The 137,026-nt window shown below is 42.4% G+C and overlaps 1 protein-coding gene and 1 non-coding gene across 2 annotated transcripts; both read right to left on the bottom strand.

Moving 5' to 3' along the window:
• Positions 1-32,282: 32,282 nt before the first annotated feature.
• ANKRD34A (ankyrin repeat domain 34A) lies at positions 32,283-86,003 on the bottom strand. Its single transcript, XM_073608600.1, has 2 exons — positions 85,093-86,003; positions 32,283-41,106 (listed from the first exon to the last, which is right to left on the bottom strand). Exon 2 carries the CDS (start codon positions 41,007-41,009, stop codon positions 39,384-39,386), a length of 1,626 nt encoding a protein of 541 aa, XP_073464701.1. The 5' UTR covers positions 41,010-41,106; positions 85,093-86,003; the 3' UTR covers positions 32,283-39,383.
• Positions 86,004-134,275: 48,272 nt separating this feature from the next.
• TRNAT-CGU (transfer RNA threonine (anticodon CGU)) lies at positions 134,276-134,347 on the bottom strand. The gene has a single exon. It is a non-coding gene; the product is annotated as a tRNA-Thr (tRNA).
• Positions 134,348-137,026: the final 2,679 nt, after the last annotated feature.

Consider the following 137,026-nt stretch of genomic DNA (forward strand, 5'->3'; position numbering starts at 1 on the left):
ACTCTTGAAGAAATTTTGCTCAATTCCTGTCCCAGGTTCCCAGCCACCACACAAGAAGTAACAGAAAATAAGAAGGCATGCTTATCAGTTCAGTTTGTGACTGTTCATTTGTTGAAATGCCTAGGCATTGGTCTTGGATGTGAAGCTAGGCATCAGTGTCTAGGCAGAAGTAAATTCCACTGATTCCTTTGAGATTGTGGTTGCGCTGCTATATTCCAGCAGGATAATTGTATTACTTTATTGTAATCCTATATCGGTATTCTTTGTTATTCTACTTGGAGAGAAACGTATGAGTAGTCAATTATTTTTGGCTATTATTTGTTAGTTTTGTGCTGAACGTAACCAGCTACAGTAGTTTGAGTGCCTCTGTAGATCACAGTACTTTGATTTAACCTCAGTAGTTTTTATTAATTATAATATTTTTGGATTTTTGATTATAATTGTTGATTTTACAACTCCCTGCATTAGTTCCTCCCAGGGGATGTGGTCGATGTTTATCATTTAATTCATTTTTAACTGTGGGTTAGGGTTTTGGGGTGCAATCTGTCAGGGCTGGGCTCAGCCCTTCCCTCTTTGAGCTGGCCACTCAGCTGTCGGCTAATTGCCAGCTTCTATCCTTTTCCACAGTTACTCAGCTTTTGATAATATCCTGCTCGTCAGTGCTGCCTACTTAAGCTGTCCAATCCAGAGGAGCTCTGCCTTCACCTTGGTCAACATCACAGAAACTATCTCCTGCGATCCTGTTCAAGACTTGCTTTGCTGACATCCCTTCTAGCTCCAGATCCTGCTTGCTTTTCCACTACATTGATCCTTGACTTCTGGCTTGGCTGACTATCCGTTCCGGTTACTGAACTTTGACTATGTTTTGACTACATTTGTTCTTTTTACTTTTGTTATTAAGCAAGTGTGATTTAACTGTACTTCTGTCTCTGCCTGATTTCATGGTTTCTGACACAATCATGTAGATAAAAATATATTTTTTATACATTTATTGATTTTTGTTTTATGTTTATGAGTTTTTTTTGTGGGACACTAGAAGCTCTTTATACATTCTAGCTTTCAGTGCTTCAGGGGAAATCACATGGTTAACACATCTGAACACGGGACTGGCCACTAAAGGAACACAGAGCAGTTTTTTCCGCAATACAGAAAAGCGTCTAAAGTGTAACTGTAATTGAAAAATTAAAGCAGCGTTCCACCCATTAAAGAAGTCAGCAGCTAGAAAAAGTGTCCCGTGGTCCAGCCCCTCTGTCTCACAGTCCAGCGATGCGGGCGAACGAAGCCTCGCTCCTTTCCCTGGCGCCGGCGTTGTAACTGTGGGTGCCCGGCTGTGGCTTCACAGCCAGGCATGCACTGTACATTGTGCAAGCCGCACTGCGCACTGTGAATGGCTGGGCAGGGAGGGAGGGGGAGAGGTGAACTTCCTTCCGGCGCCGCAGAGCCTCGGTAAGAAGTGGGAGCGGGATGCCTCTAAAAAGAGAGTATCCACCCCCCCCCCCCAAAAAAAATGACATGCCAAATGTGGCATGCCAGGGGGTCACCGTCGCTTAAAGCGTAAGTCCCATTTTTGTGTGGAACTCTGCTTTAAGGTAGGTTCTGCTAGAAAGAGAAGAAATTACCTGCACTTGTTGCTTTGCTTTGCTTGGATAAAACCTGGGTTCAATTTAACATGGCTATAAAAAAAGGCATTTCAATATATTTTATTCATTAATAATGTGTCTTGATAAAAGTGATGTTTCCAATGGTTCTGGACCAATATACTACCAGGATTAATATTCAATTGAGTAACACATTAGAGATACAAATTAAATATAACCAAATTCAGTGAAATAAAATAGTAAAAAACATTTTAAAAAAATACTCAACTAGTATACCATATATGCTTTATTAGAGATGCAAATTAAATATAACCATCGTAAAAATAGTAAAATATGTAATTTTTTTTTTTTTAATTGGTAATCAAGTAGTATAATGAAGTAGTATAAATGAGTATTAATATTCAGTGCAAACACAAAAATAATTTTAAAAAATGTTTAAAAAATGAGTAATCAAGTAGGATAACAACATTTATGATTTGTTAGAGATGCAAAACAAATATTCAATGAAATTCAATAGTAAAAAATATTTAAAAAAAAACAGTTATCAAGTAGAATAACATTTATTATTTATTAGAGATATCATTTAAATATTCAGCAAAATAAAATAGTAAAAATTATATATCAATAATCAAGTAGTTTAATATTTGTGATTTATTAGAGATGCAAATTGAATATTTTGTGAATTAAAATAGTAAAATAAAAATATTTTAAAAATCAGTAATCAAGTAGCATAACATTTATGATTTATTAGATATACAGATATAGAGATGTAACTATATTCAGTTAAATAATAGTATACAATTTTTTTAAAAATTGACATTTTAAAGACGCTTAATAGACTTTTAAATATATTGAAAATGTTAAAATAACACATTTTATTTTTAAAATAATGTGTTCACAGTAAGAAAGTTAATCATTTTATGTTTTTACATTTTCTGTATTTTTTACATTGAAACATCAATAGCCAAGCTTAACTTCAATGGACATTTTCAGATTCCATTGATAATTACCTGAATTGAAATAATAATTTTTCCTCATGTGAAGCTGTCACAGAAATTGAACTGTATGACCCTTGTATGCACCAGTCACATTGTAATAAAAAATTGTATTTTTATATATTATGTGATAAGTATTTTTTTTTCATTCCCCATAGTGAACACAGCTCCCATTACAATTATAGTAGGTCTCTAGGCTATACTGAGCTCTTGCATTCACAAACATATTATAATTATTTAACCAGGGAAAATAAAACAACAATCAGTGCTTTTTTAGGTTTAATTACACAAGAAACATAGAAATATTTCCATTGTATTTCTTAACAAACTTAAAGTACAATAGAGCCATGGAAAGCACTGTCTCCAATTGTTCCCATTATTGTATGGAAGGGTTTGAAAGTTACACTATAGGCATTGGCATATCCTCTTCTTCTTGACAAGGGGGGGGGGGTGGAGGACAGGGCAGAGCAGACTGTCAACTACTTCTAGCTTTGGAGAACCCACACTAACTAATCTCCAGAATTGACTAGAGCCTCCAGAGCAGGGCTCTCCAAACTTTCTAAACAAAGGGCCAGTTTACTGTCCCTCAGACTTAAAGGGGGGGGGGGGGGGGCTGGACTGTGGCCAGCCGGAGTAGAAAAGGTCCTGACACCAGTGGGAATAAAAAATGCTTCATCTTTGGTATCAGTGGGAGGAATTGTGCCCCATCGTTGGAGTCATTGGGCCCCATTGTTGGTGTCATTGGGAGGAATGGTGCCCCATCATTGGTTTAATTGGGAGGAATTATGCCCCTTCTTTTAGTGTCAGTTGGAGGAATTATGTTCCATTGTTGGTATCAGTGGATGAAAATAGTGCCCCAAGGGCTGGATAAAAGCAAGCAAGGTGCCACATCTGGCCCCCAGGCCACAGTTTGAAGACCAATGTTCTAGATCATCAATTCCCAATCAGGGTTCCATGGAACATTAAGATTCCTCCAAGGGTTGCCAAGGTCCTTAAACTGTGGCTGGTTGACCTCCCATGTAATGATGTCTACATAATTCCATGGCCAGAGCCACCTGGCAGGTTCAGCGGCATGACGCTAATCATCTTTTTATCTATTTGCAATCTTCCCACTGATGACTAACATAAGGGGCATTTTTCCCACTGACCCAGACAAACTGGTTTAGCAGGGGTTCCTCTATGGTAACAAATGCTCAGAAAGGCTGCTCTATAGAAGGCTCAGGGACTACTCAAGGCCAGACGGGATATAACTCTATACATGGCAGAGGATGTAGCGGTATGGCAAATAGGACAATGTTCAACTCTCAACTGGAAAGTTGAATGCTCAGAAGGACCTTGTGGTGCCTTGGGTGAACCATGTTAGTATAGAACCTGCTGGCTATTTTAAAGTTGAATTCCAGGTGTGGCTTCTTTTGCACAGTTACCTTGGTCCAGCTGGAACCAATATAAGTAGACATATTCCATACCTGGTTGATCCCTCTGGAAGAAGAAAATCATGGTATTAGACATCCCTACTACAGTGATCCTCTCTGAGTTTGGTTTTCCCATGCTGAGTGGCCACAGAGTAAACACAGAGGTTTACATAGTACGGGCACCATTTAGAGAACACTTTGTATTTTTTTCAATGAATACAATGAGTTCTCAGATTGGATGAGGTGGAGAACATGACAACACCCCCCACCACCACTACCTCATACGATCAGAACATGTTTTGCATTCATTGAGAAAATACAAAGCGTTCTCTGAACGGCGCCTGTGCCAAACCAGTAACGTCCTGTGTTCAGAATTAAGTTGGGCAACCGCTTGGCAAGGGGCAAGCTTCCAGGGGGATCCCAAAGGTATTACGCATCCATACTTACCAGAGGCATAACTAGAACCCTCAGTTATCTAGTGCAAGAAACCATGAAGGACCCCGATGGCCATCAGGGCATAACATAGAGGGGTGTAGTTCTGAAGTCCTAGGACACACCCCCTGTCACACTCCATAACCCCTTCCTGACCGGCTCCTGTAGATATACGTCGGCAGAATGGCACGGCTGCGCAAAGTAACGTACCCATACGTTACTTTGAATTTGCCGCCGTGTGCCTGCCGCAAGCTCCGTGAGTCGGGTCGCGGGTTCCACGGACTCCATCGCCGCGGGGATACACGCGATCGCCTCATGGAGAGGACGAACGGGGAGATGCTGATGTAAACAGCATCTCCCCGTTCTGCCTAGTGACAAGTGTCACTGATCTCTGCTCCCTGTCATCGGAGCAGAGATCAGTGACGTGTCACACACAGCCCATCCCCACTACAGTTAGAACACATCCCTAGTACTGACTTAACCCCTCCCCGCCCCCTAGTGGTTAACCCCTTCACTGCCAGTGTCATTTACACAGGAATCAGTGCATTTGTATAGCACTGATTGCTGTATAAATGACAATGGTCCCAAAAATGTGGCAAAAATGTCCGATGTGTCCGCCATAATGTCGCAGTCACAATAAAAATCGCTAATCGCCGCCATTACTAGTAAAAAAAAAAAATATTAATAAAAATGCCATAAAACTATCCCCTATTTTGTAAACGCTATAACTTTTGCACAAACCAATCAATAAACGCTTATTGCGTTTTTGTTTTACCAAAAATATGTAGAAGAATACGTATCGGCCTAAACTGAGGAAAAAAAATGTTTTTTTATATTTTTTGGGGGGGATATTTATTATAGCAAAATGTAAAAAATAATGCGTTTTTTTCAAAACTGTCGCTCTTATTTTGTTTATAGCGCAAAAAATAAAAACCGCAGAGGTGATCAAATACCACCAAAAGAAAGCTCTATTTGTGGGGAAAAAAGGATGTCAATTTTGTTTCGGAGCCATGTCGCACAACCGCGCAATTGTCAGTTAAAGCAATGCAGTGCCGAATCGCAAAAAGTGCCCTGGTCAGGAAGGGGGTAAATCCTTCCGGGGCTGAAGTGGTTAAAAACCACTTGCCGCCCGCCATATAGCAGAATGATGGCGGCAAAGTGGTTTCAACACTCTGACTGGGTGTCATATGACATCCTGAGGATATTAGGGGCGCGCATCGCGGCGATCGTTGTTGCAGGGTGTCAGTCTGACACCCTGCAACACCGATCTAGGTAAAGAGTCTCTGACAGAGACTCTTTACCACGTGATCAGCCGTGTCCAATCACAGCTGATCACGATGTAAACAGGAAGAGCCGGTGATCTGACAGACACGAGTAGAGGAGAGCCGATCGGCTGCTCTCCTAACAGAGGGGGGCCTGTGCTGATATTATCAGCGCAGCCCCCCCCTCGGATCCCACCCAGGACCACCATCATGCCGCCCAGGACCACCAGGATGGCCATCCACACTGGACCACCAGGTATGCCCCCCTTAGACCCCCAGGGAAATACTAATCTGTGCCCAGGCAGCTGCCAATCAATGCCCACTCACAATGCCTACCACTGCCAGTGCCACCAGGGATGCCTATCAGTGCCTCATATCAGTGCTGCGTATCAGTGCCCATCAGTGCCACATATCAATGCCTATCAGTGCCGCCTATCAGTGCCGCCTATCAGTGCCCATCAGTGCCCATCAGTGCCGCCTATCAGTGCCACCCATAAGAACCCATCTTTGCAGCCTTCCAGTGCCCATCAGTGTCGCCTATCAGTGCCCATCAGTGCCGCCTATCAATGCCCATCAGTGCTGCATATCAGTGCCACCCATCAGCAGGGCCGTCTTTAATATTGATTGGACCCTGGGCAAAACTTTTCTTGGGGCCCCCCCATGCAGTTTTTCTCTCCAACTGCTCTGAGACATACAATAAATAGCAGCTAGACTCAAAATCAGTTTACTGAATCAGATCAGACAGTGATTGCGATTGGTTGCCATAGGTTACATTGTATCATTACCGCTCACTGTCTGGTTGCTAGAGGTTACAGCACACATTATGGCTCACTGATTAGTTGCTAGAGGCTACAGCCAATGATTTCTGCTTGTTGATTGGTTGCTAGAAATTACTGTGGATATGACCTCAGGGGGGCATGATATACATATCAATGCTGCCAGCCGCCACTATTTACATATAAATGCTATCACTATTTACATATGAACGCCGGTTATTTACATGTAAACACAGGGTCCGCAGGTGAGTCATCTGTACACAAAAATAGAGGAGAGCTGGGCAGCATTAGTAGCAGCACTTCACACTGAGATATTGGGACAAAGCACAGGACTAAAACCTCAAGGGACAAGGGAATTTAAACCAGGATAGTTGGCAAGTATGAGGTAGCTGCTTTGGGCCCCACAACAATGACAGGGCCCAGGGCAGCTGCCCCTTTTGCCCTGCCTTAAAAACGGCCCTGCCCATCAGTGCCGCCTACTAGTGCCCATCAGTGCCTCATATCAGTGCCCATCGTCAGTGCCCGCTCATTGGTGCCACCTGATCGGTGCCGCCTTATCAGTGCCCGTCAGTGAAAGAGAAAACTTACTTATTTACAAAATTTTATAACAGAAACAAAAGCAAAACTTTAATTTTTTTCAAAATTTTCTGGCTTTTTTTATTCGTTTAGCAAAAAATAAAAACCGCAGAGGTGATCAAATACCACCAAAAGAAAGCTCTATTTGTGGGCACAAAATGATAAAAACTCTGTTTGGGTACAGTGTTAGATGAGGGCGCAATTGTCATTCAAACTGCGACAGCACTGAAAGCTGAAAATTGGCCTGGGCGGGAAGGTGTATAAGTGTCCGGTATTGAAGTGGTTAAAAGGAGAATGATACAAAAAAAAAAAAAAAAACGATCGGTTCAACCCGCAAGTGCTTTTTTACCTCCACTATTCCTTTATATCGGCTTTTGAAGTTTACAAATTCAGAATTTGGATGAAAGGTTTAGCGCTGGGAAACACTTTTTGTAAGATAAAAAGTATATTTCATATACAACAATATAGATCAGACCAAAATGAGGGACAAATGAGGAGGAAAGAGGGACAGTCCCTCGAAATCAGGACAGTTGGGAGCTATGCCCATATATATCCATTGAGCGGCACCCGCTGATCGACTTCTGCCGCGACAAATCACATCAGCACGCACGCGTTTCCCCCACCTGGAGGTGCCCACTCTGCCACCGTACACCCTCATAATGTGATTGGCAAGCACATATAGGGTATAGGGTATATATAGTACAAGGGTCCGGGTGATTGGATGCTAATGAACTGTTTGTTCTCATATTACATCGTTTTGGTAAGTCTAATATATATAATGTTTGGGGGTTATAAGTCATTTTCTAGCAAAAAATACCGATTTAAACATGTAATCATAAAGTGCCAGAAAAGGCCTGGTCTTCAAGTGGATAGTTAATGTGTAAGTTATCTTCGTAAGTTATCAATCACATCTGTGTTTCCACCATGTAATCTGAACGATCGAAATACTTTTGTATTGAACAAAGTATCTCAGTGCTGCCGATTGATGCAAAAAGATATCCCACCCCGGCTGATCGACTTAGCTTGATGGAATCCGGTACAAACTGAGTCTAAATCGATCAGAAGGGAAGCGATGGCTATTCAATCGCTTGCTGATTTGATCATTTTGATTGAATCACGCATCGATCGGATAATGAAATTGAAGCGGCTTGTACAATCGGCATGTATAGTGTATGGCCAGCTTAACACCTTATGCAAAGGCCTCTGGTAAGGAGTCATTTTACTGTTTAAAACGCATTGAGATCAATAAAAAAAATATTTGTGATCTAAGCAGCTGGATGGAATTGGAGCCCTGGGGAAAATAAAAAATGCCATACACTATATTGTCAAAAGTATTGGGACACCTGCCTTTACACGCACCTGAGCTTTAATGGCATCCCAGTCTTAGTCCGTAGGGTTCAATATTGAGTTGGCCTACCCTTTGCAGCTTTAACAGCTTCAACTCTTCTGGGAAGGCCGTCCACAAGGACCATTCTTCCAGAAGAACATTTGTGAGGTCAGGCACTGATGTTGGACGAGAAGGCCTAGCTTGCAGTCTCCACTATAATACAACCCAAAGGTGTTCTATCAGGTTGAGGTCAGGACTCTGTGCAGGCCAGTCAAGTTCCTCCACCCCAAACTCGCTCATCCATGTCTTTATGGACCTTACTTTGTGCACTGGTCCAAATCATTTGGTGGAGAGGGGATTATGGTGTGGGGTTGTTTTTCAGGGGTTGGGCTTGGCTCCTTAGTTCCAGTGAAGGGAACTCTTAAGGCATCAGCATACCAAGACATTTTGGACAATTTCATGCTCCCAACTTTGTGGGAACAGTTTGGGGATGGTCCCTTCCTGTTCCAACATGATTGCGCACCAGTGCACAAAGCAAGGTCCATAAAGACATGGAGGAGCGAGTTTGGGGTGGAGGAACTTGACTGGCCTTCACAGAGTCCTGGTCTCAACCTGATAGAACACCTTTGGGGTGGAGGAACTTGACTGGCCAGCACAGAGTCCTCAACCCCAGAGAACAGAGAGTGACCTCAACCCCATAGAACACCTTTGGGAAGAATTAGTGTGGAGACTGCGAGATAGGCCTTCTCGTTCAACATCAGTGCCTGACCTCACAAATGCCCTTCTGGAAGAATGGTCAAACACTCCCATAGACACACTCCTAAACCTTGTGGACGGCCTTCCCAGAAGAGGTGAAGCTGTTATAGCTGCAAAGGGTGGGCCAACTCAATATTGAACCCTACGGACGAAGACTGGGATGCCATTTAAGGTCATGCGCGTGTAAAGGCAGGTGTCCCAATACTTTTGGTAATATAATGTAGTTAGTCTGGCTGAAAAAAGACACAAGTCCATCAAGTTTAACCGATAAAAGGAAAAAAAAAAAAAAAAATTATACAATCCCAGGGTGGGCCAACTCAATATTGAACCCTACAGATAAAGACTGGGATGCCATTAAAAATCATGTGCGTGTAAAGGCAGGCGTCCCAATACTTTTGACAATATAGTGTATATGATGATGAAGAACATCACTAACATTAATACAGCAGTGTTGGTTTTTTTGAGCCTCCCTGTAACATAGTTTTCTTCTCTGGTGATCCTGCCAGTAGATCTGTTATTTATTTTTTTTTCCACGTCTTGTAGCGGGCCAAGCTGTCCAAGCAAAGAAATGACAGTTACTGGAAGTCCCAGTCTTAGCAGCTAAAAGGTCAGGGCATTCAACCAGCAGGGGGCATTGACTGCAGCGGATTGGTTCACACAGGAAGGTGACCACACTTCAGCAGCATTGGAAGCCGGTGGTCACCCTAATAAAGAAGGCATCATAAAAACGTTTTTATTAAACATTTACACCGCTTTATAAAACTCTGTGCACAACTACATTTAAATGACCAATAGGGAGCTACTACACCACTTTAATATTTGGGTTTACTTATACTTTCATTCAAAACCCCTGGAGACAATATACCCAATCTATATTTGGCTTGAAGGAGAATTATAAAATATACGCTCACCGGTCACTTTATTAGGTACACCTTGCTTGTACCTATTGGGACAAAGGAGAGAATAAACGTTATTCTAATACTATGCTTTGTATTGTAATGAATTAGGATGGTGCTCTTGTGCCATCTTGTGGATTTTAGAGATATTACACTTAATATAATAATATTAAATAATATATAATATATGTTATTTATTCTATGTTGTATTTTAATTGTATGGATGTTTTTATTTGTAGTGTAGTTTTAATTTTGTTATTTGGTGTTAAGGGCTGTTATTGGTAATTTTGTTGGGTTTTTGCATCTTGTTCAGTTTATTTATCATGATCTTGTGTTGTCTAGGTTAAGTGTGTCTGTGTCGTAACAATTTCCCAATTTCCCTTCGGGATTAATAAAGTATTCTGTAATATCATTTGATACTTTGCATTGTAATAATATAGGAAGGTGCTTCTGTGTCATCTTGTGGATTTTAAAAAATATGGCTGCTTACATTATAATGTGATACTTTGTATTGTAATGATTTAGGAAGGTGTTTCTGTGTCATCTTGTGGATTTCAGAGACATTACCCCTAAAATATGATACTATGTATTGTAATGAATTAGGATGGTGCTTCTGTGCCAGTATATTGATTTTAGAGATATTATGCCAGGGGTAGGCAACCCCCGACACTGGTGCCGCAAGTGGCACACAAAGCCTCTTTTGCCGGCACTCAACTCCCTCCCCATCAGCAGAACAGTGCAGGGAAGTGTCAGTGAGACACTAATGCATTCCAAGTTCAGAATTCCCCACACCGCACCTACACTGAGGGGGAGGCACTGTGCCCCCCACACATTATAAAAGATGGAAAACATTGTTTGGTTCTCTAACTTTGCTATAGCTATGATCGTCAGCTTTTGTGATGGGGAAGAGATTGGGTGCAGTTCTGCTAAGGGGTGGGGTGGGGGGGTGGTCCCTGTTTTTCAGGAGGAGGAAGACTGTCATTGGCCACTGCTAAAGCCAATCACAGTCCTGCTAGCCCCGCCCACCATCTGGAGGAAGATGACTCGCTTGGTTGCCACTACCAATCTCAGAAAGAAGGGATTTCACTGTGATTGAGAAAACCACAATCAGGTGACAGTTTGTGGAATTACTGTTGAGCTTCTGGGAACTTTGTTGAAATTATTCCTGAACATTTGCGTCACTTACTACTGAACCCCGGCACTCTGTGCCCCTTTAAGACATAGCCAATATTCAGGGCAATGAAGATCACACCCAACTTTTCCTGTGGCGCGGAGCACCACACTTTATATCAGCTGCGGGGGCCCAACTTATGATCCTGCACACAGGCCCACTATTTTCAGAACATGCCCCTGACCTGAGCTCATCATTGCGCATCCATTCCAGATGCTTGTATGTGACATCCCATACATCGCATACATCCCATACATCGCATACATCCCATACATCGCATACATCACATACATCACATACATCCCATACATCCCATACATCATATAAATCACATACATCATATAAATCACATACATCCCATACATCACATACATCCCATACATCACATACATCATATAAATCACATACATCATATAAATCACATACATCCCATACATCCCATACATCACATACATCACATACAAGCACGTGGGCTGGATTCGAGAAGTGGATCAGCAGGATGAGTGTGCCAGGACAGGTAGATGTGTCTCATCTCTCCTTCCTTTCACCACTCTGCATATCACACATATCAGTGATGATAAGAGGGTACAGCGGTGGAGCAGATGAGCAGGAGGGTACAGTGGTGGGGAAAATGTGCAGAGAGGTACAGTGGTGGAAGAGATGAGAAGGGGGTTCAGCAGTGGGACAGAAGAGCAGGGGGGTACAGTGTTGGGGCAAATGAGCAGGGGGGTTCAGTGTTGGGCCAGATGAGAAGGGCAGAAAAGACAGAAAAGCAGGGGGGTAGAGCAGTGAGGCAGATGTGAAAGGTGTATTGGTGGGACAGATGAGAGGGGCTTACAGTGGTGGGGCAGGAGAGCAGGGGGAATAGTGGTGGGTCAGGAGAACAGGGGGTACAGAGGTGAGACAGATGAATAGGGGTACATTGGTTGTAAGCTCCTAGATTGTAAGCTCTAACGAGCAGGGCCCTCTGATTCATCCTGTATTGAATTGTATTGTACTTGTCCTGTCTGCCCTAATGTTGTAAAGCGCTGCGTAAACTGTCGGCACTATATAAATCCTGTATAATAATAATAATAATAACATTGGTGGGGCAGATGGGAAATTGAGTTACAGTGGTGGGGCAGATGAGCAGGTGGGTTCAGTGTTAGGACAGATGAGAAGGTGATTCAGTAGTGAGACGGAAGAGCATAGAGATACAGCGGTGGAACAGATGTGCAGGGAGGTACAGTGGTGGGGCAGATGAGAAAAGGGGTTCATGCAATATCTCCCCCCCCCCCCATTGTGCTTGGCTGGTTAGTGGGCATGGAGGGGGGAGCGAGTGGGCTGTCATTTACCACTGTGTATACACCCACATGTGTGACTCTATAGTCACATGGGCTGCGCAGATGTGATAGGGAAGAAATACTCAGCATAGAAACTCACTGAAAACTGAGCATGTGCAGAGTTGCCACCACAGCTGCAAAATCCCTTGCTGAAGAGAAAGCCTGCTGTGCCCACAAGTATGTTTAGTACTGCGTGAGATCAATGTAAGCGATGCGCATGCTCAAGCGGCTCTTGCGCTCGTTCACATGCGTTTGTTCATTGCGCGGTCAAAATCTTAGTAAATGTTAAACAACGTACATGCAATTGCGTGGGTTGAACGGGCACACCTCTAAACTTCACACATTTTTTTTTACGCTGGTTCACCTCCATGTATTTTTTTAAGGAGATTTGCACATAGGTCATGTTAGCATGTTATGTTGCCAACATGTGACATGCATCTTGTTTAAATGATGTAAAAAGACTCTCGCTCCTTTAGCTCCTCCCAAAAGGGCATTTAACCTTCCCCCTCTAATGCATATGATTTCCTTGGGCTAACTTTTGCTTTTAAAGGGGAACTCCACACTCCACTCCATTCTCCAAAGGCTGTGAGCTGCCTTCACCAATCCAAACCACATCCTTTTTCAGAGCAAACAACAGGGCCAGCTAGGAAGAGCGATCGCCCAATTCCCTCCTGAACCATACAAGGCCACATACACTCAACATAGCTGGCTGCCTTTGGGGCATGTTGGGCTCAGCCCAATACCATCCACAAAGCACGTTGTACCCACTAGTTTAAAGGGGTTTTTCACATTCTGTAAAGCCCCCTGTCTGCAGCCCCCTGCAACCCCAGCCTAGGGTTGAAGATGGGAACATGGTGGTTGACTTTTGGGGTGCCCGAGCCCCTCCTATCCCCAAGCATCCACCCCCCTTTCATGGGCTGGCTTCCTGTGTGTTTGGCTAGAGGTGTGTGTGTGTGTCAAGAGTGTACATTTGGGTGTTTTTTATAGAGTTTGTAGCACATGTATTTTCTCTTTGTATTTTGTTTGTTATGTCTTTGCAAAACTGATGTATTTTAGAGCAAGTATTTTTGTTTTTTGGGGGGGATATTTTTCACTGAAATATTTTTGATGTTGTCAATCTGCGTTGTTTGTAGTTTGTTAGTTTCACTTTTATTTAATTGTCTGTGCTGCATTGTTTTGCAAAATCTTCCTCAAGCTGTTGTGACTGCTAAATGTTTAAATCCTTAAGAGACTGTCCGTTTGTGGGCGCAGTCCTTTCAACTCCTGTTAATTACCTCTGCAAAATGGTCAGACCTCAAAACCATATTCTGTTAGTGTCTCAATTTAACATACATGTGTTTTTTGCTTTCCTTGCTCTTTTCCAAATCCTGTTTTGTTGACCAAAAAATTTGTAGCAAATGTTTATGTTTTATGTGTTTTGTTAATACCGTATTTATCGGCGTATAACACGCGTCGGCGTATAACACGCACCCCAAGTTTAGGAGGGAATTTTAAGGAAAAAAACTTTTAGCAGGGAAGTTTTAGGAAAAAAAACCTTACATTTAAATGCCCATCAATGCAGCCTTGTCAGTGTCCTGTCAGTGTCCATCTGCAGCCTTGTCCATCATTGCAGCCTTGTCAGTGTCCTGTCAGTGTCCATCATTGCATCCTTGTCAGTGTCAATTGCAGCCTTGCCCCTGTGCATTTGCAGACAGTCTGTACTGTCAGTACCTTGCCATTTAAAAATGGCGCCGCTGAGATACAGAGACGGATGTCCTGTATATCTCGGCGGCGCTCGGTGGCGCTCGGCCACTCTCAGTGGCTCTCGAGTGGGGGGGGGGTGTAAAATGCATTGTCTGGATTGAGCATGCATCTGCAAAACAAATTACCGTATTTATCGGCGTATAACACGCACTTTTTTCCCCTTAAAATCAGGGGAAAATTGTGGAGTTATTTAAATGTATGTTAAATTGAGACACTAACAGAATATGGTTTTGAGGTCTGACCATTTTGCAGAGGAAATTAACAGGAGTTGAAAGGACTGCGCCCACAAACGGACAGTCTCTTAAGGATTTAAACATTTAGCAGTCACAACAGCTTGAGGAAGATTTTGCAAAATAATGCAGCACAGACAAAAAATCAGGGGAAAATAAAATAAATTAAATAAAATAAAATCAGGGGAAAATTGAGAGGCGCTCGGCCGCTCTCAGTGGCTCTCGGCTGTACTCGGCGGCTTTCGGCAGCTCACGCGGGACTGCGAGAGCCTCCGAAAGCCGACGAGAACAGCTGAGAGCCGCCGAGAACGGCCGAGAGCCTCAAAATCGGCAAGGGATTGGCGTATAACACGCACCCACAATTTTCCCCTGATTTTAAGGGGAAAAAAGTGCGTGTTATACGCCGATAAATACGGTAATTTGTTTTGCAGATGCATGCTCAATTCAGACAATGCATTTTACACCCCCCCCCAAACAATTTTCATGCAACAGATTTCCCAGCTGCAGCTTAACTAGGCTGACAAAAGAAGGTGTGATTTGTCTAAAAGCTACTTTCCTGGTGCCTTCATGGTAGCACATGCATGGATTGTGCCTATGCTGCCATAGATAGGCACCAGGAAAGAAAGGTTACAGAGAGGTAAGTATTCGATTTTCCATTTTAGCGCAGTGGTTCTCAGCCTCAGTCCTCAAGTACCCCCGACAGGCCATGTTTTGAGAATTTATCTTAGCTAAATAGCTGTCCAAAATACCAAGCCATTGACTCTGATTTAAAGCACCTGTGCAAGATGAAGATAAACCTGCAAACATGGCCTGTTGGGGGTACTTGAGGACAGTGTTAAGAACCAGTGATTTAGCGCCCTGAGCTAAAATCTAGCTCAAGACAATCCTATTCTAATTGTGGGCATGTGAGGGAAACCAAGTGAGTGTTAAAACCCCTGCTTGTCTTTTTTAGGTTGGGCTTTGTGTTCCTTTTCTGAAAATTGGCTTCATTTCCTGTCACATAGCCAAACAGGAAGTGAGGGTAAAACCCTACCAATGTCTTTCCTTGGGGACACACAGGTCAATCTAACTAGTGTCCCCATTAGGCAAATTGCACTCTAGCACTTTGTTGTGTACACCCCAAATTATTAGGTATTTTGGGGTTTATTAACCACTTGCTGACCAGCCGTCGCAGTTTTACTGCGGCAGAATGGCACGGCTGGGCGAAACTACGTTATGTAATGTCAATTCACCCTGTGGCCACTACAGAGTATGAACAGCGATCTGTCATCTCCCCTACACAGTCCCCTCCCCCCTTCAGATAGAACACACACTAGGGAACACAATTAACCCCTTGATCGCCTCCTAGTGTTAACTCCTTCCCTGCCAGTGATATTTTTACAGTAATCAGTGCATTTTTATAGCACTGATCGCTGTATAAATGCCAATGGTCCCAAAAATGTGTCAAAAGTGTCCAATGTGTCCACCATAATGTTGCAGTCCCGCTAAAAATCGCAGATCACCACCAATACTAGTAAAAAATAAAAATAATAATAAAAATGCCATAAAACTATTCCCTATTTTGTAAACGCTATAACTTTTGCGCAAACCAATCAATATACGCTTATTGCGATATTTTTTTCCCCAAAAATATGTAGAAGAATATATATTGGCCTAAACTGAGGAAAAAATTGTTTATTTATATATTTTTTGGGGATATTTGTTATAGCAAAAAGTACAAAATATTGTGTTTTTTTTAAAAATGTCGCTGTTTTTTTGTTTATAGTGCAAAAAATAAAAACCGCAGAGATGATTAAATGCCACCAAAAGAAAGCTCTATTTGTGGGAAAAAAAGGAGGTCATTTTTGTTTGAGTGCAACGTCGCACGACCGCGCACTTGTGAGTTAAATAGGCACAGTACCGAATCGCAAAAAGTGCTCTAGTCAGGAAGGGGGTAAAATCTTCCAGGGCTGAAGCAGTTAAAGGCAAATCCACTCTGCCATACAAGTGTACTCGCTGGTGTTGGTGTACTCATTGGTGATTTTATCATCCAATCACGTAAAAGAAAAGATGCTGTTTTTTTTATTTTCCTTGCATGTCCCCCTCGGATCTCCTTCAACTGCACTTCCAAGTGCACTTGTAGTGCAATGTGTATTTGCCTTAAGTAAATAAACACCAAAGTCCAAGATACCTAATAATTTGGGGTGTACAGAGCAAAATGCTAGAGCAGTGGTCCCCAACCTTTTTGGCACCGGGGACTGGTGCTGTTGAAGAAAATTGTGCCAAGGCCCGGGGGGGCGTATGCGGCTTTTAGCGGGCAATTTATAGGGCAATGGCTGGTGTTGGCGCTTCAATCATCCCGGCACCATCATTGATATGGTGTCAGGATGATTGAATCGCATTATTTCTATTATTACATTGTAATATATAATGAAATAGTTCAACTCACCATAATGCAGAATGTGCCAGAGTGTCACTTGCCACGTCGCCTGCCACCAGATGCGGATTGTCACTTTCCACGTCGCCTGCCTTCAGATGCAGCTTGTCATTTGCCACTAGATGCTTTTTGTCCCCTGCCACGTCACCTGCCACCAGATGCGGATTGTCACTTGCCACGTCACCTGCCTTCATATGCAGCTTGTCACTTGCCACGTTGCTTGTCACCAGATGCATTTTGTCCCTTGCCACGTCACCTGCCACCAGATGTGGATTGTCACTTGCCACGTCGCCTGCCTTCATATGTAGTTTGTCCCTTGCCACGTCACCTGCCACCAGAGGTGGATTGTCCCTTGCCACGTCGCCTGCCTTCATATGTAGTTAGCCACTTGCCACGTCACCTGCCACCAGATGCATTTTGTTCCTTGCCACGTCACCTGCCACCAGATTTGGATTGTCACTTGCCATGTCACCTGCCATCAGATGCAGCTTGTCATTTGCCACGTCGCCTGCTACCACAGAAAGATTGTCACTGCAGTGGTGGCAGCACAGGTGTTCAGAGGCAAGCCTGGAGTAGTGAGTAAAGGGGGAGAACAGCGGTAATGGGGGGGCGCGGGTAGTGAGAGATGATCTGCTTCACCTCCAGCAGTGTATTGCTGTTCTGCCGCGCTGTGTCGGCGGAGGAGCAGTGATGCGGGCGGGCAGTGAGAGATGATCTCAGCTCTCTGCTCCCCTGCCTCACCTCCAGCATTACAGCAGTGAGTGTGAAAGAGCGGCGATGCAGGCGGGCGGTGAGAGATGATCTCATCTCTCTGCTCGCTCGCCTCAGTATAGCTGCCCCGCTGTGAGCACTGAACAGCGGTGATGCGGGCGGGTAGGTGGTGAGAGATGATGTCATCTCTCTGCTCGCTCCGCCGCTCATCAAACAGTGCAGCCTTCGCGGCTCGGCTGCAAACAGGCCACGGCCCGGCAGTGGGCTGCGGCCCGGGGGTTGATGACCCCTGTGCTAGAGTACAATTTACCTAATGGGGAAACTATTTTAGATTGACCTGTGTGACTGTGTCCCCAAGGAAAGACATTGGTAGGGTTTTACCCTCACTTCCTGTTTGGCTATGTGACAGGAAGTGAATAAATTTGAAGGAGAAACTGGCAAAATTTGGGAGTTGTCTTCTCCCTATCGGGGGTACAGACATCCCCAAAAACTGACAAGACTTCGAATCCCTCTGCACTCTATCCCCAAGCAAAAATAAGAAAGGTTTTCATTTGGTTTAACTTTGCAAAGACACATTCCTAAGTTCAACTGTGATGCCAATGGCCCATTTAGACCTTGTTTAAAAGAAAACACCAGTTGCCTTTCACTATAAACATTTGTCAGTCCAGTCCTGGAAATCTGCATCTGCTTTACTATTAATTTCCATAAAAATGAGGTTCCTGCAGCTAGATGTGCGACCGCTGTGTATGCGAGATGCGCAACTGCTGTGTGCAGGGAGGTATGTACCCATGGCACATATCTGGTTCCCGGAAGCGGAGGCCAGCACACAGGAATGACATCTGGTTCCTCCAGGAAGTTGCTTGTACTGCTGCTAATTTCTTCCCACCACCATGCCCTGCTCACTGTTCTCTGAGGAAGAGATGATCCTTATTTGCAAATTAAGATCATTTTTTGATTCATGGGTATATGTCTAAAGGATTTGGCCTCAAAACACACACCTACTTCCTGTGTACAGATTCACTTCCGGGCCAATGTATATTGCTTCCTGCTTTAGTGTGTGTGTATATATAGATGTGTGTGTATATATATATATATATATATATATATATATATATATATATATATATATATATATATATTTATATATATATATATATATATATATATATATATATATATATATATATATATATATATATATATATATATATATATATATGTAGGTTCTTGTGTCCACCAGCAGAGAGAAGTTGGGTAGATGCCACACTCCCAATTCTGGAGGCATAATAATGGTCTAGCACAGGGGTCGTCAAACTACGGCCCTCCAGTTGTTCAGGAACTACAATTCCCATCATGCCTGGTCATGTCTGTGAATGTCAGAGTTTTACAATGCCTCATGGGATGTGTAGTTCTGCAACAGCTGGAGAGCCGTAGTTTCCTCATCACTCTAGCATGTCTTGAAAAAAGGTGTTTTTTCATGTGCCTTGTATAATGCCCAAGAAATATTGTTAGGAAAATACAAGTGGGTCATGGCACATCTACATTCCAAATTTGTCCATAATGAGTAAACAACCGGGAGTCCACACATAGCCAAATGAAATCTGCCAGATAGGGTCTGCAGCTGATCTGTCCCCAAACTTTCCAAAACAAAGGGCCAGTTTACTGTTCTTTAGACTTTAGGTGGGCCGGAGTGTGGCCAGTGGGAGTAGAAAATGTTCTGGTATCAATGGGGGTAAGAAATGACCCATCTTTAGTATTGGGGGAGGAATAGTGCTCTATCATTGGTGTCAGTGGGAGGAATAGTGCCCCATCATTGGTGTCAGTGGAAGGAATAGTGCCCTATCATTGGTGTCAGTAAAAGGAATAATGCACCTTCATTGGTGTAAGTGAGAGGAATAGTGCCCCATCATTGGTGTCAGTGAAAGGAATAGTGCTTCATCATTGGTATCAGTGGGAGGAATAGTGTCCCATCATTGGTGTAAGTGAGAGGAATAATGCCCCATCATTGGTATTGATGGGAAGAATAGTGCCCGATCATTGATGTCAGTGTGAAGCATAGTGCCCCAAGGGCCAGATAAAGGCAAGCAAAAGGCTGTGTGGAGACTCCTGGTCTAGAGGATGGATCTTATGTACAGTCTCTTCACTAATTGGGCTCCATCCACCCAGAAGCCGATGTAAACACGCAGCCATCTGTGATCCTAGTGATGGAGTCCTGAATAGATTATCTCAAATCCACCTCTTGGCCAGATAAAAGGAGAGAAGCCAGGACTGTCAACGAGGGGGCGCCCACTGGAGGGGAACCACATGGCCACTTGCATAGCTGAAGGAAGCCGCTGAAAAAACCCACTATCCAAGTAGTAGTGAAGGTAAGGAGAACCAAGGTGACCAGTCAAGGGAACGCCCGCCAGAGTGAAGCCCGAAAGCCGCCCACACCCGGGAACTACAACTGCTGTAGGTGCCCGCTTATTGGGACACATTTACAGAAAGCGTCAGGCCGTCTCCATGACAACGACGTGTTTTGAGGCCACGCCCCTTTCTTAAGAACTTCAAAATAAAACCTTGGTGTCATCAAAAACCACCAAAAGAAAGTTCTATTTATGTAAACAAAATGATAAAAATGTAATCTGCATCGGTGTTGCATGACCGCGCAACTACCCGCTTCCTGCCCAGGCCAATTTTCAGTTTCAGTGAGGAGGCATTGATGAGGCTACACTGATGGGCACTGATAGACGACACTGATGGGCACTGATAGGTGGCACTGATGGGCACTAAAAGGCTGCACTGATGGGCACTGATGAGGCAGCACTGATGGACATTGATGGGCACTGATGGGCGGCACTAATAGGTAACACTGATGAGGTGGCACTGATTGGCAGCACTGGTGGGCACAGATTGGCAGCACTGGTGGGCACTGTTGGGACTGTACTGATAATCAGGACACTGATAATCAGTGCCCCAATTATAAGTATATATGTCCTTTCTACACAAGCCAGTTATTGGCTCTCTTCTGCTCTCCTCGAGCTGTCAGCATAAGGAAAAGAATGCCGATAACCGGCTTCTCTTTAAATCTATGATTGAACACAGCTGATCACGTGGTAAAGAGCCGCTGATTGGCTCTTTGCCTCAATCTGTCATCAGCAGTGTCCGAAAGACACTGTGATCACAGAGCTAAGCGCCAGCATCCCAGAACTAACCGGCCAGGCTGTAGCCGTCATTCAGCTATAATGTGGTTGGCAAGTGGTTAAAGTAGTGTAGAGCTAAAGAGCAAAAAATGGCCTGGTCATGAAGAGGTAAACCTTCCGGAGTTCAAGTGGTTAAAAAAAAAAAATGAATATGGACAGAGAGCTAACACTTTACTTGAGCCAACCTTAAAGGGGGCCAGCCAGAAACTACTGAGAAGATAAACATTTGGGTCATGAGTGTGTAATGTACAGTAGTAAGCACTTTGGTATGTACAGCTCAAAGATTGAAGTGCAGTACTCAGCAGTATGTGGTATAGTGCCCCTCATAAGGCTGGTCAAATGAGGAAAAGATGGCCGGCATCTGTAGTCAATAGGAGAAAAGGAGAAAAATATGCCCAGTATTCAAGGCCAGGGGGAGGAAAATTGTCTGCCATCAGAGGACAGGCGGAGGAAAAACATCCGGTATCAGTGTTCAGTGTCTGTAGTCACTGGGGGGGTTAAAAAATGCCTGGTGCTAGTGGTTAACGGGAGGAAAAAATATCTGGAGTCAGCCCTCAGTGTCTGTGCCCTCATGCAGTCAGGATGTCCCATTACATTAAAGGAGAGTGTCGCCTTCCCTTTCATTGGTGGTCAGTGTAGTGACCCATTACATTGGTTTTCAGTGTGACCCCCTTCCTGACCACCAATGAAAGGGACATTCTTCTCTCTGACCACCAATGTAAGGATCATTCTTCCCACTGATCATCAATGTAAAGCCTCGTACACACGATTGGATTTTCCGCAGAGAAAACGTCAGACTTTTGTACGAAGGGCATTGGCCAGGAACTTGCATACAAACAGCAAGGAACTGTCGGCCAACAAACACGAACGTAGTGGTGCACTAGACGTACTACGGGCCAATAAAGAGGAAGTTCAATTGTCAGGTGCCACTCTTTGGGCTCCTTCTGCTAATTTCATATTAGTAGAAGTTTGGTGAGTGTTGACTTGCGCTTTTCATTTCGCGCTTTTCAGTTCATCAACCAGACAGGTTGCGGAATCTGAGGAGATAACGTGATATTTATTATTGGTCTTGGAGGTATTGCTTTGACCCAAGTCCAGTCCAGGAACAGGAGGAGGAGAAATTCTTGGACCAAAAATTGGTTGCTTTATTAATCGTGACCAATTATGTCATATATATAAATAGAAAGTGCTGCGCAAATAAAGTTCATAGACAACTAATAAAATTGTAGTGTGGTAGCAGTATAGAAGAGCAGGAACCACCGGTGACAATAAATATCTGAATGGTGACTTTATCCCTCCACCGCTCTTAGATGGCCCCTCACCTCAGATATTCGACCTGAAACAGGTCACACCGCTTATAGGATTGAATGGATAAATCTGTAAGATACTCCTTCACTTCCTTCAGCTCACAATGCTCAGTGTAGGCAGATGATGAATATAAAATAAGATAGAAAGCAACAAACCATAGTGTTCTCCGTATGTATTTTATTAAAATTGATGAAGACTAAAAAACATCAATAACACTCACATGAAACCGGCACTCCGATCCGAGTGCCGGCCAGCGGGCTTGTGATCGTGTCTGTCGGATGACTGCGGGAGCTCCAGGAGAATAATCCAGTTGATTTTCGGAATTATTTCCGGATGACGGACCCCTGCTTTCACCAACTATTGGCATTGTTGACCCCCTATATTAAGAAATGTAAGGAAGATAGGGGGCGCTAGATACCATATTATTCAAGTGCTCTAAATAAATAAATCTCCTGCATTACCAAAAAAATGGAAATGTAAGAAAGCTAGGGGGCGCTAGATACCATACTATTCAAGTGCTTTAAATAAATAAATATCCTGCATTACCAAAAAAATGAAAAACATAATAATGACAAATCATAATTAGATTACACATTGGAGTGCCCACAATAGTGAAAAAAATATATAGTGATTGATTGTCCACATAAAAAAGTGTTTTGAAGTGGTTGAAATGATATCTTTCAATAATATCCCAATCTTGTTGTTGTAAACGAAAGGTTTTCCATCACCAAAGGAAAATAAGAAAAAAGGAAAACACCTCGAAGTAGTAGATATCTGCTTACCAGATACCAATGACTCCTTTAGTTAAAAAGAGAGTCACTAGCGCTTGTGCAGGGTTGTGCCTGCTCACATGGATGGCCGGACTGTGGTTGGTATTATAGGCATGGATCGTTCCCGTCAAGCTCATTCAAGATAGGATAAGGATACATAGGAAACAAAAACAGTCTCCATAGCGTAAAACCATTTATTAAAAAAGTAAACAAATTAAAAAGCCAAATGGCCGCTTACATTGGTGGGTGCCTACCCGGCACTGGGGCTGCTTGCATGTCAGGGTGACTTCACAGTCAGAAAAAGCCTTTCATGTCTCCTCCACGCTGGCGTGCGTTCCAGCTTACACAGGGGGGCAGCCAAAGGATCCGGATGCTGGTAATGCAGGAGATTTATTTATTTAGAGCACTTGAATAATATGGTATCTAGCGCCCCCTATCTTCCTTACATTCCTTTTTTTGATTATCTATTTTTTTGATTATTCAAAAATTGGGGAGCAGCTTACACTGATTGTTTATATATTTCCACAAATTTTCTTTATTGTTGGGAATGTTTTCTTACTAGATGTATCACCAGTATATGTAATTCATATATATTATCTGCTATCGACACCACTGGCGCGAAGGTTTTTACTATTTCCCCTATATTAAGAAGCAGGACACATGCTTGAGGCTTTTATTTTATTTTTTGGTTGAATAATAATGATTTGATTTGTTATATTTTCATTTTTGGATGCATAGAATGCATTTTTTGGTTAATTTCTATTGGCAGATAGCATGTCTAATTTTATTTGTTTTCTTTTTTTAATGCACAATAAAAAAAGTGTGTAGAATAAAACTTGGCTATGTGTTTTACTTCAAATGACAGTTTGGGAGTAGGCAGTTACTTTTAAAAAAATACAATGTAAAATTAACAAGGGACACCAACATAGTTGTATCTTTGATCTTAAAAACTACGGGATAATGGTGTTGTGGTAACTTGCCCCAAAAAAAAAAAAAAAAAAAAAAAAAACATAATAATAATATTCTTGATATCACTAGAAAAAAAAGCCTTTGAAAATTCGTTTGCAATAACTCCATCAGTATCACCAGCAAAGCAGCTTCATTATTATCCCATTAAAGACGAAGAGAATTGTGCGCTGCATTTAGAGATTTCATAATTTGCCACGTCACGAATGTTAATTCTCCATTACGAACGCGAGTTTACAAGACCGACCACTTCTGGCTCGTCCTTGCTTCCGAGCATGCGTGTTTGTACTTTGGACTTTTGTATGACGGACACACGCTCAGAAAATCCAACAACAGACTGTTGTCCGCAAACAATTTATAAGCCTGCCATCCAACATTTGTCCGCAGGAAAAATTGACCGATGGAGCGTACAAACGGTCGGATTTTAGGCCGACAGACTCTCATCACACAATTCTCGGAGGAAAATCCGATTGTATGTACAAGGCTTAAGGATTATTCTTCCCACTGACCACCAATGTAGGGATCATTCTTCCCACTGACCACCAATGTAAGGAGCATTCTTCCCACTGACCACCAATGTAAGGAGCATTCTTCCCACTGACCACCAATTCTTCCAACTGACCACCATTGTAAGGATTATTCTTCCTACTGACCACCAATGTAAGGAGCATTCTTCCCACTGACCACTAATGTAAAGGGCATTTTTCCCACTGACCACCAATGTAAGGAGCATTCTTCCCAAAGACCACTAGGGTAAGAGAGATTCTTCCCACTGGCCACCAATGTAAGAGACATTCTTCCCACTGACCACTAATATAAGGAGCATTCTTCCCACTGACCACCAATGTAAGGAGCATTCTTCCCAAAGACCACCACAGTAAAGTATAGTGAGCTGTAGATATAGTAATTATTACCAGGATTTTCCTGAGTCTGGAAAGTTATTTCAAGAGTTGTTCCATGTTAAAAAAAAAGGTTGATAGAGGCTGGTCCACAGCTTTCCTTCGGAATTAATGTAAGTGCCTAACATTCTCGATGTTTATTCTGCAGCTTCTTGTTCTACAGCTGTGCCATGCCCCTTCATTCTCTGAGAAGTTCTGAGTGGACCATTACCAGGCCTGACCACTGGCACAGAGAATCACACATGGATGGGACACATGGAGTGTGCCTATTGGAATATGTGCCCATCCAGCCAAATGAGAATTTTTTAGGTCAGGTACTGATGTTGGATGAGAAAACCTGACTCATAATTGGCATTTCTATTCGTCCCAAAGGTGTTCAGTAGGGTTGAGGTCAGAGCTCTGTGCAGGTCACTCAAGTTCCTCAACACCAAACTGGTCAAACCATGCCTTTATGGGGCTGACCTAGATTTGTGAAGTCAGCAACCAATGTTGGAGGAAAAGACCTGTCTCACAATTAGTGTTCCAACACATCCCAAAGTTATTCAGTAGGGTTAGAGTCAGGGCTCTGTGCAGGCCACTCGAGTTCCTCCACACCAGATTGGTCCAACCATGTCTTAATGGAGCTGGCCAGCATTTATGTGGTCAGGTTCTGAGGTTGGATGAGAAGGCCTGGCTCACAATTGGTGTTCCAATTCATTTCAAGGGTTGTTCGGTAGGGTTGAGGTCAGGATTCTGTGAAGGACATTCAAGTTCCCCCATACCAAACTCAACAAATCATGTCTTTATGGAGCTATCTTGGTGCACAGGGGCACAGTCATGTTGGAACAGAAAATGGCCTAAAATGTCATTGTATGCTGTACCCTTCATTTGGAAACAATCATTTGATTTGGGGGGGGCACATACCTTCAGCCATATACTGTAGGTAGGTGTGATAGTCAGGTGTCCACAAAAGTTTTGCCATATAATGCATCAGCAGCACAAGGGGCATATTATATATAAAGCGACCCTCTTATTTTGTGCTGAGTGGACAAAGTAGCGTCCCACTTTAAATACAGCTACCATTAATATTCTGGAAGGCTCTGTTCTTGCACGTGTCTTTATAGTTGGAGAGCGGTAAGCTCACATTTCACGGGCAAAGTAATTTTCTCCTGCTGGGGATTCATAATGCACACCATGCAAGCAAATAATAGGAGAATGGAAAGTAGACAGTGATTCAGTTGGCGGGGATTATACAGTCCATTGTCATCTTGTAGACTGAAGCAGAATTGAGGATAATTATCCATCTCCACCACCTTATGGTGATCATGTGATTTGACATGGCAGTTTTTTTTTTATCTAAACAATGGGAAAAAAATCAGCAAGTATATGCCATAGTATGTGCTGTCTACCAGAAGGTGGCAGTGCCACATTAGAAATGGTACTTTTAGTGATGGGACATTTGCTACGCTGTAGGGATTATTCTTTACATGGGAATTATAGTCTTTTAAATGTCTTTTAGCTAAACAAGACAAAGAATTAGTCTTAAAGAGACCCTGTCACCAAAACCGTGGATTTTTGTTCGAAGGTTGTTGGCTCCAACTTGTCTTGCATACACACGGTCACACAAACATTGGCCAACAATTACAAGCATGGGAACGTGGTGACGTACAAGACGTACGACGAGCTGAGAAAAAGGAAGTTCAATAACCAGTGCGGCTCCTTCTGCTTGAGCATGCGTGAACTTTTGTGCGACGGACTTGTGTACACACAATCGGAAATTCCAACAACAAAATTTTGTTGGCGGAAAATTTGAGAACCTGTTAGCAAACATTTGTTGGCGGAAAGTCCACAACAAATGTTCGATGGAGCATACACACAGTCGGACTTTCAGCCAACAAGCTAACATCCAACATTTCCCGTCGGAAAATCCGACCGTGTGTACGCGGCATAAGTCTACTGGGGCTGCTGACATCATATCCAAGATGTTGTAGGGCTTTCGGATGTCTACACAAGGGAGGCTTTTGCAGGTAAATAACTGGCATAAAATTTGTTAAATGTACATATAATATTATGGGAAGATTTTTGTTAAAATAAATAGTGTGGCAACAGGTTCTCTTTAAAGCCAATCTCTGCTTTGCCATGCAGAGTAAAGCAGTAGCATAATTTTAATGTCCAAATCCTTAGCAGTACATAGTCACCATTCCTCCCTTGCCACCTCATTAAACTCCAGGAGTGAGATGTTCCAGTCAGAGCTTACACAGGGCTATAGCTTCCAATGAGTCCCATGTGACATAACTTGGCCAATCATAGACCTCCAGTGCTGTCACACTGAGTGAGTCACTTTGCTCATTATGCATCTGTACCAAACAGGACAAGACTGCCATGTCTAAATACAAAACATAGAACACTCATTATTGTCTATATTTTGTATTTAGATATGATAGTCTTGTACCATTTATAGCTCCTGATGAAGTTGATGAAATCCAGGAAACGCATTGAGCTCATTAATAAGTATACTACACCTTAAAGGAAAGCTGGATTAATTAACAGCTTTAAATATATATTTCACAAATTAATGGGACAGGACTGTGATTTTATCGTGGTTTTATGAAATTTGGATTTTTGTCTCATTTTAATGAATTGTGGACAATAAACTTGTTATTTTATTTAATTTTTGGGTCAGAGACAGGATTATTGCAAGGCACGGATCTGGGGAAGGCTACAAGAAGACTCTTTTAAGAGCTGATCATCCGGCCTTAGTAAGAGAGGTGATCAAGAACCCGATGGTCACTCTGACTTAGCTCGAGAGATCCTGTGTGGAGATGGGACAAAGTTCCAGAAGGACAACCATCACTGCAGGCCTCCACCGATCTGGGCTTAGAGGCAGAATGGCTAGACAAAAGCCTCACCTCAGTGCAAAACACATGAAAGCCCACTTGGAGTTTGCAAAAAAGCAAGGATTCTCAGACTGTGAGGAACAAGATTCTCTGGCCTAATGAAACCAAGATTTAACTTTTTGACCTCAATTCTAAACGTTCTGTCTGGAGGAAACCAGACACCGCTCATCACCTGTCCAATACCATCCCAACAGTGAAGCATGGTGGTGGCAGTATCATGCTTTTAGGGTGTTTTTCAGCAGCAGGGACTGGGAGACTGGTCAGGGTTGAGGGAAAGCTGAATGGAGCAAAGTACAGATATATACTCGATGAAAACTTGTTCCACAGTGCTCAAGACCTCAGGCTGGGCTGAAAATTCACCTTCCAACAGGACAAGGATCCTAAACACACAGCCGGGAGTGGCTTAGGGGCAACGCTGTGAATGTCCTAGAGTGGCCCAGCCAGAGCCCTGACTTGAATACTATTGAACATTTTTGGAGAGACCTGAAAATGGCTGTCCACTGACGGTCCCCATCCAACTTGACTGAGCTTAGAAGGACTTGCAAAGAAGACTGACAGAAAATCCCTCAATCCAGGTGTGCAAAGCTTGTCGTGTCATACCCAAAAAGACTTGAGGCTGTAATTGCTGCCAAAGGTGCTTCAACAAAGCACTGAGTAAACGGTCTGAATACTTAAGTACCTATTTCAGTTTTTTCTTTTTTAATAAATTCACAGACATTTCTAAAATTCTGTTTTCACTTTGTCATTATGGGATACTGAGTGTAGATGAATGAGAAAAAAAAAGTAATTTAAACAACTGTAGTATCACGCTGCAACATAACAAAATTTTAAAAAGTGAAGTGGGTCTGAATACTTTATGAATGCACTATTTATGCACTTTTTAAATCTTGTTGAAATTATACATTAGTCAAACCCCAAACATGGGAAGTGTGTGTACCCCTAAACCAAACTTTCTCAACTTTTCAACACAGAGGAACCCTTGAAAAACTTCTGGTCTCAGGGAATCCCTACTAAAAATTACTGCATCTACAGCTTATGGTACCTTAGTGTGATGGTCAGTGGGAGGAATGCTCCTTACACTTGTGGTCATTAGGAAGAATTACCCCTTTACAGATAGCTAAAAAGATCAATGGTGTCAGTAGGAACTTATCTGAGAGGCAGAAATTGCTCATTGCTCAAGAAACCCTTAGCAACCTCTGGAGGAACCCTAGAGTTCCATGGAAGCCTGGTTGAAAAACCCTACCCTAAACCATGTTGGCTCTTTTATTCTATTGATTATCCTAAAAAAGATCACCCTTTAATGGATCACCATTGTTGTGGCGCTTCCACTATTTTCTACATAACTGGATCTCTTTCAGGACCTCTTCTTTTGAATCAGGTACAGGAGCAGCCTCACAAAGGCGATTCAGCTTGATGGATAAGACACACCAGCAATGGACATTAATAATTTGACATTTTGAGATCTGGAACTGTGACAGACCCAACCAGGACAGGGGCTTTTGGAGGGGACTGCAGGGTAGCCTCATGCTTATGGACTATGGGCCCTGGATTTTGAGACGGCTCTATTCTTGGGAAGTGTGTGCCTGGGAGACCCTTGGAGTGGTCTTGCTTCGGATTCAGGTCCATGTCTCCCCGAAACACACAGACTCTGGAAACCTAAGACCTGGATACAGATTTTGGGCCTTTGTGCCCAAACCAGCAATGACTGCTTTTGACTGTGAGACTCAGAGCAGATGTTAATATCATCAGCTCAAAGCAACCTGATGCTAGGGTCTCCTACTATAATCTGTTTACAAAGGTGTCTTTCTCCACTGGTATCATTGTGTGCCTCCTAGGTCTGTATTTCCATCCTTAATTGAGTCACCCATTGTTTCTGTCTGTCTGCTAATCCTTTAGAGATTTGGACAGCCCTAGGTCTTCTTACTGGGGAACTGGTGCATGAAAGGACTGGGTGGGCACTGAATCACCTAGACTTTGTCTAGATGACTAGATAGCTTACTGTTTAATTAGATTACTGTTTATGTTGGCTGTTCCTTAGCTATGTTAATTATCTTACTATTGGCATAACTTGATGAAGCTCTTATTTGATTGTGTGTGGTATATACAGTTGTGCTCATAAGGTTACATACCCTGGCAGAATTTCTGATTCCTTGGCCATTTTTCAGAGAATATGAATGATAACACAAACACATTTCTTTCACTCATGGAAGCCATTTATTATCAATTAATTGTGTTTACTCTTTTTAAATCCATAATGACAACAGAAACTACCCAAATGACCCCGGTCAAAAGTTTAAATACCCTGGTGATTTTGGCCTAAAAACATGCACACAAGTTGACACAGAGGGGTTTGAATGGCTATCAAAGGTAACCATCCTCATCTGTGATCTGTTTGCTAGTAATTAGTGTGTGTGTATAAAAGGTCAATGAGTTTCTGGACTACTGACAGACCCTTGCATCTTTCATCCAGTGCTGCACTGACATTTCTGGATTCTGAGTCATGGGGAAAGCAAAAGAATTGTCAAAGGATCTGCGGGAAAAGGTAGTTGAACTGTATAAACAGGAAAGGGATATAAAAATATATGTTCAAACTCTAATCAAGAAGTAGAAAACGAGGGGTTCTGTTGAAACCAACTAAAAGTTTAGCCACAACTGCCAGGAAATGCCAAGAAAAACCCACAAATAACTTCAGAAGAAATACAGGACTCTCTGAAAACATGTGGTGTGGCTGTTTCAAGATGCACAATAAGGAGGCACTTGAAGAAAGATGGACTGCATGGTCGAGTCGCCAGAAGAAAGTCATTACTATACAAATGCCACATAGTATCCTGCTTGCAATATGCCAAACAGCACAGATACAAGCCTCAAACCTTCTGGCACAAAGTAATTTGGAGTGATGAGACCAAAATGTAGCTTTTTGGCCACAACCATAAACACTACATTTGGAGAGGAGTCAACAAGGCCTATGATGAAAGGTACACCATTCCTACTGTGAAACACGGAGGTGGATCGCTGATGTCTTAGGGATGTGTGTGCTACAAAGGCACAGGAAATTTGGTCAAAATTTATGGCAGGAGGAATGCAGTATGTTATCAAAAAATACAGGAGGAACTTTTGCATTCATCAGCCAAGAAGCTGCGGATGGGACGTACTTGGACATTCCAGCATGACAATGATCCAAAACACAAGGCCAAGTCGACCTGTCATTGGCTACAGCAGAATAAAGTGAAGGTTCTGGAGTGGCCATCTCAGTCTCCTGACCTCAATATCATTTAGCCACTCTGGGGAGATCTCAGACGTGCAGTTCATGCAAGACAGCCCAAGAATTTACAAGAACTGGAGGCTTTATGCCAAGAGGAATGGGCAGCTTTACCATTTGAGAAGATAAAGAGCCTCGTCCACAAATACCACAAAAGGCTTCAAGCTGTCATTGATGTTAAAGGGGGCAATACACGGTATTAAGAACTGGGGTATGTAAACTTTTGATCAGGGTCATTTGGGTAGTTTCTGTTGTGATTATGATTTAAAAAAAAGAGTAAACACAGTTGATTGATAATAAATGGCTTCAGCCAAACACTAACCATGAGTGAAAGAAAATATTTGTGTTATCATTTATATTCTCTGAAAAAATGGCCAAGAAATCATATATTCTGCCAGGGTATGTAAACTTATGAGCACAACTGTACAGTATATTTTGTGTGAGTTCCAATAAAGTGAGTTGCAGTTTTCACCTAAGCTAGTGTCATCTAGTCCTTGGGTGCAATATTCAGCTATCATGCCTGGTTTCTGGTTCCAGACTGGAGGAAGCTGTATCTTAACGGAGACACTCAAGCTGGGTTCTGGAACAGTCAGTTACATTTTTATGCATATACCTTAGGGGCATTAATTTGCTATTGCTTATTGCTCAAGAAATTCTTATCAACCTCAAGAGGAACCCAAGGGTTCAACAGAAACATGGTTGGCTGTCCTAGCTGAATGACAATTAGTTTGCTCAAGTACTGTATATCATTAAAGTATAACTAAAGGCAAAACTTTTTTTTTTAGTTTTTGGGTTGTACCTAGAAAAGTAATAGAGGGAAACTCTTCCCATGGGGACACTAGTTATGGAGACCTGAGGGCTTTAAGGGATTCCCTTATTTTCCAGGGATTTCCTCTCACTTCCTGTTTTAGTTATGGGACAGGAAGTAAAGGTAAATCTCCCCAATCGGACACAGATGACAAAAAACCCCATAGGGGTCATAACCCTCCCTTAAGTTTTGCTTTTAGTTCTAATTTTACATTTTTTTTTAAATACTGTTTTCACTTTCTTCCTTGCAGTCACTCCCTGTCTACATGCACACCGACATTGGTTACATAAAATTTCTCAGGGTGGGTTTCAACGGTGGACCGTACCTGCGTTATGCGTGTTGAAACAGTAGCTTGTAGTCTCCGTGACAAGATGATAACACAGAAGAAGAGTTGGGAGACAGGACAAGGTGTTGTCACTCTATAATAGGAATTTCCTGGTCAAGGACATTCATAACAGATGACTTTTGAAATTACATTCTCGTGTTATGTGATTTTAGGGAATGGGTAGATATATATTTTAATAAACTGTCTTCCATCTGATCAACCCAAAGTAAAACAAGAATAAACCAATAACACACCAACTTGCCGATTTGGCCCCATATTAAATATTTATTTGTTCTTTTATTGTACAGCTCCATAATCTACATAATCAGCAAAGGTATTCATTGACAAAGTGGGTTTCTATCCAAATATATCCTGCCGTTTAAAAAATAAATAAACACAGCAACTTTATGCTCCGCCTATCCCCCCCCCCCCCGATACTAATTGTTTTATCAATAGACTTGAAACCTCAGGCAACAGCGCCATCTTGTGCACACAAGACATAAATGCAATTGAAAGTACTAGGCATTAGTTGTCTAGGCATTCACGGACGGTATATACTTTTATCTACACGCACTGTACAGATCTATGCACACACACAGTATATATATCTATTGACACATACCTATAGCTATACATACACCGATGCACATACACACTTGTGTATACGTTTTTCTCTGCCATTAAAACTAGTTTTCTCTGTTGTTCTATGCATATGAGAAATTAAAAGTAGTCTTTGTACATACGGCATTTCCGAAAAAGAACAGGAGTCCCCATAATAGAGGAATTTGTTAAATCACCTAGCTCCATACAGCCTAGTAAGGCCCAGTCAGTCTAGGTGTTTTAAGTTAGTGCAGACTATGAAATACTATTGCCAATAGTCAATTGGCCATTTTATGAATAAATTATATTCCCAGCTAGAGTTGCTTTGCCTCCATTTAAGCTAGTCCTTTAAAAAAGGTGCAGGATGGATTTTGGCAATCAGGGACAGGACTGGTGGTTATTGCTTTGGCATTGTGGGTTATGTGTCACTTGGGACAGCAAATAAAAAAGAAAAGAAAAAAAATGGAGTTTCTGGAATCATATATAGAATACAAGATTACTAGGGGTGGTCTTCACATCTGCCAAGTTGTCAAATTTTCTGGGCTAGCTTTTGGCATCTGTAATATATAACTACTCTACAATACCTACTTAGCCACATTAGCCACTTCTGGGTGAAAAAGTCAAACCAACAAGTTTTTCAATGCTGCTACAGTTAGCTCTTGCTCAATCATGTCCTCTAATCAACTTTTCAATAAGCTTGTTGGTCACTAGTATCGAAACAGGACCATCCTTCCCTTGTCACCTTTATTCAACTGCACAAATTAGGTGTTTCTTAGGTGAGGAATTCCTAATAAACATTAGCACAGAAAGGGGAATGTTATCAGTACTGCAGCCAAGATGAGGAGGCAGCCAAACATGAACATCTCAAGAAGGCTGAAGATCAAATCTTGATCTTCTTAAAGAGGAACTTCACTGGGTCATGTGAAAATGAAAAGCCAGTGACTACAAATACTGTCAGGAACAAGTCCATGGAGTCTGGCACTGTATTCCCAGCAGCCAAGGGCTTCGGACCTTTTGTGCTACTATCTTGGTTTTGGGAGCCAGCTGTGACTTCATCAAGATTCACAGCCGGCCCCCTACCATGCATGTACAAGATCATGAGGTCCCATAGCCTCCTAGGTTAAAGCCACCAGGAAGGGGGGGGGAGCAGGCCAAGGTGATGTTATTCTTGCCTAGGCAGTGAACTAGGAAGTAGGAACTGATATCAACAGACAAAGGTACAACCATCTCCCCCAAAAGGAAAAGAACCCTGGAGTTTAGTTAGAGGCTGGGGGAGGAAGAATATGGCTGTAAGTTTCATTCTAGGATGAAGGTCCACTTCCATGAAAACTGTTGTCCAATGGTATCTTGTACGTGTAAGGGAAATCTGCACATGGGTGGTGAAGCAATAAGATGATGTTTGAAGGCTGCAGAACAGTAAGGTATAAGGCTTGTCTACCTTCCAGTTTGGGACCAGTAGTCTTGTTCTATTTTTCAAACAGTTCTGTGGGCCTTTGCTGGGTTCCTGAGCTTAATTCAGAGTAAGGCTAACCATACACAATTAGATTTCATTCATTCAACCCTATGGGCAAAATGAAAGAAATCACTTGATTCCCCCATCCAAACTAAGCTATATGGATAGAGAAATCTACCGGGTTGGCTATTGTATTCAGACAGCCATAGCACCAGCTGCTATTGGAATATGATGGATGTGATTGGATGCAGTCACTGTTTGGCCAACAGTTTTCCACCTGGCTCCATAGATTTTTCAATCGAAGTTTGTACAGGACCAACAACAACTCAAGTTTCAGCTGATTCAGCAGGTATTGTCCCATATTCGAGCCGTGTACAGTATGGCCAGCATAAGACTGGTCCACGTGGATAAGCTGAAGGCAATATGGATGGATAACAATGCCAAAGCAGTGTTTGGCACGAGTACATTTACATCACCTTTCTGACTGAGTAGTGTGGGTCTAAATAATAAAACAAGTGGAATAGAATTAGAAATGCTTGTGGCATGATAAAGAGGTCACATTTGTGAGTTTAATTAGTGCATTTAGCTGTTCCTCTTTAAATGAAAACCTCTCATGAGGAAGTATTTCAGAAGAAATATTGCTACAATCATCTGGAAATAAGGCTTCAATTCTAAACGTGACCATAGACATTAGATGACCATTGTCCAATTATTAGAAGGTTGGGCACATCTGGGCTGTCTACGGGACACAGCAGAACAAGGAAGACACAAGTTATATCACCTTTGGATGAATAATCATTAGTTGGGTTCAAATTTGCATTTCAGAAAAAAAGTGTAAATTTTCACACTAGTTAAGAATATTACTTTTGTTCTATGGTTGAATATCTTTAATCATTCCTTGAGAGAACTACACTATAATATACACTATGGCCAAACGTTTGTGGACACCTGACCATTACATCTATGGGAGGTTGTTGGATATCCCAATACAAAGCTGTGGGCATTAATATGGCATGCCCCCTCTTCTACCAACTCTATGACCATAGCAGCCTCCACACTTCTGGGAAGTCTTTTCACAAGAACATTTCTGAGGTCAGGTTTTGATGTTGGGTGAGAAGACCTGCCACACAATTGGTGTTTCAGGTGTTCAGTAGGGTTTAGGTCAGGGTTCTGTGCAGGACACTCAAGTTCTACAACATCAAACTCATGAAACCATGTCTTTATGGAGCTCTATTGGTGTATACAGTACAGTAATGCTGGAACAGAAAAGAGCCTTCCCCAATCTGTTGCCACAAGGTTGAAAGTACACAATTGTCTAAAATGTCTTCGTCTGCTGTAGTATAAACCGTACCCTTAACTGGAAACACAAGAAGTCAATAATTTGAAGGGGGTCAACATACTTTTAACCATATCGTGGGTGTGATGAGATCAGGTGACCACATACTTTTAGCTTATGCAACCCTAATTATGCAATCAAAGTTAAATTAACTGATATAATGAGACTGTTGTAGATCCTAACAAGTGGCTTATCAAAGCATTATTTTATTGCATGGGTATAGTATATCAAAGGAGTATTCTCTCAATGCATATAAACATATTTGATTATTGGTTATTTTGATTTTACTAAAGTATGTTTGCTTTTCATTTTTATCTTCTAAAAAAATAGTACTCTTCTATAAGAGGATTTTAAGACTTCATTTCAATTAATACCTCAAAACACAATGTTAGCATGTAAATATTAGTGCAATAAACCAATTTCTCTGGGTAATAAAGTATTTTGTAATACATCTGTACTCACCAAAATAGATCTAAATGCCTCAAAATATATTGCAGGCACCCTAAATTGTCCTCTCTCTAGTGCCCCCAAATACAGGGAGCTCTAATGTACAAACATCAGGAAGGTAAGTCAAGAGGCTAGACCCTACACACATTGGCATTGGCAATTTATCTGTTCCATCATACCAAAGAACCAATAGCAAGTGTCTGCAGGCAGAAGGAAGTGGACTATATCTAACATTACTTACTGAAGTCTAGATATACAGTACATATTAGAGCACCCTGGTTTTTGGGGCACTCCAGGAGCCTGAAAAGGCCAGTAATGGTGCATGAAGGTATCTAATGCCGCGTACACACGAGCAGACTTTTCGACCGGACTGGTCCGAAGGACTATCCGACGGACTTTCGGTGGACTTTCAACGGACTTTCCCAATGAACAGACTTGCCTACACAAGATCACACCAAAGTCCGACGGATTCGTATGTGATGATGTACGACCGGACTACAATAAGGAAGTTGATAGCCAGTAGCCAAAAGCTGCCCTAGCGTCGATTTTCTCCATCGGACTAGCATACAGACGAGCAGACTTTTCAATAGGAACTGGGTCCGGCGGAGTTCCAACGTAAAGATTTGAAACATGGTCCAAATCTAAAGTTCGTCAGATTTTCGACCAAAAAAGTCAGCTGCAGGTCCAATGAAGCCCACACACGGTCGAATTGTCTGCTGGACTCGGTCCGTCGGACCAGTCCGGTCGAAAAGTCCGCTCGTGTGTACACGGCATTAGAGTGCCTTCGCTTCAATCTTAAGAGCCAGCTAAGTAGACTTGTACTATATGCACCACCAAATACATTTTAAAGCATACGTCTAACCAAAACCCTTTTTTTATTTTTATTTGGATCAAGAGGTAAATGGCTAGAGCCCCTGTCAGGTCTTTAATGGTGTATTTATCTTTATTAGGTGCCTTTCACATGTGCGGACAGTTTGTCTGTTTTTCATCCATTCGTTGACGGCAAAAAATGGACATCAATGCATTCCTATGGAAAAACGGAAGTAAACGAATGATCATCCTTTTACATCCATTCACATCCGTCAACATCCCTTTTTTAAAATGGATCAAAGCCCTATTTTTGTTCCGTTAAAAAAATGTAATGGACAACACATGGATGTAAACGGGCAAACGGTCCGTTTTTGCATGAAAAAAATTGAAAAAATGGCTCCAGGACTCTAGTGATTAAGGAATCCATCAACATCTTTTTTTGGAATGGATCAAAGCTCTGTTTTTTGTTCTGTTAAAAAAAAAAAAACGGAGCGGGCAAAAAAAGTATGTAAATAGACAAATGGTCCCTTTTTGCGGGAATAAATTTGAAAAAATGGCTCCCGGACTCTGAAAAAAAAACTGATGGAAAAATGGATGAAAAACAGATTAAAACTGATGTAGACTGCATCCGTTTAATTTCAAAAAACGTGACTGAACTGATGCACGTGTGAAGGGGTCTTTAGGAAGATTTTCCCATGTTTACTGTCAGGACAGAAAGCGAAGGAAAATAATTTCAGTAGATTAAAACACACATTTTTGGAGGAGATGGAAATGGTTGGAACTGCTGGCAACATTGTATTGCTATCTATGCCTTCCAACCACCCTATAAGGTTCTCACATGGGCAGGAAGGCGGGGGGGAAATCTCACCCATGGAGTCACAGAAATTAAAACTTGACTAAAATTTTAGCTCTTCCCCAGTTTGGCTAAAAATAGGCTTTACATTTAAAATGCAGTTTAGGGACTGGTTTTGGCTGAATTATTTTTTAAAGTATTCACAATTTGCAACTACACAACTCTGTAGCCTGTAGTCAAGAATAATATATTCTCACCTAAAAAATTACAAATATTTATCTTCATTAAGCAGTTACCTAATTAGCTTATCTTAGTTCAGTCAAAAATATAGCTAATATTATATTTACACATATGATAACTATAATATTACTTATTGGTTAAGCTATTCACTGAAACAACTTTAAGGCTATTACCTAATAATTGGACACCAAATTTAAAAAAAAATTCAACATGTGTTTTAGCTTAACGTAATCACATGCCATGCACCAATTACATTTCTTTCTATAGGGGCTAGTCATGCAAAAATTACAAGAGAAGGTAATTTATTAAGGGCTGACAATTACAATTACACAATGGAAGACCTCTAAAATATTTTGGGTACAATAAGGGGCACTTTATGTAGCTTGGTCTTGCAGGGCTATACTAGAAATTCTTGACTGAGCTGGCATTCCTGGTATTGTTATTAGTAGAACCATTTCACAAGCATTAGAAGTACTAGAATCCTGCATGGTAATTTTTGGGTACGGTAATGGGGTCTACGCTGGGTCTGCAAAATCTTCCTGTTCAAAAAAATGCCATACTAGTCAAAAGGAGTTAAATGTACATCCTTTACAGAAAATGTTATCTTCATACACATGTGCATATATGTGTGCGTATATATAAATAAATATGTGTTTTCACAACCACATCTGTGTGTCCCTAATCTCTATCTTTCTAAATATAGATATATAGATATATACTTATATATTTGTATTTATACATGAGTAGACAGGGCAAAGTGCTGTAAGGTACCCTTAGATAAACAAGAGAATCAATCCCTTGCATATAAAACAACACGTTCTCCTGAAGATAATATGCTTCTACTACTATATATATATATATATATATATATATATATATATATATATATACATATTATCTTTCTGTGTGCTTTGCCAGTAATATTATCACCAGACTAAAGCTATTTTGGAAATCATAGCATAAATTGCTCTATAGTATACATTCAACTGTTAAATCATAATGGGTAAAATATTTTCTATTAATGTAACAGCTGTCCTAACTGACCTGTTGTACCTTGCGTGTGAAATACAAGATATAATAAATAATGATGAAACAACTTTGTGCATAAAAGGAGATGACAAAAACAAATTTTTCGAATGAATGGTCGAAACATCAACAAAAATTGGGTCACCCCAGTTGCTACTAAAACCTAGTCTTCATATTTATGGATAAAATGACTTCTTCGAGAAGTTTTTTTTTTAATTTCTATTTCTATATATAAAACTGGACATAGTTAATATGATATGAAAAACCTGTCTTTTTACTGTAGGATTTTACAACCATTTTATCAAAAATTGTGGAGAGTGTAATTTTTATAGATATCTCCATTTCAGTTTACCAGAGCCACAATGTAACATTATTTTACGATTATTGTTTTATCATTTTTTAATTGCTTGATTTTGAGAGCCTACTGATAACATTCACACATATGTATGCAAAGTCAAACTTTGAAAAAAGCTATAGTTTCAGGATTGATTTATTCAAAAAATTTTAATCTCCATTCGCCTTCTTTGAGTATCCTGAAGTCACCATGAGGAGTCATTTCTGGTATTTTAAATTCAGTTAAAGGCTTAAAACTTTTACATAAATATTTGTGAATGTCAAGAGTGTTTTATTCATAAAGTATTATTTTTACATTAAGTAACCCTTTAATTGGATGATTCATTTTGAGGGAATAGGTTCTGGAAACTGGCAAGCTGTCTAATCTGTTCAGTTTGCATAGAATGCCTTCTAATAAGTTTCTTTTTTGCTTTGGCATCAAAGTGTTTTGGAGAGCTTGGGGCCACAGGAACCAATGTCTTTTGGCTGCCATGCACTGGTGAAGGAGCTTTGCCATTAGATCGGATGTCTGGGATTGGAGGGTTGAGGTTGACATTTAGCGGTGGTAAGAAGCCTGGTCTAGTATGAGATATGTGATCCAAAAGAAGAGTCCCAGATCCCCGTCTTTCCAGGAGACCTGGAGTCCTTCTACGAACAGTCATTGGGGAGACAGCGCTGGGAATACTCTCTAAGGATTCTCGGGAGGAACTGGTGAAAAGTGTCAAAGGAGAAGCATTGTATTTCCTCCTCTCCAAGGAAACCCGCCCAGAGTCTGGAGAACCTGGAATAGAATCAGGACAAAGATGGGAATCTGATTCATAATGTTCCATACGTGTCAACTTATGATGAGGAACCCCACGTAAATTAGTTCCAATCGTTGGAGCCAAAGTGACATTAGATGTTTCCTGAGTCTCAGGTGCTGTGTTGCGCCTTGAGAGTGGCTGGTGTAGGTGGCTAAATTGAACTTTGTCAGCCCATGAAGAGTCTGGTCCAGAGGGATCTTCCTCAGAAAGCTGCTCACTGCTCTTAAAACAAGATGGGTCTTGTCCCTCTATACTATGACGCCTAGAAAGCACAGGTCTTTTGTTAATGGACAGATTATTGACCTCTGCAATAATCCTCTCCTCAAATTCTTCTGCTGAGGGTTTTTCTTGAGGTACAGCAAGTTGAGAAGCAGCCAGGACAGACGGGGCCACCAAACCCCAAGGTTCAGAATTTAGCCTTTTTAATTGCTTCTTGTTAATCATCCTGCCTTTTGTTGGTATGTGGTCAGAAGTTTTAATCTCTAATTGCCTGGATGTAGGACAGGTAAGCCTGGTACCCATGTTAAAGTTAAAAACATCCCGTGCTTCTTCTTTCTCACTGGCCGGGGAAAGCGATGTTTTTAAATCAATGTCTGACGGTGACATACATACAGATGGTGATATCTTTTCATCCACTCCAGGTGAGGGAGGTGAGTTTAGATACTGCTTTGTTTTTTTAGTACCAGAAGGAGAAGTGTCCGTGGTAATAATGATGACCTCTTTCCCTCTGGCCTTGCAGGCATCAAGGAGGACCCTTAAGGTTTCTCGGTCTCCCTTGTTAAGTGCATACATGAGGGCTGATGTGCCTGAATAGTCTTTCAGACTTGGGTCTGAGCCATGTTCCAGCAGCACAGACACAACGCTTGCCCCAGTGTGATTGCAGCAAGCATGCATTAAAGCTGTCTTACCCATCTTGTCTGGCATATTAGGATCAGCCCCATTTTCCAGAAGGTATTTCACCATCCGGGATTTGTTTTGGGGGTCATCGTATTTGGCTAAGCAGGCTGCCATCAAAGGGGTTTCACCCTGGGCATTGCCTTCATTTATATAAGCACCTCCTTCCAGTAAAAGGCGGGTCAGTCTAAATTTACCCTGCCAGACAGCCTTCAGTAAGGCACTGCCCTCGGTATGCAACATGGTAGAGTCTCTCATTGGTAAAGTTGGTCTAGAACAGATAAATTATCTGCTAAGCTGAAGCAGGAATGCTACGGTGTGTCAGAATGGCACATTCTACAAGCCGGAATTCTTCCTGAAAAAAAAAAATAAGATTATTTAGTATTTTTACATATAAATATCAAAATAGAAACTTTATTCTATGTTTCCAACCTGAAAAACATGAGCTTTTTATGATTCTAGTGTCCATCAGCCAAAACCAAACAACCGAGCAACTTGCTATTATCTAAAATGTAAAGCTAAACTCCAGACAAACAGCTGACTCAAACAGAATATATAATATAAGAGAGCTATTTTCCCTGCCAAAGGACGTATACTTTTGTCCATCCAGTTTTGAGGTTTACACAGCTCTGCTACACAACACAGCCTTGTCTGGCAGGGCAGGGGACCTGATTTTTCTTTACTGGAGTTAGGTAACACCTACAGATTTTTTTCCTTTCCCCGGCCTTTATGGTTAGTGATATTCCCCCCTTCCCAGTATGAGGTCCTGTCCACACCCAACACAACCTCCACTTCATCCTGGCAACATTTTAAACAGGCAGTCAATTGAATATTCTAGAAACTATCCTTTAGAACAGGTATTCTCAACCAAGGTTCTGTAGACTGTGACAGCCCCAACCAGGACAGGGGCTTTTGGAGAGGACTAGGGGCAAGCCTCCTAGCCACCGATTATGGCCCATGGAGAGAGCAGATCATTCTCTAATGATGGACAACCATGTAATGCACACTGAGAACAAGACTTGGATTACTTCTCTGAATAAGGATAAGACAATAAGCTTCCCTTCTGGAGTGGATGGAAATATATAATATTAATCTTGTACAGGTAAATAAGCAGAGGGAATATGCTGGCCCTCCTGCAGACTGGGTTGGAGAGGATCTTTCACTTAGGACAGAAATATTCATGAACAATATCCCTCAAGAGATCTATTAATTCCACCTTTTCAGACTACTGGAACATTGTATGAGTTTGTCTCATAGACTGTTGTAGGCTGTTGCCGGCCAGTCTGAGGTGGGGTGGGATCATTGTTTATGTTATGTGTGTCTCTCTCATTATGCACCTCCTAGGTGTGAATTCCCATTGTTAATTGAGTTAATTGTGTCACCTATTGTTTCTGTCTGTTGGCTAACTCTTGGAGGTTCCTACATGATGGGATTAGCCTTGGTCAACTCTACCTTGTTGTCTAACCATTGTGTGATGTTTTGGGTAAATATTTGGTTTTATTGTTCATGTGGTGACTGACCTACTTTTGAAGTGTATAAAAACCTGTATTTCTGTTCAATAAACAGTCATTCCTTTGGTTGTACCTCAACATCTTGTCTGTGTGCGAAGCTTGGGGTAAAAGGACTGGTGTTAGCTCTCGGTCTGTCGGAAGGGTTTGGAGAGAAGGAGGCACTGTTTGGCAGAAGCAGCCAAGCGGGGTGGCGGGCATTCCATCACATAGACCCCTAGGGTTCTTCCAGATTTTCATAGGGGTTCCTTAAGCTGTAACTGATTCATCTCCCATCAGATGGATACCTGGATTGTTCTGCCACAGACAATTAAGTTTTTAGCTGTCACTGTCAGTAAGGGTGGGATTGTGACCACCAATGTAGGAGGCATTGTTCCCACTGTTCCCTGATTATTTGATCTTGGCAGGGGTTATCTAAGGCCCTAAATACGAGTTCCCCTGGGGTAGAAAGGCTGCTATAGAATAATAGTGTTCTGTCAATGCATGTGCCAAGGTTCAGATAATAAAAAAGTAATAAACTGAAACGTTTGTAACCGAAAAATATTTTTACACAAAACAGTCCTTTTTTTTACCAAGCTGATTATGATTAAGCCCTTCCTATTCATTCGTTTGGCTACACCCACTCTTTTTGCATTTTATTTGCTGGTATAACTTGGGTAGGTTGAGGGCGAGCCTTCGGATACTCCAAAACGAGCAAAAATGCAACAGAGGACACTTGTAACTACTTTGATTCTTCAGGTTTCAACCACCCTCTTGAATTTAGAATTTAAGAGAACTACAATGTAGGGGACCCCTTGGCAAAGGTGTAACCTGTATTAAAAACTATAGCGAGCTCTCCTAAAGGTGACAAGGACAGTCTCTAGGATACTTGAGGCAATGAAAATCCAAATATGAATGGAAATAAAAATGCAGATAACTAAAAATAAAAATGGAAGTGAGGTGCAAGTAAAAATAAAGAAAAATGAAATAAAGCGAAACAAATGAAATAAATGTAAATAAAAGTAATGTAAAAAAACAATTTTTTTTTATCCCATTATCCCATTCTTCATTTGCACCATTCACCATCATGATTTTTTTTTCATAATTACTTTGATTTTTATTTTCATTTTTACTTTACTACAGTTTTATCTCGTTTTTTCGCTTTATTTCATTTTTCTTCACTTTTACTCGCACCTTACTTCCATTTTTATTTTAGTTATCTGCATTTTTATTTTCATTCTCATTTGGTTTCTTATTTTTTTACTTCATCACTCCTCATTCCTCATTTCACTTCCATCTACATCTTTCAAGCTTTGTACATATTATTACTACCTCCATTACCACACTACTCACACTTTCCATGCCACCATCTCCAGTTATACATCGATTTTTTAATTTCATATCCCATGCACACTTTTTCTCCTCCTTGCGCTCTTCTCCCCTTTTCTCCCCCTCATATTTCACTCCCTCATCCCTACCTGAGCCCTCTTTCACACTGAACACAAGTTTGAAATCGTGCTGGTTCAGCTGAACTCGCACGATTTCAAACCCGCATTTCAGTGCGAGTTTGGGGGTGATTTGAAAGACTGGGGTTCATGCACAGATGTCTAGTAAAATCACCACCGAGGTCGCCAAATGTAGTGCAGGAACTACTTTTGGAAATCGGTGTGGTGCCGCAAAGCCGGCATCACACAGATTGGAACTGCGATTTGGCATGCGATTTGATATGTCAAATCGCATGTCAAATCACGCTGATTTGAACAATCAAATTACAAACACCTGCCAGCTCTTATCAATGACTACCGATGATGTTCATATACTCCCCCTTCTCCATCCCCATGACTAAGCTCCGGGGGGGGTAGAGCGAAATGCATTTGGGTGTGGCCTGGCAGGAGGGCAGGCTGAGGTTGTCTTTCCTACCATCATACACTTGCATGGGTGTGCGGCACCGGGGATCCCTTCCCTCCTCTCTCCAGTGGTCACAGGAGCCAGGACGAGCTCCACTCCCTGGCTGGCACTCCTGTAGCAGCGGATGCATTCACCACCTACATTGGTGGTCAGGAGATAAGATACATGGATTGTTGTTGCTGTCTTCCATAATCATTGTGATTGTACTGGGATTCTTCTCTTTTTTTTCGGATTCCCTTCACTATATGAACTGGACTTTCTAAATACCATTTATTTATTTATTTTGCACATTACACTTTATTGTTTATACTGAGATGTACATTTGTGAGATGTATTAAGTGTTTTTCACTTCACTTGTCTTCTTAGCGCTGCACTTTTATAATAGATATAGTTTCCATAACTTTCTCCATCAGTAGTTTCCTTGCTGGGGATAGCTTTTTAGGGATGGCCAGCAGTTGTCACTTTTGTTTGGGAAGGTGAGTTTCAGGTGCCTTATGATACAGAGGAACAGCCACCAGTAAAGGGATGAAACTGTTCACTTTTTACTAAAAGTTGAACTGTTGTAACTTTTAAGTCTTCAAATTAACAATATTGGTGTTGCCCATAGTGATGAACGGATTGACCCCTTCAGTCAGAAAGTATAACATTTTATTTCAAAGAAATATCACTGATTAAGTGGAAAACACATCTTTACACATCATGTATTGGTACAAAATATATCTTTATGTCTTGAGTAAAGTAGGGAAGGGTTAAACCCCCTCAAATATAGAATAGCAATTGCAGAAAAAGAGCAAGTGGTCCATCAAGATACTCCTTTTCTATTTTAGATATTTTTTTTTTTTTACCTTTTTGTCTGAGAATAGATTTATGTTTGTCCCAAGCGTGTTCAAATGCACTTAATGTTGACTGATTTACTATCTCTGCTCGAAGTTCATTCCATACATCAAAACAACTACTCTTTTGGTAAAATAATAATTTCTAAAATAATTTTGAACTTACCTTTTGCTAGTTTGAGGGCATGTTCCCATGTTCTTAATCTTAGCTTCATATTGAAAATACTGCCTAATATATTTAGAGATTGTAGTCATGTCCCTTCTTTACCTTCCTTGCTCAAGCACGTACTTAGTAAGTTCCTATAGTCTCTCCTGATATGTTTTATCTCTCAGACCTTTCACCGCTTTGTTGTCCGTCTCTGAATTCGATCTACCTAAATGATATAATTCTTTTTGTAAGTGAGGTCTCCAGAACTGGACTCAGTAAACAAGATCTACAGTATATAGGGGAATCATGACCTCCTTCATCCTGCTGGTGACCCCTCTAGTGATAACCGAAGATCTCTATATGGGAATCAGGACCTCCTTCCTCCTACTGATGATCCTAGTGATAACTAAAAGTCTATATGGGGAAATCAGAACCGCCTTCCTTCTGCTGGTGATCCTTCTAGTGATACCCAGTAATAACTAAAAATCTAGGTAGGGGAATCCGGACCTCTTTCCTCCTGTTGGTGATCCCTCTAGTGATAATTAAAGATCTCTATAGGGGAATCAGGATCTCTTTCCTCCTGCTCGTGATCCTTCTAGTGATACCTAAAAGATCAATATAGAGGAATCAGGGCCTCCTACTGGTGATCCTAGTGATAACTAAAAGTCTATATGAAGAAATTGGAACCTCCATCCTTCTGCTGGTGATTCTTCCTGTAATAACTAAAGATCTAGGTAGGGAAATCAGGACCTCTTCCCTCGTGTTGGTGATCCCTCTAGTGATAATTAAAGATCTCTATAGGGGAATCAGGATCTCTTTCCTGCTGCTGGTGAGCCTTCTAGTGATACCTAAAAGATCAATATAAAGGAATCAGAACCTCCTTCCTCCTGTTGGCGATCCATGAGGTGATAACTAAAGATCTAGGTAGGGGATTCAGGACCTCCTTCCTTCTGTGGATGATCCCTCTAGTGATAAGTAAAGATCTTGATAGGGGAATCAGGATCTCCTTCTTCCTGCTGGTGATGCTTCTAGTGATAACTAAAGATCTATATAGTGGAATCGGACCTCCTTCGTCTTGCTGGTATTCCCTCTAGTCAGTGGCGGCTGCTGGGGGGACGGCAAACAATAGCCTGCCCTTTTTGAAGCCAATTAGATCCTCTGGCTCTAATTACGTGCTTCATGAAAAAAAAAACCCGTAGAACTCTATGCGTCTGACGCTCTGCATGGAGATTAGGGGCCGAGTGCATAGAGAATAGGGGGGCAGCGCCCCTTATGGACTGGCTTTATTGAGGAATCAGGACCTCCTTCCTCCTACTGGTGATCCCTCTAGTGATATAAAGATCTATATAGAGGAATCATGACCATCGCCCTCCTAATGGCAATCCCTCTAGTGATAACTGAAGATTTTTATAGGGGAATCAGGGTCTCCTTCCTCCTGCTGGTGATCCTTCTAGTGATACCTAAAAGATCTATATAGAGGAATCAGAACCTCCTTCCTTCTGCTGGTGACCACTCTAGCAATAACTAAAGATCTAGATAGTTGAACCAGGACCTCCTTCCTTCTGCTGGTGACCCATCTAGAGATAACTAAAGATCTATATAGAGGAATCAGGCTGCTCCGCTCGGCAAACCGATTGGCTGCTTTACTAGCCGGTGATGGCTAGTAAACAAACAGCCAAAACCGGAATTACAAAATGTAATGTATTGTGGCGGCCCAAGCAAGCAAAGTGGGCCCCGCATCTGCCCCACCCAAACGCGGAGGTGAACAGGTCACGGCCAATGGTTCATGGCCGGGACCTGCTGATCAGCTGTCTGCAATCACAGCTCAGAGCTCTGTGTTGACAATCATCACAGGACTCCGTACAGAGGGAACAATCGCTATGTTTCTTATCCCTGCAGGGGATCTTTAGTAAAAAGCAGCACATATTGCACACATTAACACTTATTAGGTGCACATTTAACCTCATGATGGCCCTAGATGTTAACCCCTTCCCAGCCATTATCATTATTACAGTGACAGTATATATAGTTTTAGCACTGATTTCTGTATTAGGCTTCATGTATATGGGACGTTGTTCAACCTCTCCTGAAAGATTTAACTTGACAGCTAGAAACCAGCGTCTTAAAACAGCTGTTTTCATGCCGCATTTAGTCACGTTTAGCTGCGTTTCGCCGCATTTGAGTCTAGAAGCGTTTGAAAAAAATATATATTTTTTTTTTTTCAAAATAGCCAAAAATGAAAAACGCCTGTAAACGAAACGCTGCTAAACACGAGTTGCTGCGTTTAGGCACGTTTAGCCACGTTTTCTGAATGCATTTTTTTGGGTTCCAAAAAAAGCCTCTAAACACAACTGCCTAGGAACGACTATAAACGAACCAGTGTACATGTACTGATAAGATGACATTAAGAAGGGTTCAGTAGCAATTGAAAAAAATGCCCAACTGCTCCTAAACGTCCGTTTACCAGCAGCAGTGTACATGAGGCCTTAGTGTCACTGGTGATGTCAGTGGCAGTCAGTCAGTTCCCCCCCAGCTTCAGTTAGTGTCAGACTGCCCGCTGCACTATTGCAGTCCTATTATAAATATATTATTATTATTATTATATTATTATATTATAATTATAGTCACTGACCACCACCATTTTTAGTATAAAAAAGAAAAAAATCCGTTATACTGTACTGTAAATACCATGGTTTGTAGGCGCATTAACTTTCACGCAAACCAATCAATATACACTTATTGGAATTTTTTTTACCAAAGACACGTAGCAGAAAATTTATGAAGAAATTCAATTTTTTTTTATTGGATATGTTTTATAGCAGAAAGTAAAAAATATTGTTTTTTTTTTTTCCTCAAAATTTTTAGACTTTTTTTGTTTATATAATAAAAAAATAAAAAAACCCAGTGGTGATCAAATACCACCAAAAGAAAACTCTATTTGTGTGTTTAGAGAACAGCAGTAAGGGGTATGTAACATACAGCAATATGTAGAGTTTGCAGAGGTCAGGACTATGTCACATATGACAAATCTTACTGAATGCAGTGGCCAGGAGAATGTAACATATCACTCCATTTAAATTGCTTTTCAGTGGAAGGGAGAATGCCCTGGCACTGTTGGTTTGGGGAAAAAAAAGCCAAACATTCATTGTCAGTGAAGCAATCTCCCAGCATAGGTGTCAGTGTGTTAAAAAAAAAAAGTCATTCCAACATTGGGGATAAACCCTGTGACACCAGGGTTCTAGCACCCAGCAGCGGGACATGTCCTAGATCCATGAGACACTGGGATCCTGGCCAAATCCTGGGACAGTCCTGCTGGATCAGGGACACTTGGGAGGTATGGTTTGCCCACAGAGTTTTACAAGATGGCATACAGACTTAAGGAACTGCCCACAGTGTGTGATGTACAAGACATAGTACAGAGGTAAAGATCAGCCTGGAAGTATGATATATAGGACCTGTTCAATAAAAGAGCAGGCCACAGTATGTGACATAAAGGATGTCATACACTGTTATAGAATGGGCCATAGTATGTAAGATAAAGGACAGCATTAAGAGTAAACTTACACACGAGCGGACTTTTCGACGTCATCACGTACGAATCCGTTGGACTTTGGTTGATCGTGTGTAGGCAAGTCCGTTCATTCGAAAGTCCGTCGGAAAGTCCGCCGGACCTAGTCCGTCGAAAAGTCCGCCCATGTGTGTACGTGGCATTACTCATAGCAATATTCCCAATGCACACATTGCTGAATATGCCTGAAGAGTGAGTGGCTGAAGCGACAACCAGTTGGAGACTGGAAGGACTTCAAGGCAAGAGATATGTCACCAGCACACCAAGGAACTCCATAAAAGGGTCCAACACCCAGCACTCAGCTTAGCGTTGGACCCTTACATAGAGTTCCTTGGTGTGCTGATGACATATCTCTTGCATTGTTATTCAGGTGCCTGTGTCATGGTATGGGGTCTACAGGCTTATTGAGACTGCCAGATGGCCTTTACTTCTACTTGCTGAAGAGCACCTCACTCTTCTCAGGTAAGCAACCCAAGCTAATTATACTGGGCATCACTGATAAAGACAGACCTGGAGTATTGGCTGCTCTTCCATTCATCAAGTCCATGGATGGCTTCTATTCACACACAGGGTTCTCTGCAAAGAGAGGAAACTGGGAGATGGAGCTCTGGTAACCAGCAGTCGGCTGGAAACCTATTGAATGAGTTACAGTGTAACAGCCAGGCAGACTAGACTTACTATTGTAGCCACATAGAAAGGAGGAACGGGAGGAGAAGCCTCACCGCACTTACCCCACATCATGTCCGCCCTCCTTAACTCTTAACTTCACCAGCTAATATCCACTGTGGGGTGCTAGGACAAGTTCCAGTAATCGGAAGCAGGATATGTCCTGGACCCACAAGATTTTGTTTAAATCCTAGTCCACCCCCTTACAGGATCTAGGAAGGTATGGTCCAAATTATCTAACCCTTCCCAAAGCTATCCTTTAAAAAGCATTGTCTTAACACATGCTTCCTGAATACTGACAATGAGGTGATGCAGCAACAGCAGTCTTTTCCCTTCTAGAGCTACTGATGCTCTATAGCAGTGGTCTCCAAACTGCAGCCTGTGGACCAGATACAGCCCTTTGCTTGTTTTTATCCAGCCCTTGGTGCACCATTTCATCCACTGATACCAACAATGGGGCTTAATTCCTTCCAATGACACCAACAATGGGGCCCAATGACATCTATGATGGGGCACAATTCCAGAACCCAAATAGCAGATACAATGGGGTTGCTTTAATAAAACTGGAGAGTGCAAAATCTGGGGCAGCTCTGAAAAGAAACCATTCAGCTTCCAGTTTTTGTTTTTTTGTCAAAACTTAATTTAACAAGCTGTAGTTCGAAGCTCATTGGCTACCATGCACAGCTGCACCAGATTGTGCATGCTCCAGTTTTAGTAAATCAATCCCAACGGATCACATGTGGAGATGCTTGCAACTATGCCTGTCTTAACATGTTAATAGGCCAGTATCTTTGCACCAGATACACTGCAGGTAAGTTGGCTGCCTGTTGCTCGCTGTGGTTCCTCCTATCTCCCCTACATCACTTACATATCCTAAAGTGATGTAAGAGACATAGGGACCAGCAAATGGAACCATGGCACATGCCGGTATCTGACACACCCGAAAATGTTAGATGCTGAAGGTTCTCCTGGAGGCTGTCTCTCATTAAGACAGCCAACTAAGAATCCACCACTCACTAGACAGGCAGGTGTATTAGGACTCTTCTTTTGCAGAGGGACTTGTTTTAGTATTTTTTTTTAAACAAGCCTCTTTAGAATCTCACCTATCTTTGCCACATGCCATTCTGAAAATGAGAATATTCCTTCCTGAACACAAACTAGAAGGGAACGTGTTTGTTACACAGCGTGCATGCATCTTCTTCTTGCTAACATGAATACTTGGTATTCATGGACAAGAACAAATGAAGATTTCCCGCAAGCTCTATATTTAGTGTTAAGAACAATAAAGCTCATTTTGACAAGAACAGTATGGTCACGTCCCTCAGCAGCACATCGAACAGATGCTCTGTTATTACACACCAAAATCCTCAAGGTCCGTTGTGCTTTCCTTTTACTGCATCAAATGTTTTTGTTAAAGGAGAGTTTCGATGTGTCCAAGAAAGGGCTGACAAAGAAAAATAGGGTGAAAATGCCCCTTGGGTCCCTCATGTTTTTGTGAAAAAGGCAGCTGAGGACACAGTTGGGCTCAGTTGTAGGCATGGAGGCCCTGAAGGTGGAGAATAATCTGAGAAGGTACCCTGTGAAGGCCTTGGTTGCTTAGAGGCAGCCTGAGCTCCAACTGCTCTACTGCAAACAGGTCAACAAAACCAGTCCTGCACCTGTCTTCTCATTATGTGACTCTATTAGGTTCCCTCAACCTAAAAACATACTGGCAGGTTGGCTGGCATGGCTTTCCAACTCTACCATGGCTGGCCACAAGACCATCCTGAGATAAAAAGAGGGTTGGGTGAAGAAATAGAACTAAAGCCTAGTACACACTAAAGAGCTAGTGAGGAGCTGCTCTACTTATTATCTGATGTTAGTACAGCGATCTCCCCTGCTAAACTTTTGTGCTCTGACAAGGGGACGCCCCCCTCCCCTGCCAGAACATACCAGTCAGAGCTCTCAGCCATTGGCTGATCGGATGCCAATCAGCAGACCTTTTTCTGTCATGCCCCTTTGACAGAAGTAGAATGTTCGGCCAGCTTCTGTCAAAACGGTAGCCAAACACACAAGCCGAATGTCGGTCAGTTTCTATTGAATGGGCACCCAATATTCAGCCCAAGTGTACAGCCATTTGTGCTCGTTAAACAATTATTTGTTTTACATGAACCTGTATTTGGCCTATTCAGTATTGTAATGTGAGCCCAGGCTGATGTGGTGGTAGCCTAGGCCTACATGAATTTGGTTAAATGGCCATTCCACTTGAAGCACTAGAGATATTTAGGTGGAGCAGAGGTCTTTCTGTGAAGGCAGCTCTGGATCTAATATATTGCATTGTAGCAGAAGCTGCTCATTACAGGGCAATCTATTTTTACTTTCTTAGCTGGAGTTCTGTTTTAATACTTTATTCCCCAGTTGGTAGTGAGTCCTCAATTGACTGTTTTTAAACTCCCCCCCCCTTTACATTTTTTTACCCTCTTCACTGTACCACTGGGTTGTCCACAAAACACATACTAACCTGCCCGGAGTGGTCTGGTGTAAGCCACTACTCCGTCTAGGATGAACATGTCCAGCACCACCATCTTCTCATGTGACATCATCAGGAGGCCAGTTGTCTTTTCTGGTTTCTTTGGGGTTGCCAAAAAAAATGTTTTAATTAAGTCAATAACTCCTTCAGCTCCGGAGGGTTTACCCCCCTTCCTGACCAGGCCATTTTTGCGCCATGCGGCACTGCGTTACTTTAACTGACAATTGCGCGGTTGTGTGACATTGTACCCAAATAAATATCAATGTCCTTTTTTTCCCACAAATAGAGCTTTCTTTTGGTGGTATTTGATCACCTCTGCGGTTTCAATTTTTTATGCTATAAGCAAAAAAAACGACAATTTTGAAAAAAATTTATATACATTTTTACTTTCTGCTATAACACATATCCAATAAAAAAAATGTAAAAAAATCGAATTTCTTCATCAATTTAGGCCAATATGTATTCTGCTGCATATTTTGGTAAAAAAATCCCAATAAGCGTATATTGATTGGTTTGCGCAAATGTTATAGTGTATACAAACTATGGGATATATTTATGGAATTTTTATTTATTTAATTTGTTTTACTAGTAATGGCGGCGATCAGCGACTTATAGTGGGACTGCGACATTGCGACGGACAAATCGGACACTAACTGAGACTTTTGACACTTTTTTGGGGACCAGTGACACTAATACAGTGATCAGTGCTAAAAATGTGCATCATCACTGTACTAATGACACTGGCAGGGAAGGGGTTAACATCAGGGGCGCTCAAAGGGTTAAATGTGTTCCTAGGGAGTGCTTGTTAACTGTGGGGGATGTTCTTTAACTGTGGGAAATCAGAGATCCCGCTAACCATAAACATAGGATCACTACCTTCCCTTCTGATAGAACGGCGATCTGCCTTGTTTCCATAGGCAGACCGCTGTTCTGCCTCTCTCGGGAACGATCGGTGGGTCCCAACAGACATAGAGTTTGCTGGACCTTCTTATTGGCTCCATTGGATTGAATTGGATTGTGTCCAATCACAGTGGGAGCGGTCCGCCGGTGGCGCGCGTGCACTCCTCAGACCCTAGCGTTGCCACCTGTCCGGGATTCACCCGGACAGTTCAGGTTTGGAATCATGTGTCCAGGTTTCAGATCGCCTGAAAACTGGACACATTATTCAGACCAGACTATGGCAACCCAGCAGGGTTGCTGGCTGCAGTTGTGTAAGCCAAGAGTGTCTGTTACACTCTCTTTCACACTGCCCAAAGCCAGCACTAACAATCCCCCCCCCCAATACACACAGACGGGAGAGGAGAGAGGGTTCGATCTACTCCTCTTCCTCCCACCCCTACTCCTCTGTGTCTGCCCACACTCCAATCCCCGGCGCTGTGCCTCAGAAAAGGAAAGTGGGGATGGGAAATTTGAAGTCCAGCAGCCTCAGATACATCTGGATGAGAGGTGCTGACTGCCAAGGGGTGAGTGAGCTCACCATCCATCCCTGTCTGTGACTGAAGCCTCCCCCTTCTCTCTCCTGCCTCTGAGTGAGTACACTAAGGCAAATCAGGCTTCTCAGAGCACCCCTTACATCAGAGTTCCCCTTTACACCAGAGTTCCCAGTGTTCCCCTTCAGATCAGGGTTCCCAGAGCATCCCTTATGTTAGAGTCCCCAGAGTTCTCCCTTACATCAGAGTGTGCAGAGTCTCAGAGGGAACTCTGTGGATTCAGATGTAAAAGGGGAACTCTGTGGACTCTGATGTAAATTTAGACTCTTGTGATTAAATTAATATGGTTAGAAATGTTATTTAATTGCAAAATACATAAATGTATAGTTTATATTATATAAAAAAAAAAAAAAATGCTGGGAGCCGCTCTAAAGTGTTCAGGTTTGACTTGAAGAAAAGGTGGCAACCCTATCAGACTGAAGTGCAAAATCACGTACCTGTACGCGGCACACAAAGCCTCTTTTGCCGGCACTCAACTCCCTCACAGTCCTGCTAGCCCTGTCCACCATCTGGAGGAAGATGACTCGTTTGGTTGCCACTACCAATCTCAGAAAGAAGGGATTTCACTGTGATTGAGAAAACCACAATCAGGTGACAGTTTGTGGAATTACTGTTGAGCTTCTGGGAACTTTGTTGAAATTATTCCTGAACCATTGCGTCATTTAATACAGAACCCCGTCACTCTGTGTCCCTTTAAGCCACAGCAAGTATTCAGTGCAATGAAAATCATACCCAATTTTTGTTGCCGCACTTTATATCAGCTGCGGGGGACCAACTTATGATCCTGCACACAGGCCCACTGCTTTCAGAAAATGCCCCTGTCCTGAGCTCATCATTACGCATCTATTCCAGATGCTTGTATGTGACATCACATACATCCCATACATCCCATATATCACATACAACACATACATCACATACATCACATACATCGCATACATCTCATACATCACATATATCCTATACATCCCATACATCCTATACATCCCATACATCACATACATCACATACATCCTATACATCCCATACATCAAATACATCCTATACATCCCATACATCCTATACATCCCATACATCCCATACATCACATACATCCTATACATCACATACATCACACACATCCCATACATCACATACATCACATACATCCTATACATCCCATACATCACATACATCCCATACATCACATACATCCCATATATCACATACATCACATACATCCCATACATCCCATACATCACATAAATCCCATACATAACATACATCGCATATATCACATACATCACATATATCCTATACATCCCATACATCCTATACATCACATACATCCTATACATCCCATACATCCTATACATCCCATACATCACATACATCCCATACATCACATACAACCTATACATCACATACATCACATACATCACACACATCCCATACATCACATACATCCCATACATCCCATACATCACATACATCCCATACATCCCATACATCACATAAATCCCATACATCACATACATCACATACAAGCACGTGGGCTGGATGCGTGAGGTGGATCAGCAGGATGAGTGTGCCAGGACAGGTAGATGTGTCTCATCTCTCCTTCCTTTCACCACTCTGCATATCACACACATCAGAGATGAGAAAAGGGTACAGCGGAGGGGTTCAGAGGTGGGACAGAAGAGCAGGAGGGTACAACGGTGGGGCAGATATGCAGGGAAGTACAGTGGTGGAAGAGATGAGAAGTGGGTTCAGTAGTGGGACAGAAGAGCAGGGGGGGTTCAGTGTTGGGCCAGATGAGCAGGGGGGTTTAGTGTTGGGGCAGATGAGAAGGGGGTTCAGTGGTGGGACAGAAAAGCAGGAGGTAGAGCAGTGGGGCAGATGTGAAAGGAGGTGTATTGGTGGGGCAGGAGAGCAGGGAGAACAGAGGTGGGGCAGAAGAGCAGGGGGGTACAGAGGTGAGACAGATGTGCAGGAGGTACATTAGTGGGGCAGATGAGAAAGCGAGTTACAGTGGTCGGGTAGATGAGCAGATGGGTTCAGTGTTAGGACAGATGAGAAGGTGATTCAGTAGTGAGACCCGGTGATGTGGCAGTGGAGCAGATGTGCAGGGAGGTACAGTGGTTGGAGGGATGAGAAGGGGGTTCAGCGGTAGGACAGAAAAGTAGGGGGATACAGTGATGGGCAGATGAGCAGGGTGTTACAGTGGTGGGACAGATGAGCAAAGGGGGTTCAGTGTTGGGTCAGATTAGAAGAGGGTTACAGTGGTGGGAAAGATGAACAGGGGGAGTTCAGTGTTGGAGCAGAGGAGAAAGGAGGTACATTGGTGGGACACATGAGCAGGGGGTTACAGCAGTGGGGCAGAGGAGCAGGGGGGTACAGAGGTGGGGCAGATGTGCAGAGGGGTGCAGAAGAGAAAGGAGGTACATTGGTGGAACACATAAGTAGGGGTTAGAGTGGTGGGGCAGAAGAGCAGGGGGTACAGTGGTGGGACAGGTGTGCAGGAGGTACGGTGGTGGGGCAGAAGAGCAGATAAGTTCAGTGTTAGGAAAGATGAGAAGATGGTTCAGCAGGGAGACAAAAGAGAATGGGGGTACGGCGGTGGAGCAGATGTGCAGGGAGGTACAGTGGTGGGGCAGATGAGCAGGGGGGTTACATTGGTGGAACAGAAGAGCAGGGGGTTACAGTGGTGGGGCAGATGTGCAGGGGGTTAAAGTGGTGGGGCAGGTGAAAAAGGGGGCACATAGGTGGGGCAGATGAGCAGAGGGTTACAGTGGTGAGACAGGTGTCCAGGAGGTACAGTGGTGGGGCAGAAGAGCAGGGGGTACAGTAGTGGGGCAGATGAAAAAGGGGGTTACAGTGGTGGGGCAGATGAGCAGATAAGTTCAGTGTTAGGACAGATGAGAAGATGATTCAGCGGTGAGACAGAAGAGCATGGTGGTACGACGGTGGAGCAGATGTGCAGGGAAGTATAGTGGTGGGGCAGATGAGCAGGGGGTTACATTGGTGGGACAGAAGAGCAGGAGGTTACAGTGGTGGGACAGATGTGCAGGGGGTTACAGTGGTGGGGCAGATGAAAAAGGGGGTACATAGGTGGGGCAGATGAGCAGGGGGTTACAGTGGTGGGACAGAAGTGCGGGGTGGTTAAGTGGTGGGGCAGATGTACAGAGGGTTACATTGGTGGGACAGATGTGCAGGGAGGTACAGTGGTGGGGCAGATGAGCAGGAGGTTACATTGGTGGGACAGATGAGCAGGGGGGTACAATGGTGGGGCAGATGTGCAGGGGGTTACAGTGGTAGAGCAGATGAGAAAGGGGGTACATTGGTGGGGCAGATGTACAGGGGGTTACAGTGGTGGGGCAGATGAGCAGGGGGTACAGTGGTGGGGCAGATGAGCAGGGGGGTACAGTGGTGGGGCAGATGTGCAGGGTAGTACAGTGGTGGGGCAGATGTGCAGGGGGGACAGTGATCTGAGGTGTGAAGATGCATGAATTGGGGCTGATCTGAGGCGTGAGAGTGCAGGATGTTAATTTCTCACTACTAAAGTAGTTTACAGAATTTACGTTATAAAAAAATCCTTTTCGTGATTGAGAGTGTGAAGTTGACATTTTTTGGTTATAAAATCGGCACACTCAATTTGTTTGAAAACTTTTTTCAGCACACTGTGCTCAAAAGGTTGCCTACCCCTGGTGTAAACAGACAGTGTAAAAAATAAATAAATAAATAATAATCTTTTTTTTTTTTTTAAAGCGCCCCCATCCCCTCGTGCTCATACACAGAAGTGAACGCATATGTACACAGCGTTCGCACCACACATGTGAGGTTCCACTGCAAACATTAGAGCGAGAGCAATAATTCTACCACAAGACCTCCTTTATAACTCTAAACTACTTTTTAAGTACCGAAGTTTGGCGCCATTCCACGAGTGTGCGCAATTTTAAAGCATGACATGTTAGGTACCTATTTACTCAGCATAACATCATCTTTCACATTATACAAAAAAATTGGGGCAAATATTGTGGGGTTTTTTTATTCATTAAAGTGTATTTTTTCCCAAAAGAACTGCATTTGTGTGACATAACAAAATGCAACGATCGCCATATATCCATATATATATAATGTTTGGGGGTTCCAAGTAATTTTCTAACAAAAAAAAAATTATGATTTTTACATGAAGGAGAGGAATGCCAGAAGTAGCCTATGGAAGTGGTTAAGCTTTGGAGGAAGGACACGTTTATACCACTCTCAGCAATGTATTGGTGTCTGTGTCCCCAGTGGGCAGGTATTTCCTCACTTCCTGCTTTGTCTGACCCCCAATCACCTGGATAGAGGAAATTAAGAGGAAATATACAGATACAGATAGTAATGAAAAACCAATGGAGGTTCTAACCCTTTGTTGTTGTACCGCCTCCTCTCCTGTATTGAATTGCTTACCCTGATTCCACTGCACACTGTGAGCTTCTTACAATGTGCATTAGAAGCTGCAGAAAGCTAGATAGAGCTTGTCTCATTTTCTGGCCAGAGGTCATCCAGCAGCTTAAAGCTGAACTCTGGGAAGAAAATCCTTTACCCTTGCAGTGGGTCCCCCTCTATAGTGCTAGGGTTAACTGCTCATTTTGCCTAGGGTTCATGATTAAGATGACACAAATGTACTTATTCCTTTCCCCCTCGGCAGCTGTGGTCTCCTCCTCTAAATGTGGGCGTGTAGCAGGGTGTTAGGTGTGTTGTTCTCGCTTTCTACCACTAGATGTCCCCAAGTGTCCTTAGCTCCTAAATTGTAATTAAAATACCTCTCTTTTAGTCTTTCTTCTAGTAGGGAAGTCTCGTATGGCAGCAGTGTGTCCTACGGCATGGACTCTGGGCGCCATCTTGGGAGAGCCTGAGTCTAAATGGACACAGAGTTCTCTCCAGATTTGGGCAGCCATCTTAGACAGAAGAAGGGGATATATAGCCTCTGCTGTGTCATTCTGCGAAGCATTGCAGTGTGGTGAAAACATGATGGTACATACACCTGGTTGTAAGGGTGAGATAGGCAGGACCTAAGAGACGGGACAGTATTGGGACATCCCAGATACTTCCTGTTTGTACCTGGTGATGGGAGAAAGAAAGTTCTCAGCAGGTAATCAGCATACCAGTCTGATGAGAGCCCGGGCATTGGTGGGACAGTGCAGCATCCCTCTCAGCGGGTCACAGTGATTGTCCACAACAAGCTTAAGGAGGCAAGCCTCCGGCAACCTACTCAATGTAATCACTGTTAAATACCGTCGTATTATTGATATGGAAAGGTACCAAGCTGGGAAAGTTGGTTCTGTAAGAATGTTTAACATTATTTTCCACCCCTGGTTACTTGGCACAGTACGTAAAAAAGAAGTGTTAAGGAAAACTTGTGCCATCTGATCCCTCCGACGTAATTCACTTGCAACGTGCCTTTGAGCTTGCTAGAAAAACTGACTAGTCAATTCCCTAGAACAGCCCCCATCCTCCATGTACGTCATAGTCCTCTGCTCTTCTGGGAGTGTCTAGTTATTCCTTTGTCCCTCCCCTCACCTCTTGACCTCTGTGTTGGCTGGGGCTGCTAACATCACATCCAAGATGGCGGTACCCAACAGCAGTCTTAAGCATTTGGGTGTGTACACAAGTGAGCCTTTTACAGATAAATACCTGCCTAAATAATTTAAAGGCATAAATAATCTTATTGGAAGACTGTCATTGAAGTGAGTGGTATGGCAACAGGATTTCTTTATGTTTTTATGTCTCAGGGTAAGAATTGGCAGAGGTTGAAAAGACATGGTAAAGGTGCCAGGGCATGGACATCTGTGGAAGGATTTTCTCTCCTAAGGAGAGGTTCTCAACAACCTGGCCATGGCCCACTGCCAGGCTGAGGCTTCTCCTCTCCAGAGCCTCTAGCGAGCTGCAGATCGCTTAACCTCCACTAGTACCTCCCATCCGGCCCCCCCAACCCCCAATAGTTGGCCCAGAGTGCCCCCAGGCCTCATGAGAGCCCTCAGCCTCCGCAGTTGCCTCTCCAGCCTGCTGAAGATCCTCCAGCTCTTCATAGTGTCTCTAACCTCCAACACTGTGCCACACTGCCCTCCAACCTCCCACAGAGCTCCCCAGCCCCCTCCAAAAACCTCATCCCCTAAAGGTGCCAGGACATGGACATCTGTCGAAGGATTTGTCTCTCAAAAGCAGTGGTTCTCAACCATTGAATCATGGTCCTCTACTGGGCCAGTGCTTCCACTCTCACAGGCCTCCAGCCAGCTGCAGATTCCTTAACAGTGCTTCTTAGCTCCCAAAGTACCACCCAACTTATTATAGTGGCCCATAGTGCATAGGCCAACTGAGAGCCCTCAGCCTCCACAGTGTCTCTCCAGCTTGCTGAACAGCCTCAAGCCCTCTAACTCCAACTTTCAACAGTGTCCCACAGTATCCTACAATCCCCCATGGACATGGACATCTGTGCAAGGATGTGTCTCTTAAAACCAGTGGTTCTCAACCATTGAGCCATGGTCCTCTACTGGGCCGGGGCTTCCACTCTCCCAGGCCTCCAGCCAGCTACAGGTTCCTTAACCTCACAGTGCTTCCTAGCTCCCATAGTACCACCCAACTTTACATAGTGGCTTGTAAGCGGGTGTAGGGTGTAGCGGCTTCACAGAGGGAACCACACGTACTGACTTTATAAACCAGGCAACGTTTATTACCGGAGAGATGGTAGTAGAAAGAGTATTTACAGCAGTAATGCAAGTAGTTTCACTCCAAGCATGTAGGCATAGATACACAGCACAGTCACTTCTGATGTAAGCAGTAGTTGTATTCGTCAGCACTATAGTCACTTTCCACTGACTGACACAGTATAAACGCAAGCACACAATGCGTATCTGTAGAGGCTGGTATTCACACATGTTACCCGGTAACAGCGGTATTCCTTCAGCAGATGGATATAGGCATCTGATACACTTGTCCCTCCCTCACAGTGAGGACACCGGATTTATTATCCATAATGGGGAGTCTTTCATCCGACCAGGACTGTTGATGCAGGACTCCATAGGAACCCTGAGCTATCCCTCACAGGCCAGAATACTCTCCCTATCTTCTCCTAACTCTCCCTGACAAGCAGGTTCACTCTCCCTGTCTGGGTACACATGTGAACTGAACTAAAACGTGGCTGGGCTTTCTTATATAAAGTATCCACCCAAAAATGGCCGAACAAATCTCTCGAGATTTGCTTGTCCTATCAGGACACCAGGCTTCTTCAAAATGGTGTTGGAGACAATTATAGAGGCCAAACAGCTCTGAACATATATAAACATATAAAAGAGGCATTAAAAGTGAGAATATACACTTGCTAACCCACTACCTCTTGCAGCCAACTAGGCTGCCCTGCACCACAGCTGCCTACAGGCTCATAATGCATAGGTCTCCTGAGGGCCCTCAGCCTCCTCGGTGTTTCTCCTGCTTGCTAAGTAACCTCAAGCCCTCTATAGTGCCTCCAACCTTCAACAGTATCCCACACATTCCAGAAACCTTATACTCTACAGGGCCACCAAGTCAGCTGCAGAGTCCCCTAACCCTCTCCAAACCCTCGTCCCCCCACAGTGACACCCAGCCCCATCCAGAGCCTTCCATCATTTCAATACATTATTTGCATCTCCATACATGTATTCTATGAGTATAAACTGTATTCTTTTCTGTGGAGACATTAAGAATTTCAGAGGAATTTACCGGGCGCAGGTCTTGAAAAAGTTTGTCAAGGTCTGCTCTAGAGCAGTGGTCTCCAAACTGTGGCCCGGGGGCCAGATGCGGCCCTTAGCTTGCTTTTATCCACCCATTGAGGCACTATTTGATCCACTGATATCAACAATGAGGCATAATACCCCCCCCCCCCCCACTGACACCAATGATGGGGCACATTTCCTCCCAATGAGACCAACGATGGGGCAAAATCCCTCTCAATGACACCAACAATGGGACCCAATGACATCAATGATGGGGCACAATTCCTCTTAATGACATCAATGATGGGACCCAATAACATAAATGATCGGCCACAATTCTTCCCACTTACACCAATAATGGAGCTCAATTACTCTCACTGAAACAAACAATGGGACATTATTTTTTCCCAGTGACTTCGGGACCTTTTCTATTCCCACTGGCCACAGTCTTGCCCTTCCATCTGAAGGACAGTAAACTGGCCCTTTGTTTAGAAAGTTTGGAGATCCCTGCTCTAGAGGATGACACTTTGGGTTGAGTAATTGGATAGACTCGATGTAATTGATTGATGTAATTCAGGCGGCCGTTTGCATGTGAGCTCCCCTCTCCAGCTCTATCCTCCGCATGTAGAAGAGGAAGTACAGAAGGCCTACATTAAATTACATCTATTGCCAGCAATCGTTTTCAACAGCCACAAGAGCTCTGGGAGCAATTACTGCCTATCTGCTGGAGGGAGGAGGAGGGGGGATGCATTGGGTTGGGATGAAGAACACCGTCATTAACACCAATGTCTATTAGAAACACACTACAAACGTAAAGGGAATCTATAATGCTTTTAAAGGGATGGTATATTTTAATGTTTCTTACAGAAAAACATAGAAGAGGTCAGTTTGGTGTAAATTAATCTTATCAATGTGTTTTAAAAAGCTTCCTTGCATGTACGGTTTGGAATTATATACACTATATTTTCAAAGGTATTGGGACGCCTGCCCTTACACGCACATGTTCTTTAATGGTATCCCAGTCTTAGTCCATAGGGTTCATTATTAAGTTGGCCTACCCTTTGCAGCTTGAACTGCTTCAACTCTTCTGGGAAGGCTGTCCACAAGCTCAACCCCTGAAAAACAACCCCACACCATAATCCCCCTCCACCAAATGATTTGGACCAGTGCACAAAGCAAGGTCCATAAAGACGACACGGATGAGCGAGTTTGGGGGGGGAACTTGACTGACCTACACAGAGTCCTGACTTCAACCCGATAGAACACCTTTGGAGTGAATTAGAACAGAGACTGCGAGCCAGGCCTTCTTGTCCAACATCAGTGCCTGACCTCACGAATGCACTTCTGGAAAAATGGTCAAACATTCCCTTAGACACACTCCTAAACCTTGTAGACAGCCTTCCAAGAAGAGTTGAAGCTGTTATAGCTGCAAAGGGTGGGCCAACTCAATATTGATCCCTATGGACTAAGACTGGGATGCCATTAAAGTTCATATGTGTGTAGGCAGGCGTCCCAATACTTTTAGTAATATAGTGTAAGTACATGGGGGCAGCCATATTTACTCTTTTAATATTATGGCTCTGCTTACCAGTGCTACGCAATGGTTGCGCTTAAAGTGGACCTTCACCATAACTGTAAAGTTGTCCACCATTCCTCCTCCCCCTCCCTCTTTTGCCAATAGGTAGTCTTTTTATTTTAAAAAATTGTAGGAACTTTGAGTTGCAAAGCAGAACTTCTGCTATTCTTGCCTATGCGATACTTTGTCACCGCCCCCCCCCCCCCCCCCAGATGTGCCGCAGAGCCCTGCGGCACATCTGCAAATGTGCTGAGGGACCGCTGTCTGTGCACGTGCACAAGTACCACCAATGGGGAAGTGGGAACCTTTTTTTTTTACACATGCGCAACATTTCCACGATGTGTGCGTAGGCGCCATGATGGGCTTTGCTGGGACCCGAAAGACCAGGCAGAATCCATGTGCCATTAATGTGTAATAATGGGGTTGCTGGGGTCAGGGGGGTGAAGCCTTTTAAGTAGGTGGACTGAAGTTCCACTTTAAGGGCTCATTCATTCGGATGCTCTACTCTGTTTACTTTTTGTCCGAGCACTGAGCTGTGTGCAAGCAGCCCATATAAAGTGAATGGAAGCGCATCAGCTGTGTGGACCCCCACAGCCGAGAGTGACAGGTACACGTGCGCGGATCCAGGCACGTGTGCGCACACCTGTCCCTGCATACCCAGCCAATGTATATTTACTTTATATGGGCTGTCTGCACACAGCTCAGCGTTAGGACAAAAAGTAAAACTAAGGCTCTTCATGCTATACGAAGGGAAAACAGGTGTATAGGCACTACAACCTTCCCACATAACAGCTCCGCCTGGTGCTCAGACCTCGAGGCTGCCGACGCCTCCAATGTACCAGAGTAAGGAAATGGATGATCGGCACTCAAGATAACATCCAAAAAATCGTATTCCTTCATTGAAAAGACATGTACAATGCTGTAAAAATGTCCTACGCGTTTCGGCTGTTAGTAGTCATAGTCATAATCATTTATTTTTGCGCATAGGGACCAATGAGTGGCCCTTGACGCAAATTATTCACATTCAAATCCGTTTCTGTATGCAAACAAATGCCTGGCATTGATTTGTACATGTGGCTGTATGCACACACCTGTCTCTCCCGGGCACTCGTTTTTCACGGAGCATGTGTGAATGAAGCCTAAAGCTTTCCAGACACATAAAGGTTTTGCTTGGCTAAACGAGAGAAAACCATAGATTCCTCCATCCACACTAAACTTCAATGGACCAGTCTCCCACTGCTGCCGGCTGTTTTATTCTGACACCTAGCACCCGCGGCTGTCAGAGTACCCAAACAAGTACCTGCATCTTATTGGGCGCATTCACTCCTCATAGTTAAATCGTTTTTCAGGTTGAAAAAAGATACAAGTCAATCCAGTTCAACCAACAGGAAAAAAATAAGCAGAATAAAAAAAATAGAAAAACTCCCTAAACAGAACCCTTACCCACAGTTGATCCAGAGGAAGGCAAAAAAAACAACATATAAGGCAAGATTAACCGTTTCAGCCCCGGAAGATTTGGCTGCTGAATGACTAGGCCATTTTTTTCGATTCGGCACTGCGTCGCTTTAACTGACAATTTTGCGGTTGTGTGGCGCTGCACCCAAACAAAATTGACGTCCCTTTTTTTACCACAAAGAGAGCTTTCTTTTGGTGGTATTTGATAATCTCTGCGGTTTTTATTTTTTGCGCTATAAACAAAAAAGAGCGACAATTTTGAAAAAAAAACACAATAATTTGTACTTTTTGCTATCATAAATATCTCAATTTTTTTTTTTTTTAAAGCTATTTTTTTCTCAGTTTAGGCTGATATGTATTCTTCTGTATATGTTTGGTAAAGAAATCACAATAAGCGTATATTGATTGGTTTGCGCAAAAGTTATAGCGTCTACAAAATAGGGGATAGATTTATAGCATTTTTATTATTTTTTTTTTACTAGTAATGGCGGCGATCTGCCATTTTTATTGGGACTGCTACATTATGGCGGACACATCGGACACTTTTGATACATTTTTGGGACCATTGGCATTTATACAGCGATCAGTGCTATAAAAATGCATTGATTACTGTAAAAATGTCACTGGCAGGGAAGGGGTTAACACTAGGGGGCGATCAAGGGGTTAACTGTGTTCCCTAGTGTGTGTTCTAACTGAAGGGGGAGGGGACTGTCTAGGGGAGATGACAGATCGCTGTTCATACTTTGTATGAACAGACGATCTGTCTCTTCTCCCCTCAGAGGACTGGGATCTGTGTGTTTACACACAGATCCCGGTTCTCGGTGTGTCACGAGCAATCGCGGGAGCCCGGTGGTCGCACTCGCATTGGCTCCGGGGGCGAGCAGTGGACGCGCGCCCCTAGTGGCCACAGGGCGAAGCGATGTTACATAACGTCCTTTCTCCCAGCCGTGCCATTCTGCTGCAGTAAAACTGCGGCGGCTGGTCGGCAAGTGGTTAAAATGCCAGCCAGTGACTTCACCCAACTACAGCCAAAATAAGGCATTTGGGTGGAATGACCCTTTAACTAATTTCCCTCATATTAACAGCAGAAACCCCCTCCATCAGCCTAGTTTGAAATTGTATCTGGTCTGCAAGGGTTGATGGGAATTTAAAAGAAAGAACTAATACCAATATTTCGGGCCAGGATGAGCTTTGCTTGATTGGCAGATTGAATGAACGAATCACATCGAGAGCAGATTTAAACATTACATACAGCATTTTTAGCGGATAATTAATTAGACCCGTTTGAGTCTTTAGTTTGATTTTTTAAGGATTTGGAGAACACTGGAGATATAAAAACCATGCTAGTTGAAAGCAGTTTCAAGCCTCTTGTTGTCAGATTCACACACAGTGCCAGAGCCAGATATGAGAGTCACGAGTTGTTTGGTTGAGCATTTATCAGAGCTGGAATCGTGTCATGTCAACCTACTACTGATATAAAAAGCATGGAATAAAGCTACACGTGGACACTTTAGGAGCTGGAATAGAAACACCGGACCACTCTATGGAGGAACAAGCTCGAATCAGTAGCCTGGCAGATGATAGAAGAGAGAACTTCAGGGCCTACATGAGCTCCTGTAGGCTATGCAATCTTATAGTGTACCTCTACTTTTTCCAGTTGGTGTCTGGTTGGCCCACCCTTCCAATGCTTAATCTTTCTTTCCATTCGGTCATACCATGTTAATTGCAGGCGTATTTCCATGTGCAGGAGGCCTTAATGTTCTTGGTCACTGGAAACTGAGTACAGTTGGCAACTCTGGGTTTTATTACCTTAAAGTGTACCTCTACTTTACTCAGTTGGTGTCTGGTTGGCCCACCCTTCCAATGCTAACAAATTTCTTTCCATTAGGTCATACCATGTACCGTAAATTGAAGACGTATTTCCATGTGCAAGAGGCCTTAAGGTTCATGGTCACTGGAAACTGGGTACTGTTGGCAAATCTGGGTTAAACACCTTAAAGTTTACCTCTATTTTACCTGGCTGGTGTCCGGTTGGCCCACCCTTACAATGCTTAAACTTTCTTTCCATTCGATTATACAACATAAATTGCAGGCATATTTTCATATGCAAGAGGCCTTAATGTTCTTGGTCACTGAAAACTGGGCACAGTTGGCAACTCTGGGTTATACCACCTTAAAGTGCACCACTACTTTACCCAGTTGGTGGCTGGTTAGCCTACCCTTTCACAGATAAAATGTAAGCATACTCTAGTTAGTAGAATTTTTTTGAAAATTTTCACTTTAGAAACGTTCTGGGGGTGGGGAGTGACCTTAGCCCTGTGTAAGCTCTGACTTCATCAACTTAGAGCTTACACAGGGATATCTTTCTTCACTGATTTACAGCATAGTAAGGTAGAGAAGGAAAGGCAAATATCATGTGCTCTAAAGAAGGGAGGCAATAAAGCAAACCTGTTTCTCAAAACACAGGTTTGTTTTAAGGATCCTCCCTCATCCGCATTGGTCAACATTTGGACCTGTAGACTGGTCAGTTCTGTATCTTGGAGAAAAAGGGGAGAGGGTCACATGCTACCCCGTACCACCAGCACCAAGTAGTTCGGATGCATGTGAACAGGGCAACAGGGGAGCACAAAGAAGGTAACAACAGTGTTTGGAGGGGGCCTATTCATTGAAGCAGGTACTTTTTCCAGAATTGCAAAATACATATTCACTTTAAAGGGAATGTTGTCTCCTCACCACCTGTTGCAACCCTGTAAATGCCGCACCACCATGCTGCAAGCATTCACTTGAAAAGGTTGAGTTCACCAGCAAGAAGACTATTTTTTTTCAGTGGTAATGGCATGGGTGCAACCCTGTCTAGCTGCCTTGACAGTTTAAGTGGGGCAGTAACCCCCCCCCCCACTCCTCACTTCTGACAGCAAGTGTAAGCAAGCCCTTACTCGGCTTTGCAGAACAACAGAAGGCTCCTTCCCACAAGGCAAATCTGCAAGGTGGATGGCTCCCTGAAAACAATGCTCACCCTGTGTGGCTGATATCTCCACAGTGGCCAAGACAACAGGCAGTGATTAGATAGAGCTCCCTCTAGTGGCTAACCCACAAATATTTACATTTAATCCAATAACGAAAACATGGGCAATCAAGCATGCACAAATGTGACAGTACACATAAAAAATTACTTGTCACATATGCACATGGACGTTTTTACAGCTGCTTTTTGAGCTTTTTTTGCAGCTTAAAAAGGCCTGTCTATGTTAGTCTATGGCTTCATGCCCACCTAGGCATTTTTGAGCTGCAAGTGGCATAGGCGTTTTTAAGCTGTAAAAAAAACCCAGGACCAGTGGGTTCTGAGAGACGTTTTTCAGCTGTAAAAACGCTCTAACGCTGAAAAAACGCTCAAAAACGCTCAAAAACGCTAACGCGGAAAAACGCTAAAAAACGCTCAAAAACGCTAAAAAACGCTATTACAAAAACGCTGAAAAAAGCTGAAAAAAGCTGAAAAAAGTCACTGCTAAAATACTGGCGTTTTCATAACGTTTTTTTAACAGCCTGTGTGCATGAGGGGTAGGTTGCCACTAATTACTCCTTGTTAAAAATGCTTTCTTTCTAATTGTCACAACCACTATTTTTTTTTTTTTTTTTTTTGCGTCTGACTAATGTATGCAATATTTGTCCTCTGTGGACAGTCTCTGCAGTCTTATGCTGATAATGTGGAAGCTGTAAAGTAATTATAAACGCACACTGTACTGTATTAGATGTATTAAATGTGATACTCTCTGTACAATATAACAAAAGACAAAGTATAATGGCATACTAACCAACACATTTGTCCCAGTCCTGGGGACACAAGCACCCCCCACCCGCACTTGTCACTCTCCAGGTTGGTTACTTGAAACTGGGTACAGATAGCAACTCTGGGTTACAGGTGCAGTTAGCTACTTTGCCACTAGGTGGCTCTGTACCAGAATATTGTCAGGTTACAGTAAGTAAGGTCATCAGGTGCTAGGTCCCTTTTAGGTAGAACCCTCCTGCAGTGATGTCATGGGGGAATCAGTGCCCTGTTATAAGCCAGGTTGGGAGTAGCCCTAGCAGCACTTGGGGCATGGGAGGCAAACACCCCATGCCTATGTGGATGTAACCAGCACGTGTAGGTGGCTGGGAGGAGTGGGCCTATATTTGGAGGAGCCAACTGTAGTCTTTCTGTCTCTTATGGAGATGGGGGCTAGGAGCAGATTGCAAAAGAACTTTCAGGCTAGGCTGTGAGATGCCTGTGTTGCCGTGAACACACGACCAGACTTTTCGTCAGAACTGGTCCGACGGAACGAATCCGTCAGACAATTCGATCGTGTGTGGGCTTCATCGGACCTTTTCTGACGAAAAATCTGTCGGATTTTAGAAATAGAACATGTTTCAAATCTTTCCGACGGACTCGAGTCCGATCGAAAAATCCGTTCGTCTGTATGCTAGTCCGACGGACAAAAAAGGACGCAAGGGCAGCTATTGGCTACTGGCTATGAACTTCCTTATTCTAATCCGGTCGTACGTCATCATGTTCGAAACAATCAGACTTTGGTGTGATCGTGTGTAGGCAAGTCTGTTTCGTTGGAACTCAGTCGGAACGCCGTCGAAAAGTCCTTCAGAGTTCAGTCCAACTAAAAGTCCGGTCGTGTGTACATGGCATTAGAGGCTGTTTTCCTGGAGGGTCCCCGAAGGAGAGCACAGTCCTATCAGTACTAATGACCCCAGGTGGAGAGACTGTAAGAGAAATGGCTGCTCAGGTATCGCATATGCTTTCACATGTGACTACTGCGGACTGTCCACTAAATGTGATTGACTGTGTAATGTCAGGTGATTCTAGAATATACACTCACTGGCCACTTTATTAGGTACACCTGTTCAATTGCTTGGTAACGCAAATTGCTAATCAGCCAATCACATGGCAGCAACTCAATGCATTTAGGCATCTAGACGTGGTGAAGATGACTTGCTGAGGTTCAAATCCAGCATCAGAAAGGGGATTAAAGTGACTTTGACCTTGTTGATGTCAGAGGTCAGAGGAGAATGGGCAGACTGATTGGAGATGATAGAAAGGCAACAGTAACTCAAATAACCACTCGTTACAACCAAGGTATGCAGAATACTATCTCTGAACGCACAACACATTGAACCTTGAGGCAGATGGGCTACAGCAGCAGAAGACCACATCGGGTACCACTCCTGTCAGCTAAGAACAGGAAACCGAGGCTACAATTCGCACAGGCTCATCAAAATTGGGCAATAGAAGATTGGAAAAATGTTGCCTGGTCCCTTTTCAGCTGCAACATTCAGATGGTAGGGTCAGAATTTGCCGTATACAACATAAAAACATGGATCCATCCAGTCTTGTATCAACGGTTCAAGTTGCTGGTGGTGGTGTAATAGTGGGCAGTGGCGGCTGGTGCTCAATATTTTGGGGGGGGGGGGGGGCGGCAAACAAACCTGTCCCCCTTTCTCGCACAACCTAAGTCTTAAGACTCTCGGCCAACTGGGTCTCAGGACCCGCTTCCTGATTGGCTGGGAGGAGAAGCAGGAAGACATTAGAAAATATTAATTCACTAATGTCACACAACTGGGTGAGCTTTGTGCCCCGAGCCCACTCTTCTTTGAAGCCAATTATAGCCTCAGCCTAATAGAGCGGCCGCCACTGGGTGTAGGGAATATTTTCTTGGCACACTTTGGGCCCCTTAGTACCAATTGAGCATCGTGTAAACACCACGGCCTACCTGAGTATTGTTGCTGACCATGTCCATCCCTTTATGACTACAGTGTCCACATCTTCTGATGGCTCCTTCCAGCAGGATAATGCACCATGTCACAAACCTCCAATCATCTCACCACTGGACAATGAGGTCTCTGTACTCCAATGGCCTCCACAGTTACCAGATCTCCATCCAATAGAAACCTTTGAGATTTGGTGGAATAGGAGATTCCTATGATGGTTGTGCAGCCAACAAATCTGCAACAACTGCGTGATGCTATCATGTCATAATGGACCAAAATCTCTGAGGAATGTTTCCAACACCTTGTTGAATCTATAAGAGTTACAGTTTCTGAAGGCAAAAGGAGGTCCAACCAAGGTGTACCTAACAAAGTGGCTGATGTCCTTGTGATGTGAGTGTTGTACCATTTCCTGGATTCCAGCAGTAAAGTGCAGCAAACCACTTCATGTGTGGACAGTCCTCCCTTTGGGGATGTAAAGGACAACGGCCAGGAATATCATCTGGAGGCTTCTGGCATGGAGTGGGGCACAAGATGGCGGAAAGGTTTGGCCTCAGGAGGAGGGATAGCGTTCTAGCAGGACAAGGGTTTGGACAAATTCAGCCAATCATGCAGTTTCAGTTTGAAAGGTTGGTTGCATGATACATCATAAGACGCAGGTCAGACCCGATCATCTGCTACAGAATTTTTATCCAACAAAAGAAAAAAAAAATGTTCTTTTTAGATATTGCAGAATTTACCTGTTTTTTTTTTTTTTTGAGCCAGTAGTTCCCCTTTAATAACCATTTGATTACACATCATCTCATATCTTTCTTATTATATTTTTAGCTCAGGGATCCGAAAGATATTAATATGTGCTCGTCAGGCTACAGAGAGCGGACGCTTCTCGCTGTGCAAGAGACGGTTTTGATATTGCTATCGCTTACAAAGAGCAAGAGTGGAGCCACTCATCCTCCATCGTATTACCAATTCAAATGATCCTTTACAGCACTGTGTTATGCAAATGTTCCTTTTTTTTTTTTTTTTTTATCCCTCCTATGGCAAGCTGAACGAGGCAAGGATAGATAGAAAACAGCTAACGAGGTGGCAATTGAATTATTATTAATTATTAGGTTTTTTTTTCTGTTACCTAACCGTAATTGAAAGGCCTGACCATCTGCGTCTCGGATCCCCACGTGTTCTGATCTTCTTGGGGTTGTGTGTATTTTTAGCTCCACCGATCCTCGCAGACCGGCTCCTCTGGGCTCTGCAATATGCCGCAGCTTTTTTTTTTTTTTTTTCAGATCTTTGCAAGCGAACACAAGAGGTGGGCTGGTGGGGTTTAATTAGTGTATGTGGGTAATTATGCGTCTAAACAAGGCCTGCCCGTCTCCCCGGTGACTGTTAATATCCCATTATTTTGTTTCCGAAAGGCGGCGCCTTCGAAAACCAGAACCGCTTTGTGTGTGTTTCAGAATATATCTTTCGGAATCGTTATTGTTGGTATTCTTATTAACAATAATAAACATGTTGCGCTGTCACTTTAAGTAATATAAACATGAAAATTCACATGTCCTTAACGCATTGCGATAGGATCCACCAAACATAAAAATGAAAGAATATTAACGTTATATGCAAGTGGGAAAGTCCATAGAACCATATCAAAGTCCACCAAAGAGTGTGAAAAAAATCATCATATAACACACCACCACATTGTGCCAGCCACCAAGGATCCACACCGCTGCTTACCAGAGAGCTAGACCTCAGATGCAAGGAGGTCGAACATCTCTACAGAGATGACATCTCTGTAAACCCCTGTAAAGACATCCTTTCAGACGAAATACGTAGGGCGGAGTCAACGCGGTGTTATAATTACGGCCACCAGGGCACTCAGCAGTTGTTTTTCGATATGCTGTTTACGTTGTGGGTACATTTCTGGAGTATGAAAAAAATCTTCTTATAACACATCACCACAGCGTGCCAGCCACCAAGGATCCACGCTGCCGCTTACCAGAGAGCCAGACCTCACATGCAAGGAGTTCGAACAGCACTTTTGTGGGAGAAAACCCCAATGAATGGATGGATGGTGGATGGTTGGTCAGCCACCAAATATCCACACAGCTCCAATTCAGGAATCGGTTTTCAAAGTGTTAACCAGTCGTACAAAAAGAGAGTAGGAAGCACTGCAATAGTGTAGTAAGATTAAAACGCCACTTTATCCAAAGCAAAAATGTACTCACATCTTAGAAAGCATATACAGTATATGAACTTTATAGAGCATAGTCTGTTTTGGTATTGGTATTCTTATGACTGATCCTGTATGAATACTGGGATCATATTGGTGAGCAATAAAATGTATCTTAGCATTGGTTATTGAGATTTTAGTGAACATTCACCATCTTTTAGTCCATGGGGTAAGCCAAATTGCGTTTTTTTCTTGTGTTTTTTTAGTTACATAGTTACATAGTAGGTGAGGTCGAAAAAAGACACAAGTTCATCAAGTCCAACCTATGTGTGTGATTATATGTCAGTATAAGTGTATCGTGAACTTGAAGGGATTCTGTCACTATACAAAAGTTCTCAAGGCAAGCACTTCCTCTTCTTCCCACTGCTGTAATAAATCTATACATCAGCATGGCAGGTGGGCTTTAATGTCTAGCCGCTGCACATCCATCAATCTATGGGGTCCCAGGTTGTGTGCTGAGAATGCACACTAACCGAGCGTGCACACTAACTGAGCTTTCATCAGCGGCTCTGTTTATGATCTAGTCATTTTACCACTGTACCACAGCAATCATATGATTGGGAAGCACATAAACGGGATGCAGCCTCTTGGCGTTAACACACACTTAAAGGGCTACCAGGGGGTAGCGAGAAAGGGTAAAAAACGATGTGAATATTTCCCTCTATTTCTCTCTGCACCATTGAACACCACTCCGTTCCTGATAAATGATTCCCAAAAACCACTGGAAAACCAACACTTCTGGGAGTGTCGACCTCCTGTGTCCCCCATGGCTTTTACTGGCCTACTGACCCTCATTTTATTGCAGGAGAACGTAGTAATATGGAGGTCAGCAGGAGAAACCAGTAAGCGCTACAGGGGACCTAGGAGGTTGACACTCCCGGAAGTGTTAGTTTCCCAGTGGCCTTCAACTTCAGGGGGACAATTTTTTAAGCATGAAGTAGGTCCACAGAAGATATATACACGTTGTACATTTATTTTTTCCAGGAAGAGCTTGCCTGGAGAACGTTTTCACAGCAAGAAGGTTACTTTAAATGGCTCCAAATGGTTCTGAATGCTCCTTTCAGCCATCATGCACGTGTTTTTATTGCAAAAAATGGCCGCTTTTTAAGCTTCATATCCTACCACTACCCGACCAATGCATACCTAAAATTGCAATGCGACGGACACAACAACCTAGAAGAAAGCAGAAACAAGGCTGACAACATGGTGGTCTACCTTCAAAATGGAGCTGAAAGCCATTGATGTTTGTAGGACTGAAATAGTTGCAGCTGGCAAAATTTGATGGAGAGGTTGCTGGCCTCTAAAGAATCCATGCTGGGGCCCTTAAATCTCTGTTCACACCTGTGAATGGGTGTGAAGGCAACTTTCCACTGGTAGCCACTGTAACAAAGCAAAGTTTCTTACAATCCTCTTTCAGATTGAGACAGGTTCCCTCTCTGCTCCTGGTTCCTGTAGCAGTTGTCTGGGCTGCTAGGGCTTTAGTTGTACTGGCAGTTGATGCAGACCAAGTAAAAAAAAACAGTCAGGAAGCCTGATCCAATTTGCTCAAAAAGGGAAAAAATATAGCTTATGTTTTGTTATTTGTTAAGACATAACACCCTCATGGTTCCTAATGGGAAATCGAGGTTTGTGACGTCATCACGCACCCTGGAGTCTGGAAGCGCCACGTTTGAGTCCTGGGACCTGCTTGTATTGCTATGGGCATTGTGCATTTTATATTTGTGAGAATTTTGGCTATAATAATTAAATTTTAGTCGTATGGTTTTGCACTATATGGCATTCTTGGCTTTATTTCATGATTACTTTGGAGCCTTGAAGAACAACCATTTGAGACCTTTATAAGAGGAGAGTTACATTTTGTATTGGAGGATCCCTTATACACAAGTGCATATTGACTTTTCTTAAATAAAGGGTCAATTTGTTCCAGTAAACGTGTTTTTGTTGCCCCTAACAGGAATTGGATACTCTTCAATGTACAATCTACATTATTATATCTCATAAACACGAGTAACAGTTTATATTTTGTTTAGAAACACATCCAGCATTTTTCAAACAATCTAATCTACGAACTTGGTCCCTGGAATGACCTTTCCACCTTCTGACCGATCTTATTGTAAAAAATTATTTACACATGCAAAGGTTAAACTTCATTTCCTCCAAGTGCAATGCATGCCCTGGCATTTTTTTCAGTGGCTTCAAGTGACTCCTGTCATTTTCAATGGATATCTGTACCTTATACGTTATATTATAATGATTTACCTTGGTAGTTCTATAAAAAATGAACATTTGAAAACTGCACTGCAGGCCAGGAGAAAGTCAGTGAACTGTGGTGGTCAGTGTTTGGACAGAAATGGGCTTGTTGGGAGAATTAAAACTATTCAGAACATTTGACAATGCACCTTACTGTGGGGGTCAGAGGGAAGATTGTCCCTTATATTGGTGGCCAGTGAGAAGAATGCTCCTTACATTGGTGGTCAGTGGAAAGAATGTCCCATTACATTGGGGGCCAGTGAGAAGAATGCTTCTTACATTGGTGGTCAGTGGGTAGAATGTCCCTTTACATTGATGGCCAGTGAGAAGAATGCTCCTTACATTGGTGATCAGTTGGAAGAATGTCCCCTTACATTGGTGGCCAGTGAGAAGAATGCTCCTTACATTGGTGGCCAGTGGGAAAAATGTCCCATTACATTGGTGACCAGTGAGAAGAATGCTCCTTACATTGGTGCTCAGCGGGAAGAATGTCCCATTACATTGGTGGCCAGTTAGAAGAATGCTCCTTACATTGGTGATCAGTTGGAAGAATGTCCCCTTACATTGGTGGCCAGTGAGAAGAATGCTCCTTACATTGGTGATCAGTTGGAAGAATGTCCCCTTACATTGGTGGCCAGTGAGAAGAATGCTCCTTACATTGGTGGCCAGTGGGAAAAATGTCCCATTACATTGGTGACCAGTGAGAAGAATGCTCCTTACATTGGTGGTCAGTTGGAAGAATGTCCCATTACATTGGTGGCCAGTGAGAAGAATGCTCCTTACATTGGTGCTCAGTGGGAAGAATGTCCCATTACATTGGTGGCCAGTTAGAAGAATGCTCCTTACATTGGTGACCGATCAGTTGGAAGAATGTCCCATTACATTGGTGCTCAGCGGGAAGAATGTCTCATTACATTGGTGGCCAGTTAGAAGAATGCTCCTTACATTGGTGATCAGTTGGAAGAATGTCCCCTTACATTGGTGGCCAGTGAGAAGAATGCTCCTTACATTGGTGGCCAGTGGAAAAAATGTCCCATTACATTGGTGACCAGTGAGAAGAATGCTCCTTACATTGGTGGTCAGTTGGAAGAATGTCCCATTACATTGGTGGCCAGTGAGAAGAATGCTCCTTACATTGGTGCTCAGTGGGAAGAATGTCCCATTACATTGGTGGCCAGTTAGAAGAATGCTCCTTACATTGGTGACTGATCAGTTGGAAGAATGTCCCATTACATTGGTGATCAGTGGGAAGAATGCTCCTTACATTGATCCTCAGTGGAAAGAATGCTCCTTACATTGATGGTCAGTTGGAGGAATGTCCCCTTACATTGGTGGCCAGTGGGAAAAATGTCCCTTACATTGGTGGCCAGTGAGAAGAATACTCCTTACATTGGTGATGAGTGGGAAGAATGCCTCCCTTACAGAGGTGGTCCAAATTCCACTCTTACGGACAGCTAAAAATAACATTGGTGTCATGCAGCTGACTCAGCCAAGTGGCACTGACCCCAAATCTATGCAGGTGCCATAAAATGAGCCACAGCTTAGGAAACCCCTAGCAACATCTGGAGGAGCCCTAGGGTTCCATGGAACCCTAGTTGAGAATGGCTGGCTTAGTAAAGTTTAATACGGCACACTATAATCAGGGAGTGCATGATGTTTATATCTGGGGTAGAGTAGTAAAGTTGAGTAGTAAAAGTGGTGGGTAATCTCTGGAATGGTTTAAACATTCCCTATTTCCAAGAATAAAAAAATAGTTCTGACTTTAAATACACTTTTTGTTTCTTTGCTGTATTAATGGTTTGACTCTGTGGCAGGATATGTAGAGGTATGAAGGTATTCTTCCTCCTTCAAATATAAAGATGTCAGTTAATTTGACTTGGAGATCATACAGAGGTTCTTCAAGGGAGCTATAACAACCATGTCCAGCTAGGAATAAGCCCCGTGCCAACTCAAAAGACACGGGGGAGCAAGAAAAGGCAACTCTAGCCCTTATACTAAGGCATAGTACATTTCCATTTAGTGCCTATTGAATGCTTTGTGAATTCCAATATTACATACTATGATCAGGGAGTGTGTGGGGTTAATGTCTGGGAGATAATGAGTAGTTATGGTGATGGGTAATCACCATAACTACTGTGAAGGTCTGGAGGTTCCCTTCCTCCTCTTTCCTTGTCATTTGAGTTTGCCTGGAGATCAACAGAGCTGAAAGGAGCTGAAGCAGCCATGTCCACACCAAAGGAATAGACCATGTAAATGTTACTCTGGCCCATATGCTAAGGTGTCTCCAAACTTAATTAAAAAAGGCCAGTTTAGACCCAGACTGTGACTAGTGGGAGTAGAATGCCTCATCTTTGGTATTATGGGAGGATTAGTGCCTCATTGTTGGTGTCAGTTGGAGGAATAGTGCCACATTGTTGATATCAGTGTGAGAAATAATGCCCCATTATTAGTGTCAGTGGGAGGAATAGTGCCCCATCATTGGTGTCAGAGGAATAGTGCTCCATTCTTGGTGTCAGTGGGAGTAATAGTGCCTCATCATTTGTGTCAGTGGGAGTAATAGTGCCTCAATATTGGTGTCAGTGGGGGGAATAGTGCCTCATCACTGGTGTCAGTGGGAAGAAAATTCCCTCATCATTGGTGTCAATGGGAGGAATAATGCTGCATCATTGGTTTCAGTGGGAGGAATAGTGCCCCATTTTGGTGTCAGTGGGAGGAATAGTGCCCCATCATTGGTGTCATTGGGAGGAATAGTGCCCCATCATTGGTGTCAGTGGGAGGAATAGTGCCCTATTGTTGGTGTCAGTGGGAAGAATAATGCCCTGTTGTTGGAATCAGTGGATGGAATGATGCCCCAAGGGCTGGATAAAGACAAGTAAAAGGCTGCTTCTGGCCACAATTTGGAGACCACTGTTCTCTAAGGCATATGACACTTCCATTTAGTGTGTATTGAAGGCTTTATAAATTCTAATATTGCATACTATGGTCAGGGAGTGTGTGGGGTTAATGTCTGGTATAAAGATGTCAGTTGAGTTGGTTTGGAGATATTATAGAGATTACAAGGGAGCTGAAGAAACCATGTCTAGCTAGGAGAAGACCTCATGTCAAAACAAAAAACACATGTAGGACAAAAAAAAGACAATTTTGGTCCCCACATCAAGGCATAATACAATGCAAGAAGAAGGTGGGTTAATATCTAAAACACAGCAGCAGTAGATGATTGTGTCCAACCCAAAAACCCAAAATACCCTGTTGGGACTTTATCTCCTAGCTCCTAGGAAACCCCTTGGCTTGAGTCAATGTTGTGGCAAATGGAATTCTGAACTGACCTGCCAAGACTTTTTCCCATTTGACGGTATAAAAATCAGTGGATGGTCTGCTGGTCATTTTACAGCCATTATGCCATGGTGGCGGATAATCTAAGAACTTCTGATGCCATTTTTTTTACTAAAGACACCACAGATTTCAACATCGATGGTGATAGTTACACTGTACTTGATCTGCAGAATGGCTGACCCCCAGACAGGGACCATTGCAAGACTCTAGCTAATCTTTCAAGCCAAGGGTGCCTTGTATGCTTTGGAAGAATAAATTGCCTGTTGTAGCAGACCTAACAAGTACTGTATCTAACACAAAATTATTTTACATCCACCGCCTACACTATTACCTACATTTTCTGTCATATTTAAAAGGAAGCCTTAAGGTTGTTCCATACATTGTACTAGCCTGGTCACGAAGAAGCATTAGCAACTGGTCAGATCACCCTTTAATCCGATTATCATGCTCTGATCTAGTCCTACATACCAGTTCTGCTCATATAAGAATTCCTTAAACATATTGTGAATATATATATATATATATATATATATATATATATATATATATATATATAGTGAGCAGATATATTGTGTTCTTTGTGGTGTATAGCATAAAATAATTTTTGATGTGACTTTGTTTTTTTTTTAACGTTCGTCCATATTTTTTTATTGCATTACAATTAGAGATTAGATTGGCCACTAGAGGGAGCTCAGTATTTACAGTACCTGCAATCCCTGAGTCTACCTGTTCGTTGAGATATGATATCAGCCAGAGGGAGTGCATGGCTTTTTTAATGGCAGCCCACTCATAGGCTTGTATTCTGAGAAGGAGCAGTAAAGCACAACCATTGTGTAGTACCGTTTAACTCTCTTATTCATCTCAATGGAGCTTGTAGTCATTTTTGCTCACTGTAGCAGAGGAAAAGAAATTGGGAAAGCTGGGCAGTGTAAAGGTGGCCAAGTTAACTGTCCTTCAGACTTTAGGGGGGCCGGACTATGGCCATCAGGAGTACAAATGTCCCAGGATCAGTGGGAGTAAACAATCCCCCATTATTGGGCCTCATTGTTGGTGTCAATGGGAGAAATTGTGCCTCATTGGTGTCATTAAGCCCCATTGTTGGTGTCATTTGGATGATATGTGTCCCATCATTGGTGTCATTGGGCCCTATTGTTGGCGTCATTGGGAGGAACTGTGCCCCATCATCGGTGTCATTGGGAGGAATTGTGCCCTTCATTGGTGTCGATGAATAAAATAGCACTCGAAGGGCCAGGTAAAAGAACGTAAAGGGTTGCAGTTTGGAGACCACTGATCTGGCCTTTACCTCCCCAGTGTAAATATATCCCTGGCCAACCCCTCTTATTCATTGGATTTCTGTTCTTTCATTCATAGAGTCTCAGATTCATGTGGGCATTACCTAGAATGGTCTGCATGCAAATAGAGCATGCCTAGGAAGACCTACTCATCCAGACTGACACCCACCCATCAAGGCATTTCGATATTTTCATTGACTACAATGGCTGCATTTTCCATAGTGTATGTGGTCATTACACATGCACTTTTGTTGTTGAGATGCAACCACAATAAATAGACTTGAGTACCACATATTTAAATCTTATTAATACATATTAAGCTAAAGTTGTTGAAGGTCTAGCCACCCAACTGCCAAAGCGTTAAAATTGTTTCTAGTAGCCTAATAGGAACCTTAAAAGAGTTTTCTATTACGCTTGTAGAATTATTCACAGTTCTCCTTTTCCTGCAGAAATTCACACTTTTATCAATCAGTTGTATTGACTGATTTCATGCTTGCTATTATTCATCCTACAAGAGAGCTTCCCTTGGTTTTTTGTTTTTTTGGCAAAGAAATTTTGAGAGATTTACTCCCACCACTTTATGGATTAAGGTCTTTCAGTGGACCACCTCTTTGGCTCTGTGCCCCGAGCCCACCCTTTTTTGAAGCCTAATAGAGCCCCTGGCTCTAATCTCGTGCTTCAAATGACCCCCCCCATTGAAATCCGATGCCTTGCATGCAAATTAGGGGTCCGGATGCATGGATGGGGGGGGGACGTGCGCCCCTTATGGACGGCCTGCCACTTGTCAGGCCCAAAGACCAGCGATGAATTGGCCCGGGTGAAGACAATGCTGGATCCCTGGCCTGGTAAGTGCTTGTTTATTAAAAGTCTGACTTTTCATATTTTTTCTAAACCAAAGATCCTATGGTCCTTCAGTGGACCATCTACCCTAGTCCCAGCGATTGTGGACACTAGAATAGGCAATACATGTTTCTTGTTTCTGCTTGCTACTGGTCTGTAATATCTCACATTTCAGTAATTAGTCGCTAGGAGTAAGCTAATGGATTATGGTTCTTTAGTGGACCATTTTCCCTGCCCACCCAGGATTGTGGACACCTGAATAGGCAATCCACGTTCCTTGTTTCTGCTAGGTACAAGTCTGTAAAATCTCACAATTCAGTAAGAAGATGCTTGGAGTACATTTATGGATTAAAGTCTTTCAGTGGGCCGTCTCACTTGGCTTTCATTGATTGTGGACACCAGAATAGGCAATCCACGTTCCTTGTTTCTGATAATTATTGGTCTGTAAAATCTCACATTTCAGTAATTTGTTGCTAGGAGAAAATGAATGGATTATAGTCTTTTATTGGTTCATCTTCCCTGACTTCCAGAGATTGTAGACACATTGTGAACACATGTGAATAGACAATCCACATTCTCTGTTTCTGCTAGCTACTGGTCTGCAAACCCTCACAATTCAGTAAGTAGTTCCTAGGAGTAAATGTATGGATTAAGATCCTTTAGAGGACCACCATCCCTGTCTTCCAATGATTGCAGACACCTTAAAAGACATTACACGTTTTTTGTTCCTGTTAGTTACAAGTGTAAAATCTCCCTATTCAGTAAGTACTACGATGCTGGGAGTAAATTTGTGCATTAAGGTCCTTCAGTGGACCATTTCCCTTGGCTTTCAGAGATTGTAAACACCTGAATAGGCAATCCTTGATCCTTGTTTCTGCTAGCTACAGGTCTGTACAATCTAACAATTCAGTAAGTAGTGACTAGGAGTAAATTTATGGATTAAAATCCTTCAATTTTCCATCCCCCTGGCTTCCAGAGATTGTGGACACCTCCTCAATAGGCAATACACATTCCTTGTTCCTTCTAGTTAGTGATCTGTAAAATATCACAATCCAATAATTAGTTGCTAGGAGTGATTTATGGATTAAAGTCTTTCAGTGGCCCATCTCCCTTGACATCCAGAAATTGTGGACATCTGAACAGGCAATCCACAATCCTTCTTCCTAATAGTTACAGGTCTGTAAAACCTCACAATTTAGTAAGTAGATGCTAGGAAAAATGGTATAGATCAAGGTACTTCAATGGACCACCTCCCTTAGCTTCCAGAGATTGTGGAAACATAAATAAGCAATCCATGTTCCTTGTTCCTGCTAGCTACTAGCCTGCAAAATCTCACAATTAGTCGCTAGGGGTAAATTTACGGATTAAGGTCCTTCAGTGGATCGTCTCCCTTGGCTTTCAAAGATTGTGTACATCTCTTAAATAGGCAATACACATTCCTTGTTCCTTCTAGTTTCAGGTCTGTAAAACTCTACAATTCAGTAAGTAGATGCTAGGAGAAAATGTATACATCAAAGTACTTCAATGGACCACCCTCGCTTAGCTTCCAGAGATTGAGCAAACCTGAATAGGCAATCCACATTCCTTGTTCCTGCTAGCTACTAGCCTGTAAAATCTCATAGTTAGTCGCTAGGGGTACATTTATGGATTAAGGTCCTTCAGTGGACCGTCTCCCTTGGCTTTCAAAGATTGTGGACATCTCCTAAATAGGCAATACACATTCCTTGTTCCTTCTAGTTACAGGTCTGTAAAACTCTACAATTCAGTAAGTAAATGATAGGAGTGCATTTACGGATTAAAGTCCTTCAATGGTCCATCTCCCTTGGTTTTCAGAGATCATGGACACCTCCTCAATAGGCAATACACATTCCTTGTTCCTTCTAGTTACTGGTCTGTAATCCCTCACAATCCAATAATTAGTCAGGAAGAGTGGTTTATGGATTAAAGTCCTTCAGTGGTCAAGTCCACTTGGCTTTCAGAGATTGTGGACAGCTCCTTAATAGACAATACACATTCCTTGTTCATGCTAGTTATAGGTCTGTAATATCTCTCAATTCAGCAAATAGATACTAGGAGTAAATTTGTGGATTAAGGTCCTTCAATGGACCTTCTTCCTTGGCTTCCAGGGATTGTGGACACCTCTTCAATAGACAATACACATTCCTTGTTCCTTCTAATTCCTGGTCTGTAAAATCTTACAATCCAATAATTAGTCGCTAGGAGTGGTTTATTATGGATTAAAGTCCTTCAGTGGCCTATCTCCCTTGGATTCCAAAAATTGTGGACATCTAAATAGGCAATCCACAAACCTTGTTCCTGCTAGTTACAGGTCTGTAAAAATCTCACAATTCAGTAATTAGTCATTAGGGATACATTTATGGATTAAGGTCCTTCAGTGGACAATCTCCCCTGGCTTTCATTTTTGTGGACACCTCCTAAATGGGCAATACACATTCCTTGTTCCTTTTAGTTACAAGTAAGTAAAATTCTACAATTCAGTAAGTAAATGATATGAGTAAATTTATGGATTAAGGTCCCTCAACGGCCCATCTTCCTTGGCTTTCAGAGATTGTGGACACCTCCTCAATAGACAATACACATTCCTTGTTCCTGCTAGTTACAGGTCTATAAAATATCCCAATTCAGTAAGTAGATACTAGGAGTAAATATGTGCATTAAGGTCCTTCAATGGACAATTTTCCTTGCCTATCAGACACTGTGAATACCTGAATAGGCAATCCACGTTCCTTGTTTCTGCTAGCTACAGGTCTGTAAAATCTAAAAATTCTGTAAATAGTCACTAGTAGTAAAATTAATGGATTAAGGTCCTTCAATGGTCCATCTCCCTTGGCTTCCAGAGGTTGTGGACACCTGAATAGGCAATCCACATTCCTTGTTCCTTCTAGCTACAAATCTGTAAAATCTCACAATTCAGTAAGTAATCGCTAGGAGTACGTTTATGGATCAAGGTACTTTAGTGGACCGTCTGCCTTGGCTTCCAGAGATTGACCAGGTCAGAAACCAAAGCTACAGTAAATACGAACAAATCAGCCTCTGGTGTGTAAATGGTGTGTATATGCCTATACAGCAAAATGTAGCTTATAATATAGACAGAATTGTGAGGCTATCCATACCCATTTAGATTTAATTTTAGAAATCACTTGATTACCCCATCCATGCGAAACATTGTGGGTGGAGCAATCAAACCACTGGCCAACATAACTCAGTGTTTTAGTGTTGTTTGCAAAGATAATGCGAGGAGCTGAAAAACTTGTTTAAGAAAAATTGGGCAGGTGGAAATCCTAAGCCAAAACATCACGGTTCTCAGATAATTCAAAGACAAGTCAGTGGTGAGAGTCACAGCTTGGCGTATTTCTGCAGCAAGTATGAAGAATATTGCAGTTATACCAGTTGCTAATGACCAGCCTTATAGCGCTCTTCTCTTTCTGAACATTGCTTCAGAATCATGTCAGCTACATAATGGGTGAAAATGAGATTTCCACACCTAGCCCACCTCCTACCCGGCCAGTGTGAGAGGACAGTACAGCGCAGGTGCCACATTGCCTGGAACCCGGCTGGCATGGCCTCGCTCCGATTAACCCATTTCGAGCAGATTCTGAAACGTCCTTTCATGATGCTAAAAATAAAAGAGGAGGCGCTACATTCCTTCGTCTCCCCCCTGTGCAAACATTCCATACCTCCGTCTCGCCCGACTCACCGACCAGAGCGCTCTAGAAAAAGATTGCAGGTTCGCCGCTAAATAATTACATTTTTGAAGGCGTTATCATGGCTACAGTGCAGCATATTCAAGATTTAAAAAGAGAATCATTAAGACGTGGGCTATTGGGAATAACACCTATGGGGATTAGTGGGGGGGTGGGGGGGTGGACATGGTGGACGAGATAAACTGATTGTGTAGGAGATAGATAGATAGATAGATAGATAGATAGATAGATAGATAGATAGATAGATAGATAGATAGATAGATAGATAGATAGATTAAAAGAGGTGGGATTAGAAAGAGGAATTAATAGATAGATATAACAGGGATAGATAAATAGATAGATAGATAGATAGATAGATAGATAGATAGATAGATAGATAGATAGATAGATAGATAGATAGATAGATAGATAGATTAAAAGAGGTGGGATTAGAAAGAGGAATTGATAGATAGAACAGAGGTAGATGGACAGATAGATAGATAGATAGATAGATAGATAGATAGATAGATAGATAGATAGATAGATAGATAGATAGATAGATAAATAGATAGATTAAAAGAGGAGGGAAGAGAAACAGGAATAATAGCTAGAACAGGGATAGATAGATAGATCGTTAGACAGATCAATTGATGATAGATAGATAGATAGATAGATAGATAGATAGATAGATAGATAGATAGATAGATAGATAGATAGATAGATAGATAGATAGATAGAAAGAAAGAGGGATTAGCAGACAGATAAATAGTTACATAGCTAGATAGATTAGAAGAGGATGAATTAGAAAGAAGAATTATTAGATAGATACAACAGAGATAGATAGATAGATAGCTATAAAAGGATAGATGGATAGATAGATAGATAGATAGATAGATAGATAGATAGATAGATAGATAGATAGATAGATAGATAGATAGATAGATAGATAGATAGATAGATAGATAGATAGATAGATAGATAGATAGATTAGAAGAGGATGAATTAGAAAGAAGAGTTATTAGATAGATATAACAGCGATAGATGGATATAGAGATAGATAGATAGCTATAAAAGGATATATAGACTGACCAATAGTGATAGATAGATAGATAGATAGATAGATAGATAGATAGATAGATAGATAGATAGATAGATAGATAGATAGATAGATAGATAGATAGATAGATAGATAGATAGATAGATAGATAGATAGATAGATAGATAGATAGATTAGAAGAGGAGGGATTTTGAAAGAAGAATTAATAGATAGCTAGAACAGAGATAGATAGAATAGCAATAGATAGAGTGTAATATTATAGCTATTGATATATATATATATATATATATATATATATATATATATATATATATATATATATATATATATTAGACAATTATATAGAGATAGATAGATAGATAGATAGATAGATAGATAGATAGATAGATAGATAGATAGATAGATAGATAGATAGATAGATAGATAGATAATCAGTAATATAGAGGGCATGCAGTAAAAGTAAGAATGTTAATAATGAGAAGGATGTGACCCGTGTCCCCCAATACACCCCCCCCCCTTGTATTATTGGGGGACTCACCTGGCAGGTTGGTGCCCCTTGTACAGGGAAGCTTGGGAGGAAGGCTTGCTCGTTCCTTACACCAGATGTTTCAGGGTGACAATTCCTCCTTATATAATATTCCCAGAGTAAATTCATGTCTGGGGAAGGCGATAGGAGAATAAAGCGGTGAATGTTGGTGGTTGTGCCCCCTGTAATCTCCTATGTCTGGGTGGGATTGGCGGTGTAGAGAGGGGTCCTGTGTTGCAGCCCTGCATACAATCTGGTGCCTGCAAGTCACTGTCATAGAATGAGGAGCCCTGAGAGACCCACAGAGGCTATTTTTAGCTCCTTTCCCATAGAGCACAAGTAGATCTATTCCATTAAATACACTGCAGCAGTATGCAGAGCGCCGGGTCCGCGCTTCCTCCAACCCCGCTTCGCCTCTTATACCGACTCCACATTCCCGGGCCACTTCATTCTCATCATTAACTCTTCACTTCCACATTTGTCTGGAAGACAATGGGGGGGAAAAAAGGCTTTTTTTTTTTTTTTTAATTAACGGCGCCTTCTTCTTTTTTTATAGATTTGAGGGTTATATTCCGATTTCCATTCTTTTCAAGCCGGTGTTAGTAGTTGGAAGAGATGAGCCAAAATAGAAGTCTTTAATTGCTTGAAAAATTTAAACATTTTGGCAAAATTTTGCCATTTTCATAAAATGTATTGGAGTCATTGGGTGAGGCAAAGCAAAGGGGTTTTTCAAAGCTTTGCTCACACGGTGGGGGGTAGAAAAAAAGGTGGTTAAGATATGGTTTTACCCCCCCCCGCCCAAAAACAGCCAAGCAGCATGTATGAGCATTATGTGTCAGCAAAAATCTTCCCCACAAAAACACTAAGCACCAATCTACATGCATCAATTCCCCCTCCCCTCAGTACAAATCCACTCCCCTGCTGAAATCCCCCCTCTCAGCACAAATCTTAGCCCCCCCCCCAGTTAAAATGCACCCCCCCCCCAAAAAAAAACATCTTTCCTAGCACAAATGCTCTAAACCCAAAAATGTCCCCTCTTAGTGCACATCTTCTCCCCCACACTCCAAATTCCCCCTCCTAGTACAAATCCACCCCCTACTGAAATCCCCCCTCTCAGCACAAATCTTTGCCACCCCCCCAAAAAAAAACATCCCTCCAGCACACAATCCTCAACATTTTCCCTCTTAGTACATATCTTCTCCCCCCTCCCCCCCAGTACAAATCCACCCCCCTGCTGAAATCCCCCCTCTCAGCACAAGTCTTAGCCCCCGCCCCAGTTAAAATTCACCCCCCCAAAAAAAATTATCCCTCCTAGCACAAATCCTCTACCCCAAAAATGTCCCCTTTTAGTACACATCTTCTCTCCCCCCACTCCAAATCCCCCCTTCTGGTACAAATCCACCACATGCTGAAATCCCCTCTCTCAGCACAAATCTTTGCCACCCCCCCAAAAAAAAAAAATCATCCCTCCGAGCTCAAATCCTCTACCCCAAAAATGTCCCCTCTTAGTATACATCTTCTCCACCCCCCTGCTGAAATCCCCCCTCTCGGCACAAATCTTAGCCCCTACAGTTAAAATGCACCCCCCCCCAAAAAAAAACCCAAAAATAATCATCTCTCTTAGCACAAATCCTCTCAACCCAAAAATCTCCCCTCTTAGTACACACACATCTTCTCCCCCCACTCTAAATTCCCCTCTTCCAGTACAAATCTACCCGCTGCTGAAATCCCCCCTCTCAGCACAAATCTTTGCCCCCCCCAAAAAAAATCATCCCCCAAGCTCAAATCCTCTACCCTAAAAATTCCCCTCTTAGTACACATCTCCCCCCCCCCCCCAGTACAAAACCATCTCCCTGCTGAAATCCCCTCTCTAGGCACAATTCTTAGCCCCCCCAGTTAAAATGCACCCCCCTCCCAAAAAAAAAATCTCCTAGCACAAATCCTCTCAACCCAAAAATCTCCCCTCTTAGTACACATCTTCTCCCCCACACTCCAACCCCCCCCCCCGCAGTAGAAATCCACCAGCACAAATCTTTGCCCCCCCCGTCTTTCTTAGTACACATCCCCCCCACTCCTCACAGTAAAAACCCACCGCTCTGCTGAAATACCCCCCCTCAGCACAAATCTTTGCCCCCCCCACCACCAGCTCAAATGCACCCCTCTAAAAATTTAGCCCTCCTAGCACAAATCCTCTACCACAAAAAGGTCCCCTCTTAGTACACATCTCCCCCCCCAGTACATATCCACCCTCTGCTGAAATCCCCCTCTCAGCACAAATCTTTGCCCCCCCCCCCCACAAAAAAGTCATCCCTCCTAGCACAAATCCTCTACCCCAAAAATGTCCCCTCTTAGTACACATCTTCTCCCCCCTCACTCCAAATCCCCCCTCACAGCACAAATTCCCTTTGTAGCACAAAAGTACAAATCTTCTCCCCCCCCCAAATCCCCCTAAATCACTACTCATATTCACCCCCCCCAAATTTCCCCTCCTAGAACAATACATACCCCTTACCGCCCCCCCAAATTCCTCTTCCAACACAAATCCCCCCTCATAGCACAAATTCCCTTTGTAGCACAAAAGCACAAATCTCCCCCCCCCCTCAAATCCCCCTAAATCACTACTCATATTCACCCCCCCCCAAATTTCCCCTACTAGAACAATACATACCCCTTACCGCCCCCCCAAATTCCTCTTCCAACACAAATCCCCCCTTCCAATCTCCTTGTGGTGCTCCCCCCCCCACATCACATGATACCACAGTGCCCAGGGCAGCCGCCCCTCCTGCCCTCCCCTTGTCCTGGGCCCAGGTGGACATACACACTTTGATCAATTTTTTTCCCCAATGGATCTATAGTCAACAATCCATATGCCACACATGGGGAAGTGGAGTTTGATCGATAGTCAAGATATGACTGCAATTCTTAACCGGTTTTACCACCACCACCACCCCCCCCCCTTCCCAACTGCCAAGCACCAAGTAACATGGCCAGCGGTACAGATTGCCATAGTTGCAGCACAGCGAAATGTATGGTGGCCATACACACTTTGACAAAAGATTGATTCCTTTTCTACTCTACCGCCCTCTGAAAAGTGATCCACTTTTGGCGGCCATACACACTTTAATAAATGATCGATTTCTTTCCCGATCAATCTTTTCCGATAGGTGTACTCAATCCATAGTCGACATTCGATCGATATGTCACACATGGAGAATTGGAGTTTGATTGATAGTCAAGATATGACTGTAAGTTATAACCGGTTTAACTCCCCCCCCTTCCCAATTGTCAAGCACCATGTCAACATGGCCAGTGATCATGTTAGTACAGATTGCCACGGTTGCGGCACAGCAAAATGTATGGCGGCCATACACACTGCAACAAAAAATTGGTTCCTTTTCTACTCTACCGCCCTCTGGAAAGTGATCCGCTTTCAGTGGCCATACACACTTCAATCAATGATCAATTTACTTCTCCAATTGATCTCTCCCAATAAGAATAATCAATCCAGTCGATCGATATGCAACAAAGTGGAGTTTGATCGATAGTCAAGATATGACTGTGATCCCTCTTCCCTACAGCCAAGCAGCAAGTTAACATGGCCAGTGGTGATGTTAGTACACATTGCCATGGTTGCGGCACAGCATATTTTATGCTGCCCATACATACTTCGATAAATGATTTATTTTCTAATTGATCTTTTCCAATAGGAATACTCAAGCTATAGTTGATAACCCATTCGATCAATGTGCCACTCAAAGGGAAGTTGAATTTGATTGATAGTTATGCTACAAATTCAGTTTAATTATCAATTGCAACTATTTCCACCATGCAATCTCATAATCTGATTGATCGAAATACAACCGTATTCATGAACAAAGTATCTTAGTGCTGTGCAATGCAAACTGTCAGTTATATGATTCATGTTTCAATAAAGGATCAATTTATTTTCCAATAGGTATAGGTCTATAGGTTTAGGTCTATAGGATATAGGTATAGGATAGGTCTATAGGATATAAGTCTATAGCAGGGATATGCAATTAGTGGACCTCCAGCTGTTGCAAAACTACAAGTCCCAACATGCCTCTGCCTCTGGGTGTCATGCTTGTGGCTGTCAGAGTCTTGCTATGCCTCATGGGACTTGTAGTTCTGCAACAGCTGGAGGTCCGCTAATTGCATATCCCTGGTCTATAGGATGTAGGTATAGGATAGGTCTATAGGATATGGGTATAGGGTAGGTCTATAGGATGTAGGTATAGGGTAGGTCTATAGGATGTAGGTATAGGATAGGTCTATAGGATATAGGTATAGGGTAGTGATGGTGAACCTTGGCACCCCAGATATTTTAGAACTACATTTCCCATGATGCTCACTTACACTGCAGAGTGCCTGAGCATCATGGGAAATGTAGTTCCAAAACATCTGGGGTTCCAAGGTTCGCCATCGCTGGTCTATAGGATATAGGTATAGGATAGGTCTATAGCATATATGTCTATAGGATACAGGCATAGGATATCTCTATAGGATATAGGTCTATAGAATATAGGTCTATAGCAGTGATGGCGAACGTTGGCACCCCAGATGTTTTGGAACTACATTTCCCATGATGCTCATGCACTCTGCAGTGTAGTTGAGCATCATGGGAAATGTAGTTCCAAAACATCTGGGGTTCCAAGGTTCACCATCACTGGTCTATAGGATATTGTTATAGGATAGGTCTATAGAATATAGGTCTATAGGGACTACGTATAGAATACGTTTATAGGATATAGGTCTATAGTATATAGGTATAGGATAGGTCTATAGGATATAGGCATATGATCGGTCTATAGGTATAGGATAGGTCTATAGGTATACGTCTATAGTATATAGGCATAGGATATCTCTATAGGATATAGTTATATGATAGGTCTATAGGATATAGGTCTATAGGATATTGGTATAGGATAGGTCTATAGGATATAGGTATAGGATAGGTTTATAGGTATAAGTCTATAGGATATAGGTATAGGATAGGTATATAGGATATAGGTCTATAGCAGTGATGGCGAAGCTTGGCACCCCAGATGTTTTGGAACTACATTTCCCATGATGCTCAACTACACGACAGAGTGCATGAGCATCATGGGAAATGTAGTATACCTAGGATATAGGTATAGGATAGGTCTATACGGATATAGGTCTATAGGATGTAGGTATAGGGTAGGTCTATAGGATATAGTTCTTTAGGATGTAGGTATAGGATAGGTCTATAGGATATAGATATAGGATAGGTATATAGGATATAGGTCTATAGGATATAGGTATAGGGTAGGTCTATAGGTATAGGTCTATAGGATATAGGTATAGGATAGGTATATAGGATATAGGTCTATAGGATATAGGTATATAGGATATAGGTCTATAGGATATAGGTATAGGATAGGTCTATAGGTATAGGTCTATAGGATATAGGTCTATAGGACATAGGTATAGGATAGGTCTATAGGTATAGGTATATAGGATATAGGTCTATAGGATATAGGTATAGGATAGGTCTATAGGTATAGGTCTATAGGATATAGGTCTATAGGATATAGGTATAGGATAGGTCTATAGGTATAGGTCTATAGGATATAGGTATAGGATAGGTCTATAGGTATAGGTCTATAGGATATAGGTCTATAGGATATAGGTATAGGATAGGTCTATAGGATATAGGTCTATAGGATATAGGTATAGGATAGGTCTATAGGTATAGGTCTATAGGATATAGGTCTATAGGATATAGGTATAGGATAGGTCTATAGGTATAGGTCTATAGGATATAGGTATAGGATAGGTCTATAGGTATAGGTCTATAGGATATAGGTCTATAGGATATAGGTATAGGATAGGTCTATAGGATATAGGTCTATAGGATATAGGTATAGGATAGGTCTATAGGTATAGGTCTATAGGATATAGGCCTAGGATGGGTCTATACTGTAGGTATAGGCAAAGAATAGGTCAATTATGTTTCAATAAATGATCAAGGTATTTTCTAATAGGTATAATCAGTCTATAGTGGCCAACCCATTCTTTCAATAAGACTCACACAGGGAATTGGATTTCTATCAAAAGTTGAGCTTCGATCGTATGTTAGTGATTGAATCTCTGTTCCCACCATGCAATCTCTTAACCTGATCGACCGAAATACGATCATATTCATTAACAAAGTATCTCAGTGCTATCAAACATTCAATAACATTCCATCCTGATTAATTGATTGAGCTTGATCAAATCTGATAGAAACGGAGTCTAAATCAATCGGAAGGGAAGTTATGGCTAATCGATTATTTGCAGATTTGATTATTTTGAGCACATCGCCAATCGATCGGATAAAAAAAAAAAACTGAAGTGTGTGTGGCCAATATTATACAAGCTGTCATGTCTGGCAGGTGGTACCGCCACCAAATGTGATCTATTCAAGTAAATAGGGTAGAGAGATCATAACTGCAAAAAAGAAATCCCAGAAAGAATACCGAGGGCACATTTACACGCGTTTCAGTAAGGTGTGCATTACCCAAACATCCAGTGACTCACGTATCATGAGTTACCACCATGCAGTGCCATTCAGAATGAATGAATGCCCTAGGACCACACACCTGTGTCACAATACACAAGGACTACAAAAAGAAACGGTCGCGTCTGATTTTCATCATTGTGAAGGTGCGTTGGCATTCATTTCAATGGAACGTTTCAACGTAACTCATGTAAAAGTAAATGGGCCCTCAATGAAAACATTTTTTAAAAAATACCCTAAATATACCCTCCAAAAATATCCTATAAAGGAAAAAATTTACCTGTTTTTAACCACTTTTCCTCGTTCATGACCAGGCCATTTTTTCTGCCGATATGGCACTGCGTTCCTTTAACTGACAATTGCGTGGTCATGCAAACAAAATTGGTGTCCTTTTTTTCCCCACAAATAGAGCTCTCATTTGGTGGTATTTGATGACCTCTACGGTTTTTATTTTTTGCGATTTAAACAAAAAAAAGACTAAAAAATTTTGAAAAAAAAAAACAATATTTTTTACTTTCTGCTATAAACCTTATCCAGTAAAAAATAGAATTCCTTCATTAATTTAGGCCAATATGTGTTCTTCTACATATTTTTGGTAAAAAAAATCAAAATAAGCGTATATTGATTGATTTGCGCAAAAGTTATAGCGTCTACAAACTATGGTGTATATACTGGAATCTTTATATACTTCTTTTTTTTTTAACTACTAATTAAGTAAGCGACTTAATGCGATATTGTGGCAGACATTCGGACACTAACTGACACTTTTGGTACTTTGTGGGAACCAGTGACTCTAATACAGTGATCAGTGCTAAAAAATTGCCCTGTCACTGTACTTATGACACTGGCTGGGAAGGGGTTAAACAGCTAGGGCGATGAAAAGGGTTAAATGTGTGCCTAGCCAGTGTTTGTGTACACTGTGTGCTGCTTTTAATTAGGGAAGTGATGGACAATATCCATCACTTTCCCCATCAGGACGGAGCTCTACCTTGTTTACATAGGCAGATCTCCATTCTGTGTCTCTCCTAGACGATCAGCGGGTGCCGGTGGCAGTGACAGGGGCACCGCCCCCCTTAATCCATGCGTCGGGACCCTGATCTACATGCAGGGGCGCCGGTCGCATGGATTCCAATGGGGTTTTGTTTTTTTTTTGTTTTTTTTAGAAGCACATGATTAGAGCCTGAGGTTCTAATTGGCTTCAAAAAAGGGTGGGCTCGGGGCGCAGAGCACTGCGCCCCGAGCCCACTCAGTCGTGTGACAATAGCAATTTAAAAATCGCTATTGTCTTCCTGATTCTCGTCCCGGCCAATCAGGAAGCGGGTCCTGAGACCCGATTGGCCGAGAGGAGAAGCGATCGTATGGATATGTAAGTATACATCTTTCTGACAGGTTAGTCAGAATAGGTGTCAGGAGGGGAAGCATTTTTAAGGTTTAGTTATCTTTAAAAAACAGTCTTTTTTTTTTTTTTTTTAAATAAAATGCGTTTCTATTTTTTTTAATTTATATATATATAAATTTAAAAAAAAAAAAAAAAATATATATATATATATATATATATATATATATAAATTTTAAAAAATAGAAACGCATTTTATTGAAAAAAAAAAAAAAAAAAGACTTTTTTTTAAAGTATCCTTATCAACCCATAGTTCACCCTAATTAACTCCTTCCTCCCCTTCTCCCCTTAGCTATTATTTTCCTGCTGATTTTTTTTTTTTTTTGCTGTTTTTCCAAACATTTATAATATTGTGTTATTATTATTATTATTATTGTTTTGTTTGTAAACACCTTTGCTATATTTGTGCCAGAGTCCTAATGAATAATCATATTCATTTTAAATTTAAAAAAATGTGTATTTTTTTTTTTTTTTTACAGTAACGCCCAACACTCTGTTTACATTCTGTTACGTTTTTGTCTATAGTTTGCATAAAAAATAAAATAATTTTTGCAAGACAATATCACCAAAGAATGAAAAAAGCCTTGTTTGTCCTAAAAAAAAAAGATGTATATTGATATAATTAGTGATGACAAAGTTATTCCCCAAACAATAGGACCATTGTAAATTTGCTCTGGTCCATAGGGGGTGTGCAGGGGTGAAGGGGTGAGAGCTGAACTGGTTAATAACATTACATAAACATATGGACAACTGAATACCCCCATCTCCTGTGCCTTTAAAAGACCCTGTATACTGTATATCTCGTTTACAAAGGGAAGATGTAAAGGGACCTCTCACAGTGTAGTAGATTAAAATTTTATAAAAAATCAATCAAAATTGCACTTACTTCCAGGAAATCATACTCGGGCATTAAATAGAAACTGAAAGCACTGGTTTGCGCTCCACCTGCACTCCAATGACCAAAATTATATGTCCCGGAAAGTTCCACCAAACGCGTTTCGTCCACAACGTCTGACGCCATCAGGGGTCACCCTCAAGCATGAAGACGCGCAGCTTCTTTTTTCACGTTTTTGTTCTATTATTTACTTTTATATGATGGTATTAGGGGCTAAACATTAAGTAATGTATCACAATTAGTTTGCACATTTTAATATTATACCTTTGTGTGGTTGTATACTATTATTTAAAAATAGAAGAGTGTTTCTTGCTTTCCATGGTAAAGCCTGCGCTGGCGCCAAGGCTGAAGATAACAATAAACAACTGTTCCTTGCTTTACATGGTGAAGCCCATGTTGGCTTCAAGGCTGCAGATAACAATAGACAAATGTATCTTGCTTTCCATGGTGAAGCCTGTGTTGGCTTCAAGGCTGCAGATAACAATAGACAAGCGTTCCTTGGGTCAGAGGCTGAAGCCTGTGTTGGCGCCATGGCTGCAGATAACAAAAGAAAAGTGTTCCTTGCTTTACCTGGTAAAGCCTGTGTTGGCTTCAAGGTTTCAGATAACAATAGATAAGTTATCCTTGCTTTATATGGTGAAGCCTGTGTTGGCCTCAAAGTTGCAGGTAACAATAATCAAGTGTTCCTTGCTTTACATGGTGAAGACTGGGTTGGCACCAAGGCTGCAGGTACTGTAAGAATAAACAAGAGTTCTTTGCTTTAAATTATGAAACTGGTGTTGGCTCCAAGGCTACAGGAAACAATAGTCAAGTGTTCCTTGCTTCCCATGGTGAAGCCAATCTTGGCACCAAGGCTGCAGATAATAAAAGCCTTTACATGGTGGAGTTTGTGTTGACTCCTAGGCTGTAGATAACAACAGGCAAGAGTTCCGCCCAACGTGTTTCGTCAGCAATGTCTGACGTCATGAGGAGTCATCCTCATGCTTGAAGACACGAATCTCCCTTTTTCATGTTCTAGTTCTACTATTTATTTTTATTTGATGGTATTAGGGGCTAAACATTGATTAAGTAATTTATCACAATTAGTTTGCACCTTTTAATTTTATACCTTTGTGTGGGTGTATGCTATTATTTAACAATAATAAAGTGTTTTTTGCTTTATATGGTGAAGCCTGTGCTGGCGCCAAGGCTGCAGATAACAATAGACAACTGTATCTTGCTTTCCATGGTGAAGCTTGTGTTGACTCCAAGGCTGCAGGTAACAAAAGATAAGTGCTGTTTGCTTAACATGTTGAAGTCTATGGTGGCGCCAAGGCTGCAGATAACAACAGACAAGTGTTCCTTGCTTTACATGGTGAAGCCCATGTCGGTGCCAAGGTTGCAGATAACAATAGAGAAATGTAGCTTGCTTTCCATGGTGAAGCCTGTGTTGGCTTCAAGGCTGCAGATAACAATAAACAAGTGTTCCTTGCATCGCATGGTGAAGGCCGCATTGGCGCCAATGCTGCAGATAAGAAAAGAAAAGTGTTCCTTGCTTTTTATGGTGAAGCCTGTGTTGACCTCAAAGGCTGCAGATAACAATAGACAAGTGTTCCTTGCTTTACATGGTGAAGCCTGTGTTGGCCCCAAGGCTGCAGATAACAAAAGCAAAGTGTTTCTTGCTTTACATTGTGAAGCCAACAGTCTTTGCTTTACATGGTGGACTCTGTGTTGACTCCTAGGATACAGCTAACAACAAGCAAGTGTTTCCGACCAACGCGTTTTGTCAGCAATATCTGACGTCATCAGGGGTCATCCTCAAGCTTGAAGACACGCATCTCCTTTTTTCACGTTTTTGTTCTGTTATTTAATTTTATATGATGGTATTAGGGGCTAAACATTGATTAAGTAATGTATCACAATTAGTTTGCACCTTTTAATAGTATAACTTTGTGTGGGTGTATACTATTATTTAACAATAGAAAAGTGCTTCTTGCTTAACTATGGTGACGTCTGTGTTGACAGTAAGGCTACATGTAGCAATAGATACTTTCTCCTTTGCTTTACATGTTGAAGTCTATGTTGGCGCCAAGGCTGCAGATAACAACAGACAAGTGTTCCTTGCTTTACATGGTGAAGCCTATGTCGGCACCAAGGCTACAGATAACAATAGAAAAATGTTAGAAATGTGAAGCCAACAGTCAAGTGTTCTTTGCTTTACATGGTGGAGTCCGTGTTGACTCCTAGGCTGCAGATAACAATAGGCAAGTTTTCCTTGTTTTCCATGGTGAAGCCTATGTTGGTGCCAAGGCTGCAGATGACAAAAAAAAAGTGTTTCTTGGTTTGCATGGTGAAGCCTGTGTTGGATTCAAGATTGCAGGTAACAATAGACAAGTGTTCCTTGCTTTGCATGGTGAAGCCTGTGTTGGCTCTAAAGCAGTGGGTAACAATAGACAAGTATTCTTTGCTTTACATGACGAACAACAGTGCGCTATTTTCACTTTGACACAAGTCTTTCTATATTGATTAGTGTAATAAATAAATCAGCTGTAGTTCAATGTTCTATGACAATGCGGGATGCAGACTTTATATAGGCATTGTATATATTACATTGTTGTGTTTCTGGCACAACTGGAATCCTTGTGGTATGAGCTGTACAGGAATTCATAATTACAATATAATATATACAAAGACATAAAAATCACTTTGAAAGAATGGCATACACTTATTGTGCGTCCGTTGTACACATGCCCCAAACTAGTTTTACCTCTTAAAAACAATACATTTATTTATTATTCTTTTTCTTTAATAAATGTATTTTATTTTTTTAAATTCCATACAAAAAATTTCAGAAGTGAAAATGAATCAAAAGATCTTTCAGGCCACAGAAATGATACTTAAATGGCTCAGCTAAAAGGAAATTAGAGGACTTCCCAACCCCCCCTGCCCCACCTCATGATTGGTGAGCAAATTTCCAAAAGGGAGTTGTATGAGCTGGCCTTCAGTGTGGGACCTGGCCTGGATTGGGGTCCTGATGTAAACCCAAAATATAAGAAAACGTGGAAAAAGAGATACCAACTAAAGCTACCTTAGGTAGCCTTTCTTTTGGTTTTATGTTATGACTAGGTGTTGTGACACCCACCTACACTGTAGGGTTAGGCACATTTAATAATTAGTCGATTTCCGCAACTATCCAACTTTTTATTACATGGATTGCGGTCCTGACCTGTAGTGTGGGACCTGATATGCAATGTGGGACCTGGCTAGTAGCGTGGGACCTGGCCCCCCCCCCCAATATGGCACCTGACCTGCAATGTGGGACCTGTCTAGGAATGTTGGTCCTGGCCAACAGCATTGGATCTGGCCTATGTGGGGATGTGGCCTGCATTAGGAACCCGTCTGTCAGTGTAGTACCTAGTTTGCAATGAGGGACCTGACCTGTATTGTGAACCCAGCCTGCATTGGGAACCTGGTTGTCAATGAGGTACCTGGCTTCCAATGTGGGACCTGGACTTCACTGTGGGACCTAGCCTAGAGTGTGGGACCTGGCTTGCAATCTAGGACCTGACCTAAATTGCGATCCTCGTTTGCATTGGGAACCTGGCTGTCAGTGAGGTACCTGGCTTGCAATGTGGGACCTGGACTTCACTGTGGGACCTAGCCTAGAGTGTGGGACCTGGCTTGCAATCTAGGACCTCACCTAAATTGCGATCCTCGTTTGCATTGGGAACCTGGCTGTCAGTGAGGTACCTGGCTTGCAATGTGGGACCTGGACCCCACTGTGTGACCTAGCCTAGAGTGTGGGATCTGATCTGCATTGCGAACCTAGCCTGCATTGGGTCCCTGGCTGTCAGTGAGGTACCTGGCTGTCAGCGAGATACTTGGCTGTCAGGGAGATACCTGGCTTGCAATGTGGGACCTGGCTAGCAATGTGGGATTTGGCCTCCTGTGTGGGACCTCACCTACAATGTGGGGCTTAGCCTATATTGGGAACCTGGCTGTCAGTGAGATACATGACTTGCAATATGGGACCTATCTAGCAATGTGGGATCTGGCCTCCAGTGTGTGGCCTGGCTTACAATGTGGGATCTGGCCTGCATTGGCATCCTGGCTGTCAGTGTGGTAACTGGTTTGCAATGTGGGACCTGGACACCACTGTGGGACCTGACCTGCAATGTGGGACTTGGCCTGTATTGGGAACCCAGCCATCAGTGTGGTCCCTGGCTTGCATTGTGGAACCTGGCCTTCACCATAGGACCTGTCCTCCAACGTGGGACCTGGTACCAGCCATTATATTCTTGCTGCATCTTCTTGTACAGTCAAATCACAATTTCACATCTTATGAGAGGGGTTCACTATACCTGATTGAATGTTCATTACACTATATAGACTGCAATCAGTGTAGTAGCAAAACTACTGTGAGGACCCCAAGAATTTTAGGAGTCCACCGGTTGTCTCAACCCACCAGTCTCCATCGAAAACTGAAATTTTACTTTTGCGTGAACCAAGGCAGGAGCTATCCCATTTTAATGAAAAACATTTCAGGAGTTGAATCGGAAAGGCTATAAAATGAGATGCCTGCCATGGTTTTGCACAAGGACCTCTTGGCTTTAGTTAATTAGGTGTACCTCTATCAATCTAGGCAGGAAAATAATGGTTCTATACAATAGGCACATTTAGAAGGAGAAAATTCGTAAAGACATTTCCCAGTTCACACATAAGCTCAGTGTCTGCTCTGACCTGACTGGGAGTTTGGGACCTGACCCACAATGTGGGACCTGGCTAGAAGTGTGGGACCCAGCCTCCAGCATGGGACCTGGATTCCAGAGGGGACCTGGCCTGCATTGGGAACTTGTCTGTCAGTGTGGTACCTGGCTTGCCATATGAGACCTGGACTCCACTGTGGGACCTGATCTGCAACGTGGAACCCGGTTAGCAGTGTGCGACCCAGCCTCCAGCTTGGGACCTGGATCCCAGAGGGGACCTGACCTGCATTGGGAACCTGTCTGTCAGTGTGGTACCTGGCTTGCAATGTGGGACCTGGACTACACTTTGGGACCAGACCTGCATTACAAACCTGACCTGCATTTGGTACCTGACTGTCAGAGTTTTAGGAGACCAGCAGTTGTCTCAACACTCCAGACTACATCAAAAACTGAAATCTTACTTTTGCATGCACCAAGGCAGGAGCTATCCCATTTTAATTAAAAACATTTCAGGAGCTGAATCGGAATGCTACAAAATGGGATGCCTGCCACGGTTTTGCACAAGGACCTCTTGGTTTTAGTTAATTAGGTGTACCTCTACCAATCTGGACAGGACAATAATGGTCCCATACAATTGGCATATTTAGAAGGAGAACAATTGTAGAGACATCTTCCCAGTTCACACATAAGCTCGGTGTCTGCTCTGAACCCTGAGTGATCTATTGTAGATTCATCCTCTGGTTGCCATAGTAACGTGCTGCCTGATTGTACCACGGCCTCTGTATCCGCATCTCCCAATACGTACTATACCCTAATGTACGAGGAGGAGAGAGAGAGAGAAAAATGAGATCCAGCCTTGTATTGTGCCCCATCCACTCTCAGATTCTATTTCTGACTTGCATTTCAGCCTTGCGTCAACGCTGTAACTAAATCAAGTTTAATCTGCATCAGCATCTACAGGCGGAGCTGTCGGTGAACGCACAGACCGCTGCGATGGGGTGGGGGCTCACCAGCCTTCACAATTACATAAACCATGAAGATGTGAAAGAAAATAGAAAATATGTCAAATAATAAAACGATATCACATGTGATTCTATCTTTAACGGCATGAGCAGAGTGGAGATATAGCACAGAAGGCGTAGGTATCTAACTTAAGATGTCTTTTGTTAGGTTGCAAGAAAAAAGAGAAAATGTCATTAATAGTAAAAAGCTAATCTTCAGACAGATAAAAAAAAAATCTAAAGCAGTTGGATAATTCTTTAATAATAATTCAAGTAGAACCATAGGCTGTAATTAAAATATAATCAATGAAACATCACATTAAACAAAGCCAGCTGCATATTTTAGCTTCTAATTTGCAGCTTCTATTTTTAAGTACCCGGTGATCCTGCCAGTGATTCCTCCTCCAGGGTTGTAGCATGGGCTTCATGTCAACCAACTTCTGCAAAACATACAGTATATTATATACTGCACCTGCATCTTTCAGCTCATGGCTATCCAAAATTTGTTTCCCCTTTTGATTTCTGGACTCCAGGGCTATCTGAAATCATTTGCCCAAACTCAAGACTTATCTCTTCTTTCATCAGGCCAGTGATTGGGTCTTCTTCCAAAAGGGTTGTAGCCTGGGCTTCACGTGAAGCAGGTTTTGCAGAACAGATATTACCTGGTGCACCTGCATATTTCAGCTCAGGGCTATCTAAAATTATTTTCCAAGGTTCAGGACTCATTTCCCTGAGTTTTGGATTCCAGAACTATTTGAAACAATTTCCCCAATCAAGGCCATCTTAATAGCATCATGAGAAAACGAGTGGCCTCTATAAGTGGCTAAAGTAAGCATTATTAGAGACTTGTACCATCATCCAGGAATCTAGAGTTAACAAGGTTGGGAGCCTGGTCCCCAATCAGGCTGCCAGACGGACGTGAGGGCCTTTGGACTATTACGGTACAGTAAAAAGTAATGCAATATTAAATGATATGACAATTATGTAATAAATATGCAGATGATTTTATTGATGCATAAAAACACAAATCATCAGTTACACATTAAAACATGATAGCAGTACAGATATATCACCAGTGAAGTAATTATCCCCAAAGGGGGAGACTTGCAGTAGGACAATCGATCACAGATGTAATTTTCCTCTACTAGTTTCGTGGTCAATGGCCGCTTCATCGGGAGGGAATCCATGTCCCAGCAGACACCAGGCGCAGGGCTCCGCCACCATTGAATGATCCCCCGCGGCGACCCGGGGGAGCTGCCATAATGATGAATGGAAATCTGGACTCGGGAACCCGGGATTGTGTGCCTTAGCTAGCCTTTAGTGCTTCGGCATGGGTGGATATGCCCTATCATGCCTCCACCCCCCGCCGGTAGTCCTTAGTACTATCCACGCTAGTCACAATATGACACCTGCTCTTCAAACGGTGGTTCCTTCCCCGGGAACCCTTAAAATTCCTATATCAGTACCAGATTTCCATTCATCATTATGGCAGCTCCCCCGGGTCGCCGCGGGGATCATTCCTTGGTGGCGGAGCCCTGCGCCTGGTGTCTGCTGGGATATGGATTCCCTCCCTATGAAGCGACCATTGACCACAAAACTAGTCGAGGAAAATTACATCTGTGATCGATTGTCCTACTGTAAATCTCCCCCTTTGGGGTTAATTACTTCATCGGTGATATATCTGTACTGCTATCATGTTTTAATGTGTAACAGATGATTTGTGTTTTTATGCATCAATAAAATCATCTGCATATTTTTTACATAATTGTCATATCATTTAATATTGCATTACTTTTTACTGTACCGGAATAGTCCAAATGCCCTCACATCCCTCTGGCAGCCTGATTGGGGACCAGGCTCCCAACCTTGTTAATTAATAGCATCATGGGCATCTGGGCAAAGAAATTCACTGGGGCTCCAATTCCTGCTGGCCATCCTCTCCTATTCATCTCATGTGATCTGAGCAGTACATATCCCACTCACACAAGCAGCAGCAAGTAGTAGGACACTCCGTCTTGGGGGTTCTTCCTTAATCCCTGCAAAGCACCGGAAGAGTGTCAGAAACTGCGGGACGAAAGTAGCAGTTGGAGATGTCATTCTGATTGTAGATTTACCCCTGTGACGGGCTGCTGCAGTCCAGATTATGCTAGAAACATGGCCATCCCAGGAATGGTTAGTAAAAAGCGTAACTAGATCCAAAAGTTCTGGATAGAAATCCACCGCCTCACATCCCAAATCACCACACTCAAATTAGACTACTCACCGGCTCAAACACTTCTTCACCATTCCTCCATATCTAAGAAAGCATACCACGCTCTCTGGCCCTACACCTTATAAATGCCGCAAATATGTGTATTCCAGGACATTGGAAATATCTCCACCCACCTACCATAACGGAATGGATTAAGCGAGTGAACAGGGTAGCTGAAATGGAAGATCTAGTACACCAAGCCCACAACACTTCCACTACATATCGGAAAAACATGGGCTTGTTGGCAACATTTCCAATCAACGACAGAATATGCCACATTTTTTTATTAGTATACTTATCGGGTCTGCAACAGGGGGGCAAATGAAGAGGACGGAGATCCCCATACTTACATACCTCTTCAACTCACGTACCTTCTCTCTCCTCCCCGCTCACCCCTAACATTTACATCCCACTATTTTACTCCACCTTGACAACGCTCAAGGTGCTCCTTGTTATTCAAGCATGGCTTGAAATAGAAACTATAGACTACCCTCAGCAGGCCAGGGCTATAGACAACTCTCAGAGGTTCTTCCAAAGCACCCACCCTCCCCCCTTTTCTCCTCAAATGAGAGACAGCGGACAGAGAGGAAAACACACTCCCATACCCTACCCAGGAGGGATTCCCTACACCTCCCTCCTCGGTGTTCCCCAATTATCTGAACTGCTAGTGGTCACGCTTCAGTTGTTTCACGGGACTGTTAGAGGTCCGAAGACCACAGTCCTGCAGGCCTTATATATAAGAACAAAGCAATCCACAGTCCCCGAGGAACTGCATACTGTTCCACCGCGAACACCAATGATTCCTGGCTCCCACTCATTTGACACCCACTAAAAACTTAATGATACCCATCATGATTCAACACCTTCACCAGAAAAGGAAGCGCAAAACAGCAAGTTACATCTGAATGCAAAAGTAGTAGACTTAATAGAGTGGAGTATAGGTCAAATAGAACGACCTATACAAAAATCGGATCCCCATCGCCATATGCTCCCTGGTACTTCTTACCATACTTGAATAAACATACACACCACTTACAATGGATCTAATGTGCATGTTATGTTTTGAAGTTATTTGTGTTGCTGTTAACTCTGTTTATATGTGATGTTGATGTTCATGTATATTTCTCTAAACTTCTTTTGGGGAAAAAAAAAAAAGCGTGACTGTCCTGGCAAATCCGGGACAGTTGGCAAGTATAATGTAATGCAAGATCATCATGGGACCCAATGCACATGGGGCCCCTGGGCAGTGTCCAGGGGTACACATGCCTTAAGACGGCCCTATCCTCAAGTTCAGGATTCCAGAGCTATCTGAAATCACTTCCCCAAGTTCAGGACTCCAGGATATCTAAAATCATTTCCCCCGAACCCAGGACTATTTTCTTCTTTCCTGTTGATCCTGACAATTATTGGGTTGTAGCATCTCCTTCCTGGTGATCCTGGTGATCCTGCCAGTGATTGGGTTGTAGCATATCCAGGAGAGATATTAAATTTGCACCTGCATACTTCAGCTCAGGGCTATTCAAAAACATTTCCTGGAGTTCAGGGCTTCAGGGTTATCCAAAAAGGTTTCTCTGAGTTCAATACTCTAGGGCTATTTGAAATTGTTTCCATGAATTCAGGACTCCGAAGCTATTAAAAACATTTCCCCAAACTCAGGACGCTCCTATCCCTACCTGGTGATCCTGCCTGTGATTGTGCCTTCCTCCAATAGGGCTATAGCTTGAGCTTAACCTGACCCAACTTCTGCAGTACAGATATGACATGCTGCACCTGCACACTTCAGTTCAGGGCTGTCTGAAATCATTTCCAGGACTCCAGGGCTATCTGAAATTATTCCCTTGAGTTCAGGATTCCAAGGCTATCAGAAATCGTTTCCTTGATTCCAGGACTCCAGGGCCATCCTAAATCCCGGTCCTTAAAATTCTCCATAGTCGACGCTTTAAAAATGTATACAGGTTACCAGTTTAGAGTTACAGAGGAGGTCTAGTGCTTGAATTATTGCTCTTGCTCAGACATTCGCGGCGATACCTCACGTGTATGGTGCAAACACCGTTTACACATATGGGCGTGACCTACGTATACGATACTATCACTACTTTTTTTTTTTTAATTATTATATTTTTTACATTTTTACACTGTTCCTTTAAAACATTTTTTTTATCACTTTTATTGTATTGAATGTAAACATCCAATACAATACAGCATGACAGGTCCTCTTTATGGTGAGATCTTGGGTCTAAAAGACCCCAAATCTCTCCTCTACCCTTAAAAGCAAAGGATCAAAAAAAAAAGTATCTTTTGCCTTAAGAAAAAAGTAATCAATTGATCCTACCATACAAATGTGAATGAGGACATAGGTGAACTATCCTTGTCTCCCCTCTGTGGTCACTTCATATTCCATGAATGAGGTATTTGTTGAGAACATTTAGAAGCCCACTGCTTTTGCAATTTATCTTGGTCCATCTGTATCTGCACTCAATTCATACAGCACTCTAGAGTCTCCTGAAGAAGCTCATTCAAAGTGAAACATGTAGAGTGGTAGTGTCTGTATCTGTATATGAATAAACAATACAACAAGGAATTTTTATGAATTTTTTTATTGTTACAAATAAAATTTATTTTCTATAAAATTCAATCTTTATATTTTTTTACACCTTTAAAGTCCCGCAGTTTTCTTCTTTTCATGTATTCTTCATAAAAATTGGGATGTGATGTCTACTCTGATCTCGTTGCCCTCACCTTTTTAAAAAAAAATACATCTCTTTTTAATTTAATCTGACACCATGTCCACAGATGCCATACAACCCCCCCCCCCCCAAACCTTGTCGAATTTGGCCAAAGCCCCCCTACTCAGGTAAGTTGCTTTGTAAAAAGGTACCGCCTTGTTAACTAGAGATTTCCAGGATGCCAAAGTTGGTGTAGAAGAACTCCTCCATGATAGGATAATCCGTTTTTTTTAGCATAAAACAGCAGGAGGGTAAGAAGAATTCGTATAGCCCAAGTAGTGGCCAAAGGTTCAACCAGGTGCAACAAGCATACTTCAATTGACAGGGAAATCGAGATAGAGGTGACCGACCTGATACACTGCGCTATGTCTTGCCAGGGGGGCTTAATATGGGGACAATCCCAAAATACGTGCATGAAGTTTGCATGGGGTGCAGAGCATCTCCAGCATAGAGAGTGTTGGTTCCCAAACATCCTAGCTAATCTGGCTGGGGTAAGATATATTCTATGTAAAAATTTATACTGGATCAGACGATCTCTAGTAGAGACTAGGCATTGAAATGCAGTCCCCCAAATGTCATCCCAGGCATCCCAGTCTAACCCCGAGGCCACTGCCTCCCAAGCCAATCTACAGGTTTCCATCAATATAACCATCTCCTGAAAGAGGTCTTTGAATGAACTAGAAACTGGTTTAGGTAAAGAGTCACTGCGTGTCAGCAGTTCTAGGTCACTGGGTTCAAGGTCAAGAGGCTCCCTGCCAAATTGTGAGCAAAAAAGCATGTCTTAGTTGAATGTATCTAAATAAGTGCGAGTTGGGTAGGCCATACCGTTGTTTTAATTCACTGAATGTCAGTAGGGTGCCATCTAGTACAATATGTTGTAAGATCTTGATACCATATTTAGTCCAAACTACCGGGTCCGGGTAGTCAAAAAAAATGTGTTAACATTTTTATTTTTGAACCCAAATCTAGTAGACTGTGCAACCATGGCGTGCGGCCGACACACATTAAAAAGATTAGGCGTGTGTTTTACGTAACCTGAAGCAGAAATTGTGCGATCGTCCATAACAGCCAAGCAGATGGTACTAGGAAAATAAAACACGCTGCACATTTTTTATTAACAAATAGCCGCAAAACATCAGGAACATCATTGTTAGAGGTATTGGCAATCAAGTTCAGTGTTAAATGATGTCTTTGGCAGGTTGGCGAGTGGCTGCGCTGTAGGTGTGAACCGTTTGGGATTGGGAATAATGAAGAGAGAGGCCCTTTCTTCGTTCTTCTGTCATGATGATCTCTCAATAGCACTTGAAATGTCTGTTGTTGCAGATGACATCATCAGTTTTCCTTTTCACAAATATAATATGTGTGAACAGATGTAATGGATGATGTGGCTGTGTGGGCGGAGCCACACATAGATGGGTCAAATTCAAAATCTAACAGAAGTCTGTGAGGTGAAGCACCCTGCCATTCAGGTAAGGGGCAGTGGTTTGAGGGTGGGGGTCTGCGGGAGGGCACCCTGTTTCATGTTACACCCTAAATCTGGAACAGAAAGCTGGATTTAGCCTTTAAAGGCATTCATCGCCATGAGAGATTAGCAAAATTGCAAATTTCCATTTCACCCAAATTTCTGCGAAAGTCAAGAGATTTTGATGACATTATGCCATACTTGGCAAAATGGACAGGTGGCCAGGTTTAGGCAATGGCTGAAGAAAAATTTTTTAGATGAAGGTGAGAGAAACCTTTTAAGAGAAAGATAGAAGCAACCATAGTTTGAAGTTCCACAAACCATTAGAAGGGGCCATAGAATGCCAGTAGCAAAGTTGTACAGGATCGGACTCACCTATGGCCATCACTTGTGAAAATTCAATAGACCCACTGGCAGCCAAATTACATCAGGAAACTGACAGAAGGTATGGCTTAGTTCCAGAGGTATCCCTGGTAAAGCGCAGATAGGAACACACGTCTGAGGAATGAGGGGGGTGATGTTCCCTAGTAGAGAAAGTAAACACCACCTTGGAGGCAGCAAAGGTAGGCAAGATCACCATCCCTGTTTCGAGGCTGTCAAGTTGGGCTACCTCCAAATAGACTGCCCCAACTATCCACAGTGAAAGCCACTAAATTAGAAACCCCTGCTTCCAAGAGACAAGCAGTGGGCTGGCAAAGTGGGATGACTCCTCATCCTAGAACAGAAGATGTGGAGGAAGAAAAAATCCCTGATTTGACTGGAGGATATAAGAGTAGGACTAAAGTGAATGTCATCCATGTACTGGAAAATATACCTGAGCAGAAGCACAGAAAGAGGATCCAGTGGTTGCCTCCCTAATAGAGACGATATGGTTAGAGTAGTGGACCAGTCCCATAGAAAGATCAAAGCTACTACCAGAAACCAACAAGCTGCTGAGTGAATGGTCTTGTCTCATCTTTGTGACAGAATAATGTTCCTCCATGACCTATCAGTGATCTGGAAAATTGTACTCTTTGTGGCCCAAAGAATCCACATGGAAGCAGGATACTAGGGTGCCCACAAAATATGTACCTGGTTTAAGAAGCAAGCCATGCATTTGGGTCTGTTCCAGTTGGTTGAACAAGTCTATGCACACTATCTGGTCTGTTCAGCTTCAAATGATGCTGGGGACCAAATTCCACCTCTGACTTGGCACACATCTGCCCCACTGTAAGTATTAAAAATCAATTTTTCTACACTCGACATGTCAGAAGATAAATACAATCACATACTAGTCATAGTGGACCACTTACCAAGTTTGTGGTGGACATACCAACCTGAGACTGGACTGCCAAGAAAGAAAGACACTGAGATGGTATGGAAACACTTCTGTCCTCCTTATGACTGTCCACAGAAAATACATTCAGCACAGGGATCCCTGTTTCGCAAATGATTTATTCCAAGAATGGTGCCACTCGCTAGGCATTAAGAAGTTGCAGACTATCCCGTACCACCAGACAATAGGGCATGTGAGAGGTTCAGTTGCACTCTGGTACAATTGGTGAGAGGCTTAGTTTGTGAGAAACTAAGGAAATGGACCCATTACTTTGCTGAAGTGGACTGGAAATATAACCAAGCAGTACATTCCTCAAAATGTCGCTCATCCTACCAGGTTATGTTTAGTCATGCTCTCGGTGGGTACACCATCCTATGGGCCACAGTGCCCACAAAAGAATTCAAAAGAATTTGACCATTCTCCAACTGCCTGTATTTGGAAGTGTAAAGGAAGCCTGTCTGAAATCCAACAGTTCATTTAAGACAGGTCATGCGTAGAGAAAGCAAAGTTGAAGAAGTCAGATCTTGACCTTCAGCCTGGGTACAGAGCGCTAGTCGGACAAAAAAACAAGTACCTGCAAGGAAAGCTGCAAACACTGTGAGAAGACCTTGGTGTTGTCCTACAACAGCTTGTTCCAGGTATGCCAGTCTACAATATCCAAAAGCCGAAGCACTTCAACTGTAAACTTCTTAAAACCACTGACATTCAGAGAGGTCCATAAGGGGGTTTTAGAAGAACCTTTCCAAGAGTCACAAACATCTTTGCCAACAGAGGTTCGATAGTGGCTGCCTTCTGCTATTCCACCCCCCCCCCCCCCCCCAAGAGAAGCCATGACAATGTCACCCAGCTCTGATTCATGGTTCTGCTGTGGAGCCAACTCCAGGAATATGGAACTGAGATTTACATAGTAACATAGTCAGGTTGAAAAAAGACACAATTCCATCTAGTTCAACCAAAAAAGGAAGAGCGCATCCCCGCCGGATGAAGGTCCAGGGCTCAGGTAAGTAAAACGGGCGGAGGGGGGGGGGGCTGTAGGGCTGGTCACTGCCAGGTGTTTTTTCACCTTAATGCATAGGATGCATTAAGGTGACAAAACACAAGGGTTTACAACCCCATTAGGGGTTAAAGTGAATAACTCAACACCAAGTTCACTATATGGACCACTTATGTATTTGTACATGTTGATCATATCCCCCCTTGATCTCCCAGAGACCTTATTTGGGGAGACCCACTTGTACTCTTTGCACAGGATGAATACAATTGGTCTGCAAACTTGACAGTGACAGCACATTCAATTGGGGTGGATTGTAATAGAGTGCAAATTTACCCAACATGCTCAGATGCAGGCACGGGCCCTTATGCCTCCTTTTCTCACAACTCCTTGGCTTCCTAGACACGTTCAGGGAAGATAAATTTCTCTGCTTCCCTCCATCAGCAACTAAGAACAAGCCAAACCTGTTGAGGACGGAGGTAACTGGGCATGTGATCTGCAGCCAGGTGAGAGGCTTTCCATATCAGAACTGCTGTGCAGGCGGCCGGGCCAGAGTCGAATAGCACACCGCTTCACCAAAAGACTTAGCTACTGTAGGGAGCACCTTCCCTATTCTCTCAAACTACTCCAAGTCCAGTGGGGTATCCCTTTTCCCTTGGATCCCTCCAGCTGTTCACCTGTGTTTCCAGGGCTGCCTTGACTTTATTGTGAAAGATGTTGTCAAAGAGGATAACCAAAATTGGCTGTGTTCTGTACTGTTCTTCTGAAGTAATGGTTCTCTCCTTGACTCTCTGTGGTTATAGTCTTATAGAGTCTATGCTTTGCAGCCAAGTTACCCTGACTGGGTCAGGGAGACATTGCTGTGAAGAGTAGACATGTGTGATTCATTTAGTTCTGAATCGGAATTTGGATAAAATGTTTGTTATTCAAGGATTCGGCTACAGCGTGGATGGCTAGTTCTTGGAGGCCATCATATGACGGCCTCCCGTAAAACAGGCCCGCTTTACGGGAGGCCGTCATATGATGGCCTCCCAGAACTAGCGGTTCGCGTTGTAGCCTGCGGGGGTTGGGCGGCGCGCTCTGTGATCACAGTGTCCAGAGCACACTGCTGATCACAGATTGAGGTAAAGCAGCCAATCAGCAGCCCTTTACCATGTGATCAGCTGTGTCCAATCACAGCTGATCACAGATTTAAATATAAGCCGGTGATCGACACTCCTCTCCTCATGCTGACAGCATGAGGATCAGAGAAGAGAACCGATAACTGGCTTCTCTAAAATGGACATGTACACTGATAATCAGGGCACTAATTATCAGTGTCCTGATTATCAGTGCAGTCCCAATAGTGCGCACCAGTGCTACCAATGTGTGCCCACCAGTGCTGCCAATGTGTGCCCACCCAAACACATAAACATCGTGCACTTGTGAGTGGTCCCATACAATGTACATTGGCTATATCTCAGTCCTGGCTTGTATAGATGCACTTTGTCTTGCTGCCCCCTTAAGACTGGGGAAGTCTAGAACAACTGAAACCATAAAAAGACAGAGAGGGCGCACAGACCTACTGCATTATCCTAAAACCATCGCTTTATTCATGAAAAAAAATGGTAAGTATTATACACACAAGATGACAAATGTAACAAGCGCATCACATAGTGCAGCGTCATTCAATCCACATTGCATCATGTCATGTGGTAGGAAAAGGTGAAGATCCAATAGGCTAACGCGTTTCGAGGACTAGTCTCTTCCTCAGAGCCCAGGTGCCAAGTGCTGCCAATCAGTGCCCATCAGTGCTGCCAATCTGTGCCCATCAGTGCCTCCTCATCAGTGTCACCTATCAGTGCCGCTTATCAGTGCCCATCTGTGCTGCTTATCAGTGCCACCCGTCAGTGCCACTTATCAGTGCCCATCAGTGCAACCTCACCAGTGCCCACCAGTGCCTCTTCGTCAGTGCCCACCAGTGCCGCCTCATCAGTGCCCATCAGTGCAGCCTATCATTAGGGTTGCCACTTTTTCTTCAAGCCAACCCCGAACACTTTAGCGGTGCACAGCAAAAATGTATTTTTTTGGCATAAACAATATGATAGTAACAGACCTGGGACACCTTTGGGCGCTCCAAAGAGAATAGTAATGTGGCGTGCATAGTGCCCCCTCACCCTCCTATCAGGCATTGTTCTGAGCCAAATTCCTGTCTGAATATTGCGTCCGGGTTTCAGGTGGACTGAAACCTGGACACATGATTCAAAACCCGAACTGTCCGGGTGAATCCCGAACAGGTGGCAACCCTACTATCAATCCCCATCAGTGCAGCCTCATCAGTGCCCACCAGTGCCTCCTTGTCAGTGCCCACCAGTGCCGCCTCATCAGTGCCCATCAGTGCAGCCTATCAGTGCCCATCAATGCCCATCAGTGCCGCCTCACCAGTTCCACCTCATCAGTGCCCATCAGTGCAGCCTCATCAGCGCACATCAGTGAAGGAGAAATATTAACTGTTTCCCAAATTTTATAACATAAAATAAAAAAATATTATATTTTTAATTTTATTAAAAATAATAACTATGAAAAATGTTGGGTTTTTTTTTCAAAATTTTCGGTCTTCATTCGTTTATTTAGCAAAAAAATAAAAAACCCAGTGGTGATTAAATAACACCAAAAGAAAGCTCTATTTGTGTGAAAAAAAATGATAAAAATTTTGTTTGAATACAACGTTGCATGAAGCTGAAAATTGCCCTGGGCAGGAAAGGGGTAAAAGTGCCCAGTAGGCAAGTGTTTAAGAAACTGCAAGCCACATTTCTATGTCTGATCATTCATCTGATTGTCCATTCTGTTAATTCTCCATGGTGTCCATATCATTTACTGTATATCTAAACTACCTAACAGCCTCATGGAAAAGCAGCAAGCGTCTCTGTTCCCGGACTGTGATTGTGGCGTGTTTGGGCTGGTATCACCAGGAATAGAGCTGAGAACGGCATTATGCAAATAGAACCTGCAACACATCTTGAGGCAGAGTATTTATTTTTAGCCGAGTTATAAATAACGGCCCAGGCGCTCGTCCCCGCAGATACATATTTCTGCTTTGTTTTCTTTTTTGCGTCATTATTAACGTTTTTGGCGGTGGAGATGGGGGAAGGGAGCTCAGATGATGACCTTCGAGCTGCAAGGTCATGGCGCATCACACTTTCACGCATTGAATTAGTATCGCCCATACTTCATTAAGTGCCATCATAGAGAACGAGGAGTGTGGCTAATCTGATTTATCACTTGCGGGATAATTAACGTGATTCTGAGAAGCCAAACCAAGCTTTAAAACCACCTGAGGTCAAGAATCTCTCCTGCATATACTGTAATTGTCAAGAGTGGTGGTCTCCAAAATTTGCTTGATTTTATCAGGCTCTTGGGGCATTATTCCCCCCACTGTCAGCAACAGTGGGGTATAGTACCTGCCACTGACACCGACATTGAGCCACTACTCCCCACACTGACACCAATGAAGGGACACTATTCCTCACACTAATACCAATGATGGGGCACTATTCCTCCCATTGACACCAATGATGGGCCACTATTACTCCGCCTAATACCAATGGTGGGACATTATTCCTCACACTGACACTAACGATGGAGCACTATTACTCTGCCTAATACCAACGATGGGACACTATTCCACCCACTGACCCCAATGATGGGACACTATTTCTCTGCCTAACACCAATGATGGGGCACTATTACTCTGCCTAATACCAATGATGGGGCACTATTCCACCCACTGACCCCAATGATGGAGCACTATTCCTCCCACTGACACCAATGATAGGGCACTATTCCTCCCACTGACACCAATGATGGGGCACTATTCCTCCCACTGACACCAATGATGGGGCACTATTCCTCCCACTGACACCAATGATGGGGCACTATTCCTTCCACTGACACCAATGATGGGGAACTATTCCTCCCACTAATACCAATGATGGGGAACCATTCCTCTCACTGACAACAATGATGGGGCACTATTACTCTGCCTAATACCAACGATGGGAAACTATTCCTCCCACTGACACCAATGACGGGGCACTATTACTTCACCTAATACCAATGGTGGGACATTATTCCTCTCACCGACACTAACGGTGGAGCACTATTACACCCACTGACCCCAATGATGGGACACTATTTCTCTGCCTAACACCAATGATGGCGCACTATTACTCTGCCTAATACCAATGATGGGGCACTATTCCACCCACTGACCCCAATGATGGGGCACTATTCCTCCCACTGACACCAATGATGGGGCACTATTCCTCCCACTGACACCAATGATGGGGCACTATTCCTCCCACTGACACCAATGATGGGGCACTATTCCTCCCACTGACACCAATGATGGGGCACTATTCCTCCCACTGACCCCAATGATGGAGCACTATTACTCTGCCTAATACCAACGATGGGACACTATTCCTCCCACTGACACCAATGATGGGGCACTATTCCTCCCACTGACACCAATGATGGGGCACTATTCCTTCCACTGACACCAATGATGGGGAACTATTCCTCCCACTAATACCAATGATGGGGAACCATTCCTCTCACTGACAACAATGATGGGGCACTATTACTCTGCCTAATACCAACGATGGGAAACTATTCCTCCCACTGACACCAATGACGGGGCACTATTACTTCACCTAATACCAATGGTGGGACATTATTCCTCTCACCGACACTAACGGTGGAGCACTATTACACCCACTGACCCCAATGATGGGACACTATTTCTCTGCCTAATACCAATGATGGGGCACTATTACTCTGCCTAATACCAACGATGAGACACTATTCCTCCCACTGACACCAATGATGGGACACTATTTCTCTACCTAATACCAACGATGGGACACTATTCCACCCACTGACACCAACGATGGGACACTATTTCTCTGCCTAATACCAATAATGGGGCATTGTTTATTCTCACTGACACCAGGGAACTTTTTTCTCCCAATGGCCACAGTTTGGCTCCCCTAAAGTTTGAAGGACAGTAAAGTGGCCCTTTGTTTAGAAAGTTTGGACAGACACCCCTGGTCAAGAGGCTCAAGACTTGTCAGTAGGGTTGCCACCTGTCCGGGATTCACCCGGACAGTTGGGGTTTTGAATCATGTGTCCGGGTTTCAGTCCGCCTGAAAGTCGGACACAACATTCAGATAAGAATGTGGCTTGGTACAGGGCCTGACAGGAGGGGGAGGGGACACTATTCTCTTTGGAGCGCCCAAAGGTGTCTCAGGTCTGTTACAATCCTATAGTGTATGCTAAAAAATGTTTTTTTCTGTGAGCCGCTAAAGTGTTCGGGTTTGGCTTGAAGAAAAAGTGGCGACCCTACTTGTCAGCCTCTTTCAGAGTGTAGGAACAACAGTTTTCCAGATAGCAAGTATGTGGATGTGTTGACTTGTGAGTCTGTTAACGTGCTGCACATTTTCATTGGCAAGTTGTACACTTGCGGAGCACTTGAAGCACAAGTTCTAGTTGACACTTTTTCCAATTTGTAGCAAATTTGTATGGCAAGTCTTTAGCAAGAGCAAAGTTGCAGTGGTGAGTCTACAGCAAGAGTTCTGCAAGTCTACAGCATGAAAATTCAGCCACAGCGACCCCTGTGGTAGGATGACTATTGCACAAAATAACTGAATCAGAACTTGCAGCAGACTTGCAGAATGTTTGCAAAGAAAGTTGGAGTCATGCAATGCGGACTTGCTGCAATTTGCAACAAACTTGTGAAGCCTGGCAAGTCTACCAATAGCTTAGCAAGTCATTTTCATACTTCAGGATGGTTCAGAGAAGTAGGATCTCTCATTCTATGGATATCGTAGGACCCACTAATTCAGGGTACTTTCAGGGTACCCACTTCACTTGCACTTTTGTCTGTGGGACTGGACTGTCGCCTAGAGTCTGTGGGAACCATCCAGCGGTGAAGGCCCGGTACATTGGGACATCTCTTCAGGCTCCAGTCACCAGGATACATCTTTAACAGGATCTCAGATCCAACAAGCCTTGTTTGACCCCCCTGAATAAGGGCGGTCACTGGCTTTCTGGTAAGTCTCCTGTCTATCTGTGGTGATGGTCTCACGTGGTCAAGTCTAATTTATGTCCCATTATCTATGAATGATTCACTTCACAGCGCATCAACGCACTAGGATTTCACAGTGCATCAGCGCACTATGACTTTGTTTATGAATTTAAGTCACCTATTATTCTAAATAAGGACATTTGCATTTTTGCATTATTGATATATTGTCCAATCAATTGTTGTTGTACACTTTATTGAATGTTTTCATGTCTATGGTCAACAAGGATATTGTTTGTACTTTTGCACTTTAACTTTTTGTGGTACATAAACATTTATCATTTTATAGAGCTGCACTTTTTGCTACATCATTTTCATACTTGCAGCACAATTGCTTGCTATCTGGGTTGGGGTTAAATGGTTACCATAGATGTTCATGCATGCAATGAGATATATGTCTTTGGCGGCTTCCTCCATAGGTAAGGAGGTTACGGAGGAACTAAGGCACCATGGGTCCTTAGGAGCATTACCCATAATTTTCAGGTGGCATACTTGCACTTTATAGCAAAGTTTCCTCTTAGTATGCTCCACCCAGGGATGCAAGGTCCATGTTCCCCGGTCACAGTTCCATTGCTAATGCTGCAATGTTCTACACCGTTTCTTCTGGACCAGTGTCTTTTTTGCTTGGCTCAAGACTTGTCACCCCCTTTAAAAGTGTAGTGGGGGGAAGGGTTACCATAGATGTTTATGCAATGCCATAAGATTTGTGTCTTTGGCAGCACCCTTTAAAGGTAAGGGGTTAAGGAGAAACTAAGCCACCATGGGTCCTTGTGTGCACTTCCCATAATGTACAAGTATACATGGCATACTTACACTTTATAGCAAAGTTTCCTCTTAGTATGCCCTCCCCCAGGGATGCAAGGTCCATGTTCCCGGTCACCATTCCATTAACGCTGCTGTCATGTTCTCAACTGCTTCTTCTGGACCAGTGTCTTCTTCTTTCTTTGGCTTAAGACTTGTCAGTCCCTTTAAAAGGGTAGGAACAGCAGTTTGGGGGCTACCATAGATGTTCATGCAATGCCAGGAGATATATGTCTTTGGAGGCGCCCTCTAAAGGTCGAACACTATAAGGCAGTCATCTTTCCTTTCTTTTCGGGTAGTTCGTATACTGTGAGAACAACACACAAAGGGCAGAATCAGAAGGAATGTTCCCTAGTCTTGAAGGGCTTATTGACATAATTGTGGGGAAGGTGACATTTTAAGAAGGAACTAGACCAGTATGGGCCCCTAGAAGCACTTCTCATACCACATAGCATAATTGCACATTATAGCAAACTTTCCTCTTAGTATGCCCTCCCTCAGGGATGCAAGGTCCATGTTCCTGGTCACAGTTCTACTGCCACCACTGCAATGTTCTCCACCACTTCTTCTGGACTTGCGTCTTATTTATTTTCCCATTGATGATGCAACTTGCATTCATACACGATAGAGTTACAGTGTTCTAGAACTCAGCTAAACATGCATGTTCCACAGGCAGCATAGAATTACAAAAAAATTATTAGCAGATGGGTAAAGGTGTTTCCTTGGCAGTTGAGACATACGTCTGCCAACAAACTGTACCTGCTAAAAAATGTTTAGGAGAGAACCTCAGTTCTGCTTTAAAGTTGAACTTTTGTCAGGTTTTTACTGCTGTCTGTGTCTCCATTGGAAAGATTTCCTCCACTTCCTTTCCTTGTGACATCCTGATACATCAAGATGTTCAGAGTGTCATCAAGACAGGAAATAAGACTACAATGAAGATGTAGCAATACAGATCAGACAGAGGTTCTATTCTTTTATATTCTGCCGATATTTATCTCTGTGGCTCGGGTGGAGAGATTTTCCCCTACTTCCTGTACCTGTGACAGGGGACGGGGATTGAAAAGGGCAGCTACCAAACAGGGGTAAAGACAGCAGTAAAAACCTGACAGGGGTTCTAACCCTTCCACATTCTGGAGTTGGGCTTTAAGTGCTATTTAAGAGTAGTTACCATGGGGCACCTTCTGCATAGAGGGACCACAGAAACCTCTCACCCTCAACGTGATCACTGAGGGCCATTAATGCATAAGCTTTGACTCTAGACTTCTGTTACATAACAAGCCATTCATTCTTATTACCCGATGACCTGTATGCCTTAGGTCATGTTACTGGATGCCCATTTGCAACCCAACAAGAAGGCCACCAAGGCAAGGAACATGTGAGTAGGCATCTGCAGCTCAACGGCATCTCAAATGCCGCAGATAACTTAAAAAGGTATATCGAAAAGGTGCTGGGACTTCAACGCGTATTCATTTAAAAAAATGGAAAGGCTATAGCTATTTAATCAGCTGACTTCATCTGGTAGGGCTCCTCTGCTCACGTGGAACCAGGTTGCCCTTTATTGGGTACGCAGAATGTAACTTATAGCATGTACATAGTATATTACAAGAGCTAAACCAAATGGGGCTCAAAATTAACTTAATTGTTCATGAAATGATCATGTAAAATACCCAGCATGTTTCAGGGGCAATCCCCTTCATCAGGGCTCAGTAACTATGAAAATGCTTAAATGGACTCAGTAAAGCTGATGTCCAGAAGAAGATGGAAATCAAGAAATGGACGCAGATCTTTCAGTCAATGGGGAAAAAAGTCTTTATTTGGGCCTGATGTCTTTGGTTCAGCAGCTCTTCCACAATACAGGGGACTCAGAGGTGAGGGATACCCAGATTGAGAAATCCACATGTATTAGAACCACACACTGGCACATCTAAGACCTGCTCTGCTATACATTGCTGCTGCATCCTGTGAGGGTTGTTGATCGGGTGCCTTACTGTGGGGCTTGCTGTGAATTGCCAACTTTAATACAAGGTCTCTTTTCTGCAACTGGACTCTGAGTGTTTACTGCCGCTGCACCAAGGTGCACCTCCCCACAGGTGGGGCTCTCCCAAAGTGTGGCTCCATGGGAGAGGGAGGACCTGACCAGAAGGCCACATGACCTTCCCCCAAAGACTTTCAGAGCAAGCCTGAGGACCTACACCCTACTAGCCATGAGTATATGTCCTACCACAGATTGGATGGTTCATGAGCTTTGCTTTGAGACCATTAAACATTTAGTGGGGAAATAACACGCGACAGGTGCAAGCAAATCGTTTGGCTGACAGTTACAGTGTGGCCCCATTCACTTGAATAGGTTGTGTTTGCGCCTTGGTGATTGGGGGGGGGCATTAAAAAAACGTGACTCAACTAACTTTTTTTTACCACCATCCATGTAAACAAGACCCAACTTTGCATGAATAAATTCCTGATGTAGTACAATATACAGAATCAGCATAATTTTTTTCCAATAAACCTCTGCCTTTTATCATTAAAAAAACTGGCCTTGAGCTTCATGCAAGTGGCCAAATTGAGGTAATACCATCAGTCAGCTGCAGGCAGGATGAAGTACTTTCTCAATCTCTCTCCCAGTGATTACTTGTCTGTATGCTATAACTTTAAAGCAAGTCACAGGGTGCGAGGCTGAAGCAGGGGCTTTGAGCTTTTCTGAGTCTGAATCGCAGTCTAGGGGGCAGATGGCGACCCTGATCAAGGATGGCTCCGTACTTCTGCAGATGGAGGCATTGTCAGCGGCGGTACTGTGATCTCAGTGAAAGGTAATAAATACCTGGGAGTACTACATTGACATATTACTTAGCATTCATGTACTTAACACGAGGACATACACCGGTCAGCCATAACATCACGACCACCCACCATAACCCATTGAGGCATGGGCTCCAGTAGACCCCTCAAGGTATGCTGTGGTATCTGGCACCAAGCCCTCAGTAGTAGATCCTTTAATCCTGCGAGGTGAGGCTTCCATGGATCCCACTTGTTTTTCCGGCACATCCCACAGATACTCGATTGGATTGAAATCTGGAGAATTAGGAGGCTAAGTCAACACCTCAAACCCATTGTGTTCCTCAAACTATTCTTGAATTCATCAGACCAGGCCACATTCTTCCATTGCTCCATGGTCTAGTTCTGGTGTGCCCATTGCAGGAGCTTTTGGCTGTGGAGCAGCCCCATACACAACATACTGTGATGTCCTATGTGGTGCGAAACCTTTCTATTGGAACCAGTAGCTCTCCTATTGGATCGGACTACACCGGCCAGCCTTCACTTCCCACGTGTATCAATGATTACCTTCCTTGGACCACTTTTGATCGGTCCTGACCACTGCAGACTGGGAACATCTCACAACAGCTGCAGTTTTGGAGACGCTCTGACCCAGTTGTCTAGCCATTACAATTTGGCCCTTGTCAAAGTCGCTCAGATCCTTAATCTTGCCCATTTTTTCTGCTTTCAAAACACCAACTTCAGGGACAATATGTTCAATCGCTGCCTTATATATCCCACCCACTTTCAGGTGCCATTGTAACCAGATAATCAATCTGGCATCTGAAAGTGGGTAGCATATATTAAGCAGCAAGTGAACATGTTGTCCACACAAGACAAAACACCTCCTGCACATGAGTGTGGTGGTCTACCACCAAGTCTTCCTACACATACGCATCTGTTGTAGGTGTAAACGTGCCATGCATTGCTGCCCTCTCAGGACTGAGGGAGGGCCCAACAGTATACTGGAAAAAAAACACAAGAAAGAGAGGGTACACCAGCCTAGCGCCTTATCCTAATAACCATTTATTGTAAAAATAAATGTATATCTGCTTACAAACAATAAAACAGATAAGGCTCATCAAGGTATCATAGTAATTCTGCTCGTTCTGCATGCTTCTAAGCTTGGGAGGACATCACCTAGATCCAACTTGCTTACGCCTTTTGAGGGTTATACCCTCTTCTCTACAGAACCAAAACTTTTTGGATCCTTGCAGCTAATCTGATTCCATGTGAATGAGCATGGCATGAGACTCCTTGGCTCCTCCTTATGATGGATGTTGATGGGTGTGCCAAATGGAGGGAGGAGCAAAAGAGTCTCATGCCATGTTCATTCACATATTAACCGATTAGCTGTAGGGGTCCAAAAGGTTTTGGCTGTAAAAGAAGAGGGTATAACCCTCAAAACTCGTAAGCCAGTTGGATCCAGGATGGGAGTCGGCAAGCTGATGATCCCAATCTACCAGTCGACCGTGGACAGTCAACAGGTAGATCAGAAACATGGCCCTGCATTGCCGGTGTTCCATCAGATTAGGCGACCCGTCAGAATTAGTAATGGAAGTGACGTTTCGTCGCCGCCATCTTGCTACACCCCGCACTCCTCCACATTAAGGATAAAGTGAGAAGGGGGCAAGCGGACATTTTGTTACACCCACTGGAGTTTTGCATTGCACAGTTATTTTTAACAGTAAACGGAGCATATATGGTAAAGATGTTGATTTTTAAAAGCAGCGGCAAACCTGCTGATCTCACAGGTTTGCTAATCTGACAAAACACTGCTGCTTTTATAATTCAACATGTAAACAGTCCGATGGATTGTGAAATACTGTCTTTGACCATATATGCTCTGTTTACTGTTAAAAATAACTGTGAAATGCAAAACTCCGGTGGGTGTAACAAGATGTCCGCTTGCCCCCTTCTGGGTGTATTCTCACTGTGGAGGAGTGCGTGTTGTAGCAAGATGGTGGCGACCGGACGTCACTTCCATTACCATTTCTGACGGGTCGCCATATCTGACGGAACACCGGTCCTTTCCTTCTCAGTCTCTGCCCCCCTCACTGCAGAGCGGAGAGCGGACATATCACAGTACAGGATGGAGGGCGGGAGCTGTCAGAGTTACCTGTTCACAATAACCAGCTTGGCTGCTTGGAAGCTGGGCAGTCCTAGCAACCAATTACCAGCTTGTGGTCCTAGCAACCAATTACCAGCTTGTTCATATGCAAAGTTACAATGTGGGAGTGTGTGAACGGGACAGATGACACCGGTTGGGGGGACACAGGACACTGCTATGGGGGGGCACAGGACACTACAGTGGGGGGGGTGTGATGTGAAGAGGACAGAGGGGAAGAGAACACTACAGTTGGGGGAGGGGGGTGGTGTAAAGGGGGGCAGAGGACACTGCTTTGGGGGGCACAGGACACTGCTATGGTGGAGGGGCAGGTAGAGGAGACTACAGTGAGGGGGGATGATGTGAAGGGGGGTAGAGGACACTGCTTTGTTGGGGGGCACAAGATACTGCTATGGGGGAGGGGCAGGTAGAGGACACTACAGTGGGTGGGGGGGTGATGTGAAGGGGGGCAGAGGACACTGCTTTGGGGGGCACAGGACACTGCTATGGTGGAGGGGCAGGTAGAGGACACTACAGTGGAGGGTGATATGAAGGGGGGCAGAGGACAGTGCTTTGGGGGGCACAGGACACTGCTATGGGGGGCAGAGGACACTACATGGGGGAGTTGTGCAGGGAGACAAAGGACACTACAGGGGTGGTGATGTGAAGGGGGCACAGGACACTGCTTTGGAGGACACGGGACACTGTTATGGGGAGACAGAGGACACTACAGTAAGAGTGAAGTGAAGGGGGGCATAGGAAACTACAGTGGGGAGGAATGTGATGTAAAGGGGAAGAGGTGAAGAGGACACGACAGTTGGGGGGTGATGTAAAGGGCGCAGACGACACTGCTTTTGGGGACAAAGGACACTGTTATGGGGGGGCAGAGGACACTATGTTGGGGGGTTGTGCAGGGGGGCAGAGGACACTACAGGGTGGTGATGTGAAGGGGGCACTGGACACAGCTTTGGGGGACACAAGACACAGTTATGGGGGGGGAGAGGACACTACATTGGGGGAATGTGAAGAGGGGCAGAGGACACTACAGGGGGACGATGTGAAGGGGGCACAGGACACTGCTTTGGGGGACACAAGACACTGTTATCGGGAGACAGAGGACACAGGTGATGTGAAGGGGGCAGAAGACTCTGCAATGGGAGGGGGGGGGCAGAGGACATTAAAGTGGGGGGGGGTATGTGAAAGGGTATGTGGAGGAAGAAGACGCTACTGTATGGGGTGGGGGAGAACACTACTGTGGGGGGGGGGGGGATGATGTGAAGGGGAGGAGAGGACACTATGGGGACTTGATTTCCTCCATGTTGTCCAGGTAGATCTCAACCTCTGAAAGGTTGCCCTACCCCTTATCTAGGTGATATCCGCCCAAGCTTAGGAGCACCCGGAGCGAGCAGAACCACTTTGATACTGTGATAAGCCTTGTCTGTTTTATCGTTTGGTGGACCCTCTCTTTCTTGTGTTTTTTCCAGTGAACATGTTGTCCCTGAAGTTGATGCGTTTGAAAGCAGAAAAAAATGGACACGTTACCTGTCAGTGGTCATAATCATATCAGTGTACTGATGACAGGTCCACTTTAAATGCCCACCCTAGGGCAGCTGTTGGGCACTGGTGGCTATTTACCGGGTATGTTGGTTCTGCGTATGGTCGACCGCATTATGCGGCAGCAGGAGACCTCGCTGTGACATTCTGTTCCAACTTTCCTCTGCGTAAAAGAATAGAGCGGGCCTTTCACATTTTTAGCAGCGCCTGCCTCCCACTCAGCTCTCTGGGTACCGAAAATAGAAGCTGAAAACAGCGAGGAGAGAACAGACAGAGTTGTGAAACCTATCAGGAGGAATGACAGCGCCAGCTTACCTGACTGAGCATCTGCAGGAGGTGACAGTAACTCCTCCGCTGCTGGATCGGCTTCACCGAGTCACCGAGAATCTCAACATTCTGGCAAAATACAGCTGTAATAATTTACCTGTGAAAGGAGTTGCATTTCTGTCCATCCAGTCCTGAGATTTACACACCTCTGCCACACAGCACCGCACATGTCTGGCAGGCCAGAGACCTGATTTTTTTTTCTCTGCTGTAGTTATGTAACACTTACAGGTCTTGTCCCTCCCCAGCCTTTGATTGGACGGTGAAAGAGAGGCAGCAGGCCGACGATCGCATCTCTTTGTAGCTCTGCTCTCTCCTCCTGTCTGCATGTTCCTTGTTAGCACATGAACACTGCAGCACAACTGCCTCTCCCAGTCTAAGCTCCTCTGTACAAGAGGCTTACACCAGGTCATATTTAGGAACTCCCCCTAAAAAAAAAAAAAATGTAACCACTTCACACCCATTGGACGTCATATGACGTCCTTAAGTTGAAGTATATTTGCCTGCATCTACAGGGATTATTAACCGCTTCAGCCCCGGAAGATTTTACCCCCTTCCTGACCAGAGCACTTTTTGCGCTTTAACTGACAATTGCGCGGTTGTGCGATGTTGCACCCAAACAAAATTGACGTCCTTTTTTTCCCTACAAATAGAGCTTTCTTTTGGTGGTATTTGATCACCTCGGCGGTTTTTATTTTTTGCGCTATAAACAAAAAAAGAGCGACAATTTTGAAGAAAAACGCATTATTTTTTACCTTTTGCTATAATAAATATCCCCAAAAATATATAAAAAAAACAATTTTTTTCCTCAGTTTAGGCCGATATGTATTCTTCTACATATTTTTGGTAAAAAAATCGCAATAAGCGTATATTGATTGGTTTGCGCAAAAGTTATATCGTTTACAAATTAGGGGATAGCTTTATGGCATTTTTATTATAATTTTTTTTTTAATTAGTAATGGCGGCGATCTGCGATTTTTATCGTGACTGCGACATTATGGCGGACACATCGGACACATCAGACACTTCTGACACTATTTTTAGGACCATTGTCATTTATACAGTGATCAGTGCTATAAAAATGCATTGATTACTGTGTAAATGACACAGTGAAGGGGTTAAACACTAGGGGGCGATGAAGGGGTTCAGTGTGTCCTAGGGAGTGACTCTAACTGTGGGGGGGATGGGCTTCAACTCACATGACAGCGATCACTGCTCCCGATGACAGGGAGCAGTGATCTCTGTCATGATACAAGGCAGAACAGGGATATGCCTTGTTGACATAGGCACGTCTCCGTTCTGAGACTCCGTGACATGATCGCCGGAAGACCGGCGGACATCGAGTCCCGTGGACACGGTCACGCTGTACGTGGCGCACGCACACCTTCTATCCCCAGCTCTTAAAGGGGATGTATAGGTACACCCATATGCCCACCGATGCTGTTGTGCCGACGTATATCGCCGTGCGTTGGTCGGCAACTGGTTAAGATATCTGTGTTTTCCCTGTAATGTAAAAGCCATGCTAGCGGCTATTCAGCTGCTGGATTGCTTTTACAGGAAGCTGCCCTCCGGTGCCTCTCCAGGCTCTCCCATGCGATCAGGAAGCCGAATTAACGATCTGGTGCCGGCGCCGGATTACCATAGAGCTGGCCGGGGACTGAATGGCCATCTCTATGATCCTGACAAAAAAAAAAAAATGGCAGTGTTTACATTTGCCAGAGGCATAAATGGCATCGTGACGTCATTACGCCACTTACGCCTCTTGCAGATGTAAAGACTGCCATTTTTTTTTTTTTTGGAAAGCAGAAATCAATGTCTTTTTTTTTTTTATATCTCATGATTTCCAGGGTAGAAGAGATATCTGAGGGGAGGGGAGGGAGGGGTTAAAGATTAAGGGGAAAAATGATTTATTTATTTTGTTTTGTTTTTGTATTGTTTCATTTTGTTTTCTTTTGGTATTAACATGAGATTCTCATGGTTAAGGAAAAAAAAGAAAAGAGGAGTCATATTTTGTTATTGAGCTGATCACAATGGATAACACGGGTTACATAGCGTATAATGTTAATGTAATATGTTGATATAGACAGATGATATTGTTAAAGAGATATTACAGAGAGTTGATATATGTTTTTTTGTGAAATGTAATATGATCTTTATGAAAATAAAGAATTTATTAAAAAAAAAAAAAAAGAGAGAGAGATATCTGGGGTCTCATTGACCCCCAGATGTCCCCATAAAGAGGACCTGTCAGGACTTATTCCTATTACAAGAGATGTTTACATTTGTAATAGGAATAAAAGTGATCAGAAAAATAAATAAAATAAAGGGACAGTATAAAAATAAAATAAAATAAATAATAATCAGAAAATGTAAAGCGCCTCCATCCCCTTGTGCTCGGGCGCAGAAGCAAATTCATACATAGGTTGCGACTACGCATAAGTAAATGATGTGCGAACCACACGTGAGGTATCATCGCGAATAGACATGTGCAATACGTTTTGTTCTGAATTAATTTTTTTTACAAATTTTCGACAAATTCGTTCATTCGGAAATATCCGAATTACTGAAAACCCGTTTAACAGCGCTGCGTAAATTGGAAGCCCTATATAAGTACCTTAAATAATAATAATAACTCATTTTTCCAAATATTTGTAAATTAGAATATTCATAAATTCGAACATTCGTAAATTAGAAGATTCGGAAATTCGAAAATTCTAAAAAGACCCAAAAATTTGAAAATCTGAAATAATAACTAACTAATAATAACTTAACTATTACTAACTATTAAATAGGTATTGGAATTTTCTTTCAAATTTGGCTGTTAGTGAACATAACGAATATGAATTTATCCGAAGTTGCGAATAATCCGACATAACAAATGCTGTATCTAAACAAATAGAACGTAACAAATGAATTAAAAAAAAAAACAATAATAATAAAACCTTTTTATTATTATTATTATTTATTAATAATTTGATCCATTCCATTTGTCTAGATGCGGCATTCGTTATTTCGGATAATTCCTAGTTTCAGAAAAATTTGTATTCGTTACGTTCACTAACAGCCAAATTTAAAAGGAAATTCCAATACCTATTTAATAGTTAGTAATAGTTAAGTTATTATTAGTTAGTTATTATTTCAGATTTTCAAATTTTTGGGTTTTCGGATTCTCGAATTTCAGATTTCCGAATTTTTACGAATTTCCGAATTTTTACGAATGTACGAATTTTCAAATTTTCAAATTTACGAATTGTGATCATAATGAATTAGCTGAAAAACAAAACAAAACAAAAAAACGAATGAAGCGAAAACGAACAAATTTTTTGGCAGTGCACATGTGTAATCTGTACAGACCCCCAATGTCTCTATAAAGAGTACCTGTCGCCTGCCTATGCTGTCACGTAGAGGGCTTATTAGCCCCATTGTGATAGCAATAACAACCAATGCCACTCTAAGGCCAGTACGCATAGGGGTCATTTGTTGCTATGGTGCTGCCGCCCCTCCCGAATGCACCATGGCAGCGCATGATGCTGATCCAGTGCAAGTGACATGCAGGACCGCCCCTGGCATTCAGGAGAGGACAGAAGTCTTCCTCCTCCAGACCTCCTCCATTACCCATCTTCTGCCACATTGCTGGAGTCAAATGGTAGGGCTTTGATAAGACTGTATGATTGGAGGGCTCTGTGATTGGAGAATATGTGATTAGGGGGGTCTGTAATCCGGGAGGGCTGTGTGATTGGGGGAGTCTGGGATGGGGGAACTATGTGATTAGGGGGCTCTTTGATGGGGGGTTGTGTGATTGGGGGTCTATGATATGAAGGAAGGACTATGAACCAGCCCTTAAGCTTTTTACATTTTAGACTGGGGGGCCTTGAGATTTTGTATATTTTTAAAGGGCACTGCAACTGAAAAATGGTTGAGAAACTCTGATTTAGAGTTTAGGAGCTTGAGATGGACTGGAACAGTTTAACTTTGTGCACCTGTCATTAGAAAACCAACCATGCACATACACAGTAGGCACCTCCAGGGGCTGATTGGTAGCAAAATCTGCTGCTGCTAAGAGACCCTAAATCCTAGAGGAGCCTACAGAAAGGAACTTTGGAGCTGGTTGAAGAAGACTGACCCACCTTTCACTATCCACCATGTACTTTAGTGGGCTTTTGTAAAGTCTACCATGACTTTGCCATTTATCATGAGATGGGCAGGGAATATCATTTTTAAAAAAGTATTAAAACCAGACTGCCTTGACGCGTTTCGCCACTCCTGGCTTGCACCCAAGGTGCAAGCCAGGAGTGGTGAAATGCATCAAGAAAGGCTGGTTTTGGGTTGGAGACGTTACTGTATGTAGTCAACGCACTAATTATTAAATATACCAAAAGAAGGGCTAATTGGAGTGCGGCAGATTTTTTTCCTATGTTCAATGAAAAGTGGAGATGGACCCTGATGGCCAGCTCCCAGGTTGTCCATGTGCAGGAGAAGCCAGTCTTGAGTGGCATTATGGATCTGTGTGTGTTTCTGTTTAATGGAAGCCTGTCCTGAGAAACGCGTAGAATACCATTGCTGACCTCTTACTGAAAACGTTGCTAGCAGTAGTCACAATCAGCTGGGCTTGTTCTGTAATAATGAAGACTCTTTACCACTCATCCAAGTCTCCTTCTCAGCTAATGAAGATGGGAATATTTGAAACAATAATTTCTCCTTAGGCTAATTAAGATAAAGGTTTAAATTGATTTTCGGGAAATCCAGGTAGGTCTGAGCATTGTGCTGTCTGAATAGTGCTTTTTGATCAGAATTATCAAGCCATGGGGAACATTGTTGTCCGACAATTTCCTTATTCTCTGTGAACTCAGAGGTGTTGCGTCTTTCCTTCTACTATCACCTTCTACTAACATCCATAACCGCCAATTCTCTTAACTCCCTTACCGGTAGTAATACCCAACCCCCCCCTTCTTCTTCTACTTCTTTCTCTTCTTCTTCTTTTTCTTCTTCCAATCCTCTTCTTTTTCTTCCTCTTCTTCCTTTTCTTCCTCTCTTTCTTCTTCCTCTTCGTCTGCTCCTTCATCATCTTCTTCTTCCGCCTCTTTTTTTCTTCTTCCTCTTCCTCTACCTCCTCCTATTCTTCCTCCTCTTCTTCTTCTTCCTCTTCTTCTTCTTCCGCTTCCTCTTTTTTTTTCTTCTTCCACTTCCTCTACCTCCTCCTCCTCTTCTTCCACTTCTGCTTCTTCTTCTTCATTGCCTGCAGGGGAAGATAACTCCTGTGGACACCAATTGATGCAGTAATATGTATTTACATTATAATGCCAAGAAAGTACAACAAATCTGAAGACACGGACCTTCTTCTTCTTTCTCTTCTTCTTCTTCTTCTTCTTCTTCCAATCCTGTTCTTTTTCTTCCTCTTCTTTTTCTTCCTCCTCTTCTTCTTCCTTTTCTTCCTCTTCTTCCTCTTTTTCTTCTTCCTCTTCGTCTGCTCTTTCATCTTCTTCTTCTTCCTCCTCCTCTTTTTTTTTCTTCTTCCTCTACCTCCTCCTACTCTGCCTCCTCTTCTTCTTCTTCCTCTTCCTGTACTTCCTCCTCCTCCTCTTTCTTCTTCTTCTTCTTCCCCTTCCTCTTTTTTTTTCTTCTTCCACTTGCTCTACCTCCTCCTCCTCTTCTGCTTCTTCTTCTTCTTCACTGCCTGCAGGGGAAGATAACTCCTGTGGAGACCAGCTGATGCAGTAATTTGTATTAACATTATAATGCTGAGAAAGTACAACAAATCTGAAGACACAGCCACACCGGACCAAAACACTCACAATGAACTAGGCAGGGGATGTCTGTGGACACTGTAGACACCGAACAGCATTGAACTGAGAAGGTTGCTGCAAGGCAGACCAGCAAGGGGGTCCCTGAATGTGGAAGGCTACTGCTCGACACACAGCAACAGTTCTGACCTTGTCCCTCCTCCACAGGAACCTGTCCCTATGCTAATCCAGGTGTCCCTAACCAGCAGGGGGCTCTTTCCCTGAACTACCCACAATACAGATTGCGCTCCAACCCTAACCAAAGATGGCCGCAGAGGTTAGTCAGGGCAGCAGCGTCCAATCAGGCAGCTGCTCCCCTGATGACACCTACGGAGGCCGCACAGGAGCTTGGTTTCCCCCTTGTCCTCCACCCTCTCTGCACAGTGGCACCCTTGCAAGGAGGCCAAACTACACCTGCTTACACAAAGGTGCCAATGCCGTGCTCCTAGGAGACAGGTCCATGAAGTGCTGGAAGTCATTTACCCAGAAGACTGGTGGCATCTAGTGGTAGAGAAGAGGTATTGCAGGGGATTTAAGGGGAGTATTGCAGCCTAGCTTTTTTTTTTTTTTAACTCTGCTAGGGCTCACTTAAAAAAATACAAAAATAAAAAATAAAAGGTGAAGATGGGTTTTAAAAAGTAGTAACAACTTACTGGGACTACGCAAAAAAAAAACACGTAGACACGGAGACACACCCACTCTTGGTCACCCCTGTAGGTGTGAACCAAGCCTTAGTTGGGTATAGGGTAGCCTACTTAAATAAATGGGCTGCCCTACATGCAACGAATAGGAATGCGCAAAAAACATGTAGAGACGCACACGCGCTTGGGCACCCCTGTAGGTGTGACCCAAGCTTTGGTTGCGTGTAGGGTAGCCCCCGAAATAAATGGACTGCCCTACATGCGGGAATGCGCAGAACGCGTGTAGAGATGCGTCTGCGTTCAGGTACCCCTGTAGGCGCATGGAAGTGCACAAAAAAAGCGTAGAGATGTACCCAAGCTTTGGCACCCCTGTAGGTGTGAGCCAAGCCTTAGTTGGGTGTAGGGTAGCCCACTGAAATAAATGGGCTGCCCTACATATGACGCATGGGAATGCGCAAAACACGCGTAGAGGCGTACCCACGCTTGAGTGCCCCTGTTGGTGTGAGTCAAGCCTTAGTTGGGTGTAGGGTATCCCACTTAAATAAATGGACTGCCCTACATGCAAGGAATGGGAACCAATAAAAAACGCGTTGAGACACACCCCCACTTGGGCGCCCCTGAAGATGTGAGCCAAGCCTTAGTTGGGTGTAGGGTATCCCACTGAAATAAATGAGCTGCCCTACATGCAGCACATGGGAATGTGCAAAAAACACGTAGAGACGCACCCGAGCTTGGGCGCCCCTGTAGGCGTAAACCAAGCCTTAGTTGGGTATAGGGTAGCCCAGTGAAATAAATGGGCTGCCCTACATGCAACAAATAGAAACGCGCAAAAAACATGTAGAGGCGCACATGCACTTGGGCACACCTGTAGGCGTGACCCAAGCCTTAGTTGCGTGTAGGGTATCCCACTGAAATAAATGGGCTGCCCTACATGTGGTGCATGGGAATGCGCAAAACACGCTTAGAGGCGCACCCATCACTTGCGTGCCCCTGTTGGTGTGAGCCAAGCCTTAGTTGCGTGTAGGGTATCCCACTGAAATAAATGGACTGTACTACATGCAACAAATGGGAACGCACAAAAAACGTGTAGAGACGCACCCCCGCTTGGGCACCCCTGTAAGTGTGAGCCAAGCCTTAGTTGGGTGTAGGGTAACCCACCTAAATAAATAGGCTGCCCTATATATGGCACATGGGAACGTGCAAAAAACACGTAGAGATGCACCGTGCTTGGGCACCCCTGTAGATGTGAGCCAAACCTTAGTTGCATGTAGGGTATCCCACTGAAATAAATGGGCTGCCCTACATGTGGTGCATGGGAATGCGCAAAACACGCGTAGAGGTGCACCCGCGCTTGGGTGCCCCTGTTGGTGTGAGCCAAGCCTTAGTTGGGTGTAGGGTATCCCACTGAAATAAATGGACTGCCCTACATGCAACAAATGGAAATATGTAAAAAACGCGTAGAGACGCACCCGCGCTTGGGCGCCCCTGTAGGTGTGAGCCAGGCCTTAGTTGGGTATACGGTAGCCCACTTAAATAAATGGGCCGCCCTACATGCAACGAATGGGAATGCACAAAAAACACGTAGAGATGCACCACGCTTTGGGCACCCCTGTGGGTGTGAGCAAAGCCTTAGTTGCATGTAGGGTACCCCAAGCCTATATCAGTAGGGTTCCCCACTGAAATAAATGGGCTGCCTTACATGTAGCGAATGGGAACGCGAGAAAGACATGTCGAGACGCACCCACAATTGGGCGCCCCTGTAGGCGTGAACCAAGCCTTAACTGGGTGTAGGCTAGCCCACTGAAATAATAAATGGGCTGCCCTACATGCAGCACATGGGAATGTGCAAAAAACATGTCTAGACGCACCCGCGATTGGGCACCCCTGTAGGTGTGAACCAAGCTTTAGTTGGGTATAGGGTAGCCCACTGAAATAATTGGGCTGCCTTACATGCGGCGCATGGGAATGCGCAAAAAACACATAGAGACGCACCCATGCTTGGGCACCCCTGTAGGCGTGAACCAAGCCTTAGTTGCACAGCTGGTCGCTGAGGCTGGCTGGGGATCCTGGGATTTGTAGTCCTCCATCATCCTACAGTATGTATGACGCTAGTCCCGATTTCTTGCGTACCATTGCCTGCCCACGTACATAAACAACTTACTAAGCGGTGCGCTCGTCACATGGATGCGTAATACAGCGATGGGAACAAACACTTTTAGTCATGTATTCACAGAGCAATGCTAAAAGTACATTTATTATGGAACATGTTTCTTTGAAAAGGATCTTTCTATTCATACCAAGGTCACTATGGCAAGGATAACTTTATATAGCTGTACAGGGCTTCACATTACGCATTATCACGCCACCTCTTACGCTCTGCGTTGGCGGTTCATTGCCTTGAGAACCTGTTGCCATCATTTTATTAATAAAAATGGGAGTTTAGTTTTTTAAGCACGGCACATCGTTTTTTTCTTCTACTAAAATGCTTGTTTTTAGATCTTTTTATTCAGTGCTGCCAAGTTCCCCACAGCCTCTTGGCAGTTATTTCCTGCCTGCCTGCTCTAAACGACTGGGTGGCATTTCTAAGGGCGAGGTTCCTGATGGGCCAGGGCTGCGTATATGTAATGAAGCGCCTGCTCGTATTCTCCAATCGGAAGCCAGCGTGACAGGGTGACAACTAGAGAGGGGTGGAACAGCGGCAGAACTCCCAAACAGGGGAAAAAGTTCGGCCTCGATCTGCGAACTCCATGGAAGCCTATGGGAGCCGAACACGAGAAATCAAAAGTCCCCATTTTGAGGGCTTATATGCAAGTAATTGGCCACAAGAAGGTTATGGGGTCTGGGTACTGCCCTGGGGGACATGTATTATTGCAAAAAAAAAATTTTTTAAAACAAACTCCCTTCCCTTAGCTTTTTTTTTGTAGCGCAAAATTATAGAGCTGGGGAGGATGGCGCACTTTGGTACCTTGTGATTGTTTGGTCTTTGTTACTTTATATAACGGATCAAACGAAAGCAATACTTTTTGGAAGATTTTTTTTTGCTCCTGGTTCCTTGATATAATCATTATATCAAGGAACCAGGAGCAAAAAATAAATAAAAAATTTTAAAAAACCTTTCAAAAATATATTTTGCTTTTATTTGATCCATTATATTATTTATAATGGATCAAATAAAAGCAAAACATATTTTTGAAAGTTTTTTTTTTTTTTTTTGCTCCTGGTTCTTATATATATATATATATATACATATTTGTATGTATTGCTTTTGTTGGATCCATTTTTTTTTTTTTTTGCTTTTCTTCATATATATATAAAATGGATCCAACAGAAGAACAAAAGCAATACTTTCTTTTCAAAGTTTTTTTGTTTGGTCTTGGTTCCTTTATATAATGGATCGAAGAAAAGCAAAAAATATTTTTGGAAGGTTTTTTTTTTTGTTTTGCATTTTTGCTCCCGGTTCTTTGATATAAAGAATCTCACAAAGAAATAAATATTATTTTTTGTTCGATAATTTTCGTTAGTATTTGCATACGAATGGTCATTCATCGGTTCCAATTTGTTGTGAAATATTGGAAAAAATCGTTTTGTTTTTTTTTTTGCTCCTGGTTCTTTTATATATATATATATATATATATATATATATATATATATATATATATATATATATATATATATATAAATGCAATCAATATTTTTAGATTTTTTTTTTTTTGCACTTTGGCACCCTTGTGTTGGGTGTCGGAGGACCTTGTCCCGGCGCTGGTTATACTGACAAGGGGCCAATCTCAAGCCGTACAGAAATGTAATGCCTTCTTTTGAAGCTTTCTGCAATGGCTGTTATCAGACAAAACTTAAAGTGGCAATTTGTAGAATTTTCCCACAGCGTTCATGGAGTTCTGGAGATTCTCACTCCGGCTCCTCTTGTGATTCCGGCATCAGTGTGGAGAGTGGATGATGAGGAGGGAAAAGAGAAATTGATGTACAAGACAGAACTGCAAGCTGTAGAGCTGAGCAGGAAATAAAAGTTATATAAATAAACAGGAAGAAAAAAAAATGCTTTTATTTAATCATATATATATATATATATATATATATATATATATATATATATATATATATATATATATATATATATATATATATATATATATATATATATATATATATATTAAAAACCTTCTAAAAATATTTATTGTATTTGTTTGATTTGTTATATAAAGGAACCGGGAACAAAAAAAAATACAAGAATATTTATTGCTTTTTTCTTTATTCTTCATCTATATACAGGAACCAGGAGCAAAAAATAAAACAAAAATATTTATTGCTTTCATTACATCAAGTAGATATATATATATATTAAAAAAAAAAATGTTTATTGGTTTTGTTTGATCTATTATATAAAGGAACCAGGAACAAAACAAATTGTTTTTTTTTTTTATTCTTTATATAAAAGAACCATAAGCAAAATAAAGAAAAAAACCTTCCAAAAATATTAATTGCTTTTATTTGATCCATTATATAAGGGAACCAAGACCAAAAAAAAAAACTTCCAAAAAAATGTATTGCTTTTGTTGGATCCATTTTATATATATAATATTATAAGGTTTTTTTTATCTTGGTTCCTTTATATAATGGATCAAATGAAAGCAATACATATTTTTGGAAGTTTTTTTTTTTTTATTTTTTATTTATTTTTTTGCTCCTGATTCCTTTATATAATGGATCAAATAAAAGAAAAAAAAATACTTCCAAAAATTATATAAAGGAATTAGGAGAAAAAAAAATCCAAAAATATTTATTGCTTCTTTTGATTCTTTATACAAAAAAAGAACCAGGAGTACAAAAAATGAAAAAAAAAAATCAGAAATATTTCTTGCTTTTTTGATCCAATATACAAAAAAACCAGGAGCAAAAAAAAAAGGAACATTTTTTATTGTTTTTCCATTATTTAAAGAAAACAGGGGCAAAAAAAACTCCCAAAAATATGTATTGCTTTTGCTTAATCCAACCAAAAACTGTTTGGAAATATTGTTGAAATTCTAAAAATTAGAGTTACTAAGTACATAATACCAATTTCCAAAAGTATTGACAGATGGACCAATTTAAAGTTGAACTCTAGACAAATATAAAAGACACAAATCATTTCAAATCTCCATTTATTTTCACATCACTCAGTGGGTTTATATATGAAAAAACTTGCCTTGCAGACGTCTTACGCACGGACGCTCACCGTATCGTCTATACTATAATTATCTCCTATGATCTTCAGCACCATCTAGTGGCCATATGAAAAAATTCACCTTGCAGACAGTTCAAGCGCAAACGATTGCCACATCTTCTGTAATAGGATTATCTCCTATAAAGGTCAGCCCCATCTACTGGTCGTAATTAATTTTTTTTTTTTTTTGCACTATTACAGGAAATACTGCATTATGTCCACTAGATGGAGCTGACAATTCTAGGAGATAATCAGATTACAAAGAATAAAGCGATTACTCTTTGTGCCTGTGTGAATACATGGCAAATTTTAGATCCCAAAGTATTTTTTTTTTTTTTTTTTATAAATAGAAGTAAAGGCATTTTTTTTTCATTTATAACTCCCCATTTTTTTCATCTGTGTCTCATTGGGGAGATTTCCTTTCACTTCCTGTCCCATAGCCCAAAAACAGGAAGTGAGAGGATATCCCACCAAAGTGAGGGAGTCCCGATGCTCCCAGAACTAGTGTCCCCATTTGATAATTTCCCCTCTATTCCTGTTCTGGTGATCACTCAAAATGTGGGTCTACATACAGGCACAGATGGGGTTTGAACCCATGATCTTTGGTTTACGAGACCAACGCCTTACCACTTGGCCACTGTGCCTTCTCTTAAAATACATGCATGCAAACTCCATGCAGGCTGCATTCACAGCAAAGTGTAGCATCTCAGCATTTTCCCGGTATTTTTATGCACAATTGCAGTACCTTTGTATGCAGCGTTTTTTTAGCTTTGGAATTTTTTTATTAGTCAATAGAGAAAAGTATCATCTGTTGCATCATTGTAATTTATTATTATTTTCTTTTTGTTAGGGAAAGGGGTTAGAGTTAAGGTCAGGTTAGAATTATGGTTCGGGGTTATTTATTATAAATTTTTTTTTGTTAGTGTTAGGGTGTTAATACTACTACTACTAATAATAATAATAATAAATGAATAAATAAAGCTCAAAAAAGTTTCTGGAGCTTTTTTGTAGCTGAAACTGGGAAGATTTGCAAATTTTTGGTGCAATTTTATTCCCATAGAATGTTTTTTTGCGTGATTTTCTGCTCAAATAAAAAAATGTAAAAAAAAATAAAAAATTGTAATAATATATGAATAAATAAATGTAAAAGAAATACATAAATAAATAAAAATAAGGTGTTTTATTATTTTTATTTATTTATTTTTTTTTTAGCAGCAGGTGGTTGTCCACATCCCTTCAGGGATTATTTATTTATTTATTATTACATAGTATTCATTTATGGTATGCATTTATTTATTATTTATTTATGATTATTTTTATTTATTTGACAATAGAAAAACCCTCATAAATGGGACTTTAACGGCAACACAAGCCGATGCAGTAATTTATCACTCTTGTAGTACCATATAGTATTTGTATTTTTTATTATACTGTATGGTACTACAAGAGTGATAAATTACTGCATCGGCTTGTGTTGCCGTTAAAATCCAATTTATGAGGGTTTTTCTATTGTCAAATAAATAAAAAATAATCATAAATAAACGATAAATCAATACATACAATGAATGAATACTAGACAATAGTAAATAATTAACCCCTAACCCTAAAAAAGAAAATAATAATAAAAAAATTAACCCCTAACCTTAACCCTTAAACCTAAAAAAAATAAAAATAAAACAATAATAATAAATAATTAACCCCAAACCTTAACCCTATATAATAAACAAAAATAATAATAATAAATAATTAACCCCAAACCTTAACCCTAAATAATAAAAAAATAGTAATAATATTAGTAAATAATTAACCCCCTAACCTTAAGCCCTAATCCTAAAACAAATAAAAAATAAAACAATAATAATAAATAATTAACCCCACACCTTAATCCTAAATAATAATAATAAAAAAAAATAATAATAATAATAATAAATAATTAACCCCTAACTTTAATCCCTAACCCTAAAAAAATAAAGAATAAAACAATAATAATAAATAATTAACCCCAAACCTTAACCCTAAATAATAATAATAATAATAATAAAAAAATAATAATAATAATAATAATAATAATAATAATAATAATAATAATAATAATAATAATAAATAATTAACCCCTAACCTTAATCCCTAACCCTAAAAAAAAATAAAAGAATAAAACAATAATAATAAATAATTAACCCCAAACCTTAACCCTAAATAATAATAAAAAAAAAATAATAATAATTAATTAACCCCTAACCTTAATTCCTAACCCTAAAAAAAAAAAAATAAAAGAATAAAACAATAATAATAAACAATTAACCCCAAACCTTAACCCTAAATAATAATAATAATAAAAAAATAATAATAATAATAAATAATTAACCCCTAACCTTAATCCCTAACCTTAAAAAAAATAAAAGAATAAAACAATAATAATAAATAATTAACCCCAAACCTTAACCCTAAATAATAATTAAAAAAAAAAAATAATAATTAATTAAGCCCTAACCTTAATTCCTAACCCTAAAAAAAATAAAATAAAAGAATAAAACAATAATAATAAATAATTAACCCCAAACCTTAACCCTAAATAACAAAAAAAAATTATAATAACAATAAATAATTAACCCCTAACCCTACAAAAAAAATAATTAACCCCTAACCATAAAAAAAATAAATAATAATAATAAATAGTGAACCCCTAACCCAAAAAAATTACAGATCTTCTGTTTACATCACATGATCAGCTGATCACGTGGCAAAGGGTCGGGATCGACCCCTTACTCCGGTCTGTGATCACCCGAGTCTCATAGATCACAACGGGCGTGCGCAGAGCGTGCAAAGGGGAGGACGTCTATTGACGGCCTCCCGGCAAAGTAAAAAAAAAACAGCTGAAAAATAGCCAGAATGACAGCTACAGCGCGGATCTAAAAGGGTTAAAAGCGCACTGGAACACATCAAAAACGCATAAAAAAATGAGAAAAGCATCTGGAATGTATCCGGAATGCGTTTCTATGGGGTAAACTGGCCCTATAACGCATCAAAAACGCCAGGGCCAGTCCTCACCATAGAAACCCAGTCCGGATGCTTTTCTGTATGCTGCATTTTTTCTGCACTGGACTGTACTAAAACGCAGTAAAATGCATAAAAAACGCACAGGACCCTAGTATAGTGCAAAAACATTGGAAAAAAAGAAAATAAAAAGCACCTGGAACGCATCCAGAAACGCATTAAAAACACACTGGAACGCATCAAAAACGTGTTAAAAACTCGCATGCAGAAACGCAATCTGGAACAGATCTGGGGTGCGTTTTCATGGCGTAAATTGGCCCTTATTTAGG

Source organism: Aquarana catesbeiana, linkage group LG13, assembly GCF_042186555.1.
Source record: "Aquarana catesbeiana isolate 2022-GZ linkage group LG13, ASM4218655v1, whole genome shotgun sequence".
In the NCBI taxonomy this organism is placed as follows: domain Eukaryota; kingdom Metazoa; phylum Chordata; class Amphibia; order Anura; family Ranidae; genus Aquarana; species Aquarana catesbeiana.

Excerpts from the sequence above, each read along its gene's own strand:
- ANKRD34A (XM_073608600.1), bottom strand. The coding sequence starts at position 41,009 with ATGAGAGACTCTACCATGTTGCATACCGAGGGCAGTGCCTTACTGAAG.